A 117392-nucleotide genomic window follows, 5' to 3' on the forward strand; every position below is an offset into this window, starting at 1 on the left:
CCAGCCCACTTAATCTTTCCTGTCCCAGAAGTCCAACTGCACATAATTGCTCCTTGACTGTTTCAGGTGTAGGAAATCTGTCTCCCAGTCCAGCAGGTAAACTTCCAGAACTCCACGTCCAGCTATTGACATGCACAACGTAATAAATGTCGGAATCAAAAGACTGGACTTTTAACTGCCTCAGGAAGTTTCGCGGCAGTTTCGGGTTCAAATGAGGTTCAGCAAATTCTATCGATTTATCTCCTTCCTTTCTTAGAAGCTTTGTATGTTCAACACGGTGCAGCTAAAATCCGCTTCCCTTCCCAAACTTGGTTTATGGCCATTAACATCTCTTTAAGATGTTCCAAATCTTGACATTAGTGTGATAATGAGGACTGCTCTTTTGAGAGAGAAATGGGGGGTGTGGTGGGGGGGTTGGGAGGGAAGGAGAGAAAGAAGGAAGAAAGAGGAAGAGGAAGAGGAGGAGGAAAGTGAACGGAGCCAAAATCCACCTTGGGGTGTGGCCCTGCTGGCCCGAGGCTGAAGGCCAGCACAAAAGACTTATTCTAATTGCAAATGAAAGCTGGGAAACAAGTGCTTTCCTAGGCTTTCTTCTAAAACATGTTATCCTACCACTTCGCACTTTGGGGCTGCTGGTGTCAAAACCAGTGTTCATTTCTTTCCCTGAACACTTCAGGCTTAGGGGCAGTGGGGGATGGCGACAAAACAGAAAGCGCGCGATCTCTTCCTGCCCTCATCAGAAGCCCTCCAGACCGCCTAACCAGACCCACGGCCGGCCGTGCCACAAGAGCGGGTCTGAACTCTCGAAACCCGTGGCCGAGAGACTCCGCCTCCTTGGCGGGCGGAGAAAGGGGAACTGGGGGAGCACCAGCGCTGCAGAGGCCGGTAGGTGTGCGGAGGCCGCTCTGTGAGTGGCGGGTTCCTTTTTCATCATGCAAAGCCATTTTAGTTACTTATTTTAAAAGACTTTATTTATTTACTTGAAAATCAGAGTTAGTTACAGAGAGAGAGAGAGAAATCTTCCATTTGCTGGTGGACGCTCCAAATGGCCTCAAAATCCTGGGCTTCTTCTCAGTCTCCCATGTGAGTGGCAGAGATCCAAAGACTCAGGTGCCAGCGGTACTCTATGACACAGCGCCAGGCGCCCTGTGAAGCCATTTTAATTCTGTTGTAGTCCAAGCCACTCTTAGCAGCAGTTCTTGGCTTTTTTTTTTTTTTTTTTTTTTTTTTTTTTTTTTTTTTTTTTTTCAGCCAGAGTGACCCCTTGGCTCTGGCCTAAAATGTAAATATGTTCACATATACATGCAATTATGCAAAGCACCTCAAGGACTTCAAAAATCCCCTGAGACCTTGAGAGCCCAGGTTAAAGAGAACTGGAGCAAGGTGGGGAGCCTAGAATCCAGGTATTTGCACAAACAGTAAAAGTGACAGGTGCTGTAAACATGGGTAGGAGCTACAAAATCAGGCCAATCTATATTTAGTTATTGGTGAAAAAACTTGCTCCTGGGCAGTCCTTTCAGATACACCCATATTTAGTACAGGTAACAAGACTGACAGTAAGACAGTAATCATCGGCATACTCTTGTCTTTGAATACAAAGAACAGCTGTGTCTGGAAGATCAGGGCTGTCAATGAGGTTTTCTCATCAAAAATACCTGCAACTTGGGGCCAGTGCTGTGACATAGCAGATAACGCCACCACCTGCAGTGCTGGCATCCTATATGGGCCTCAATTCAAGTCCCAGCTGCTCCTCTTCTGATCCAGCTCTCTGCTGTGGCCTGGGAGAGCAGTAGAAGATGGCCCTAGTCCTTGGACCCCTGCACTCACAAGGCAGACCCGGAAGAAGCTCCTGGCTCCTGCCTTTCGATCAATGCAGCTCCGGCCGTTGTGGGCATCTGGGGAGTGAACCAGCAGATGGAAGACCGACCTCTCTCTCTCTCTCTCTCTCTCTCTCTCTGCTTCTGACTCTCTGTGACTCTGCCTTTCAAATAAATAAATACATCTTTAAAAATAAAATTAAAAAAAAAAACCTGCTCCAGTAACAATCGCAAGAATAAAGTAATAAATGGTCTTGCCTATCAGAGGCCTTCCCCTCAATTTTTTAAGGATTTATTTATTTATTTGAAGGGCAGAGTTACAGATTGAGAAAGTGAGGTCTTCCATCCGCTGGTTCACTCCCCAGATGGCCGCAACAGCTGGAACTGAGCTGATCCGAAGCCAGGAGCTAGGAACTTCTCCTGGGTCTCTCATGAGGGTACAGGGGCCCGAGGACTTGGGCCATCTTCTACTGCTTTCCCAGGCCATAGTAGAGAGCTGGATCAGAAGAGGAGCAGCCAGGACTAAAACAGGTGCCCGTATGGGATGCAGGCACTGCAGGTGGAAGCTTAACCTACTACGCCAAAGCGCCAGCCCCGTCCCCTCAATTTTTTTTTTTTTTACCAAATTCTTTCTTTCGTGAGTTCCTCTATCCTCAAAGTCATTCTCAGCCATCCTTCAATTTCAGACTTCTGCATGCCATCCTACTTCCAATCTGCTTCAAACCTAAAAACCACAGTAACTTGTATCATTGCAGAGTGACTGCTGTGTGCCAACTAGGCCTGTAGCTCTGAAGATGGGTTATGTGCGGGTATTGAATCTTCACAACAATCTTGCCATGTAGATAGTAGAATTTACACTTCAGAGATGAGAAACCTGGGGCCAGTGCCCTGGTGTAGCAGGTAAAGCCGACACATTCTGGGTGGGCACTGGTTCTACTACCGGCTGCTCCTCTTCCAATTCAGCTCTTTGCTAATGCACCTGGGAACACAGCAGAAGATGGCCCAAGTGCTTGGGCCCCTGCACCCACCTGGGAGACCTGAAAGAAGCTCCTGGCTTCAGCTTGGCCCAGCCCCAGGCTTTGCAGCCATTGGGGGAGGGGGGGGGTGAACCAGCATCTAGATGGAAGATCCTGCTCTCTCTGTCTCTGTCTCTGTCTCTCTATGTAACTCTGCCCTTCAAATAAATAAATAAATCTTTAACAAAAAGATGAGAAACCTAAGGCTCAGAGAGAAGTGACTTGCAAGACTTTTGAGAGCCAGGAACCGTCTGCAAAGTCTTCATCTCAGCTTTCAGGGCTGTGCCAGAGTCCCATTTTTCTAGCTCATTCTTAAAAAAAAAAAAAAAAAAAAAAGAGAGAGAGAGAGAGAGAGATTTATTTATTTTAAAGTCAGAGTTACAGAGAGAGAGATTTTCCATCTGTCTTTCACTCCCTAAATGGCTGCAACGGCCAGGGCTGGGCCAGGCTGAAGCCAGGAACCAGGAGCTTCTTCTAGGTCTCCCACGTGCGTGCAGGGGCCCAAGCACTTGGGCCATCTTCCGATGCTTTCCCAGACGCACTAGCAGGGTTGGAGTGGGGCAGCCAAAGCTTGAACTGGAGTCAGATCACAGGTGGCAACCTTACCCGCCACGCCACAACACTGGCCCCGCCAGCTGACTCTTGAAATGACAGGATAGTCCGTCTACACGTGCTCGTGGCCTTCTCTGGCCCGTAGAACACTGACAGGAAAGGATCTTGCAGGCAGTCTTGTCTGACCCTCACACTTCACAAAGAAGGAAACAGAGTCAGATGGAGTGGGATACTGGTCCAGCTGTGGCCTTCCCGGCTCCGGCGCAGAGGGGCCAGGAAACACAGCCTTTGGGAAGTCATTTCAGGCTCTCCCTAACAGCACTGCATGCACCAGAAGGCTCTAAGCAGATAACTGATGACTATTCCAAAAGTAAAACCTTCAGTGCAGACCACCTGAAAACCAGAGCAAAGGGAGCCAAGTGCAGGCGGCAGCTCTCTCAGAGAGATACAGCCATTCCAGAGGAGTCCCTCGCTGCTGGCCCCCAGGGGAAGGCAAGGGTGTTGCTGGGTCTAGGAATTTAGCACAACAAAGAAAACCAGAAAGGCCCACTTTGTGGCACAGCGGGTAAAGCCGCCACCTGCAGCGCCCGCATTCCCCTATGAGCACCAGTTTGATTCCCAGCTGCTCCACTTCCTATCCAGCTTCTTGCTAATGCACCTGGGTCCAGATGTTTGGGCCTCTGCACCCACGTGGGAGACCCTGATGGAGTTCCAGGCTCTTGGCTTCAGCCCCAGCCATTGAAGCCATTTGGGGAGTGAACCAGTGGATGGAAGATCTCTCTCTCTCTCTCTCTCTCTCTCTCTCTCTCTCTTTCTCTGTCTCCTCTTCAAATAAATAAAATAAATCTTTAAAAAAAAAAGAAAAAGGAAGAAAAATAAGACTTGTAGAATCACAGCAAAGGACGGCAAAGATCCTGCAGCCTAAGCCACCTAGACTGCAGTGACATGCAACGCAATTAAACAGACAACTTCCAAGAGCTCCACTTTCAGTCCACAGTAACTGTAATGAGCAGAGGACCGACAAATCAGCGACTGATGGTTGGCATTTAGGTTTATTACTCAAGCTTGGAGGACAAGTGACTGCCTCTTTTTAAATGTATGTAAAAAGCCCTGAATCAGATAAACAGTATGCCTTGCATTGTCCTTGAAAATGCAAACATAAAAAGAGAAATTATCTGAAAGCAATAAACTAAGCAGTAAACCAGAGAGGGTATGGAGTGTGGATCATTATTACCGATGCTTATGGACCTTTAGTGTATGACAATTGAATAGTCCTTAGTAACAGGTGGGGAGGCTGGGGCCCAGCAAGTAGTGCTACCGCCTGCAGTGCCAGCATCCCATATGGGTGCCAGTTCGAGTCCTGGCTGCTCCTCTTCCAATCCTCTTCCACCCTGCTTATGAGCCTGGGAAAGCAACAGAGGATGGCCCAGGTGCTCCTGAAGAAGCTGCTGGCTCCCTGCTTCAGTCTGGCCCAGCTCTATCCTTGGTGGCCATCTAGGGAGTGGAACAGCTGATGGAAGATTTCTCCCTTTGTCTCTCCCCCTCTCTGTAACTCTGCCTTTAAAAAAAATTAAAAAAAAAAAAAAAAAAAAAAAAAAAAGATGAGGGGGATGGAGGCAATAGATGTTTGACCTAAGCAGCTGGGATACCCATATCTGAGTACCTGGGTTCGAATCCTGCTCTGCTCCCAATCCCAGCTTCTCTCTAATGCAGACCCTGGAGACAGCAGCAATAATGCAAGTGGTTTAATCCTTGCCACACAATAGGAGACTGGGATTCAGTTCCCAGCTCCCACCTTTAACCGGGGCTAGTCCCAGTTGTCAAGGCTCTTTGGGAAGTGAATCAGCAGAGGGGAGCACTCTCTCTCTGTCTCCCTCTCTCTCTCATTCTCTCCGCCTCTCAAGTGAATTTACTAATTAAAAAAACAAAAACCAAGAACTGAATACAGTTCCAATCTCTCTTCTAGAAGAGAGAAATAGTGGAGTAAGAAAATAAAAACATGTAACAGCCTAATTTGCATTTTTATCTTCTGGGGTTGTTTTGGGGAAGATTTTACTTATTTGAAAGGCACATTTACAAAGGAAGAGAAAGAGAAAGAGAGAGTCTTTCATCTGCTGGTTCACTCCCCAAATGGCCAATGGCTGGGGCTGGGCCAGGCCTAAGCCAGGAGCCTAGAACTTCCTCTGGGTCCTCCATGTGGGTGCAGGGGCACAAACACTTGGGACATCTGCTGCCACTTTCCCAAGCATATTAGCAAGGCACTGAATTTAGAGTGGACCAGCTGGGACTTGAAACCAAGCCCTCGTGAAATCTGCTTAACCTGTTGCTCCAAAATGCTGGCCCCTGCATTTTTCTTTTCTAAAGAGGACAGCTTAGGGTGGCACTAATGCTTATATGTTACTTTTTGTCTCTTCATTATATTGTTAGAGAATATCAAAAACACAAAGCATTAAGCTTAATATATCACATATAACCAAGAAGGGACCCAGTGATCAAGGAGCTGGGCTTAACGTCTGCAAGCTTCCCTGGGCTATTTTGGAAATAAATGTGATTCATACAAGGTGATTCATAAATATTCAATACAAGCATAGACACAAAGGGACTTCCAAAAACTCAAGGACAAGAGAACTTTAAAATAAGTTTATTTTGGTGCAAAAATTTTTTCAAGTCTATGTTTTTTCATAATATACATTTCCCATAAATTTTTTGAAGTGCTTTCATGGGTGTGTGTGTGTGTGTATATATATATATGTATGTATATATGTTTGTATGTATGTGTACACATACATACATATGTATACATGCATACAAGGGGTCTTCAAAAATTCATGGAAGTTTATTTTCTCCCATCTGTTTTCTTTAGACAAAATTATGGGAAAATTATGTCTCTCAAAATTGTTTTCACCAAAATAAACATCCATTAATTCCATTTCCTGCACAAACTTTTCCAAGATCCCCCATACATAGATCTACATATGTATAGGTGTGTGTGTGCATGCAATATACAATATATTGAGACCATGTGCCACAGCCGGGTTCTGAGGCTGCTCCCCAGCTAAATCAGGTTGGATCCTCAGCCCTCACAGCACATGTGCTCGGTTGGCCCAATCTGTAAACACGTAATTATTTAACCTGCCTTCTAAAGTCGCACCACACCCTGGATATGATGCAAAGCCCAGCATTACAAGATAAGCTCTGTCTCAAGTTTCTGCTCGTTATGGTGCCTGAAGTATTTGCTCATACGCTCAGGGACTGAGCAGAAGTAAACAGTCAGGCCAGTGTTATAAGGACACCCATGTTACAAAACCTACTTTCTTATATTGTGAAAGCCATGAATGAAGCCCAGCAGGACTCCTGTGAGAATGCAGATTTGTCCCACATCGAGTTGGCCAAACAGGACTTCAACCCCACGGCCTCCCGCCCGACCCCGCCCAGGTCGGGCTCTTTTCCTTGGGTATCAGACGCAAGCTCCAAGTCTGGGTCCCACTTTGAGCCCTTGCTCTGTGCTTGAACTCCTCCCCTCTCCAGTGAGGCCTTTGAACAGTGCCTGTAGCGTGCCTGCACTCTATCTTTAAAGATTGACAAAAATCTCATCTTTCGATGATCCATTAATTAAACAAAACACAGGTTCCTGGACTAGAGGCTCTGTACAATTTTGCACTTTGGTTAGGCTTGATTTTTTTAAATATGTATTTATTTTCATTTTATTTGAAAGAGACAGAGAGAAATCTGTCCACCGGTTCACTCCCCAAACACCTGCAACAGCCAGGGCACCCAAGTGCTTAGCCATCCCAAAAGTGCCTGTTGCCTCCCAAAGTGCACATTAGCAGGAAGCTGGATCAGAAGTGGAGTAGCCTGGACTTACCCAGGCACTCAGATGTGGAAGGCAAGCAGTGACTGAACTGCTGTGCCAAATACCTGCCCTGGGTTAGATTCTTTAAAAAAAAAATTCCTCTATCCCCATCATAGACTAGAAGCAAGAACTTGGAGTGCCAGATGGCTAGAATCTGAATCTAGATCCATCACACACCAGCTTTGTCTCATTTTCTCTACCTGTAATGGATGGATAAATGGATGGACGAAGCAGTTGGAACCAGCTCCCACAAGGGATGCCAGCATCCCAGATGGTGGCTTAACCTGTTACACCACAATGCTGTCCCCTGTTCTCTAATTTCTAAAGGTAGTGGAAAACAAGTATGCTTACAGAAAATATTGGTTAAAATGTATAGTGTTATACAAAAAATAATAATCTGATTTGCTGTATTTGCAAAGTCTGGTTGATCAGAGGATTGGGATATTTCTGACAGCACTCCATCGAGCTCACGGCTGCTAGTAGCAGTCAGTTGCATGTTTAGTGAAGGGAAGTGGGAAAGTTGGCACCAGTTTACAAGGATTGTGGCAGAGCACTGAGACTATGATTTTGAGGGCTGAATGAAGCAAGGGCCACCCTCTTCATAAGCAGTACAATGTTTCAAACTTTTAGCCGAGTGAGTGATAGCACATCAAACACAGATGAAATTCAACAGCCGTTAAGGACATGTCATCCTTGGTCGGCTCACTCAACAGTTACTGAGCGTCCCCCGAGTGGCCACTCACTTGCTGTCCTGAGGGATGCAAATGAAACAGTAAGTGATAGTCTCTGCCTTCCCCAAGCTCTCTTCCAGAAGAGCAAGTTGACTGCACAGCGATGGGTGCATATATTGCTGATGAAGGAGCGGGAGTTCCCCACAGCGATGCTCCAATCCAAAGGAGTTGTCCTAAAAAGGCAACTGTGTTTAGTGCAGCCCTGTGATACTGCAGACCTGGAGACAAGCGCTTGGCTCTGCCACAGAGCTCAGAGGAGGCAGCTTGGAAGAGGAGAGCACATGCCAAGTCTGACAGCCTGGTTAGGCTCAGATGGGGTGCAGGGCAGAGGGTGGAGGCCAGGCCTGTCCTCCTGCTGACAAAGAGGCCACAGCCACCTCATGGAGGCTGACAACTGGTCCCTTCCAGAATGGCTTTAAGAAGGAGCTGGGTGGCCAGCGCCGCAGCTCACTAGGCTAATCCTCCACCTGCAGCACTGGCACACCGGGTTCTAGTCCCGGTCGGGGCGCCAGATTCTGTCCTGGTTGCCCCTCTTCCTGTCCAGCTCTCTGCTGTGGCCCGGGAGTGCAGTGGAGGATGGCCCAAGTCCTTGGGCCCTGCTCCCGCATGGGAGACCAGGAGAGGCACCTGGCTCCTGGCTTTGGATCAGCGCGGTGTGCCGGCTGCAGCGGCCATTGAGGGGGTGGTGAACCAAGGAAAAGGAAGACCTTTCTCTTTCTGTCTCTCTCTCTCACTGTCCACTCAGCAGCTGGGGGAAGGAAGGAGAGCTATAGCAGCCATAAAAGCTGTTAGCCTTAAATAAAGGAATGAAAGAAGGGAGGATGGGAGGTTGAGAGGGAAGGAGGAAAGGGAAGGAAGGGTATTTAAGACCCATTCGGGCATTTATTCAACCAAAATTTTCATAAATCCTCTCTAATGAAGAAAAGGCACCATGCGAGGTATCAGGGAAGTTGGTGGATTTGAGGGGAGGACATGGCTCCTGCCCTCATGTCTCTAACATACTAGAGTTGGGCATTGAACAACTCATTATTTATTTAAAAGTAGAACAATTACCAGGAAGGAGCACCACTGGAGGCTGTAAGAGCTCTAAAAGAGCAACCTGACACAGCATTGAAGACACCTGCACCTCTTCCCCCAAACACACACACACACACACACACACACACACACACACAGGCATGGCTATGACGTCATCAGGCACCTGCTGTCTTCCTCTCCCGAGGGGAGCACTCCGGGGCTGGTGACACTAAGGGCACTCTTTCCCTGGCAAACCCATGGCCAACATTCCTGCTGTGAGCTGAGATGCAATTGCATCTAGAGAAAGAATTATTTAGACTCTGATTTCTTCAAAGGTTTTCTAGACCTTTCAGTTGGTGATCCTTGCCCTGTTGATGTTTAATTAGAATGTGCAGGCCTCCAATAGGACCTTGTAGGAGTGGCAATGTTCAAAACGCAAATGACTGTGTGTGATTTACAGCACTCACTTTCAGGTATTAAAGTTAAGAGAAACTACATAAAGTTGAAGATGTTGAAATTAAAATAAATAATAAAAAAGACGACCCAAAACTTAGGGACAGGCGTTTGGCCTAGTGCTTAAGATCTGGACTTTGAGTCCTGACCCTGCTCACAATTCCATCTTCCAACAGGAAGGCATTCCTGGGAGGCAGGCCGCAGGTGACGCTGAAGTACTCAGTTCCCTGCCAGCTATGTGGGAGACCGATTTTGCGTTCCTGGCTCCCAGCTTCAGCCTGGCCCAGCCCCAGCTGGTGCAACTGGGGAGTGAACCAGCAGATAGTACATCCCTGTCTTTCTCTCTCTCAAATAAAGTAAATAATTTAAAAATAAAATATAAAATATAGAATTGGCATATACTGAACTTCGATTGGCTATCAAGTTATTTTAATCAAAACTGTCAAGAGTACGGGCACAACATTGTGGTGCAGGCTAAGCCACTGCCTGCAATGCTGTCATCCCATATGGGCTCCGGTTCCTGTTCCGGCTGCTCTACGTTCCATCCAACTCCCTGCTAATGACCTGGGAAAAGCAGTGGAAGATGGTCCAAGTGCTTGGGTCCCTGCACCCACTTGGGAGACCCAGATGAAGCTCCTGGTTCCTGGCTTCAGGCTGGCCCAGTCCTGTCCATTGTGGCTACCAGTGAATAAAAGATCTCTCTCTCCCTCTCTGTCTCTCCCTATCCCTCTGTAACTCTGCCTTTCAAATAAATAAAAAAATCTTTTTAAAAAATTGTCGATGTGAAAAAAAGCGTAAGAAAAACAAATAAAGAACATTGTATTTGACAAAGCACTGAGCTAGGTAAATTTTCTCACTTTTATTTACCTAAATACAATATGTTTGAGATAGACAAAAATTAGAAAATAGACAAATACATAGAAGATACATATACAATCACTTTTAATAAACAAATTGCCTTTTGGTGAATGACTATATCAATTCTTTATTATTGGGTTTTTATGATTTTTCAGTCTTTAACATGTTGCAGTTCATACCTTTATACACATCTCTACACATACCTCTGATTATTTCCTTATGATAAGCTCTCAGGAGTAGAATTTCTAAGTTGGACAGCATTGAGATGTTTGAAATTAGAATTAAAGAAATTCAGTCACCTTAATTCCTTTTTTTAAAAAGATTCATTTATTTGAACGTCACAGTTACATAAAGAGAGGAGAGGCAGAGAGAGAGAGGTCTTCCATCGCTGATTTACTCCCCAGATGGCCACAGCTGTGCAGATCCAAAGCCAGGAGCCAGGAGCTTCTTCCGGGTCTCCCATGTGGGTGCAGGGGCCCAAGGACTTGGGCCATCTTCTACTGCTTTCCCAGGCCACAGCAGGGAGCTGGCTCAGAAGCGGAGCAGCCAGGACTCAAATTGGTGCCCATATGGGATGTTGGCACTGCAGGCAGCGGCTTTACCTGCTATGCCACGGCCCCATTCCTTTTTTTTTCAAGTTGCTTACAACACCTTCAAAATTAGCACGCATTCAAAAATTGAAAAAGAACAGTCTTTATTTGCATATCAAAGTCAGTAATAACAGCACATGTATATGACTTCGTGACTGTGACATTTCTGAAAGCCTCAGCGAACAGTGACAGGCAGCAATCCCATCTGGTTAGACTTCTCAGAGACCAAGCCTACTTCCAGTTGCCAAACAACAAACATGTTAACTGACTGCTTCATTTCTGAGTCTAAAATGCTGCACAAGAAACCAGTCACGCCAAACAGACAGGATATACTGTAACGCACACAACTGCCTTACACACAACAGCAGAAGCACTGCACTATGTGTTTCTCCGTTTGGTTCCAGGCAGCGCCATCACCTCTCTGGGTCTCAGTTCTGAGGAACTAGGGTTTCCAGATCCCTGAGGTTTAACAGAGCAATTAAACTAATCAAACAAATCAGGGAGGCACTTACAACTAACATAGGGTTGCCAAGGAAATAAAAACAAAAACAAAAGAGCACTACCTACTAGCACATCACTCATAAACAGCCTTGACATCGGGGAGAGAAAGCATCGTTTAGATTGCAAGCATTCGGCTTGATCTTTTTAAGCCACGTGCCCCATGGCTTACATTTTTCCCATGTCGCCCTGGAGGGTGAAAACTACATCCCAGACCCACACTTGTCTGCTGAGGCCCAACTACAAACCGCTCCTCTCCGTAACCCCTAAATCCTTCTTCACTCTAAGGTGCTGGGACCGTGACTCTAAAGTTTGATTTGGGCTCAGTGCATCAAAGCTGCACAGTCTGCCCTGCCTACCTCCTCTGCCACAGGAAGGCCAGGCTCCCCCCACAGCTGGCACGCGGCGGGCTTTCTCCTCCTCGCCCTGCTGCTGCTTCTCCCTGCAGGCTCCCCCTGCTACTGCCCCCTCTTTCACGGACTTCTCGGCCTGAGCGCCCAAATCCGTGCTTTCCTAGCGCTCGCCAGTGTTTTCCTGAGCAGCTCTCCCAAGCGTGCCTCCGTACAGTTCTTGCACATCTGCTTCCCCTCTGGCAGGAGGGCTCCCGAGCAGGGCGGACCCACAGCAGGTGACGGATACACACTGCAGAACAGAGAGAGAAAAAAGATAGTATTACAAATGATTTCTTCAAGCACTCCATTCTCCCCTACGCTTTGCTTCAAAATAATTATGTCCTAAGTACAGAAATTTGCTAGTCATTTCAAGTCAGGCCCAGTAGTGATCAGGAATCTACTATGTACCTCCAGGAGCTGGGAGCTGCCGCGTGAACAACACAGCCCAATCCTCCCCTGGAGCCTTCACTCTGGAGAAGCAAATGGTAAATGTCATGCATAAGTAAATTATACAGATTATTTAGAAGGGGCAAAGGGCAATGAAAAAATATAGTGGAATAAGTTGGATTGGATGAGGTAAAAAGTAGAGGAAACAAACATTCATTCGTTGTATGTTAAAAACTAGGATGGGAGCCAGCACCGTGGCTCACTTGGCTAATCCTCTGCCTGCGGCGCTGGCACCCCAGGTTCTAGTCCCAGTTGGGGAGCCAGATTCTGTCCCGGGTGCCCCTCTTCCAGGCCAGCTCTCTGCTGTGGCCAGGGAGTGCAGTGGAGGATGGCCCAAGTATTTGGGCCCTGCACCCCATGGGAGACCAGGAGGAAGCACCTGGCTCCTGGCTTCGGATCAGCGCAGCGCGCCGGCCCTAGCAGGCATTAGGGGAGTGAACCAACGGAAGGAAGACCTTCTTTCTGTCTCTCTCTCACTGTCTGTAACTCTACCTGTCAAAACAAACAAACAAACAAACAAACAAAAACAAACAAACAAAAAAACCACACTAGGGTGGGAGGAGGGGACAGGCAGATGGTGCAGCCAGGAAGGCGCTGCTTGGGATACCTGCGCTCTGTACTGCAGTGCCCGGGCTGAAGTCCCCACTATGCTCCCGGTCTGCTAATGTGAACACAGGGAGGCGGCCAGTGTTCAAGTGAATTGGGTCCCTGTCACTCACATGGGAGACCCAGATTGAGTTCTCAGCTCCTGGCCTTGACCTGGCCCAGCCCTAGCTGCTGTTGAGTATTTGGGGAATGAATGAATAGATGGGAGCTCTCTCTCTCGCTTTCTCTCCCCTTCTCTCTCTCTCTCCCTTGTCCCCTTCTCTCTCTCTCTTTCTCTCTCTCTCTCACCTCCTCTCTCCTTCTATCTCAATAAAAAAAAAAAATCAAGATCTACACAAGGAGAGAAGACAGAGTATTTTGTCCACATAGGTAAGGGAAAGTAATCTTTTCAAGTTCTTTTTTTTTTTTTTTTTTTTTTTTTTTAAGATTTATTTGAATGGCAGAGTTAGAGAGAGGCAGAGGCAGAGAGAGAGGTCTTTCATCTGCTGGTTCACTCCCCAGATGGCCATAATGGCCAGAGCTGAGGCGATCTGAAGGCAGGAGCCAGGAGCTTCTTCTGTGTCTCCCATGCAGGTGCAGGGGCCCAAGGACTTGGGCCATCTTCCACTGCTTTCCCAGGTCATTGCAGAAAGCTGGATCGGAAGTGGAGCAGCCGGGACTCATGGGTGCCCAAATGGGATGCTGGCACTGCCGGCAGTGGTTTTACCCACTGTGCCACAGCACTGGCCCCTCTTTTCAAGTTCTGGAAGACCACATTTGTAGCCACATAGAAATTTAGGAGGTGATAATAGAAGTCATCACCTACTCTAGGTTCATACATTTTATAATTTAATAAACACAGTTTTATTTTGGAACTGTTTTGCATTTGAAACCACTTAACATTTCGACTCAGACTGCAACTCCTAATTATGGACTGAAAAAGCAGATAAACATTTCGGAGAGATGAAACCCACTGAGCCAGGGGAAGGCGCAGGCAATAAGTAGTTGTGTGCACTAGCGCAGAGTGCAGAGCCTGACATCAGATGAGCATGAGTACAAATTCTGAAATTTCTCTGTGCCTTAGTTTACTCATCTATAAAACACTGGCAACAACAGGATTTGCCTCATGGGGTTTTTATAAAGACCAAACTAAAGAATTCACACAGCGCTCTGAACGTGCTTCCTGGGGTACAGTAAGCGCTCAGCAACGTTAGCTGCTATAAATACAGAGAGTCGAGGTGGTTCCTTTTTACCTGTATTTGACTTTTCATCGACATACACCCCTACCATCATGGCCTTCCTCTCCCATCTCTTACATTCCTGCAATAACATCTATTTGCTCAGGTTACACTACTTCCTTAAGAGATTGCTATGCTCACTTTGCTAGTATTTTGCTATGGATTTTTTGAAAGACATTGGTTTTCTGGAGTGAGTTTGTTGTCTCATAATATTTTCATAGATTTCATGCAAGGTGATATGGGCCTCATAAGATGAGTAGGGAAACATTCCCTCCTGCTGTTTTCTAAGAGTTCAGAAAAAAAAATTTTTAAATGTTTGATAAAATTCGAAAGCGAAGCAACTTAGGCCTCAAGTTTTCTTTGTAGGACTTTGACAAATCACACATTTAATTTACTATATATAAGGCTATGTAAGTATTCTACTTTAATCACATTTGCTAAGTTGTGTTTCCTAAGGAATTTCACCATTCACCTAAGCTGTTGAACAACAAATTACTTAAGATATAAATTTCTTTGCTTTGTGATGTCTCTAGCATCCACAGAGTGTCCCACCCTCATTCCTGGGATTGATCATTTGTTATTTCTCTTAATGTTTTTCTTAATGAAAAGAAATGCTTTTCTTAATGATTTAAGATTTTCTTAAATCTAGCTAGAGAATATTAAATTTTGTTGAAATTTTCCAGGAACCAGCTTTAGGTCTCATTAACTTTCTTGGTTATTTTGTTTCATATTTCATTGAGTTCTGTTTTATTATTATTATTTTGTTCTGATTTAATTTATTCTTTTCTGGCTTTAAGGCAGAATATTACTGATTTTTGACCTTTCTCCTTTTCCATCATAAGCATTTAATACTATACATTTGCCTTGAGACACTGCCTCAGCTACATCTTGTAAGTTTTTATATGTGTTTTCATTTTTATTCAGTTCCAAATATTTTCTAAGTTCTCTTGTGATTTCTTCCTCAACCCATGTGTTGTTTGGAAGTCTGTTGTTTAATTCCCAAATATTTGGAGATTTCTCAAATAGCTGTTATTAATTTCTATTTTAATTTCATTATAGTCAGAGGACATACTCTATGATTTTAATACTTTCAAACTTGTTGGGACTTGTTTTATGATTAACATATGGTACCTTTTGATTAATGTTCCATGTGAACTTGAAGAGAACGTGTATCCATTGTTGGGGAGAGTCCAACTAACTGATGGTGCTGTTCCAGTTTTCCACACTTTGCAGATTTTCTGTCTCCTTTCTCTGTTAATTAAAGAACATTCAACTCTTGAACACTCATTGTGGATTTCTTAAAAATTTCCTTTCACTTCTGTCAGGTTTGCTACACATATTTTGAAGTTCTATTACGTTTAGGATTGTCACCTCTTCCTGAAGAATTAGTACCTTTATCATTAGGAAAAGTCCCTTCTCAGTCCTAGTAATATTCCTTGTTATATTGTCTGCTGTGTCTAAAATTAACATATTCAGTCCAGCCTCTTTAAAATTAGTGACTGCATAATACAACTTTTCCATCCTTTTACTTTTTTTTTTGTTTGTTTGTTTGACAGGCAGAGTGGACAGTGAGAGACAGAGAGAAAGGTCTTCCTTTTCCATTGGTTCACCCCGCAATGGCCACCGCGGCCGGCGCACTGCAGCCGGTGCACCGCGCTGATCCGAAGCCAGGAGCCAGGAGCCAGGTGCCTCTACCGGTCTCCCATGCTGGTGCAGGGCCCAAGCACTTGGGCCATCCTCCACTGCACTCCCAGGCCACAGCAAACAGCTGGACAGGAAGAGGAGTGACCGGGACAGAATCCAGCGCCCCGACCAGGACTAGAACCCAGTGTGTTGGCGCTGCAGGCGGAGGATTAGCCTATTGAGCCGCGGCACCGGCCCCATCCTTTTACTTCTAACCTATCTGGTTTATATATTTAAAGTGGTCTTCTTATACATAGCACGTAATAGGAGCTTACCTTTTCTTAAATCTAGTCTGACATCTCTTTTAATTGGCATGTTTAAACCATGTCTATTTAACATAATTGTCAATATAGCTAGTTTAAATCTACTTTTTGCTGGTTTACATGTGTGTGTATACAGATGGTTCCCAACTTGTGATGGGCCCAACTTAAAATGTTTTTACTTTGCAATGGTGTAAAATCTATACACATGCAGTAGAAACTCTACTTTGAATTTTGGTCTCTTCCTGGGCTAACAATACACACACAGTGCAGTACTCTCTCAGGATGCTAGGCACTGGCAGTGAGCCTAACTCCATGTCTGCCACAGGATCATGAGGGTAAATAACTGATACTCTATAGTACACTGTGTTGCTAATCTATGATGATGGTCAGCAGGGCATTAAATGCATTTTCAACCAATGATACTTTCAAGGTACAACGGGTTTGGTGGGATGTAACCCCATTGTCAGTCAAGGAGCACCCATATATACAAAATCTATTTTTAGTGATTGCTCTAAAATTTAGGATACGCATTTTTAATTCATAATATGTGTTTAAGTACCATTATACTGTATAATGTAAAATCCTTACAACTATGGGCTTCCATTTCTCACCATTCTATCCTTCAAGCTGTTGTCAAACATTTTATTTCTATGTATTTGATAAATCTCAAATACACTGTTATTATTTTTGCTTTACAAAGTCAATTTGTCTTTTAAGAAATTTAAAAATGAGGAAACAAAATCTTTTCTATTTGCTCACATATCTACCATTTCTGGCATCATGTATTCCAAGTTTCTATCTGGCATCATTTTGCTTTTGCCTGGATAACTTCCTTGAACATTTCTTGTATATATCAGCGAGCAACAAATTCCCTCAAGTTGTGTTTGCCTGATCAAGTTTTCATTTCACTTTTGTTTCTGAAGAAAGTTTTCACGGAAATGGAATTGGAGGTTGATGCTGTTCTTTCGGCATGCTAAAGATGCTATTTCATTGTCTTCTGACCTGTGGCGTTCCCAAGGTAAGTCTGTGATCATTTCTACCTTCCTCTGAATATCACGTGTTTTTCTCTTAGTGTTTTTCAGATTTTTCCCTACAATACTGGTCTCAGGCAATTCGATTGTGATCTGCCTTAATTTTTGTGTGTGTGAGCTTTTCAGCCTTTCATTCATTAAGCTTCTTGGATTTATGAAATACAATTTTCATCAGATTTGGAAATGTTTTAGCCATTTTTTCTTCAACTGCCCGTTCTTCCTTTCCCTAGTCTGATAGACCACTTGCTACTTTCCCATAGATCACTGAAGCTCTGTGCTCATTTGGGTTTTTGTTCGTTTGTTTTCTTCAGTCCTTTTTCTCTCTGTGGTTCTCGCACTATGGTTTGAATATGATTTGGTCTTTGAACGGAAGCAATTTAGTCACCAAAGTCCTATGTAGATGGTACTAACTTAATCCAGTTACAGCTTAAGGTAGGGCCTTTCAGGTAGGGCCATCGGTGTGGGACCCCCAGGATGGAATCCTGTGGCTTTATAAGGCGAGATTTAGACAGACATCTGCTCACTCCTGTTTCTCACCTTGGGGTGCCCCGTGCCACCTCAGGACTCCACCAGCGGCAACACCATCACCAGGGGCCAGAACAACGGCACCCAGCCAATCTTGGACTATGCACCTCTGGAACTGTGCAAATAAAACTTTTTTTTTTTTAAGATTTTATTTATTTATCTGAGAGGTAGAGTTATAGATAGAGAGAGGGAGAGACACAGAGAGAGGTCTTTCATCTGCTGGTTCACTCCACAAATGACTGCAATGACCAGAGCTGAGCCAATATGAAACCAGGAGCCAAGAGCTTCTTCCAGGTCTGCTACGTGGGCTCAGAGGCCCAAGCACTTGGGCCATCTTCCATTGCTTTCTCAGGTCATAGCAGAGAACTGGATTGGAAGAGGAGCAGCTGGGACTTGAACTGGTGCCTATATGGGATGCTGGCTCTGCAGGCAGACGCCTAGTCCACTGCAGCCCCTCTTTCCTTTTTAAAGTTAGCCTGCCTCAGGTATTTCATTATAGTAAAGCAAAGGTGACCAATATGTCTTACGTAGACATGAATTGACATATGTATAGGTTCAATAATCTTTTCTTCTGCAGTGAGTATCTAATTGCTGTCAATCCTAACCTAATGAAATTCTCATTTCAGGTATTGCATTTTTCATCTCTAGAACTCCTACTTGGTTCTTTTTTTTTTTTTCCCCACAGAAATCTTTTATTTAAGGAATACAAATTTCATAAGTACAACTTTAGGACTATAGTGATTCTTCCCACCATATCTGCCCTCCCACCCACACTCCCACCCCTCTTCCTCCTCTCTCTCCATTCCCAGTCCCATTCTCCATTAAGATTCATTTTCAATTAAATTTATACACAGAAGACCAGCTCTATACTAAGTAAAGATTTCAACAATTTGTACACACACACACACACACACAAAACTGAGAACAAATTTTACAGTTAATTCTCATAATACAACTCATTGAGGACAGAGGTCCTGCATGGGAAGTAAGTACACAGTGACTGTTGGTAATTTAACAATCAACACTCTTATGTATGATGTCAGTGACCACCCCAGGCTCTTGACCTGAGCTGCCAAGGCCATGGAAGCATTTTGAATCCACAATCTCCGTTAGTATTTAGACAAGGCCATAAGCAAAGTAGAAGTTCTCTCTCATTGGCTCTCTTTTATATCTTTTTTTTTCTTCTGATATTTCCATATTTTCCTTTAAGTGCCTATACATGATAAAATATTTTATCATCCTTGACTGTTGCTTTCACTATCTGGTCATTTCTGTGACTGTTTCTCTTAACAGATTCCTTTCCTTGTAGTGCATAATTTTTTCCTGCTTTTTAGCCTAATTGTATTTGAAGCTGCCATTGTTATTGTTACATTATTTAGTGTCTGCATTCTGTTATCTTCCTTTAAAGAGCAATGAACTTTCCTTTTCCAGGTGATAAGTTAATTGCTAACCTTCAAGACCTGTTTTTGAGCTTAACTAGAGAGATCAGAGCTTTGTGGCCAGTACAGAAGTCATTAGCTACATTGGCTATCAAAATGTAGCTAATCTGAATTGAGATGTGATACAAGCTTGATGGATGAGAAAAAGAAGCCAAACTGTCTCATTAACAATTTTTATATTAATTATATGTTGAATTGATAAATTTTGGATATATTGTCCTGTTATTAAAAGTTTAGTTTTCTAAATTTTTTACTACATATGGTATGCTTTATATTTAGATTGCACAACACTGGTCTAGAGCAGAGATTAACAAACTACAGCCCAGAGGTTGGACATCTGTTTGTTAATAAAGTTTTATTGGAACACAGCCATAAACCCACTCACTTATGTATCGTGTATTGCTGCCTTCACAGTATGATGAGAGAAGTGATTAGTGTGACTGAGACCACCCCGCTCACAAGTCTAAAATATCTGCTATCTGGAAATTTAAGAATAAATACTGCCCTCCTGGTCCAGAGCATCCTTTGCTTCAAGGAGAGTCCAGCCCTGCATACTAACGGAGGACTGTTCTGGGTGGCCACTGAACATCCAGGGAAGAATGAGCGCTTTCCTTTGGCTCGTCAGGCCCCAGACATTTCCCACTTCATGTGTGCTCTGACATGGACTCAGCTAACGACTCACTTGTTGTCTTTCGGGTCTGGCCCTGTGAAGTGTCATTCTAGGTACTTGGGACCGTGTCCTACTACTCAGCAAAGACCCATGTGCATCGTTTCTGAAGGGCTCTCTGCCTCGCTGCCTCCTTCTCAGGACTCCGCCCTACTTCTGCCCATCTCAGAGCTGATGGAAGATTCTCTCTCAGTCTTTCTTTCTGCCATTCTGCCTTTTAAATAAAGAAACACACTTAAAAAAAAACTGGTCAGTTCTAAATCTCAATTAGCCAAGAATGTCTTCCTTACACACTTGGCCGTGGCTCATTTTCAATCCTGAGGCTTCAAGCCAACGAAAACCTGAAAGACACTGCCAACAAAGCAACACCCTCCACAAAGTGGCACGGACTTCCCTCAGCTTCCTCACTGTGAAGTGGGTGTACCACGCTCACAGGTGACTTACAAGCTCTGAGGACAGTGCCCAGGACCACCAAGTTCCAGGGCTGACTCACGGCTCTCTCACCAACGTCCACCTGTTGTCGATCCAGTTGTGTCCCCACTCAAGATTCGTAAGTTCTAAGCTCCAGTGCCTCAAAATGTGACTGTATTTGGGGATGGACAGGGTCTTTTCAGAGGTGACTAAGTTACAATGAGATCACTGGAATGGGCTCTAGTGCAATGTGACTGGCATGCTTACAAGGGGAAATTTGGACGCGGCTAAGAAGAGACGGAAGGCAATGCAAAGACACAGGGAGGAGACACAAGGCAAGCAGGAGAGCTCTGGAGCGGGTCCTTCCCTAACAGCCATGAGAAGAAATCAGCCCTGCCCATAGCGCCCTGATCTCACACCTGCAGCCTCCAGTACCATGTGAAAGCCACCCTCTGCTATTTAAGCCCCCCAACTGCAGCAGACCTAGCAAACTCCCAGGAATCAAAGCCCCACGAGGGCAGTGCTATTTTCCTTTCACTCTATGATGGGCCCCAGAAGCCCAAAACAGAGCCTGTTACATAGCACCCAATAAATAACTAGAATGTCTAGTCCTGAGCTTGACACAAATATTTAGCCAATGAAAATGGTTCTAGGGGTTGGCGCTGTGGTGTAGTGGGTGAGGCCACCGCCTGCGGTGTCAGCATCCCTTATGGACACCGGTTGAAGGCCCGGCTGTTCCACTTCCAATCCAGCTCTCTGCTATGGCCTGGAAAAGCAGTAGAAGATGGCCCAAGTCCTTGGGCCCCTGTACCTGCATGGGAGACCTGGAAGAAGCTCCTGGCTTCAGATTGGCACAGCTCCAGCCATTGCAGCCAACCTGGGAGTGAACCAGAGAATAGAAGACCTCTCTCTCTCTCTCTCTCTCTCTCTCTCTCTCTCTCTGCCTCTTCTCTCTCTGTGTAACTCTGACTTTCAAGTAAATAAATAAATCTTACAAAAAAAAAAAAAAAGAAGGTTCTAGTTTCCAAAACAAAATCAGGACATAGCTGGGGAAAAAATGCGACCTGACTTGTAAATAACTTGATGTAACTTTTAAATATTGTCACCCTTAGATCACTTAATTGGAAAGGGCAAGATTTCATGAAATCCAAGCTGGTCTTGGGAAAATCCAACTTTGGGTAGAGTAGGGCCTTGTCTGTTTAACATCTAAACTCTGGCCTAAATTCAAGCACAGAGCCCTATAGCTCTCTGCTGCCAATCAACCTCATTTCTCCAAGTCCCCCACAGAGTCCACCCGCTGCAATTGCGCTGGTCTCTGCCTCACTTCCAGGCACACCACCGTCCTGGAGGCTCAGCTCACACTCCCCACTCCCAGGATGCGTCCTCATCCTCCGAAGCCAAAGTGATGCTGTGCTGTCCCTCAGTGTCTGCAGGGGATCGGTCCCAGGACCCCTGTGGATACCTGAATCCTCAGAAGCTCGGGTCCATCCTCACTTATACTTTATTTTTTTTGACAGGTAGAGTTATAGACAGTGAGAGAGAGAAAGACACAGAGAGAAAGGTCTTCCTTCCATTGGTTCACTCCCCAAATGGCCACCACGGCTGGCGCTGCACGGATCCGAAGCCAGGAGCCATGTGCTTCTCCTGGTCTCCCACGTGCAAGGGCCCACGCACTTGGTCAATCCTCCACTGTGCTCCTGGGCCACAGCAGAGAGCTGGACTGGAAGAGGAACAACCGGGACTATGGGATGCTGTCGCCGCAGGTGGAGGATTAACCAAGTGAGTCACGGCGCCGGCCCCCACTTTTACATTATTTTAAAATAATGTTTTAATATTTTTATTCTTTATTTGAAAGGCAGAGGGACTGACAGGGCGAGATCTTCAATTCATTGATTCACTCCCAAATGTTTACAATAGCTAGGATTTGTCAGGCCCAAGCCAGGAGTCCAGAACTACATCTGGGTCTCCTGTGTGTAGCTGTCTCCTATAGCAGGAACGAGGGATCAGAATCTGATCCAGGACCCGAGCCCAGACCTTCTGACATGGGATATAGGCATTCCAAGTGACATTTAGCTGCTGTACAAAATGCCCTCCCACCACATGTCTCTAGATGATTTATAATACCTAATGCAATGCAAATACTATAGACACAGTTGTTGTATCATTCAGGGAATAAAGACAAGAGAAAACACGTTCAGTACAGACACTTTAAAAAAAAAAAAATTCTGATCTGCGCTTGGTTGAATCCCCAGATGCCATAGCCATAGATACGGAGAGCCAACTTCAGTCTTTGTGGATTCTTTTTTTAAAAAAGTATCACTTTCTTTCACATACTGTTGATTATCTTTGAGTGAATCTGACCGGTTTCCATTCTAGATTAAAATCTCTTTGAGGACAGAAATGTTTTAAGTGTTTATTCATTTTAAAAATTTATTTGATGGCCGGCGCCGCGGCTCACTAGGCTAATCCTCCGCCTTGCAGTTTCGGCACACCCGGTTCTAGTCCTGGTCGGGGCGCCGGATTCTGTCCTGGTTGCCCCTCTTCCAGGCCAGCTCTCTGCTGTGGCCAGGGAGTGCAGTGGAGGATGGCCCAAGTACTTGGGCCCTGCACCCCATGGGAGACCAGGAGAAGTACCTGGCTCCTGCCTTGGGATCAGCGCGGTGTGTCGGCCACAGCGCGCCGGCCGCGGCGGCCATTGGAGAGTGAACCAATGGCAAAAGGAAGACCTTTCTCTCTCTCTCTCTCTCTCTCTCTCTCACTGTCCACTCTGCCTGTCCAAAAAAAAAAATTTATTTGAAAGGAAGAGAGAGAGAGGGAGAGAGAGAGGAGACTGACTTCCACCATCTGCTGCTTTACTTCCCAGATGCCCACAACAGCCAGGACTGGACCAGGCCAAAGCCAGGATCCAGGAAGTCCAACTTGTGGATCAGATACTTGACCCGTCACCTACCGCTTTCCAGGGTTCACATTAGCAGGAAGCTGGACAGGAAGTGGAGGCAGGACTCAATCTCAGGTATTACCATACAGAATGCAGGTACCCACAGAGATGCCTTAACCTGCTGACTGCAACGCCAGCCCAGAGAACAGGATCTTTATTTTTTTTTTAAAGATTTATTTATGTATTTGAAAGGCAGAGTTACAGAGAGGCAGACACAGAGAGAGAGGTCTTCCATCCACTGGTTCACTCCCCAGATGTCCACAATGGCTGGAACTGTGCCAATCCAAAGCCAGGAGCCAGGAGCTTCTTCCGGGCCTCCCACGTGGGTGCAGGGGCCCAAGGACTTGGGCCATCTTCTACTAGTTTCCCTGGCCATAGGAGAGAGCTGTACTGGAAGAGGAGCAACTGGGACTAGAACTGGTGCCCATATGGAATGCAGGCGCTGCAGGCGGAGGATTAACCTACTGAGCCACAGTGCCGGCCCCTGAACACAGATTTTAATTAAATCATTGGAAAGACAGCAAGCACAGTCGATATTAACACCCAATCCCAGCCTGGACAGTGCAAGGTGTGGAGAAGGCACGCGACAATCCAGGTCTCTTGAACAAGTTGAGCACAAGTTGTTCTCTATGTCCTACCCAAAGCAGGACGTGTAGAATCACAGTGACAGAGTCAGCAGTGCCGTGGTGGCACCCAGAGGGTAGGCTGCACCGCTGTGCCCATGTGGTGAACACATTGGTCCCCTTCCTTGCCTGACAACTTTGGTGAAGGCTGGGAGTTTCCTTTCCAAGGCTTCGGACTACTCTTTCCTCTCGCTGTTCCTGTTGATCGGGTAGGCGCTTGCTTCAGATAACCAAAGCGGCAGCAGGATGTGGAAATGTGTTTTAGCTCTGCTTTCATGGGCTTAAGCAACAGCAGGAGTACGTCTATACAATCATAGGTAGAAGAAATAACATCAAGAATTAATTTTGGGGCTGGTGCACTTGCAATGCTGGCATCCCATATGGGTGCTGGTTCAAGTCCCTGCTGCTCCACTTCCGATCCAGCTCTCTGCTATGACCTGGGAAAGCAGTAGAAGATGGCTCAAGTCCTTGGGCCCCTGCATCTGCATGGGAAACCTGGAAGAAGCTTTGGATAGGCTCAGCTCCAGCTACTGTGGCCATTTGGGGAGTGGGCCAGCAGATGGAAGACCTCTCTGCCTCTGCCTTTCTGTAACTCTGCCTTTCAAATAAATGAATACATCTATTAAAAAAAAAAAAAGAGGAAGGGGGAAAAAAACAGAAAAATATAACCAAGAAATAAACTATTTAAAAAAAGAATTAATTTTGTTGTCATTAGTGATTTTTCTGATTCATTTGCTATGTAACATGAGCCAGCAGAAGGAAAATTCTTTTCTCTTGATTTAATGCAAAGGCTTTAAGCAAGATGAGTGTGATATTCCTCTAGTTGCTTTCTGACCACTTATGCCAACATCACATGACCTTTAAAAATCCATTGTGCCTATTTTAATTTAATTGCAACCAAGCAATAATAATAAAGATAATGGGGATTGGGGCTGGGCTAAGCCTCTGCCTGCGGTGTCCCGGCTGCTCCTCCTCTGATCCAGCTCTCTGCTATGGCCTAAGAAAGCAGAAGATGGCCCAAGTGCTTGGGCCCCTGCACCTGGTGGGAGATCCGGAAAAAGTTCCTGGCTTTTGGCTTTGGATCATCCCAGCTCCAGCCGTTGCAGCCAATTGGGGAGTGAACCAGCAGATGGAAGACCTTTGTCTCTGTCTATCCCTCTTTCTGTCTGTAACTTTACCTCTCAAAAAAAAATAATAATAATAATAATAATTGGGGCTGGCAGAGAGGACCCTAACCTCACACTAGTCATGGACAGCATGGTCTTCGGCTATTTTAACAATTTAAGCATTTGTCACTCAACCCCCAGCCTAACTTTCACTCCATTTTTATGTGTTGTAGGAAGACATTTTTCATCTAACTTTTAATGGTAATATTTTAAATGTAATATTTAATAATAGTATTTTCTTTGGAAACTACCTTTCTAAAAACCACTATTTTGAATATAGCTTGTATTTTCAGGAATAAGTATCCCAAAGATATTGAAACAAGTGTATGCAATAATGAATAAAATAGAATTCGGTGGTTGGTGTTTTGACATACCAGGTGAAACTGCTGCATCCCATGTGGTTCCTGGCTGATCCACTTCCAATCCAACTCCCTGCTAATGCACCTGGGAAAACAGCAGAGGATTGCTCAAATACTTGGCCCCCTGCACCCACAAGGGCAGACCTGGAAGAAGCTCCTGGCTTCGGCCTGGCTCAGCCCTGGCCGTTGCACAATTTGGAGAGTAAATCGGTAGATGGAAGGTCTTTGCTTCTGTCTCTTCCTCTCTCTCTACAACTGTCTTTCAAATAAATGAATAAATCTTTAAATATATATATATAATAATTCATATCAATACAATGTAAATAATAGAATAGGCATCCTTTCTATGGACAGAGAAATCCAAATGGACAAAGTAATTTGTAGGAGCAGGCATTTGGCGTGGCTGCCAATACATCCATGAGCCATATCAGAACATCAGAGTTCCGTCCTTGGCTCTGGCTCCTGACTGCAGCTCCCCACAAATGCAGAGCGGGCTGGGGGAGGAGGAGGGGCAGCAGTAACACCGCAAGCAAATGAGTTCCTGCCACCCCCGTGGAATACCTAGATTGAGCTCCCAGCTCTCAGCCTCAGTTCTTTTTTTTTTTTTTTTTTAAAGAATATTTTTTTCAAGATTTAAAAAATGTATTTATCTATTTGAGAGGCAGAGCTACAGACAGTGACAGGCAGAGACACAGAAAGAGGTTTCCCATTCGCTGCTGGTTCACTTCACAAATGGCTGCAACAGCCAGAACTGGGCAAATCCAAAGCCAGGAGCCAGGAGTTTCTTCTGGGTCTCCCACATAGGTGCAGGGGCCCACACACTTGGGCCATCTCCCACTGCTTTCCCAGGTGCATTAGCAGAGAGCTGGATTGGAAGAGGTGCAGCCAGGACCTGAACTGGTGCCTATATGGGATGTTGGCACCACAGGCAGAGGCTTAACCTACTAAGCCCCAGCACCAGACCCAATGTAAATTATTTCTGGCCCTTGGGGTGTGAACCAGCAGATGGAAAAGCCCTCTCTTTTCCCCTCTCATATGAATAAAATTAAACTTAAGTAATTTTTATAGCCAAGGAAATTAGTTGTTAGAATCAGTAAATCAGGGCTAGCGGCTGCTCCACTTCCGATCCAGCTCTCTGCTATGGCCTGGGAAAGCAGTAAAAGATGGCCCAAGTCCTTGGGCCCCTGCACCCATGTGGGAGACCCAGAAGAAGCTTCTGGCTCCTGGCTCCTGGCTCCTGGCTCCTGGCTTCAGATCGGTGCAGCTCCGGCCTTTGCAGCCATCTGGGGAGTGGAGTGAACCAGTGGATGGAAAACCTCTTTCTGCCTCTGCCTCTCTGTAACTCTGCTTTTCAAATAAATAAATAAATCTTTTTTTTTAAAAAATAACATAAATCTATCTGTTAAGTATAAAGAGTTGTGACAGAAACCACAAAGCCCTTTCCCCACTTTATGAACAACTACCAGAGGTGAAGCTAACGATACTTATAAACTGTGTAGGGGAAAGGTAACAGTGTCAAATAGAAAAAGAGCTTTTTAAAAATTTTGGAGGATCTGGGTTTGAAACGAAAATTTAAATTATACACTTTTTTTTCTTTTTTAAAGCAAGTTTAAGGGACAGGCTTTCATGACAGTAAGCTAAATGAACCTTGCCTTCCTCCCCTCGTTCCTACCGGCTGTGGGCTAGAAAGAGTGGTACCCGGGACTGAAAGGGCACAGTCAGCAGTGTTCTCAGGCTGGCCATCACGCACAGCAATCGCTGTCTGACTTGTACAACACATCGCTGTCTAGTCTTCTATACCAAGGGGCTCCATTAAAATTTGTTTGTTTGTTTGTTTAAGCATCTAACCATATCTTTTTCTCTGAAGACAGAAGAAAGTCAAGAGAAATATATTAAGAATTGTAGGGGCCAGTGCTGTGGCAGTGCCAGCATCCCATACTGGGGGGGCGTGTTAAAGTCCTGGCTGCTCCACTTCTAATCCAGCTCTCTGCTATGGTCTGGGAAAGCAGTAGATGATGGACTGAGTCCTTGGGCCCCTGCACCCACATGGGAGACCCAGAGGAAGCTCCCAGCTCCTGGCTTTGGATCTGCACAGGTGTGGCCATTGAGGCCATCTGGGGAGTGAATCAGCAGATGGAAGACCTCTCTGTCTCTCTCTCTCCCTCCTTCCTTCCCTCCCTATCCCTTTCTCCCTTCTTCCCTCTCTCTCTCTCCTTCCCTCCCTTACTCTCTGCCTCTCTCTCTCTCTCTCTCTCTGCCTTTCAAATCAATAAATAAATCTTTAAAGAATTGTGGCTAATTTGGAGTTGTCATACTGATTTTTATTTTAATTGAGAAGAGAGGGACAAAGAGTTCCCATTCTTGAGTCATCCCCTAAAGGCGTGAAGGGCCCCAGCCACCCCCACCCCCCACCCTGTGCCAAAGCTGGGAGCCAGGGACTCCAGCCAAGTCTCCCATGTGGGTAGCAGGGACCAAGTACTTGAGCCACCACCTCTCAGGAAATGTATTAGCAGGAAGCTGGAACAGAGAGCAGAGTCAGGAATTGAATCCAGGTACTCTGATATGGCTTAAACACTGGTCCAAATGCCTGCCCCCAAATCATACTAACTAGATCACATTCTCACCTAACAAAACAAACAAGTCCTGAGGACTGGGCTTTGGAAAGTTCTAGAGTTTCAAATGCAACACAATAGGGAATAGCTGGAGATACCTGCTGAGAGGAAGAGTGTAAAACTGATACTCTACCAAGGGTCACTCTCCTGGGATCTGGAGAGAGCTCCCCGGTGGAGACTTCTGTTCCCCTGAACCTCAGGAACTTCCTCAAGACGTCCTCACCTTAAAAAAAAAAAAAATGAATTGTATTTGAAAAATCTGCCATATAAGAAAATGAACAAATATGGAAAGGAAGAAAAATTTGTGAATCTGAGGGAAAATCTTCATTTTTCAGCTATCACAAAATAGAAAGAGAAATCGAAGATATTGATAGGAGTTTAGAATTCCACCACCATCAGCATCAATTTCTGATTTTTAATGTATTTATTTGAGAAGCAGAGAGAGGGAATGAGTGCTTCCAGAAACGGTTCACACCCCAAATGCCTGCAACAACCAGGGCTGAGCCAAACCCAGGACGAGAAGTCTCCCGCAGGGATCCCATTACCTGCGCCATCACTGCTGTCTCCCAGGGTCCACACTGGCAGGAAGCTGGAGTCAGGAGCCTAAGTCTGCTTCTTTTGCATCTTCATTTCTCTTATCTGCACCACAGAAAAAGAGGCTAGTCAGACAAATTTCTATGTAGTAAAAGTCAAATTTTGACAGTAATTCTTTCCTTTAAAAAATGAACTATTTTCTTTTTTTAACATCAGTTTTCTCTGCTGTGAGGATATTGTGTCTATTGGGCAAAATTTTATACTCATTTGTGCTAGATGACTTCTTTATGATGCTATCCTAAAAAATGTCTAAATATGTTCCATAAACTTATAAAACTGAAGTGCTAGGTTCCATAATGTGTCACAATTAATAGATCTATTTGTAAAAACAGTGAGCGAAGTTGAAATGTAAGTCTTCATAGCTGATGCAAAATTATTGACTAGTTAAAATGTCTTTAAAATCTAGTAAGCTAAACATCACACTGATGTGAAAATAGACACCCTACACATGGTTTCTTGTTCCTATCAGAACCAAGCCAATTTAAATAGGCAAAGACCACCAGAAAAGTCCCAAAGTTAGAAGTTCCCCAATTTCCCATTCTCCCTCCTCACTGTTCAAAATTTTCTGGAAATACACGATCTTCAATACTGAATGGAATAAACAAGCATACGTAGACATAGTTTAAAGGCATTCACAATTTGTAGCAGCACAAATCAATGCATGAAAAAGATGAATAGATTGCATGTCTTTGGGGATTTGAATGACTTTGTTAAAAAAAAAAAAGAGTTAACTTGACTAATTGAGGAGAGAAAAGTTTGGCTTAAAGGACAGGCAGCTGAGAGGGGGTGGGGATGGGGTGGCAGAGGACAGAGGCAGGGAGACAAACAGGATGCTGGAGGTGAGAAAGAAGGGTGGGGAGTGGTGGACAATCTCAAGAGGAACTAACAAGGGCTGTTGCTTACAGTTACCAGCAAACCTTAACACAGTAACAGACAAACAGGAGAGAGGCTAGAATCCCCCAGCTGGGTGCACACAGCCACCTCTCACACATGCACCCCTGTGACACCCACACTCCGCGGGCTCCAAGAAGTACATTTCTCTCTCTGTCTCTCTGTCTCTCTCTTCAAATGCAAACTGGAGCTCTATTTGGTGGAGTTTCCTGGCTTTTCTGGTTTTTAGCTTTTTCTCCTTGGGGAGGGTTTCAGGTAAAAACATGCCATTTTGAGGAAGAAATCCAGTTTGCAGAAGCTGCACAGGTCCAGTTATTTAAGCAGCTGTTACAAGGCCCAAGAGACAGTAATTGGAGATGGTCATCTTCTTCTAGAGCCCTCACATCCTCATCCCCCACTTCCAGGCCTCCCCCTCTCCAGACTCCCTAATAGGGAATCCTACCTCCTGGTCAGGGGCCACCTTGTCAAATTATGCTTGAGGGTCTGCATTTAAGTACATCTTACTTAGCTATTTTTTTAAGATTTATTTATTTATTTATTTGAAAGTCAGAGTTACATAGAGGAGAGGCAGAGAGAGAGAGAGAGAGAGAGAGAGAGAGAGAGAGAGGGGTCCTCCATCCACTGGTTCACTCCCCAATTCGCCACAATGGCCAGAGCTGCGCCGATCCGAAGCCAGGAGCCAGGAGCTTCTTCTGGGTCTCCCACGAGGCTGCAGGGGCCCAAGGACTTGGGCCATCTTCCACTGCCTTCCCAGGCCATAGCAGAGAGCTGGGTTGGAAAAGGAGCAGCCGGGACTAGAACCGAGACCCATATGGGATGCTGGTGCTTCAGGCCAGGGCGTTAACCTGCTGCGCCACAGCACCAGCCCCAAGCTATTTTTTTTTAAAGATTTCTTTATTTACTTGAAAGACAGAGAGAGAAAAATCTTCCATCCACTGGTTCACACCCCAAATGGCCACAATGCCTGGGGCTGGACCAGACCAGTGCCAGAAACTCCACCTAGCTCCCTCACAAGGATGGCGGGGGCTCAACCACTTGGGCCATCTTCTGCTGCTTTCCTGGGAATATCAGCAGGAAGCTGGATCAGAAGTGGAGCAGCCAGTACTAGAATCAGTGCTGAAATGGGACGCCAGGGTCTCAGGTGGACGCTTAAACTGCTTTGCCACAGTGCCAATCCCCCACTGGGACAGATTAACACAATTTCAGGGTATTTGTGACTGGAGACTGGTTTGCCAGGCTAGGAGACAGAATTAAAGCTTGGGGTCCGCATCCCAGTCAGGTACCAGGAAGGCAACTTCATTTTTGCGTGGAGGGAGAGGGTTTGGGAAATGCAGGCACATGACTCACTTAGATTGAACAGAAAGATGGCAAGGCCACCTCCCTCAAGTGCAAATCACACAGTGTTGCTTCCCTGGCTTAGTCACGAAGGATGAGAATAGTGTGTGTGCGCGTGTGTGTGTGTGCGCGTGTGTGTGCGCGTGTGTGTGTGCGTGTGTGTATGTGTGTGCGTGTGTGTGTCTGTGTGTATGTAGGGCAAGCAAGGTGGAGATGGTATATGAACACAAGTACACACAGTCCTCAACGCACAAGTTTTCAGCTTTACAATGGTGCAAAGGTGATACTCATTCAGTAGGAACTGTACATTGAATCTTGATCTCTTCCTGGGCTCACGACGTGCAGTACGTGAGCAGCTCTCTTGGGATGCTGGGACAGCAGCAGCAGCGAGCTGCAGCTCCCAGTTTTGGAAGGAGGCTCCCCAGTCACGAGAGGGAAGGAACCGAGCCCCCACAGTGTGCTGCGTGGCTGGGCTGCAGGGTAGGTGAGGAGGTGAGGGCATGTGTACTCGATGCATTTTTGACTTACGTCATAAGCTGAGGGGCATCTGCGTGGATTCCACTTGTAGATACACATTCCAAACTGCTGTCTCCTGCTCTGCCAGAACTTCCTATCACAATTATATTTAATGTCATTTTGATATGCCTATCTTGATTTCCCAATGGCCAGTTCCCATTTTCTCTACAACCTGTCCTCAGCTGACCTGTCCCAACTTGTCTCACACCGCTCCTGGGTGGGCCATGTGCTCTTTGCCATCGAGCCGCTTCCAGATCCCAAAACGTGACTTGCAGTGCCTTCCCCACCAGCAATGGAGTTCTAAAACAGGCAGCATCCCCTCTAGCATGGTTTTTGGGGGCTTCCTGACCTGATGAGATGTATTTTGCAAGTCTATAAACTCCTTTAAGACAAAGACCAAACCTTACATGATGAGTCATATTTCTTTGAACAAATACATTTACTTCTTGTCCTTTTAATTACTTAAGCAATCTGTGTATTCTCTCAAATTCCTTGAATGCAAGGATCATATTATATATATTTCTTGTACTCCTACTCCACTCCAGACCTATGGTAGAGGTTCAAGCAATACTTAGTGCATTAAATTCAATCCAAGATATAAATATCTATAATTTTTCCTTAACACAGAGGACAGGAATAGAAACATAAGGAGTCAACTTCTCATTCTAAAATAAGGAAAGTTGTGGTTCCTACCTGTGGGCCTTGTGTTCTTTCCTCACTCTGCCTCCCAGCACAGAAGAAACCCAGGTGGTCCCCAACTCAGCAATAAACTACATTCTAAAGCTTCCTATGTGTGGGTTATTGATTCAGAAATTTTGAATCATCTCCCTGGGAAATATTATAAATAATGTTTTAAGATCCCTGACAAGTCCCTCACAGCTGATTTAAATTCCCAATGAGGCAGAAATAATGTTTATAATAAAAAGAAGAAAAATAAATTATTGATCTATTTTACTAGTAAAACAACCAATAAACAGTCAACTGTGAGTGATGACAACTTGAACAGCCAGGATGCAAGGCAGCAGTTAACAACAGGAGGAAGGGTATTGCTCAGCCACTCTCTCTGGCTGCCAGTGTCCACCAGTTGCTTGGAGATTTTTTTTCTCATGAAATGAGACGTGGCCTGGGGGCTCAGTCTTACTCCATATCCTGTCTGGCCACCATTTTGAGTAATTTCAGGATCTACCTGGAACTACATTCAGCACCCCAGCCACTCCTTCCTTTCTGTCCCTTCTGCCTCCCACCCCCAGAGCCTTTCTATGCTACCCCTTGGGGCTGCTTCACCTCTAAATGTTCAACTCACAGGGCCCCATTCTCCAACTCACCTCCTACCCTTCCAAGTTGCTCATTCCAATATTCCCAATACACTCACTCTCCCACCTACTCCGAATAGTGAACGCACCATCCCTTGGCTATCTCTTCAGGAGCTCTTTCAGTTTTACTCACCTCCTGGATCTCAAGATTGGACATTTCAACTATTTTTGTGCTATGTCCTTCAATTGCATGGTCCTACCAAACAGCATTTAGAACAGCTACCTACCTACGTTAGAAATGCTGACAGCTCCTGGGGCATGCAGTGGGGCAGATCACATATCCAATACTTTGATCTTTATCAGAACTGCTGGCTACCTAATTCAACCTCAGTATTTCCTGGCAATTCTGAGGAGATAAACAGAAGGATGAATCCATGGATGGATGCATGCATGTATCAATGGATGGAATGCTGGATTGATGGATGGATGAATGGATGGATAATACAGGCAGAAACACATACAGATGCTGGAATATGCAGATCCTCCATAATGATTTAGAGATAGAACAACCTTGGTCTACCTATATCTCCAACTTCAAAACATGTGACTTTGTTTCCCTTTAAGGTAGATGTATCCATGCTGCTCAAACTGCACAAGCACATGACATTTTTCTGCCTTTGTAACTTTGTCTATCATCAAATGAAGAGGAGATTTTTACTGGGGAAGGAATAGAACAAACTCTAGAGTAACAAAGGAAGAAGAAATCTCAAGAGCGTGTATTCGGGTATCAGATTGTCTAAGCAGGAAATAACTGAAACACAGCACAAAGGAGAAAGTGGAGATTCGTGGTGGCTGTGCCTGCCAGACCCTGAATCAACTTCAACATGGCGTGCTTGTCTTGGCATAGTGTAGCTAACATCCATTAATCAGCAAACTCCTACAGATCACCTTCTAGTTACCAGATACTGTTCTAGGAGCTCGGGAAAAAGGAGTGAATGAAGCAATGCCCCTAGTCTCAGGAAGCTCACATTCTAGTGGGAAAAAAAGGTAACAAATTAAAAAACTGAACAAAGTAACCAGAGTTAATGACTCGTAAAGAGAAGAAAGTAAAAGAGGACAGTAACTAGTAACTGAGTGGGGCAGGGGGCGGGGTTGACCTTACCGGTAAGGAAGTCATCACTGAAGAGGTAACATTTGGGCTGAAAACAAAATGATGAAAAACAACTATGTATATAGAAACCCGCAACCTGGTCTTTCCCTCATGGTGAGGAGATGGCTGCCACAGCTTCACACATCACATCCTCACACAACAACTTCCTAAGCAGGTGTGCGGGTTTCGTCTCATGAGGAAGGAAAATATTTCCCATAAGCCTTGTCCCCTCCCCCCCAGCACAGGTTCCTTCATATTCCACTGGCCAGAACTATACTCCATATCTACTCTCCAATCGTCACTGGCACAAGAACCCAGATTGCAATATTGGGTGCGGCAACAGGGCTCTGCTGGGACAAGGGTGGAGGAATCCTAAGCCACAGCACCTGCTAGTTGGCAAGGACCAAGCTTAAGTCAGGATTTACTGAACACCTCGTCACCTGTGGAGCACTGTGCTGGCTTTAGGGACAAAAACAAGACCTGGGCATCACTGAGACCATCTCACTCTGCTGCTTAAAAACACTCAGGGAGGGGCCGGCACTGTGGCATAGTGGGTTAAGCCTCCGCCCGTGATGCTGGTTCGAGTCCCTGCTGCTCCACTTCCGATCCAGCTCTCTGCTGTGGCCCAGGAGTGCAGTGGAGGATGGCCCAAGTGCTTGGGCCCTGCACCCGCATGGGACACCAGGAAGCAGCACCTGGCTCCTGGCTTCGGATCGGTACAGCACCAGCTGTTGCAGCCATCTGGGGAGTGAATCAGTGGATGAAAGACCTTTCTCTCTGCCTCTCCCTCTGTCTGTAACTCTGCCTCTCAAATAAATAAATAAAAATCTTAAAAAAATAAAATTCAGGGAGGGGACCTCCCTCTTTTGTCCTCTTCACAAAGCCCTTGGATTTCCTGAGGTCCAGTTCACAGTCACTTGCTATTCCTCCCATCTCTTTAAGTTGAAATCACTTCTTCCTCTCAATCAGGTACATTTATTCCCTTGACAAACACTCACTGAAAATGTGGGCCCTGGGAACACAATTTTGCTGTATAGACAAGGTCCCTGCCCTTGTCCAGTTTCCATGCTAGTGCTGGGGAGAGGTCATTCACTAGCCACTTACAAGAAAGAAACAGGGGCCAGCACTGTGGCCTAGTAGGCTAAGCTTCCTTCTGCCTATGGGCACCAGCCTCCCATATGGTCACCAGTTCACACCCTGGGTGCCCCTTCATCCGATCCAGATATCTGCTTATGGACTGGGAAAGCGGTAAAAGATGTCCCAGGTGCTTGGGCCCCTCTAGGGAGACCTGAAGGAAACTCTTGGCTCCTGGCTTCAGATCGGCCCAGCTCCAGTCTTTGTGGCCATTTGAGGAGTGAACTAGTGGATAGAAGACTTTTGTCTCTGTCTCTGTCTCTCTCTCTGTGTAACTCTACCCCTCAAATAAATAAAATCTTGAAAAAAGAAAATATTACAAGAGGTGAAATTCAGGTGGGACCATAGCACTAAGAAGGAGTATCTCAATTTATCTAAAGGCGAGATGAGGGATAGTGGTGAGAGATGTATTTTGGAGAAAATGTCATCCAAGACATAATGAGTGAATAGGATTTAAGGAAATAAGAGTGGAAGGCATTAGTTCATGAAGAAAACAGAGAGGCTTTTCCACCTAGAAAAATGAGCAAAGGGGCCAGAGGTAGAGAGAGAGCTGAAGGGGAACAGAGAGAAGCAGAGTTCACCATCGCTGGAGAACAGGGTAGGAAGGGAGAACAGGCAGAGCTTAGTCTGTGGTTTAGGCAGAGAGGGGTGGGGCGCTCTTGGACTTTACCCTAAGAGGCTTCTTGTTCAAGAAACTGACTTAACGTGTTTAGGTTTGCATCTTAGAAAAGGCACTCTTCATCCCTTGCCCACATTCAGCCATCTCACATAAAGCTGGAGACATGGTGGCCACAGGCTGGACCAAGCAGTGGTCAAGGAGTGGGTAGGGCCCAGAGCAGAACAGGATGCAGTGAGTGACCAGCTGTGACCTGTTAGGGGAGGAGTCAATATGACTTCGGGCAGCCCTGGTGTGGATACTGGAGGGACAGTGGTGTCCCTCACCGAGTACCCAGCACTGCCTGGATTCATTGTCATCCTAGTGGCTTTTGAGCTGCCTCTGCAGGGCAGGAACACTGTGTTCATTAATTAACCTTTTATGGCTTTTCCTCTCCCTAGCTGCCTCCCATACCAAAGCCACTCCCTTCCTATCTTGGACCACACTTCTTTCTCTCCTATAGACCTATTTCACTCTTTGGGTCCTCACTCACATGAGGAACACAGAAAACACAGTTCACACACTTCAGGTTTCATCACTCTGTGTCCTTGGCATGAAATCCCTCTTTTCTGAGCACCTACTATGCCCCAGGCACTGACAAGCAAACAATTCCATCAGTCATCACTAGCAGTTTTTCAGCTCCTACAAATACAAGGCAGCTAACCACACACTTAATGATGCCAGTGATCAACGAATTGCAAATAACTGACACGGATCTAACTTTATGCTTTGCATCTCTCTTTGATACACTAAAAATTAAAAAAAAAAAACCCTCCATCGCTTTGCATTTTAAAGCTTAATCGGATGGGGCGGGTCGGTGCTGGGGACTCCCCACGTGGCCGTGCATGTGCGCGCACCTTTTACAGTCAGAAATTTCACTCCCTGAGGTGAATTTTATGACACCGTGTAGTTACACGAAGGGGCTCGGACTAATTTTACCACACCGTGTGGTTACACGAAGGAGCTCGGAATACAGACATCGCTGCGTTTCCAGTAGTACCACGCCCGGATGGGGCTTCAAAGTGAGAATGGTGAACTCCCGAGGCCTTTAAAACATCTTGAAGCAATAAGAAGCCATCGGCTGCAGCAAGGGCGTTTTTTAAACACTACACAGGCTAAAACAATCGAACCAATTTGTTCTTTGTTCTTTTTATTGCATTCTTTATGACATTAATTCTGTTTAAAAAGAAACTCAGAAAGGCATTGGACTCTAGCACCAAGCTCCACAAAGTGCCGCGAAGGGCCTGGCTGGCCGGGAAAGCGCGTGTCCGCCCAGCTCGTGCGCGCCGGGGCCCAGGGGCGCCACGCGAAAGGAGAGGTCGCGGGCCGAGCCCTCGGCCTGGGCGGGAGGACCCGGCCCAACTTGGCCAAGTTGGGCCGCAGGCCCGGCCCGTGGGAGGTTGGCCCCCGGGGTCTCCTGGCGCTCAGGGAGAAGTCCTCCCGAGGCGGGAGGCGCCGCCTGGGGCCTGCCGCCCTGGGGCACAAAGGAAGAGCGCGCCAACAGGGAGTCGGCGGACCCTTGGAGGCCAGGGGCCATTTTAGGCCGAAGTCCGCCCGCTCCAGGAGCCTGCCCTTCCCCGGCGGCCACCCGCGTTCTTCCGAATGCGTCCCGGCCACCCGCTCCGCCGCCGCCTTTGCTGTTTTTTTTTTCCCCCATTAGAGTTGTGTGTAAGGCTTGGCCCCGGAGCGGCCGCGCTGGCCGCGGGGCCCAGCCCTTCCCGCCGCGCCCAGGGCCGCCCTTCCCGCCGGAGCCGGCTGATTGATGGCCGCGGCCGCCCGGGTCCCCCGCCTCGGCTCGCCCGCGAGCCCGGCTGTGTGTTTTGGAAGCGGCGCAGCGGGCTGCAGCCGCGCGACGCCCCGAGCGGGCAGCGCCGCCCTTCCTTCCCCCCGGGCTCGGGCGGCGGCGCGGCGGCCCAGAGCGCGGGGAGGGGGCCGGGCGCGCCGGGCGGGGGGCGGAGGGCGGAGGCCGCGCACGCCCAGCCCCACGGGCCGCGCCGCGCCTCGCGGGACAGGTTCGGCCGGCGGGGCGGCGCCCGGCTCCGGGGAATAATGAGTGTCTGTCAGGCCGTCCCCGGGTGACTGGGCGGGGCGGGGCGGAGGCGGCGCGGGAGGCGGGGGCGGCGGGGGAAGGGCGCAGGGCGGGGTGCGTGTTTGCGCGAGTGACTCGGCCGACCCCTCGGGCGGCTGCCTCCACCCAAGTGGGTGGGGACCCGCCCAGCCCGGGCGGCCGCGGCGGCTCCCTCTCCCCTCCCTGACCCTCCCACCCCGGGTCCCAGCCTCTACTTACCCCGCCAGCCCCGGGAGGCTCGCAGAGCGAGCGGCGCCGGCGTCATGTGACTGCCCGGAGTTGGTGCCAGGAGCCAGAGGGGAGCCAGGAGCGGAGCCGCGCGGAGCCGGGGCCGAGCCGGAGCGCAGCGCGAGCGCCCGCCGAGCCCTCACCGCGCCGCGCCCGCCGCACGCGCGTCCGTCCCCGTGCCCGACCCCGTCCCCTGCGGCCGCCGCCGCCGCCAGCGCTGCGCGGCCTGGGGCGCTGACACCACCGCGCTCGCGGGGCTCCGGGCAGCCCGGATCCGGGCCTCCTTTCTCTCCGGTCGCCAGCGCTCTGCACCGCGCTTAGCAAAGTAAGTCCCCTCGCCCTCACCTTGCCTGCTTGCCCCGACTCCTGCCGCCCTCTCCGCAGCTCCGCTGCCTTCGTTTGTTTCTTACGGGTGGGTGGGTGGCTGGCGGGGGTGTGTGTGTGTGTGTTGGGGGGGGTGGGTATGGCCCGCCGGGGGGTGGGTTGGGGTGCAGCGCGGGGGGCGCCTGTGCGCTTGGGAAAGTGCAGCAGCTCCTCGCAGCCGGGAGTGGGGGCGGAGAGGAAGGCGAGGGGAGGAGGCCCCCTGCTCGCGGTTGAAAGTGTGGGATTGGGGGAGACACCGTGCGGATCCTGGGTGCCGGCGAGCGAGGCCGGCGGGGAGGGCGCGGGCGGGGGCTCACCTGTGTGGTCCCCCGGCCTGCGCCCGCCCCCGACTCCCCCCCAAAGCCCCAGATCCCCGGTGCGGTCCGCGTGCGGCAGCGTTGTCCGGAGCTAGGTAGCTCCGAGGCCGCGCGCCGCTGCTCCTCCCCCTCCCGCCCCCGCCCGCGCCCCCCTCCCCGGACGGGGCGCGCGGCCGCTCGCCTGGCAGCGCAAACTTGGAGCAGCCTCTCGGGCCCTGCGGGAAGAAACTTGGGGCCGTCGGGACAGCAGGCAGCATCCCGTTCTCGGTCCTGGAGCCCGGCAGCTGCCGGGGCGTCTGGATCCTCGGGGGCGGGGGAAACAGCGCCGGCCGGGTCGCCGGAGTTCTCCCGGGGGCACGGAGGGAACCTGCCGCAGTGCCTGGAGCGGGGATTGCGGCGTGGCTGGAGGCGGAGAGCGCCTGGGGCGGCAGCCTGCAGCCGGAGGGACCCGAGCCGTGTGCGGACAGAGGGGCTGGCCCACGGGCCCTACCTGACATTTCAGAGTGGCTTTCTCGGAGGTGGCAGATAAGACCTGGACTCGTCATATTCATTTCTTTGGTAGATGCTTTAAATTTTACGGCACCGTGCAGTGCTACCAGATGAAGAACGGGAATGGGACTTATTTTTCAAAGATTAAATGGAAATTGCTCACCTTATTGCGTTTCATGAAAATAAACATTTCACTGGATCACTGGATTTTTTTTACTAACTCAGTTTATTTTCCCATTAGTATCGCCTGAGACACTTGAAATATATTGATTATATTCTCAAAAGAGTCGGGTGTAATGGGGAAAAGTATGGAGTGGAATTCTGACTTCACTTCGGTTTGGTAGCTCTAATTATTAAGCAAAATCCGGTGAGAAATGGGCCAGTTGTTCATTATAGGTTTTTTCTCCCGCAGCAATTTTGTGCTGTCCTTTTGTAAGCGCTTGTATGTTTGAATTTGAGAAGCATTTTTATAAGAAATCCATCTGGATGGTAATCTGTCTCACCATCGGGAAGGCTTGTTTTTAGAGAAAAAACGATCTGCTAGCATCCACATCTCTAAAAATTTGCAAGTTGTTAGTATTGTTTAAAGAGTCCACGAATGGTTTCCTTTGGCTTGGAGTTGGAGCATGAGGTATGTTATTTGACCTTAGTCAGCTGTTTAGTAGAGACCTGAAATAAGACATTTGATGGATTTAAGCTCCCTAGAAAAACTGATTTCCCAGTTTCCACCGTCAGTGGGACTTGCTGTAAAACTTGGAAGAGAAAAGCCAAATGCACTTACTATTGGTGAGTTCAGTAGGAGCCGCACTGTAAGGAATACTTGGCTTGCATGCAGGGGAATGCAAATCTCAACGTGAGAATAACAAAGAAAAGTGGCTGCTCAGACCACAAAACCTTGTCAGATATAAAACAACTTGCTCTGGGGAAAGCTAGTGTTTTCTTCCGCTGCAGAGTCACTAAATGAAAAGCTGAGGCTTATGGGCATGGTGATGCTTTTTTGTTACTGTTACCTGTATTTATGTCTACACACAGATGCTTAAATCTCTGACCATGGAAACTCGAGCTGAACAGTGCAGGTTAGCAGAGTAGGAGAAATAATGGGGAAGAGATGGTGAGTGGACTCTTAACTACCTTAAAAACACTTGTGCCCAGTGGGATATAGGCATTCTAGAGTGGCTTGTGAAAATTGGTACTCGAGCCCGTGTACAGGTTGCGTAACAATTTTGGATTAAATGTCAGGAACAGAATCTTACCTTCTCAGAAGGTGAATTTCTGTAGATGTGTGTGGAGCAGAGGAGCAGCTGTCTGCAACGTGTCTGCAGCTATGTGTTTGAAACAGTGACAACACTGGCCGATTGTAAGTGTCCCACAGTCCTGGGGCTTGAAATGTAGTTCTGTGACGAAAGAGGACTCAACTGGTGCAGCTCAGTTGTGTGGGGGCAGCCCGGTTGTAATGTGAGGCAGCAGTGCCTTCCCTTCATGCTCCTGGGCTGCAGGGCTATGGATAGCAGAACGCAGAATTCGATCAGGGCTAGGGACCAGCCACAGGGATGGGGCAGCGAGGGACAAAAGAAACTGTGCAAGGGCTCTGCTGCAGAGATAGGATAAAGTCACATGTTCGCTGTGATGCTGGCTCTATGTGGCAGCTCCTGTTTGTAAACAGGGCAGGTCCCTGTATAAAGCTGGTGTTATTATTCACACCCATAGAACAAACACCTCCACCCCCCTGTTGTTGTCTTAAAAAACTCCAGCTGCTCATGAATATAGGGTCAGAGAGGGCCGGCTAAATGTTTCTCTGTGCTTTCTCTCCAGCACAGCCAGCAGAGCTGTTTCCTGTTCTTTGTTTCAAGGCTGGGGTTTGCGTCATACATTCCAAGTGGCATATGTGTGCTCTTTCCTGTTTCGGGCTGTTTTCTGGTAGATCAGTAGCCCAGACCAGGCCTCAGTCCCTGCCCCTCAACTCCCGGATCCCCACCCAGGGAGTTATCATGTCTCTGCACACTTGAGATTGCTCAAGATGCTCCGGTTATGTCATCATGAGAAGTCAGTTAACCTTTTTACATGCACCCTTTGCTCCACTGTGTTTATAGGTGAATCAACACTTTTGCCTTTTTTATTTTTCATTGTCCGGATTGTGATTTTTAAGGGAATTCCTGTGCGGATTGGCAAAGAAATGTAAAGGAGGTTGTTCTAATTCTCCCGTTGAGGGAGGGGTTTGGCAGGGTGTTTGTGTTAAGATAGGCTTTTTGCCCTGAAGCTGTCAATTTTGGATCAGGATTAACACCTTACAGGTCAGAAGACCCAGCATTATCTGAAAGATGTGGCCCCGCCTTGTCCACTCTCAGCCCACCCCCCCACCCCGCCCTCAGGACAGGCTTGGGTGTGCAGTGTTGGCAGCCCGGGCTGAGCTGCAAGTCTTGTTTATGTTTTAAAGAAGAAATCTTGAGAAAAATTGAAGCGAGCAGAAGATATATTTAGAAAATCCCAGGATTGTTTCTTTGAAAGGAGAAAGATTTAAACAGCATAATAATTTGTTTAAAGACAGAGATATTACTGTATTCTAGATTTGATTTCCAAACCATCTTTAAGAATAGAAAGCTCAAAAGAAAACGAGAACTAGCCATAAGAAATCCATTTAATGGTAGTTTGGAAATTTTTAATCTTGTAATTTGGAAACAGAAGGGGGATGGCTTTTTTTCTCACAGTGACAAATTTTTTCATAATTCCTTTTAATATTCTCTCAGTTATGGGTTAATGAACTGGGTTAACTGTTTAAAATCCATCTTGACAAATTATTTTTCTCTTGGTTCTTCAGAAAGTAAGTTTTCAAGAAATGGTTGGAAAAGAAAACTTTCGGCAAGTGTCTTTTTAAAGCGTCTTCTAGTAAGATTTTCTTCAGAATCTATACAGGAATTATCTACAGTGTTCCCTAGTGGAATTAATTCAGAGTAGCTGAAGCTGCAAATCAGGGCCTATGCGCTCCCAAAATTGAGGATAAAAGCACATTAGTTGTAAAGATAATATCTCACCATATTCTTTTTTTATGTATAGAACAATATGATAGTATCAATGTGATACTAAGAAAGTTACTAGGATCAAATTATTGATAATCTTCCTTGGAAAAAAAGCTGGGAGCTTTGGAAAGATTTTTTCCTTTCTTCCTAGGAAAAATCAGCTTGAAATATTGAAGCTGACTTGGAGGCCAAGAGGCCTGCAAACAGAAATTCATAAGTAACGATAGTCCATCCAGGTTTGGTGGACAGTGTCTTTGACTTTCCACGGTCATTCTTTTCTCTCCTTTCTTGGGGGAGGGAGTGGTTAAAAGAGATGATTAAGGTCTTTTACATTCTGTCAGAAAAAATCTGCAAGCTTTTAAATACTGAGTTAAAACAGTCAAAAAATTATGCTATCTGACAGTTTGTATCATCATTAAAATGGAAAGAACAGTTTCAGCTTTTGATGTGTAAATCATTAGCCCTAATTTAATTCCATTGTATCTCCATTCCCCATTTAGGTACTGGCCTTCTTTCTTAATATTTCCAAGAGACGTTCTTGCTACAAAATGACAGCTTTCTTAGGAAGCATTTCTTCCTCTGTTTTCATGCCCAGTTGCATTTAAGAAAAGTAAAAATAAATAAATATAAGCAAACCGCATCCTGACATTGCATGATTCTGGCAGTTGGGTTTCTTTCATTTGTCATTTGTTCTAGCTTTTGGTGGGGGGGGGGGGTCTTAAAGCAGTGGGTACCTGGTTTGCTAATATGTGCAGGACACAAATGATGCACATCTGGGAGTGAGGAGGAGGAGGGGGGTTCTTGTGGTGTTGAGCACTCTCCTTTGCAGCCTGATTGGCCCTGTCTCAGACCTGGGCTCTCATCTTAGAGCAGTCTGACTGGAGCTTGAGACAGGAAACCAGACAGCAGTCTGCCCTGATAAGGGAGAGCATTGTCTAAAGGAGGTAGCCCTGCTCAGCCCCTCTCCAGCCCCCTGAACTCCTTCCTTGAAATGTAGTAGTAATCAAAGAGACACAGTGCTGTAGACAAAGTTTCTGAACCAGGACTAGGCCTGTTCTTTTTGCCCTCATCTTCAGTGCAACCTTTTAAAAAGTCATCTGTATGAGTTGCGTGCTTTGGTCAGGGTGTTGGTAATAAAGTTTTTTTCTGTAGCAAAACAGGTTCCTGGAGGTTTTTGAAACTCACTCCATTGTATCGGCAGGCTGAATATTATCGTTTCCCCAGCTCATTATTAAGGGGGGCCGGAGAAAACAGACGCAGCAAGTTGTGCATGTGGCCTTCCGGGCCATGCACTTCCAGGGGAGGGGATGGAGGACCCTGGAGAGCCCAGCTTGTCCAGGGACGCACTCAAGGTGGCTGCCAGCCTCTGGAAGACTTGGGGATGCCGCCAGGGCTGGCCCAGGGCTAGTCTCAACCCAGATCAGTGGAATCTGGCCAGATCTAGACATGAGAGATCAAGTGGATATTGAGGTCAGTGCGTTCTACCCTGGAGAGCGACCTATGAATCAGGTGTGGGTTTTTGCTCCTTTGCCCCTGTGCTATTCTTTCCACTGCTGCTGTCCTTAGAGGCTAATCACCGAAGTCCACTCCTTTCTCTGTTCTTGCACTTTATCCCCTGGTGCCTGCCAGAGCTTCGCACTCCAAGCTCTGTTGAGTAGTAAGATCAAGTTCCTCTTTCACTGAGTCTCCAAACAAACGAGTTTTTTCCCCTCCCAACGTTTTCCCGTTTACCCTGCATTTTCAAAGGTGATTTTTCAGGCTGTGACTTCATGGGCCCTAGGACCCATTTTCTGTGTGGAACACCTAGTAAGTAATCATCCCTTATCGCTTCGTTTTATCCCAGCATGTGAGAAGCGTAGTTTGACATCCATGCATGTGTTCACCTCACAGGTATTTATTGAGCACCTACTCATTACAGCTAATCTGAAATAATGTGCAATCATTATGCTGGGTTATGCCACAGGATGCAGTAGGTCTGCAGTGATCTGACCTGCAAAGGTGTTTGGAAATCTTAATTGCCCACTGGAGCCTCCCCCACGGCCCTGCTAAACATGGAACCGCTCGGTGCTGCGCACGCACGCGCTCCATGTTGGGCCGAGAGAGTGACCCCGGGATAAGGTAATGCATCTCAGTGTCGCTGCCACAGCTCAGGCTCAGAAGCAGAACAGAAAGGACCCTGGGTCTGCAGGCAGCACACTTCTGTACTTGGCTATAGCTCCCACCAGCTCTGCGAATTTGGGCGAGTCATTTCACCTCTGTGCCTCCATTTCCTCATTTCTAAAATGGGGATGAGGACCTGACCCTTCCACCTTTGTATAGTTATTATGAGGATTTCCGTATTTACTTGGGTAAAGCTGCCAATTTTGCTCCACAGTTTTATGGACCGGTTGCAGGTGCACTGGCTGTGAGGAATAATAGCCTAATGTGGGGCCTTCAGAATGTGTCTTTTGATCTTGTGTCCAAGCATGCACACCCGGAGCTGGGGTAGGCAGTGGGGGCTGGGTGGGAGGAGTTGAAATCCCTCTGCTTAAGTAGCCCGACTGGACTCTGTTCCATAGCCCCAAGGGACCAATCTGTCTGCCACCATCACTACCCTCCCCCCTTACTGTTTGGGGTGTGCCTGGGGAGGCAGTTGAGTGGAGTGCCCCAGCGAGCTGCCTTGAAGCCAGGCTACCGCAGTGGGCATCTTGACTGCAACTTCACAGCTGTGTGTTGTTGGGCAGGCTACTTGATCTCTCTGTTCTTGGGAAGGCAGTACCCACCTCACAGGCGTTAAATGACTCAGAGCAGGTACAGAAGAGCACCTGGTGGGTCTCAGGTGGTGATTGGCAGGAAACTGTGATGTCACCTAGCCCTTTGCTTTCCTTGGTGAACAGAGCTGACCTTTTGAGAAAACCTATTGTTGGCCCCTGCGTGCACGCAAAGCACCCCCCACCCCGCACCCTCCCCTCCCCCACGTCCCCCTCCCTCTACCCCTTCTCTCTTTTTCTATTTTAGGTTTTTAAATGGAGGAGAGACCTTGGCACTAGACTTGTCTGGAAGACCTCACTGTGGGGGGACAGTAATTCTGTGAGGCTGCTTACAGATAAGGCCTGAAGGACCTGTATCAGGCAAGGTTAAGGTTGGGGCAAGAACTGTGTTTAAGGAAGTTTTGTTTGCTAGGTTTCCTTTAGGCTGAGGCCCCCGCTCGCCCCCAGGCCTGGTTGCAGGGCAACTGGCAGTGCCTTCACAGGACCAGGGGAGTGACTGCAGCTAAGCGCTCCCGGTTAGCTCCCTGGACCCGACGGAAGAAAAGCCCATGTCCTCTCTGGCGAGTGAGGAGCCAGGCACCCTCTCTGCCCTCAGTCCTGGTGGTGGGTCAGCATCCCAGTGGGAAAGGGCAGAGACCAGGCGTGGCAAGGTAAGAAGAGGCAGCTGCCGCTCCGAGTGGGGAGGGCCTTGAGCTGGTCTTTGAAGAATTAGGAGGATTTAGATAAGCCGGAAGGGGAGGGGGGCATTCCTCGCCGGTTGCCCAGCATCGGGGCCAAAAATGAACAAAGGCACGGGGCCGTCAGCGTGAAGGGCACGCACTGGGGCTGGGGGCAGCTGGTGGTGAGGGGGGTGCCAAGCACCGGCACCTGAGCCCTCTGTGCAAGCCCTGGGCAGTGTGGGTGTGTAAGGTTTGTAAAAGAAGGACCAGATGAGACAAGGACGGTGGGAATGCAGGTGGCAAGGGGGTGGGGAGGCCAGGAGGCGCTGAGGGCCTGGCCCCCATGGCGGTGGCAGAAGCGGAAAGAAAAGAAGGTGAGGAGGGCGTCAGAGATGACCTCTGGGTTTCCATGGTGAATGACCAGAAAATACAGCCAATGGGGGGTGGGGACAGGGCAGGAGCTGGTGGGAGGAGGGCTGGGGTTGGGGCCTTGGGGAATCGCAGGGCCTCAAAATGCTTTTCTGTTTCTTTTTGTTTACTTTTGAAGGGAGCGGGCAGTATTAGCTCATGGGTTTAGATCCCAAAGGACAGTGGCTCTCGGATCAGCTCAAATGCAGGATCCTCAGAGCCCAGGGAATCAACCACCACGCCGGCAGTTCTTTCTGGTTATTTTTAAGGTTCCTGCCATCCCTGTCCAGGCCGGAATTTCCAGGAACTGGCTGCTGCCGGGAGCCAGGCGGTCCCTCCCAGCCTCCCACTCCCTACAGGGTGGGGCCCCATGGGTGGAGGCCCCGGGCGGGCAGGCGGAGCAGGGTGGGTCCCCAGCGATAGGGAGGGCACCGAGAGGCGGAGGAGAAGCCCGTGGCCTCACGCAGCCCTTCTGGAGTTGATTATATAACGCTCCACGGAGGAGCGCTGCCAGGCCAGGGCCAGGCCTGGTGCGCCCATGCACGCCGCCTTGCTAGGCGGCCTGTGTGCCTCGCCGCTGAGCCCAGCTGGCTTGCCCTTCATACTGCAACTGCAAGGTGTCCACACACCTCCAGGAGGAAAACAGGTGTGCAGCCCTCCTGGGCCTGCTGGGACTTTCTACCGAGAGGGTGGGATGGGGCTCAGCAGGTGGTGCTGTACTTGGGAGCAGGGCCCCATGGGGCAGCATGGGTGTGAGCGGCCCCACCCCCAGCCCTGCCTGGCCGAGTGGAGATTTCGCAGGGTTGTTACCTTTGCACCTGTCCTTATTTACATGCAAAATCAATTGCTTCACTCGGTACAGGGTGTGGGCAGAATCTTATCTGAAGCCATGTCCTGTTTGGACAAGTTGGACTCGCCTTGGCAGCTCTCCATGGGGTGGAGCAGATGGGTGGAGGGAGGAAAGTAAAACGGGGTGGCTTGTTGGCAGGGAGGGCGGAGTGTTTGCTCGCTGGCTCGGTCCACTTCATCCGAGATGGACTAATTCAGTGCTCTCCCCTTCACAAAACGACGGCCGATGCGCACGGCCCGTGCAAAGCCTCCGAACCTATGAGGGGCAAAGACTTGGGAGTAGCCCGCGGAGTTTTTCCCCTTTCTAACCGGCCACAGAGAAGGACTGAGGTAGGTGGGACCCCGCGGGTGGCATGGAGGCTGTGGCCAGGTAGGTGCCAGCGTTCAGCTTGTCTTAAAGGAGCCTGCGACTTAAAATGCCCACTCACATCCGTGGCCTGTCCCCTTGTATTCCTGGCCAAGGCCACTGCCAGGAAATCTTCCTCCAGGCCTGTGGCTTTTGGGGACAGCAGTGAGGACAGAAGAGTGTCTCTGGAAAGGAACCCGTGCCACGGGGCTGTTCCTGGCCTGCCCGGGGCCCCCCAGGGCCAGCTTCCCTTCCTCCCTCCCTCTCTCACAGTTTGTCCCCTGATTTCCTTTGCAGAGTTCGGGGCGGGGTGACATGCTTCCTCCCTGGGAGATTTGCTAGTGGACGCTGGTGTGCGCCCCTGCCCCCACCCCGTGTCCTCTCCTACACCTGGGGACCCCCACCCCCACCCCAGGATTGCTTCGGTGGCGCCTCTGGATGCAGCGAGGCTGAGGGAAGGGAATGCAAGGGACCTTTTGAGGATCTGAGGGGACAAATCAGGCTGTGGAAGAAGGGAGATGTGGAGAGGGTGCGAGGGACAGCGTCTCCCCCGCGCACGCGCGTGTGTGTGTGTGTGAGAGCGAGCGCGCGCACGACCCGCGTCCGAGCCCCGTCGCTTCCACGGCCGGCGTGCTGACGTCAGCGCGCGGCCCGCGCCTCGGCGTGGCCGCCCGGGACCCTCCCTCGCGCGCGGCCGCCCGCCGGGCCCTGCCGCCCAGCCGCGCGGCCGCCCGGCTTCTGAAGCGCCGCGTCAATGATTCACCGAGCGTTTTAATGTGTAATCACGCAGTTTTGCATTCTGACAGAAATCGGACCCGGGTTTTGACAAATGACAAAGTCAGGCTCCTAAGTGGAGAGTGTGACGGGAAGTCTGCTGCTGCCCTCGTGGAAATTCAAATGCGGGGGGCCCTTCCCCGCTACATCGGGGAGCTGCGGGAGAGCGTTTGGTGCAGTTACGGTTTATTTTGGCAGTGGTGATAGTCCTGTGTTTGCTTTGAAGCACTTTGATAAGTTGGAGGATTTTTTTTTTTTAACGGTTTTACTTTTTTCCTCTTTTAAATGTAGGTTTTGTTATCCTGGGATTGCTTTGTTTAGCTGTACAATTCATTCCTTGTTAAACGAGTTAAATATGAGATGTAAATGTGTTCATGGTTGAAAAATATTGAAAAAAAAAAGAACCACCTTTGCAGTCCCTGCCCTCCATGGCGCCCTATACAAGGGTTAACAGAATCCCTGAGCCGGGTTAAAACCCATCCGATTTAAAGACCCCCCCACTCCCCAGTGTGGAGACCTAGTCTCGAATTCCTGTTTTCGGGCGCCACCTACTGGTTCTGCTTAAGATTGCTGTCAGGGCTGGGTAATGGATTTTCTGCAGCATCTGTGGGTAAGGTTTCTTTTAAAATGATGGGGGTGTTTCCAGAGACTGAACTATCCTGGCTAGCAAAGGCCACCAAGTTCAGGAGCCCTCCTTCTTCCAGGGCCTAAGTTACTGCTCGGTTGTATGGGAGGCACTTGGAAGACATTGCTGTCGCTTTTCTTCTGGTCCTAGACCAGAACTCAAACACACAGTTGAGTACGGACAACAAGCGTGGCCTGTTGAGAGATGTGGGCAGAGTACAAAAAGTGTTTGCAAGTAAGTAAGTAGAAGCCCGATTTACGTTCATGTGTTTAATTCTCTTCCTAAATTTAGCTCCTTTAGCTTAGCTTCCCTCCTACTGGTTTTTATTAAAGCTTTTAATTCTAGAATTACTAAACTTTACAAGTGAGCACCCAGGTGTGCATGAAGCTGTCCCACCCCCCACCGCCACTCCCAGGGAGCTCCTGGGCGGGCCCTTGTTCTTGTTTCATATCCGGTGACTGCCACTGAAAGGATCATCATTTAAAAGTTGGCTTGGGAGCTCCAAATTAGGAACCGAGTGCTGCCAGACTTGTTTGTGCAAAGACAGTGAGTTTGACTCTGTTCATCGAGGTGTTGGAATTTTGCACGGACTTTTTATTGTCCAATGACAATGCAGTTATTTAGGCGTTTTTTAAAAATGAGGTATTCCAACTGTGTTGTTCTTTCTTCGCTAGCTGAAATACTTTTTAAAGATTTATTTATTTGAAGGCAGAGCAACAGAGGGAGAGGGAGGATGAGGAGAGACAGAGAGCTTCCATCCGCTGGTTCATTACCCAAATGCCACAATAGCCTGGAGGCGGGATCTCCACCTGGGTCTCCCACCAAGCACTCGGGTCATCTTCCACTGCCTTCCCAGGTGCAGTAGCAGGAAGCTGGATTGGAAATGGGGTAGCTGGGGCTCCAACTGGCACTCCAGTGTGAGATGCACTAAAATGCCAGTCCCTGAACCTGCTCCTCTAATGAGAATATCCTTTGTCATTATTTGAATGACTTTGTGGTACAGTTCTGAACAAATAAACAGCCTTGTAATCCTTGTTTAGCAAAGATTTTATTAGGACTGGTTTTTACCACACTTTGTTTCTCTCACGGTTACAAATCTTGCAAAGCACCCATTTCCTTACACTTAGGTAAATCATAAAAATTAAAGAACGTGATTTTCAGTTCTGAAAGTGATCAGAGATACCACAGGTTAATGGTAATTCGCTTCTAAATGGATTCAGGAGTTATTGCTACAGGCATTAGATAGAGTCATTGAGGGCTGCTGAGCCCAGAGGTGCAATTAGAATTTGAACCAAAAGGAACTCATTCTCTTAAGAGCCCATTCTCTTAATTGATTGTCCTGTGGTGCTAGTCAAGGGGCAAGGTGGCACAAGGTGTGGCGATGCCGGTGGCAGTGCTGGCGGTGCGCTGAGCAGGTGACAAAGTGCCACATGGGATTCCATGACTGTTACACTGGGCTTCGCCTCGGCCTCATTCGGGGTGAGAGGCTGACCTTTGAGGCCGGGTGTGCTAGCGAGGCACCTCTCAGGCAGTGCTCCAGAGGCTTGGTGCTGTGTGTGCAGTCTGCATGGCTAAACGTTGTGTACCTGCTTGCTGGTGGAAACAATGGAGAAGGCAAAGGGTGGTTTTGTTTGTTTTGCTTTGTTTTTAAGTCTTAATCCTTGATCATCCTTAAAGCCTTGAAGAGGAGGAGGAAGGCGTAGACAGGGCTGACCCTGTGAGAAGGGCTGTTTCCTTATACACCTGAGAAGGCAGTGCTTTCATTTAGAAGGCTTTGCCTCAAGGTACTGTCGAGTGAAATGGATGAATCCCTCAAAAGGAGTTCAGTTTATAAGGCTTGAGGTGGAGGTGGGGAAGCAGGGGCTCCCGGCGGGGTGGCCAGCCGCGGGTCACGGTTACTAAACTGTCGGACCTCACTTTTTGTTTATGGTCCGCTGTGCAGCCCTGAACAGCAAGTCTTAGAACTGTGTGCGCCATTTACAGCTGCTAGCCTGGGAACTGGTAATGACAGAGCCCAAGGAACAAAAGGAGTTTCACCCCTCCTCATGAACTTGTTCATTTTGTCGCTGGCTGTTGGAGTCTGGTCCTGCTGGCCACTTGAGATGGTAGCAGCACCATCAGTTTGAGCAGCCTGGCATTCAGTTGCGTTTGGAGATTGTAACACACCCTGTGGTGTAGGCAGGTGTGGTTTCTGAGGCCGGGGCCCCGTGTTGGGACACTGGTGGAGTTCACGTGTCCATAGGGGAGCCAGCATGGGCTTCAACAGAGCGGTGAAACAAGAAGTGTAGGGACTCGTGTGCCACTGGCGTGCAGAGGTGGGTGACGGGTGGTGCACAGGCACAACAGACCACAGGAGCGCCACTGTGGAGGCCAGGGCGGGGGTTTTAATGCTGAGATAGCCGGGAGAACTAGCTCAGTCTAGGACGTGCTCGCTTGGCTTCTGGAACCAGAGTGGTTGGTGAAGACCTGGCCCCTAACCAGAGCCCTGAGCACTTAAGGGCGAGTGAGGGCCTGAAGACCTGCGTCGGGATCTGGCAGGGGTTCTGCGGGCGGTGCAGTGAGGTGGAGTGGGTTTGAATATTTTGGCCCCGGGAGGAAGCAGTTGATGTGGATTCCTGTTAGGAGTGGACTGAGATAGCCCACAAAAGAAAATGGTGTGGTGGAAAGCAGGACAACAGAAGAGAAGGAACAAGACAGAATTGGGGTGGGTATGGCCTTTACATGAGGCTAAGTTCCTGTCAAGGAGAAGCTGGGATGAAAACCAGCAACTATTCTTCCTAAATAAAAAGTGTTGAGAAAACAATAAGATGGCATGCTGGGGGTGACTCAAGTTCTGAGCAGGTAGACCTCAAAAGAAGAAATGTAAACAGAAAATTCAATAATTCAATTTTGATAATAAAATCAGTTTAGGTTTAGAAATAGTTTGCCATTTGAAGATTAAAAGCTTGGCCAAGGTTTTTTTTTTTTTTTTTTTTTAATTTTTTAAGTGCTAAAGCCTGTTGCTGATACATATTTTTGGGAAACAGGTTCTATTTTATTAATGAAAATCATGGAGAGGCTGGCACTGTGGCATAGTGGACTAAAGCTGCTGCCTGTAGAGCCAGCATCCCAAATGGACGACGGTTCGAGTCCTGGCTGTTCCTCTTCTGATCCAGCTCTCTGCTATGGCCTGGGAAAGCAGCAGAGGATGGCCCAAGTCCTTGGACTCCTGTACCTGTGTGGGAGACCCAGAAGAAGCTCCTGGCTCCTGGCTTCAGATTAGCCCAGCTCTGGCCATTGGTGGCCATTTGGGGAGTGAACCAGTGGATGGGAGACCTTTCTGTCTCTGTCTCTCTCTGTCTGTAACTCTACCTCTCAGATAAATAAATAAAAATCTTTTTTTAAAAAAATCATGGAGCGTCTTTGAATGGTGCCTCAAATGCTTTGTGAAGTGTACAAGCGTCTCACCCAAGAATTCTCCGTCAGAAAAATTTATCCTAATTACTGGGAAAGGGCATGCAGGAAGATAGAAGGAAGCTCACTGCTGTTTGTCCTGGCAAAAACATAGAAGCGCTCTAAGTGGCCAGTGAAAAGGGAGAATTTGAGTAAACCGATCTGTTCACACCGTGGCGTGCTGCAGTCGGTGGGATAACGCTCACCGAAGAAGACGTTTTCACAGCAAACTATGTGGCAGTGTAGGTTCTAACTAGTACCTATAGCATGCTGTCATTTTCAAAACGGGCCAGGTGGGGCACAAAGATAGTCGTGATGGTTGGTCCTGGGTTTGCTTTGGGCTGGTCTTTTTCCCCCTGGTTTTCCAGTAATGCGCGGAAGGTCTGGAGCAAAGGTGTTTAACAGCCCTGCAATTGGACGTCACGATGGCGCTGCACAGCGGCCCCCAGCAAGCGCGCAGGCTCTGAAGGCGTACGCATGGTTCTAGAAATGGACGGGTTCGCCTGGTGCAGTTAGAAAGGCCACTAGGCTCCCGTCTCCTCTGGCTTTCATGGTCTAAAATGGCATCTCTCAGAGGGAAAGAGAGAGAGAGAGAGGAAGGGGTGGAGAAGGGAGGTTTTATTTTCGCTGGTTTACACTGGAAGTGACCTCAGGCTGTAGGTAGACACTGTGTTTTGTTCCCTAGGCCAAACTCCAGAACACCCTAGAGAGTCCAGCTAGAAGAATGCTCATGTTTGACCCGGTGCCTGTCAAGCAAGAGGCCAGGGACCCTGTCTCCGTGGTAAGTTTTCCAGTTCTTCCAAGGGATGAGAGCATTAGTGTGTGTGTGTGTGTGTGTGTGTGTGAGATGTTTTTCCTCCAAATTACTCATGATTTGACAAGCATTTGCAAGGTGCACCTTTCTCAGTGTTCCTTGTAAGTAAGTGAGGTAAACACTCTCCCAGCCATTGGGCACCCTCTCCTATGGGGGACCCGTGGCTTCCTGAGGACTAGGGCTCCACATCCCCTAAGAGAGAGAGAGAGAGAGAGTCCTCAGAGACCTGGACCACAGGTAAGTCGGGTCGTGACCGGAGGAGGCTTACAAAAACTCCGGCCCTAGACAAGGGGAAAATGTATTAAGAATAACAATTTGCTTAAAAAAACATTGATGACAGCCACATGGAGCCAGGGAGCCTCAAATGTTCAAGAAGCCAGCCAGCGAGAGAAAGAACTTGGCCCAGAGAGGGGAGTCTCGTTTCGCTCGGGAGAGTCCGTGGCTGGGTGGAAATTGGGTGCGTTGTCCTTGCCAGCACCTTCGTGTTCAGCCAGCCCCTCTGCGAGCCGGGCTTGTATCTGAAGGTTGACAACGATACACTTGCAGGCTTAGGTCGTCATCCGCACACACTGGGGCTGCGGCCGTCCTTCGAGAACAGGGGGTCAGGCTGGGGCCCGTGGAGCTGACTTGCCAAGGATACTCCTTCGCCAGTGACGTGTTCACCAGTGTCGATAGTGAAGGATCAAGTCAGACTGGCTTTGAGGAAGTAGCATTGACATTCCAGCAGGAGAACTGGATAACTGAGTGTCTGCGTGTGATAATAAGAATTTTATTAATCAGAAAAGTAAATTTACTTCTGATGATAATTCAGTGCTGTCATTCCTCTCAACTATTGCATGATCACGGTGGAGGAAAATTAAGGTATAAAATTTCTCCATTAATTAGATCCTTGAATTATGAATGGGTTTTTAGTGCTGGAGAATGTGATTAATTTTATAAATGATGCAGAACCATCAATGATGCGTTTCACTATTTGGTGTACTTCGAGTGCTTTTAATCAAGCGTGAAAATAGGACTCAAGAGCCCAATTTAAGCGAAAATGAAGAGCCACATGGCTAAGTTGGTGTGATCATAATTAAGTGCACGGAAATGCACTTAACCGAAAAAAATGGGAACCAAAATGAACTGGCAGTAACTGTTAACTTGTGATGTTGTAGCTTGTGTGACTACATGAAGCTAAAATTTATAGAAGTATTTTTACAGTTAATCTTTTCTCTCCTTCATGCTCTAGTCTTCAGTCAATACCCATAGAATTTAGAATTAGATTTCACCAAAAGTTAGCATTGAAAAGAACAAATGGTTCCTTTCCTAAACAGCGAAACCTCGGTTAACTGAGACATTTGAGGAGTGGGGTGTTGGTGGTTTTTTTTTTTTTTTTTTTTCCACTTTAGAAAATTAAATTAGGAGCTTTTGTGTCCACTCTTAAATCTCAACATTTAATCTTTGCTTCCTCCATCAGTGAAATGTATTGAACTTAATTTGTTCCTCTTGCTTTTTAATTCAGTCTTTGACCTGAAGGTCAGAGTCTTAGCTATTCAAGTCTGTGGTACAAACATGAAGGCACTATGGGTATAGGGCATGTGCAAGTTTTTCCTTAAATACCAAGTATGAATAAAGATGTTTGAGGGTAACGCACCTTCCCGACACAGCAGAAGGTATCTGCTTATGTGGTATCTGGCTGTAGCGTGAGGAATGTGAGACAATGTCATTTCTCCTTCATTCTGTGTTCTGAGAACCCCTGGATTTTGAGGTTTGGGGTTACCCTGTGAAAGTGTGTGGGATGGGGGCTGTGCTGTGGCACCCTGCTGCTTGCTCCCCGTCCGCCCAGCAGTGGCAACCGGAAGTTCCACCAGCTGCCTTTTCTTTCTTTTCGTTTTTTTTTTTTTTTTTTGTAAAATACAAAATGCGCATAAAATGCACATATAAAGAAATTGTTTTTTACCATTTCCAGAAAGGCTGAAAATTAAAGGGCTCAAGTCAGGAAGTGAGAAAGAAAACAAATTGTCAAAACAAAGACACCACACTTTTAAAGATAGTCTTCTAGTTCTGTAAGATGACTTGTTCCCTGTGCTCTAACAGAAACTTGGTAACTTCTGCAAGCTAGGCAGGAAGAGAACTTTGCCCTTGTGTTTGCGATGAAGGGGCACACTGTTGGCGTGTGTGTGTGTGTGTGTGTGTGTGTGCGCATGCGCCACACCTTCCGTGCTGGGAGTCCCACCTTGGGTGTGAAGGTTCCTTGGACTCGCCTTTGCCACGCATGCTGACTTTTTTCCATGTTAATGAAGAGTGAAATAGACTTCATCCATGTTTCACTCAGTCAGCTCCACCCATGATGGGCGAATTGCTAAAACTCTTCCTAATAAAAGAAACAATTGAAAGTCCTGCCTGGGCATAGAGCAGTAGTTCTGGAGTTATATCCCTTTCCCCATCACAGTGCAAGCCTTGTTTTCCCCGTTGGTGGTGCTGAGAGAGTGCATGGATTCCCCTCGGACCTTCATTAAGTATTTATTGAGCACCTATGCCAGGCTGGGGGCTCACGTTCCAGTGGGCACCAGCAGTCGCCGACAGATGCACACAACGTAGCCATGTGAACAGAGGGAGTGCATGACCCAACACAGGGAAGGAACTTGCCGTGGTAACAGATTGTTGGACAAAGTAAGCCCTTCCCCAGCCCTAGAGGGGACCGCTGCGGGAGGGGCAGCCTCCTGTTTGGGCTGCTCTGGACCAGGACACAGGGTCCAGGGCGTGCCCAGGGACCAGAGGTGCGGTGTTCACTTCATCCACATTGGCCTTTGATTTGAGCCGGCGCAGCCGCACCTATTTGTAAGAAGATAAGAATGGCCTGGGACAAAGGGGAAGCAGCTGTTACCAAGGTGTACCACCCCTGGCACACCCTGATCGAACCCTGTATCGGTCCTTCCCCTATGGAGAACCAGATTGTTGCAAGCTAATTGCAGTAGCTTGAGTGCTCCACCCAAATAATTAAAGAAACCTGTCTTATAGAAGGTTCTGGTAAACAAGGAGCTGGCTGGTGAGCCAGTTTGAGGGACCACATTTCTTCACCCTTTTGTGAGGCAGTCAGACTGGAAATGGTGAATGATGAGCTCAGGGTTGGGTGCCGGTCCAGATGCGGGTGCCTACATTGACCTTGTACCTTAGATCCACATCGATAAAGGTGCTGGGGGCGCTCAACTGAGAGCAGACTCCCAGTGAAACTGTGCATAATATTTGTAAAACTTAGCTGCTGTGGGCCTTTTCTCTTTGATGGCTTGACAAAGCTGCGAATATTATTAAATTTGCAGATCTCCCAGGCTCTAGGTCCCTGCTTTCCTTACCCTCACCCCACAGGGAGAACAATCTAGCAGTGACAGCAGTAAAAGTATGTCCTCATTTTGCTTCCTGTGTAGCTGCCAATATCTATTGGCGTTCTAATCTAGGTCACAGGGAGGTCTGGGAAGACCAGGGCTGAAATTAAGGGAGAAGCTGCATATTGGTCACTGAACACATTCCTTTCCCCCAGTCCTTTTTTTTTTTTTTTTTTTTTTTTTTGCTGGTTCCAGGACTTTTAAAGAATTATATAAAGTGCATTAAGCTTTAGTGTTGGGAGGAGTTTTCCTCCCCCTCTGTTTAATTACTTCCTCAAACTCTCATTATACATGACTTATGATTTTTTTTTTTTGCTAATGAACTTTATGCCTCTTTTAATAATGGCTGTACTAGTTACATGCAGTATTAATGTTGGTGCCTGCTGTGGACCTCTTACCTAGTGTTGTACTTGGTATGCCTGGTTCTGAAGGAACGTAGAAAGAGTTTTTTCTTAATTTCCATCCTCGATACGTAACTCAAAGATTTTGCTAAAAGCAATAATTTAGGTGTTCTGTATTTCCTGACTGTGTCCTTCATGTCCTTGATTGAGGTTGGATTAGTGAAAATTCTCCTCCTGCCTTGGTTGCGTCCTGAGTGAGTCTCACTTCCAAATCATAAAAGTTAGAGCCAAGGACATAACAGTCCTCCTGAGCTGGCCTTCAGTGCCTGCCTAGGTGTGTGGGTAACCGACCCTCCCAGTTTGCAACTGAGACGTCTCCTGGGGCGGGGGCTTACAGTGCCAGCCGGGTAAACCAGGCTTGCTGACCACTGAACCGAATGCAAGGGGTCTTCGGATAGCTCATGGGAAGGAACATGCATGGGTTTTTTTGCATGTAATAAACTTAATTGCATTTTGCCATGAATTGTTTTCAAGTACCTTCATCCATCCAAGTCTAAATTACTTCTCAAGGCCCATGTGATTGAAAGTGCCTTGTTGCATGTATTTTTGTCCTAATTCATGTTTCAAGTAAATACACTTACTTGGCTGTTTACAAATGTTTATTTCTTCCTTTCCAATAGTCCTACCCATCTAATTACATGGAGTCGATGAAGCCCAACAAGTATGGGGTCATTTACTCTACACCATTGCCTGATAAGTTCTTTCAGCCCCCAGAAGGCCTGTCGCACGGGATCCAGATGGAGCCGGTGGACCTCACGGTGAACAAGCGGAGCTCGCCGCCTTCCGCTGGGAATTCGCCTTCGTCCCTGAAGTTCTCGTCCTCGCATCGCCGAGCCTCGCCCGGGTTGAGCATGCCTTCCTCTAGCCCGCCCATCAAGAAATACTCGCCGCCCTCGCCAGGCGTGCAGCCCTTCGGCGTGCCGCTGTCCATGCCGCCGGTGATGGCAGCTGCTCTCTCCCGGCACGGCATCCGGAGCCCAGGGATCCTGCCCGTCATCCAGCCAGTCGTGGTGCAGCCCGTCCCCTTCATGTACACGAGTCACCTCCAGCAGCCGCTCATGGTCTCTTTGTCAGAAGAGATGGAAAATTCGAACAGCAGCATGCAAGGTAACTTCCTCCGCTGAGCCGAGCAGCTGCACCGGCGTGGTAGACTGTGCGCCAGCGTACTGTGAGAAAGCACAGAGCACACTTTCTTCAAAGGAAATACTGGCCTGCCTCGGGCATTTCCTTTTGATTCTGTTGAAGTGTTGATAGTGGGAGAGCTCCCAAGGATCAGGCTGTCTGTCTAATACCGTGCAGTAATTACCTTCACTATATGATTGTCAGCTTTGGGATAGTCACGGTCTTGACTTCATAATTTTGTGTTATTGAATGCCAGCATGGTTCTAGGTACAGAAAGGCATTTAATAAATACTTTTTGATCGTGGTGGTAATTAAAAGCTGCCTTGTATACCAGCTGGTCTTAGCCAGAGGAGTATGGGGTGGAAGGTGGAATCCAAAAATCCCAAGAGAAAGTCCTTTTTGGAGAATTCTGAGTCTCTGCATTTGCTGCTTGCTGGCACGGTAATGATCAGAAGAAACGAGAATCCTTCCCACCCCCTGCCACCACCTAGTTGTGTCCCTTTTATATATAACTTTGCCAAAGGCAAATCGATACTCACACCTCAGTACTGTGAATAGGAACTGCGCAGTAAACTCTTAAGAGCTGAAATTGGTAAATTGTACATAGACTGACTCTTGCATTCTTATTTTTTAGTACCTGTAATTGAATCATATGAGAAGCCCATATTACAGAAAAAAATTAAAATAGAACCTGGGATCGAACCACAGAGGACAGATTATTATCCTGAAGAAATGTCACCCCCTTTAATGAACTCAGTGTCCCCCCCGCAAGCATTGTTGCAAGAGTAAGTATGCTGAGGCCTACCCGGGATGGCCATAGTGGCACACGTCTTGGGACCTGGCGTGGAGGGACCAGATTTCAAATGTGTGATGTACTGTGAATGACCACTGGGCAGTGGCTCAGTATCGCTGGTCAGCATGGGAGAAGTCCTCCAAAAACACTGTGTGCTCTGTTGCACGGACAACATGAGCACAAGTTATGCTGAGTTTCCATCAGTTATGTACCCATGATCCTGCACCCTACCACAGGAAGCATTTTTGTTTTTTTTTTTCACCCTTCTGGGCTATGGATACATAGTTTCCCCATACCTACAATTCTGGCCTAGCTTGAATTTGGTGATCTGGATAGGCAACTTAAACTTGGATTGTGAAAAGTTTTCATGTGGATACATCTAGCACTCCAAGTTAGCACTTCTAATCAATCAAGTATATGGTTTCTACCGTGAGGAATGTCAAAATCTACAGGCCACGCACAAGCCCAAGAGAGACACTCCAAAACAAGTTCTATAAACAGTGGTGGCAGCAGGAAGTTGTCCCTGGAGCACAGAGAAGCTTAGCTTTGAAAGAACTCTTCATTTTCGGGTCTTTTCAATCACATGTGCTCACAGAATATTCCTTCTGTGGAATGGCCAGCCAGCAGGAGGCTTGCCCTGTATCGGTCAGCATCAAGCGCCTGAGTGGGGGTATGTGTTAGGTCCACCAGGCTGGTACCTTGGTCCCTCCCTGGGGTTAAGTCATGTCATTGGTAGGATTTGCCACTGTGGCGCTCTCTGCCGTCTCCCCGTGGTTATGGTGGAGGCCATTGTTATTGATCATGATTGGTGGTGGTGGTGTAACTTTGTCTGTGTTGTGGTGCTTCGGCATTGGACTCAGCGGCCAGCTTCCTGTCCCCGCACTTTCCCAACTTGACCAAACGTGCCACCCACCTTTCCGCCGATCTTGTCCACTCCTCTCCCCTGCCCAGTTACCTGCAGCAGAATGTGAATTGTCTGGCTGTAGAGCCTCTCTTTCTAGTACCTCCATGTACGTTCTCATCATAGCCACATTCAGCTCAGAGGGGCGCCTCCATCGTCACTTGTTTTCTGCTGTGCCAAATCATCGTTCTTTCTTGGTTGTCCCAGACTCCCTGATGGATGAAGAAGAGCATGGATCTTCTTTCCCAGCCACAGCCAGTGGGGAGAGGGTCTGTGCTGCAGTTGTATGTTAGGCTTCACCGTGGCACACAGCCCATTCCACTTTCCCAAGTGTTTTCAAAGGAATTCTCGCATGCGCCTGTAACAGGCATGTGGGAGCCGGATCAGATGAGAACTGAGAAGCCAAGCATTAGGTAGCTGGTCTGTAAGCACACTGTTAGCAACCAGGGGGGACCCAGGCCCGAGCACTTGCTTCTGGTACAGTGGTCTTCCTGCCTTCTCATCCATTTCCCACCCACGGCCTGTGCTTGCGTGCGAGGAAAAGTAGGGTGACTAAGCAGAAGAGACATCTTGTAGGCTGAGGGACCTCCTGATGACGGGGGTGGCTCTGGCAAGGTAGCTCGCAACATGACATGCACTTGTAATTGTTCCTGTCCGCGTGAGGGAAAAATGCCATGGAGCTGAAGCCAGGCGCCTGCCTGCGCAGGGAGGGCGCGTTGACGGAACAGGAATTGTTCCAAAGTCGAGGTTACTGCGCACGGCAGAGCAAAGCACGACAGAAGGCCATCTGAAGGCAGTGTTACGTGCTGTGAATGCTGCCGAAAGAGAAAACTTTTTTCCTTGCCTGTTCCATGTTCTTCTGATGATCTCAAGCTCAGTACCCTTTAATGATTAATGAGTAAAGCGCTCATTTGAATGCTGATCTCAGAATGCAGTGTGCGCCTCAGAAAAATTCAGCACATCAGCCACAACTGGGACGCGCGCTCTTTGAGTAGTTCCCTCGCAGATGTTATTAAGTCATGTCTTGGAGTGGGCCCAGTAGCAGCCCACACTGGAAACCTTGTAGCCAGGGAAGTCACTGGAAACAGGCGCCCCTGTGGTGAGGCAGCCCCAGTAATATTTGCCTTCGCAAACCCTCCTTTCTGGAGGCTGACTTTACGAGACAGCTCTAAAATCCTTTGGCTTGACCCTAGTTATGGCAAACAGCATGGCTGTTTGGGACGCTCAAAGGTGTATCGGATTCCTTTTGTCGTATCTTGGCGAATATGTGAAATCTGTGTTTGGAACGAAGAACTTGGGGATCCATTTTCCCTCTTGAGCTGAGACATGACCAAATGGAAAGACCATAGAGTGTGAGACCCCAGGACCCCCATCTGTAGCTTCAGCTTGACCCGGCGTCAGGCTCCCGGGGAGCAGGGCTGCTGACCACACTCCGAATGTGGCTGCTTTGCGAGGCGGATGCTACTTCGGGTAGAGCTATCCTGACCTGACAGTGGGACGTTCTCCAGAAAAGCTTCTCCTGACATCAGCAACTGGAGCGCAGCATTCCAAGTGGGTAAAAGTGTTTCTGAATATCCGAGTGTTCACAGCTACCAGTGTGGCGGCAAGGGCTTTGCGTGCATCTCCCACAGTAGCCTTCAGAGAGAACTTTTTTAATCAGCATCTCCATTTCACAGAGTACAGCCTGGGGCTCAAAGTACCTTGCCCTGCGTCACAGAGAGGATCCAGGTAGAGCAGGAAGTTAAAGGTGGATGCCGCAGCCGGGCCGTATGCCTTTATATATGAAGTTAGACAACCGAGAAAAGTAGTCTGAACAGAAACTGCTGGCTCTCACCCCGTAAAGCCCCATTGTGGGGGTTTCTTAGACCAGGATCCCAGAGGCGCAGGAGAGGTCTGTCCGGGCATTTCCTAATTTCTTAGTTTCCTAATTTCTTAATGACAGTGGGACTTCTTCATTGGATGGCATCCAGTTAAAAAGTAAACTGGTAGCTTTTTTCTTTTGGTTGAAAAGTCTAAGTGCATCATGAAGCCTTAGAGTTTTTGTATCTGTCTGTAAACCTCTCGCTTCTCTGTTTTCTCTGCCTTTGCGTGGGTATGAACTGAAGTCTTTATTTTCCCTTCACACTACTTCATGTTCCCTTTTCCATGTATCCAAACCTGGGTTTTATCACCTGCACCCTCCTCGGGACATCAGGGCAGGAAGATAAAACAGCACAGAAAACAGTTCTCTTTGCTAAAATGACAAGTGTGAGCAGTAAGGTCATGAAAACACAACTTCCATTCTTTTCCTGGTTGACTTCCTAGCGTGCCTGAAGAGGCCACTGACCAGGGAGGTGGACTCCCTGGTTCCTCTCAGGCACGCTTCCTGATGTCTGTGATCTCACAACCTTGAGTGTCTACCCTCCCCAGTGCATCACGGGTCGTTTTGTTCTTCCTGTACACACGTGAATAAAACTTCACGCCGCATTTGGAACATCTTAGGAGCTGTAGGACCAAATCTAAAAGAAATCCTTTCATTACAGTTGAAGGCCAACGACAGAGGATTGTGATGGGCTGAGTGACTAGTCACTCAGGAGCGTGGATGAGCAGATGAGAACTTTCCAGTTGCTTACGTTAATCAGCAGGAGAACCTGCGAGAACTTGCCAGACGTCACAGCTGTTCCCCATGCACCTCCTCCCCAGCACCTTCCTCTCTGCAGCAGCTGCTTTGTAGTAACCCACCTGGGAAGATCATGCAGCCTGAGGGATGTGAGAGAAGGCAGGGAGACTGGGAGACAGGCTTTTCGTGAGGGGGCTGGGCTGCCTCACCTGACTGCCCATCGGTACCACGCTGAAATTCTCCCCGATGGGGGGTAAGGGTGACCTTCAAGTTTGCATCTGGGAAGACAGCAAGGCCAGCTTCCTTTTTGAGCAGAACCCCCAACCGAGAATCAGCTGTGTGTTGGCCATCTTTAGGAGACACAGGAAATGCCCGTGAAGTACAGGATAAAATATAGTTGCATCCTGTCTTCTCGTTTCCCCCCTAAAGACCGGCATGGTGATCAGGGCCGCCTGGAGAAGCCGGGGTTCGACACTGCCTGGTGCCACAGCATCCTGCAAGCAGGCCTGTGTGTGTGTGTGTGCAGGGAGTGAGCCTCAGCTGGCGCCTGGCACCTCCAGCCAGCGTAGCTCCTGACTCTTCTCACTGTCCTTGCTTCCCTCCCTGTCTCTCCGCCTAGCCTGTGAGCTCCTCCAGGGCAGGAACCCTGTTTTTATGCATCTTTGTGTCCCAGTGCCGGGCACAGTGCCTGGCTCATGCTAGGTGCTCACTAAATGTTTGTTGAATGAATACAGCACTGCTGCTCGGGATGATCAGCTCATTTCTTTTTGGTTTCTTATGTTGGGTTCTGCCCAGTGTTGTGGGCGCTGTTAGTAGACTGGAGAAAAGAAAGCGCCTGCTCTCAACCTTTTGTATTTAATCCTGGCTTTCGCAGGAATCACCCTTCAGTCATAGTCCAGCCTGGGAAGAGACCTTTACCTGTGGAATCTCCAGACACCCAGAGGAAGCGGAGGATACACAGATGCGATTATGACGGGTGCAACAAAGTGTACACTAAAAGCTCTCACTTGAAGGCACACAGAAGAACGCACACAGGTGAGAGGAACCGCAGCTCCCTCTTCTCTCCTAAGAAGGGGTGGAAGGCAGTGCTTGGCTCTCAGAGGTTACTCCGATCAATGATGGTTTTCCTAGCGTCCTGAAAGCTATTACGGTCATCTGCAGATGTCTGCCCGTCATCAAGAAGGAAGTTTTGGGTTATGATTTACCTCTGTCTTAAATCGGAATAGATTCAGAGTGATCCCTGTGGCCAGGCCCCTGACACTGACTTGAGAGTCTGCACTCTCCAGCGAGGGGGTAGGGGAAGGAGTGGAGCCGCCTCTGCTGGACAGAGCGAGTGCTCTTGGTGTCCAGGATGCGGCCTCCATAATGTCGCTCCCCCTCTTTGTGGAGGAACGACACAGGACCCTGCGCTGTTCTTTTGTCTGCTCGGCCCTTCCCGGGTTTGCTGCTGGTCCTTCCCGGGTTGGCTGCCGACCCCTCCACCTCCGTGGAGGGGCGGCTCCCCCTGCCACTTTCCTCGCTTCTGCGGAGGAGCGGCACACCGCCGGCCGGCTCTCTCGGGGGCTGCTCAGGTGTTCCTTCAGGTGTTCCCTCAGATGTTCCTCAGTGCATGTTGTCTCTCTCCTCCTTTATAGTCCTCTTCCACCAATCCCAACTCTGCTACCCACACACAGAGCACGCTGCTCTCCTCCAATCAGGAGCAGGATCAGCTCCTGCAGCTTATCAGTCAAGTTGGCGAGAGGCAGCTGCGTAGAAGTTTACTCCTCCCCAGCGCCATATTGTGGGAGAGCAGATGCATAGAATAAGTCTTAATTCCAGTAACTTAGTCTAGTCTCAGTTGCTCCCCACACATAAGAGCTGTCATTCACGCGCACACACACACACACACACACACACACACACGAACGATCAGAGTCACCACAGCAGACAGTCTTTATACAGAGTAAATAAATGCAGGAGTTGAGTAGAAATGGGGTTCAAATAGAACACTTGGAGGGAGAGAGAGATGAAGAAATGGGATAATTTGGACTTTTAAACTTGAGAAAGCTCCGTGCCATTGCCTACCCTATTTTTTTTGTTTGTTTGTTTGTTTCTGAACTCAGAACCTCAGGAATCTCGTGACTTGGAGTTGCTAGTACGATTATTTACAGAGGGACTCCGGGGTTTGGGCGGGAAAAGGAAAGCCAGGTGTCTGGCGGTGTGAAAGTGAGCCCTGGCCAGGAGGCAGAGGGGAGGATCGCCCTGTGGACGGCCGGTGCCTGCCTCAGCGGAGCGCTGGCCTGGGCAGAGCAGAGGGTGGTAATGGGCGTGCAGGGCGACACCCTGACAGCGTGCCTGCTCCTCTCTCCTTGCATTCTCGGGGCATCAGTGGACCCAAGGAGGCGGGTGTAAGCAGCTTCGAACCTAAAACCCAGTACATGCTTGGGTGGCAAACAGGAAAGCGCCTCGCTGCATGTGTGCCGTGTGCAGTGAAGCAGATGATGCAATTCTGAATATCACATTGACGTGCCAAGGAATGGGAATCCTGCAAGGTTTCTAGAGCGTGGGGGAATTAAACAGGAATTAATCTGTGATACCCGTTATTACTAATGTAGGAACTGTGACTGCCCTGTGTAGCTTCGAATGTGTAAGCGCCTTCCTCCTGGCTCTCCCTGGCATTTTCCCCCAAGGGCCCTCTTTCTCAACTGTAAACGATCATCCCACAGGAGGCTTGCCCGTGGACTTCAGAACCCTCACAGTTGCCCCTCTACTCGGCAGAGAGCCAGCTGAACGTCGGGAGCTGTCATCTGTCCCCCTTGTTTGTGTTGTGGCAGGGGGCAAATAGGTGAACTTCTGGGGCATTCCGCTGGCGAACCCTCACCTCCATTCTCCCCTTCTTCTGTTCCGCAGGAGAAAAGCCCTACAAATGCACGTGGGAAGGGTGCACGTGGAAGTTTGCTCGGTCTGATGAACTGACAAGACATTTCCGAAAACACACTGGCATCAAACCCTTCCAGTGTCCAGACTGTGACCGCAGCTTCTCCCGCTCCGACCACCTGGCCCTGCACCGGAAGCGCCACATGCTGGTCTGAAGGCCTCTGCCGCCCACCACAGCCCCGTGCCCGCTCTCCTGGCTCTCGTCTGTCCTCCCTCCCATTGTCTAACGCATTTTTTACATGTACATTTTCATCTGGATTCAGCTGGTCTGAATCTCTGAATTTATATCATTCAAAACTTCCGTATGGTCAGTAGCAGACACTCTAACCCTCCCTCTCCTTACCACGGGTCAGACCTAAAGAATGTGAACACTTTTTTTTTTTTTTTCCGGGGATGCTAAGCAAACCCTTCTTACAGACACGTTTAATGTCATGAGAACAAGGGAACATGTAAACTAACACGACCAGTTGTCAGTTTGTCCGTGTATGCCTCAAAAGAATGTCAAAGTAAATGTATTAGAAACACAGTACACAGCCTGCTAATCCTTGCCAGAGCCTTCGTACCTCTGTGCCCTGTGATCGCAGTGGATGCCCGGCAGCGCCAGCAGGGGCGGTCCCCTCACCGGTTAGCACAAGTGCAGCGAGATGTCAGAGCTAGTGCGGTCAGCTCTTCCGGTGTCCTTCGCAAAGCCTGCTGGTTGGCCTGGAGTTACCGCTGCTTCTCATCAAGGTCTTGGCCCGACTCTGTGCCTGCAGCTCAGACGGAGTTCTCTGCCATCGAGGGGAGACGAGCCAGAGCTGCCGATTTAGGTGGGTGACATGTAGAGTTCAAGGGATGATGCCGTGCTTCCGTAGCCTGGAGTAGCAGCAGAGTGGCCTTGAGGAGGGAAGGGGGGCGGGCACAAAGGAGGAAGGTGACAGTCCCTCCCATTATCGGGGTTGTCACTGAGGCTGCAGCCTTTGCTTAGCTGTGCGGTGCAGTCTCCCAGCCTCAGTCTCCGCACTCAGCTATGCAAAGCCACACAGCCAAGCCAGACACCAGTGGGGTCATCCATGCAGCGATCTCCACTCCTGCGTGACGCAGTGGTAGCAGGGAGTCTGCAAACACATGGGCTCCGTAGCAGTAAAAAGGCTCTAGGGGGAGAGCGTGGGTGGTCTTTCTCTTACACCCTGTTCGTGGCTTTGTTTGCAAACAGGGAAATGTTGAGTGGTACTTATATTCCCATATCAAGTTAATTGCCTACTTTTGATGCAGAAGCTCTTCTCTGTGAGCTGTAGGGTGCCAAATCGGCTGTCATTTGTGGTCATGACAGACATCATCTAGAAGCATCTGCTAACGCTCTAGTCAATCCATCAGGGAAGGCCCGAGTGTCCCTGTTTGCAAATACAACTCATTGTGAAGCACACAGATCTTTATTTTGAGAAATGTAGATTTATGAAAAATAGAGAAAACCACAGTTCAGGGATTTATATATATGTAGCTCAAAAAACTCCCAAAAATTTATTAGTGGAGCTAGCAATTTCCTATCATTACCAAGTATACTGTCAGAAGAATAAACTGAAAAAAAAAAATCATAATAATGACTCGTGTTTATGTTAAATATAAATAGCACCGTTATTGGGGGAATTTTTTCAAAAGCAGGCTTTTGAGCACCATGAGTCGTCTAAATGCCAATAAAAATTCATACACATAGATGCCATTGATCCTAAATTTGAAGAAAGTGGGCGACGGTGGTCGAGTGTGGGTGCGTGTAACCGAATGCCCCTTCGTCCCTCCATGGAGGATGGAGGAGGAGAAGAGAGAAGAATGGAGTCCTCAGCCCAGCCACAACTTAGGATCCAACACAACTTTGAGTGGGAGGAATGCGCTGTCGCATCGTCTTTAAAACATCCGTGGACGAGTGATTCTGGAGGCCTGTGACTTCTGTGGGGGGCTTGCTTTGATGGCCCTGTATTAATAAGCGTTAGTCCCTAAGAGGCCCTACTCACCCGCCCTGGAACCAGCCGAAAGGAAATGGAGTTGAGAGAAGGCAAAGAAATTTGTTATCTTGGCACTTGGGTTTGATTTTCTTTTCGTTTCTTTTTTTTTTTTTTCTCAGCACTGCAAAATTTGTTTAGAATATGGAAACGTTGTAATTGGACTGTTTCTTTTTTTTCTTTTTCTGCAACTATGACGTGAATTGAGGAATAAAAATGGCTCTTGGAAAAATAGGTATTGTCTGTATTGTAAATGCTTAGTCACGTTCCTGTCAAAATGTTCATCTCTTGAGATAGTTTTTCCACTGCACAGCGAGAATCCAGCTGGCATGCAAGGAACTCTTGTCCTGATAGGGGTGACCAGACTCTGGTTGAAAGGGAAAGGGGGCTAAGGAAGGGTACACTGACCTTTGAGTCAGCTTTGAGGCTGAGTCCAGGTCATAGAAACTTCATGGATTCTCAGGAGATTTGATGTGTTTGCTATGACATACATAAATTTTTTCAAAAGAGCAAGCAAGACCCTGCAGACTGTATCATTCACATTGTTCACTAACAAATATCATTTTAATTCTGAAAGGAAAGTAACCCAGAGAAGCTGTTCTCTGTTCCCATGCTGGTCAATATCTTTTAGTATGCGATTGGCCTTTACCAAATTTTTTCTTATATATATTTGTATTTTGCTATAATAGTTGAGAAATTTAGTTTCTTAGTCACTTTTAGCTGTTCTTATGGAAGACCTCAAATACAAGATGAGATGCCCTTGAACATGTGGTTTCAATGATATACCACACTACTATCGATGGTGATTTCAATTGCAGTGTTTTAAGTAAATGAAAATGATTTGGTGAACGTGGAGTTGGTCTCATGTACATTCTATTTGTTAGAGATTTTCTGCAGTTGTTACTCCAGTGTCATCTTGGAGAAGAAGTTAGAAAAATCCAGTAAGAATCCATCATAGTTTTGAAATGTGAATCTATATCATAAATGGGCATTAACATTCTAAATCACTTGGTTTGGAGAATGTGTTAGCAGCATGGCTACATTGAACTAAGGAGATGTTAAATACACAGAAGTTTCAAGAGCCTTGGAACAGAATGAAAGGGGACTATATATATGTGTGTATATCCTGTTAAACACCCATCTGCACTATCAGTATTGCACTAATGTGGAATTTGAAAGGCTATATTACTGATACTGTATATCTGCACGTCATTCCTGATTTAGATTGTTTTAAAGACAATCTGAAAGATCTAAGGTTTTGAAAGAATTTGGTCTGAAAATATACAGTTGTCTTGAAGGAATTGCTATCATACATGAAGTTACTCAGTTTTTATTCTCTTCTTGGTCAAAGGTTAACAATTTATAGATGATTGCAAATTCACTTAAATAATACATTTACAAAGCCATTTTACATGCATTAAACGAGGGCTACAAAAATATCATTTTACGAATACTAGCACTTTTTTTCTCTGTTATGTACTTAGTGTTAGAGGGTCAAAGTAATCTTTCTGCTTAGCATCTCTTAAACCATACCTGCAAGTATAGCAGGATTATTACATTTACAGTACTTTAATACTTGTATAAACTATGCAGAAATTTTTAATAAAGTGTAATATATTTTATAAGCTAATAAGACTGAATGGGTAAAGGTTTTTAGCATGCATTAGTATACTTGCAAATACTGAAACATTTTGGTAATCTTTCTTACTAAAGATGTGAATGTTTAATGTACCTTCTCTGTTTCTACTCTGTAGTCCAATGGGAATTCAGTAATGACATTTTGTCATGTCAAACTGTGAACATAAATTTGTACTGTACAGTCCTCATATACTATATACAGTATGCAATATATGTATTATATACTTGTTAATAAAACCATCAGAATATTAAATGTGATCATGTGGTTACTATGGATCACTGGGAGCAGATCCTACAGGGCAATGTAAGAGACCCCGCCTTGGAATGTCAGGGTAAGTCACTTAATCATTGTTGATGGAGGGAGGGAAAAAGATCTAACTGGAATCTTTTTTTTTTTTTTTTTTTTTTTGACAGGCAGAGTGGACAGTGAGAGAGAGAGACAGAGAGAGAAAGGTCTTCCTTTGCCGTTGGTTCACCCTCCAATGGCCGCCGCTGCAGCCGGCGCACCGCGCTGATCCGATGGCAGGAGCCAGGAGCCAGGTGCTTTTCCTGGTCTCCCATGGGGTGCAGGGCCCAAGCACCTGGGCCATCCTCCACTGCACTCCCTGGCCATAGCAGAGAGCTGGCCTGGAAGAGGGGCAACCGGGACAGAATCCGGCGCCCCGACCGGGACTAGAACCCGGTGTGCCGGCGCCGCAAGGTGGAGGATTAGCCTATTGAGCCACGGCGCCGGCTTCTAACTGGAATCTTAATTCAGCCCCGAAGCCAACAGGAAGTCTAACCTCAGACTATAAAGCTGCTGGCACCCCTGCATAACTAGACTCAATGAGTGCATTCTTGGAATATTTGTTGCTTATGATCTCTACTGTTAGGGTTCCCCTAACCCATGCAGACGTTTAGCTCCAAGGCCTAATATTCAATGGGTTAATGGTTGGTGCATTACAGTGGGAACTTGGTGCACTTGTGGTGTCTGAAGGCAAGCCTTTGGGAGGTGATTGGACGGTATTAAGCTGCTAGAGTGGGCCCCACAGTGGAATCCTTGTGGCTTTATAAAGAGACCACAGAGGGTAGAGGAAGTGTGCTCTCCAACTACCTCCTGGCCTGCCATGTGCTCCTCCCTCTGCATGAGTCTACCCTAGCCAGACACTAGGCTAAGTGGGGTTGTCCAGTCGGACTGCTTACCTCCGAAACTGGAAGCCAAGGTAACACCTCCTTCCTAAGAATCTCCTCTCAAGTATTTTAGTTAAAGGGGTGAAAAGCTACCTGCTTCCAAATGTAATTTTCAGCCTTTGTAGCTATTTGTGTTCCCCAAGAGTGAATGTGTTGGAACTTTTAATTCCTCAAGGCAGCAGTGCTGGGAGGTGGAGCCTCATGGGAGGGTTTGGCTCAAGGAGGCAGATTCCTGATGCATGGATTATGCCCTTGTTTGCCTGGGCTAATTCTGGAACTGGATGAGTGACCTTGAGAGCAAGTTGTAAAGCAAGGCCACGTCCTGTGTTTCGCCCCTTCTGCACTGTCCTCTTCCTTCCCTTTTTTTTTTTTTTTTAAAGATTTATTCATTTGAAAGTCAGAGTTATGTAGAGAGACAAGGAGAGGCAGAGAGAGAGAAAGAAGTCTTTATCCGCTAGTTCATTCCCCAGTTGGACACACTGGCCAGAGCTGATCCGAAGCCAGGAGCCAAGAGCTTCCTCTGGGTCTCCCACGCGGGTGCAAGGATCCAAGGACTTGGGCCATCTTCCACTGCTTTCCCAGCCCAGAGCAGAGAGCTGGATTGGAAGTGGAGCTGCCGGGACTCGAACCAGCCCCCATATGGGATGCCAGCACTGCAGGCTGCAGCTTTACCCGCTACACCACAGCACCGGCCCCTCTCCTTCCTTTCTGACTTCGGCTGTGTTAGAAAGCAGCACAGAGTCCTCATCAGATGCAGCCCCCTGAACTTGGACTACTTTCCCTTATAAATAACCCAGTCTCAGATAACTGTTACACTAACAGAGAGAGGACTAAGACACTTGTCTTAAAAGTATGGTGTGAAGGACACTAAATTTGTGGCTAGTGTGAAACATCAGGAGTCATGATTTAGGGAATGGAGTGTCCAGACAGTCGCAGCATTAAACTCCATCTGGGTAGACATGATCATTTCTCCAGGCCCGAGTACTCGTGCCCATGGACGCTAGTCCGCGGCGCCCCAGCCGACAGCGATGACTACGGATTTAGAGCTCTTGTTTAAGGCAGAACGTACTGACTTCTCCCTTTCTCCTTCCGACATAGTTGAAACTCAGATACAGCTGGTTGGGTCTCAGCAGCTTCCAGCGCCCTGGACTTCGTCTTGGCAAAACACAAAATAAAGTCTGACCGGCCCTTGACACAGGCTTTGCCTAGAGAGCTTGGGGTGTGGGAGGAGGCTAGGAGAAGACCGAATCCAGGCCTTTGGAGTATTTCTTCATCAGCTGTCCGCAGGAAACCCCTCTGCATTTACCCCGAGGGAGTTGACTACAAGCTCTTTCAAAGACTGTGAGGCTCTGGTAGGCTTGCACTTGTCCAGCTGGCTGGTGTACTCCTCCCACCGTGTGTGTATTCTGCACGGATGATGTGACCCTCACCCACCTTTCTAGGGGAATATTATGCTACAAGCTGGATTCTGCCCGTGTGAATGATCAGGTTGCTGACCAATGCGGATTCTATGAGATACAGGAATCTTTAAGGCGGTGAGGAGATTGGGCACACAGCAGGAAGACATGGTTATCGCCCAACGTTTTAAATGCTGTCAAGTTGAAAAAAGTAAGAATAGAAGTCTTGCTGGGGGCAAGTTATTAATCCAGATGTGAATGAAGGGAAAGAAAGGGCTCTTTTCAGGGAAGGATGGTGTGGAGAGATAAGCTCAGGTGCATTGAGACTGGCGTTGTGGCGTGGACACGCGCATAGCTTCGAGTGCTTCTGCTCACGACTCCCCTGATTTTGTGTTTCCCACAAGCACCCTGAATGCTTGGCGTTGACTTGGAAGACAGCAACTGGATCTTCAAGCTCCGAGATCACGGTGCTTTGCCACTGCGTTCTTCCTTCTCGCAAGACTCAGGAGCTCTGTCAGCGCGGGACTGGGTGTCTATAAAATAGTCCAGGCGAGGAGGCGCTTGAAGACGTCCAAGCGCCTGTCCGTGACCGGCCTCCCGGACTGCTCGTGCCGGCCCTCAGTCCAGCACAGATCTCCTGAGTGGTCCTTCGGGGTCACCGTCAGTGCCCACTCTCCTCCACCTACTTGGCTCTCCTTCCGCTCCTGAGAGCGCAGGTGTGCGTCCACCAGAATGAGAGCCCCCCGGCTGGGCTGGGGCTTCTCCGCCTTTGTGTCCTCAACTCGACGCACAGAAAAGGTATCCTGGGATAGCGGCTTAACTGCTAGCTGCAGTTCCAGCCTCTCTCTCACCCTTGTGCATCCAGCTGGCCACCTCTGCAGGCCCTCCTGTGCCTGACCTCCATCCATTGCTGTCACCTGTCCCAGCTCAAGCCAGCCTCACATCTCATCACATGACCGCCCCTCTGTGGAAAATCCTTCCACAGTCCTCACTGACCCTGAACCTGGTTCGTCTTGATTCCACCTCTTTCCCTTTAAAGCCTCATCGGTCATCAGTCATTGAAATTTTGTGGGTTTTTTTGTTTTTGTTCTCATTCTCCCACCCCCACCCGAGAACCTTCAAACACTTGCCAGATTCAGCAACTTTGGTGGGTGACAAGGCATTCAGGGAGAAATTAATCAACCCCCTACTTAATTTCTCATTACCTCACTCAAAAGTCCCCTCTTCTGGGGCTGGTGCTGTGGCATAGCAGGTAAAGCCCCTGCCTGCAGTGCCAGCATCCCATTTGAGTGCCAGTTCGAGTCCCAGCTGCCCCTCTTCCCATCCAGCTCTCTGCTCTGGGCTGGGAAAGCAGCGGAAGATGGCCCAAGTCCTTGGGCCCCTACACCTGCGTGGGAGACCCAGAAGAAGCTCCTGGCTCCTGGCTTAGGATCAGCTCAACTCTGGCCATTGTGGCCATCTGGGGAGTGAACCAGAGAATGGAAGACCTCTCTCTCTCTCTCTCTCTCTCTCTCTCTCTCTCTCTCTCTCTGCCTCTGCCTCTCTGAAACTCTGCCTTCAAATAAATAAATAAATAAATCTTAAAAAAAAAAAAGAAGTTACCTCTTCTTTGTGCTTGTCTTGGGTGAATGCCACTCTCCCTCCCCACAAGAGGTGCGAGGTGCTGTCTCCCTAATTCCTCCCATGGCCCCGCAAGCCTTTCTCTCAATCCTTAATCATAATGGCCCTGCCTCCTTTCCTCTGCCTCCTTTCCTCACTACATCTCAGATCCTCCTCATATGCTATTCCAGGTGCCCAGTGTCCAATCCCCAGGGCCAGGCACAAAGTAGGGAGGGTTCAGAAGTGAGTTCAGAAGTATGGCAAAGAAGGTGTGTTGAATGAGCAAATGGGCAATCGAAACTAATGTTAATTAATTGAGTATGTACTACATGTTTTGCCCTATTCTAAGCACTTTGCAGGCAATAATTAGTTTAGTTCTCAACACTGTAAGGCATGTGATGATTATCATTCTTTTATTTACAATTAGAAATTGAGGCACAGATAGTAATTTATCCAAGGTCACAAAGATAGAAAACAGAAGAACCAGGTTCACATTTAGGCTGTCTAACTCCAGAGCCTTCTCCCTGGACTACTTTTTTTTTTTAATTTAAGTTTTACAGGTTGTGGGGAGCATCTCAGGACTAGACTAAGTTACTGGAATTAAGACTTATTCTATGCATCTGCTCTCCCACAATATGGCGCTGGGAGAGGAGGAAACAGCTTCTACACAGCTGCCTCCAGTTCAACCAATAAGCAGCAGGACCTGCTCCTGATTGGAGGAGAGCAGTGTACTCGGCATGTGGGTAGCAGAGTTGGGATTGGTGGAAAAGGACTATAAAGGAGGAGAGAGACAACATGCACCAGGAACATCTATCCGAATAACACCTGAGCAGCCCCTGAGAGAGCCGGCCGGCGGTGTGCCGCTCCCCCGCGGAAGTGGGGAAAGTGGTAGGGGGAACCGCCCTTCCACGGAGGTGGAAGGGACGGTAGCCAACCCGGGAAGAACCAGCAGCAAACCCGGGGAGGGCCAAGCAGACGAAAGAACAACGCAGGGTCTAGTGTCGCTCCTCCACGAAGAGGGGGAGCGACATAATGGTGCCGTGACTCGGATATGAAGCCTAGGCAGGGTTTTGTGTCGTTCCTCCACGAAGAGGGGGAGCGACAACAGGTTTCATGTATTTCATATATACAGATGTAGGAACATAGCAATACTTCCCGCTCCACCCCCCCCCCCCCCAGGCTCCCTCTCTGAATTATTACATGTTCTCTCTGGTCTGGGTGGGCTCCAGGCCATTTTGATGCCTCATTTCAAAGTTTAACCCACATGTGATTGCCTGTGCACTTGACCCATTTCCAGGACGCCCTCCCCCTCCCCCCAGGTCCCCCCCTCCCCACATGCACACCCCTCAGCTAGAAACATACTACTCATGACTCAAACATACTACTCATGACTCAAACACACTACTCACGACTCAATACTTACGTACCCAGAAGGGAGAAAGTTCCCTGGATTCCATAAACAAGAGTCAATGTATTTATTTTATTTATTTTTAATTGAGAGACAGAGAGCTCCCATGTATTCGTTTGCTCTCCAAATGCCCTCAATGGATGGAGCCAGAGTTGAGAAATCAATCCAGATCTTCTACCCAGATTGTAGGAACCCAATTCCTTGAGCCATCACCACTGCCTCCCAGGGTCTGCATCGCAGGGAGCTGGAGTCAGGAGCCGGAGCCAGGAATTGAACCAACCCAGGAACCCAGTGCGGGAGGCAGGCATCTCGACCACTAGGCTAACCACCTGTTCCTGGTGTACTTTTCTATGTCAGACGTGTTGTAGAATGTACATAAAGTAAAATCATTCCTTTTAATATATGCACACAATCAGGTGGTCTTAAAATCCCCTCATGTTCCTTTGTATTTAACCCCCGTCTCCAGGCTTATTTTATTTTCCTGTAGTTTTGCCTTTTGAATGTATGTATGTGGCCTTTTGGGGTGTGTGTTATTTGAGTCTCTCACAAGCATGATGTATTTGAGATTCCTCCGTGTGGAGACATGTATTAGCAGCATGTTCCTTTAGTTATTGACTATGGGTATCACCACAACAGGTGTGATATTTAAGGATATTTGGATTGTTCCCAGTGTGAGACAATTATGGATAAAGCCAATATATATATATATTCATGTACAGGTTGTGTATTAATCTTTCTTTGCTCAGTTTCTGTTTTTGTGTTTGTTACTATTGGGTACATACTTAAGACTGAGATTGCTAGATTGTAAGAAAAATACTATTAAGGATGTGCTCGTAGGTGGATAAATGTTGGGCTCTTTAACTACTTGCCAGTGCTCCTCCAGAGTAGCTGTCGCCTTTCGCACTTGCACCAGCGATGTCTCAGCTCTCAGTACTCCACCGCCGCAGCAGTGTTGACACTGCCAAGCACTGTGTTTTATCCAGCCGCACAGGTGAGCAGTGCCTCCGTGGGGTTTTCATTTGTATCTCCCTTATGACTTACAATGCACATCTTTTCACGTGCTGATTTGCTTGGGTGGAGGGTCTGTTCAAGTGCTCTGCCGCTTCTGCGTTGGGTTGCTTCCTCATTGCTAAGTTCAGACATCTCTTTTATGCTGTGGCTGTAAGTCCTATTTTGCCCATGTGCCCTCCCCATCCATGGTTAGTGCTTCCATTCTCTTCCCAATGCCTTTTGAACAGGAGATGTTTTTAATTTTGATGATTTAATTTACCTATTTTTTTCTTTTATGCATCATACTTTTTTGTTTTCTAAGAAATCTCTGCCTAACCCAATGTCACAAACATTTTCTTCTATTTTTTTTTTCCTTTTAGAAGCCTTATAGTTTCAGAGTTTATATGTAGACCTATGGTCTATTGGGGGTTAATCTTTGTATATGGTTCAAGGTATGAGTCAGGTTCAGTTGCATGCTCAGCCATCCCAGCACCATTTACTGAAAATACTGTTCTTTCTCCATTACATTGCTTTTGTATCTTTGTCAAAAAATCAATTAAGCACATACTCAGGTGTGAGTCAATTCCTGGGCTCCTTGTTGTGTTCCATTAGCCTATGTGTCTTTCCTTTCATTAAGACCACCCATTCTGATTATAGCAGATTTATACTAAACCTTGAAATCGGTTCTCCAGCTTTGTTATTCTTTTTACAAATTATTTTTTCTATTTCCTTTGCTCTTCCATTTAAATTTTACAATCGGCTTGTCAGTCTCTAAAAGAAAAAGCCTGCTGGGACTTTGATTGGGATTATATTGAATCTATAGATACATTGGGAGGACTGACATCTCAGTAACTGAATGTTCCAGTCTAAGAACATGGTCTGTTCCAGCATCTATTTGAGTCTTCTTTGGTTTCTTTCATTGGAATTTAGTCGTTTTCATGTACAGATTTTACCTTTATCTAATTAGGCTTATACTTTTCACACTTCAGTTTTTTGCTGTTTTCACTGGGTCCATGCAAGGGATTTTAGCAGGCACAGAGGGAGAGATGACAAATGTGGCTTTGAGTGAGACCAAGAGTTGGATCTGAGACCTGCTTCATAAATCCCAGGGCATAAGCAAACACAAAACACTCGTAGAACATACTTAACCCATGACACAGAGGGTTTGCCCAGAGAAAGCCCTGCTTTGAATAAGTTCACAGGCCAAGCTAACAAAACACATAAAGAAACACATTATGAGCGAGAATCAGCAGACACTGAGAAGGGCACAGCACAAGGAATTCATCCAGCGGAATTGTCAGAAAACTATACATTGGGACGCTTTTTGGCACAATAGCATTAATCGATGCCTTCACACACGACGTCTGGCTCCAGTCGCAGTATGAATACACGCACCCCATCTATTTCTCCCGCTCCTCACAACTAGAAGCTCTATGGTAAAACATGGAAAGCTGCCATCAGCAGGCTCTGGAGGGTGAAGGAAAGACAGCAGGCTGCCCCGAGAGGAACCACGCAGCCCTAGGTTCCCTGGACTAAATCCACCCCTGCATTTCCTGGTCTGGCAGCTGGCGCAGCCCACAGCTAGAAATCACACACAAAAAACAAAACCCCACTCCCTTTCTACAAGACCTGGATCTTTCTGGAAAGTAACCGCCCTACTCCAGCAAACATCCTACGGAAACAGGACCTTGCCCCATTCATTGCCCACCGCCCCGCACAGGCTGCAAGATGGAAGCCGATCAGAGTTCCTCGCTCTGCACTCAGGGAACATCAGCAAGGAAGCACCTCCCCGTTCCCTCTCCCCTGGCAGTGGAGACGGTTCCTGGTCCGCATGCGCTCAAGGCAAGCGGAGGCAGCCCTTCCAGGCCCAGGGACAGACTGTGGGTGGGCCCTGTGGACAATGTCCAGCCAGCACTAAACCCCAAAGAGGAGGCATTCCCTCCCCTTTCACTGAGAGGGCTGGGAGAGGACCGTGAATGGTAAGGAAGGAGCAGAAGTTAGAAGTGTGCAGTCCCAGCCTCCGGCCTGGGCAGGCCCCACCCAGGAGCTCTCTGAGAGCCGGGCAGTGTGGGTTGCCACCCAGGGTTCAGCCCGCCCCCTAGCTGCGCAGGCGCGGGCCGCAGACCAGAGCAGGGCTGCCAGTCTCAGAAACTCAATTAACATTCGCCCCACAGCGCTCAGAAGTGGGCAAGGGTGTGTGCGCTAACTCTAAATGGGTTGACTGCCTGCTAAAAGAGAAGATTCAAACAGGAAACAGATTTATAACACAATACCCAGATTGCAAAGACACAATCCCGAGTTCCTGGGCACAGCGAGAACCAGCGAAGTCTTGTCTTGCATGAGAAAAGAAATCAGCAGACTCGAACCCAAATAACTGAAATGCTGGAATTCTCTGACAAAAGCAAATATCAGAAAAATTATCCCAGCAGTAATTATGAACAGTCTGGGGACAAATGGAAAGCTAGAAAAATCCCAGCAAGAAAATGGAAAATATTAAACTTAAAAATCAAAAGGGAATCTGAAAGTATGAAGATGAAAAACTCATTGGATGGGCTCAGTAACAAAATGGAGATCACAGAGCAAAGGATGAGTAAACTTGACACAGAGTAGTGCAAATTATTCAATGTGAGCAACAGAAAGAAAACAGATTGGAAAAAAAATGAACCTGTGGCACAACAGCACAGCTGACAGTCACAGCCCCAGGCAAGAGAAGGAAGTGCAGTGATTGATTGACAGAGTTATAGAGTTAGACAGTGAGAGAGCGAGAGCGAGAGCGAGAGCGAGAGAGAGAGAGAGAGAGAGAGAGAAAGTCTTCCTTCCGTTGGTTCACCCCCGACATGGCCGTTACGGCCGGAGCTATGCCGATCTGAAGCCAGGAGCCAGCTGCTTCTCCTGGTCTCCCATGCGGGTGCAGGGCCCAAGCACTTGGGCCATCCTCCACTGCACTCCCGGGCCACAGCAGAGAGCTGGCCTGGAAGAGGACTAACTGGGACGGAACCGGCGCCCCAACCGGGACTAGAACCCGGTGCCCATATGGGTTGCTGGTGCTGCAGGCGGAGGATTAATCAAGTGAGCCACGGCGCCGGCCTAGAAAAAATATTTGAGGAATAAATTCGTTGAAAGACAAAAGGCTACTCCAGAATTAAGATGCTCAGCAAACCTCAAGAGGATCAACCCAATCAGACACACCATAATCAAACTGCTGAAAACTGCACAAATTAAAAAAAGATAGGCCGGCACCGTGGCTCACTAGGCTAATCCTCCACCCGCGGCACTGGCATCCCATATGGGCACCGGGTTCTAGTCCTGGTCGGGGTGCCGGATTCTGTCCCGGTTGCCCCTCTTCCAGGACAGCTCTCTGCTGTGGCCAGAGAGTGCAGTGGAGGATGGCCCAAGTGTTTGTGCCCTGCACCCACATGGGAGACCAGGAGAAGCACCCGGCTCCTGTCTTTGGATCAGCGCAGTGCCCCAGCTGCAGCGCACCGGCCGCAGTGGCCATTGAGGGGTGAACCAACGGCAAAAGGAAGACCTTTCTCTCGGTCTCTCTCTCTCACTGTCCACTCTGCCTGTCAAAAAAAAAAAAAAAAGCAAAAACAAACACAAACAAACAAAAAAACAAAAAACCACCCAGGATTCTCTCCTTTAAAAAAAAAAAAAAAAAAAAAAGATGAGGTCAGACCCAACAGGTGTGAAGCATGCTACTGAGTTGTCACATTGACCACAGGTAGATATTAAATACCAGCATTTGTAAGGCTTTGTTTTTATTAAAATAGCTAATAAATAAATATCTAGCACAAGGGCTGAACTATTTAATTAGCTCTATTGCTTTGTCTGATGATGCTACTGGTTGTTGTTGCTGTTGTTTTAATACTTGCATCAGTTGCAGTAATAACTGCTTGATCTGCCCCTCAGTCCTCGTATCTGGATTTTTGGTATACAAATTTAGAGGGCCTTTTCTTTTTCTGGGGCAAGGGAATTTGCCTTAAATAGGTATTGAACTTTAACAAATGCTTTCCTTATTTAGATACTCTTAGAATTTATGTCCTTGAGACATTAATATGGTAAATAACTGTGATAGAATTTTTTTAATGCAGAACCATCCTTACATTTCTTATAAAAATCCTGCTTGCGCACAGGATATATGAATGTGTATATTTTAATAAAATGTAAATTTGGCTATATAATGTTTTATTCAAGATTTTGTGTCTGTGAACAGAGCTTACCTCGCCAGACAAGGTTTCACCAGCTTCCTAACCTTTGCAATAAGCAAAGAGCAATCAGATAACAGGTACAATGTGATTTGTTCAGAGCTTGCTTGGCAAAGGAGCGAGCCACCCTCACTGGTGTTGGCAGAGACTCAAAGGCAGGCAGGGTGGGGAAGCTGCAGTGGGAAAAAAGGAAGGCTTCGGGTGTGTTCTTCCAGGGCGCTGTTGGCCTGGGGGAGCCGGAGCTGAGCTCTCTAGAAGCCAGGTGTCCCAGGTGACCCGTTGACTAGATGCATATGTAGCTTTCTCAGGTTGCTCCTAAGTTGGAAGCAGGGGTACAGACATTAGTGAAACTGTCGATTATTAGTCAAGTCCTGGCTCTTTTGGACGGATTGCTACAAGGGTTTCTATTTGATTTCCTGGACTCTTGGCTAGGGATAGTGGCCTGACATCCTGCAAGTCTGATTTGTAGATAGCAGGCTGGTTTTCTTTAAATGGAACCTTGTCTTTTGTTTAGGAAGTTTCCCTCTCTTTTTATTTTTTATTTACATGTTTTTATTCCACTTGAAAGACAGAGTGACACTGTTAGAGACAGAGATCTTCCATTCACTGGTTTGCTCCCCAAATGACCACAAAGGCCCAGGCTGGGCCAGGCTGGAGCTAGGATCCCAGAACTCAGTCTGGGTCTCCCTCAGGGGCGGCAGGAACCTAAGGACTTGAGCTACCACCTGCCGCCTCTCAGAGTGTGCATTGGCAGGAAGCTGGGTGGGAAGTGGAGTGGGCAGGACTCAACTCAAACATCCCAAGCCATGTACTAGCCTCTGAGCCCAACACCTGCCCCAGCAGGTTGGTTTTCTAAGATGTTTACTTTCCTGGACTAGTTGCTGCAGATTGTGGGTCATAGTTGTATTTTTACTTATGATCTATCCCTCATCTGTGTATATAGTCAGTCTCAACTGGCTGGGGCAACCTTCACCCTTTCTCAGTTTTCTGAAGCATCTTTTAAAAAATAAAGATGCTTCCTTAAAAGTTTGGTAGAAATTCTCTGAAAAACTAACTGGATCAAATCCTGGGCCAAGGAGGTCTTGGGATACCCTCTGAGGCTTTAGTGATCATTATTCTATCTAAACATTCTGTCTCTTCTTCCACCCATTGCTGCCCTTCGTGTTTTTCCAGAAATGTAATTAGTTCATCTCAGTTATGTTTTTTGAGAACAGTCATAACAGTATTTTACAATTCTTTTCATCTCGGCAACTATAGCTGTTTCCCTTCTTATTGTGTACTTCATGTATTTATTGACTTTTTTCTTTTCTTGATCAGTCTTGCCAGAGTTATCTTCCAAAATTTTTTCAAACAGCCAACTGTGTTGTTTTAGGTTAATCTCCTGAATTGCTTTGTGTTAATGTGTTAGCTTCTAATTCCTTTTATTTCTTTATTATTTCCTTCCTTCTTCTTTAGGTTTGCATTGTTGCTATGTAGTGTTTTTAAGTTCTTAAGATAATTGCCCAAGTCACCCGTTTTTAAGCTTCCTTGTTTGTTTCTTAAAGTGTATTGCAAGTTATAAATCCCTTTCTGAGTTATGGTTGAATTTGGTGCCCTGGCCCTTGGTCTCCACGGGCGGGGTATCACCAGGGCAGTGCGTTTTGCTCCCTGTGCAGAGCCTGCTGAGGAAGTGAGTGGAGGATCTATGCAGGAGGAAGACACTGCGGCCTTGCCCCGGGACCTGTAGCTCACTGCTTGGAGCCTCTCGGGTTGCACTCACACAGAGCAGGTGCCTTTTGTCTGCTTCAACCAGAAATGTCACGTAAGGGAGAACCCTAAGGTAGGGTTGGTGTTCAGCCCCAAGTGTTGCATTTGTTCTGCGATTTTTTTGTAATCTAAGAGTTACTTTAGCAGTATTGTTATTCCATTTCCATATACCTGGGATTTTGTTTTGGTGATTAACCAGAGCAGGTAGAGACCAGGACTGAAGAAATGGGTCAGAAAGACATGGGTTATATAGGCCAGGAAGTGCCAAATCTTAGTGTGGGGAAAGAGAAGGGACTCAAGGAATGACATGAGAACTGGTCACTACTGAGGAACAGCAAAGTTGGCTTTGCTTCCTCACCTCCTCTACGAAGACAGATGACTCAGGTAGGAGAAAACCCTGAAGCCCAACTGGAGAAAAATCCACAACCAGGAGTCCAGCACTGGGAGCTCTTCGTAAGGCTGAGAAGGTATAAACCATACGGCAAACTTTTTTTTAAGATTTATTTTATATATATTTATATATTTTATATAGTTGAAAGAGTTACAGAGAGAGGTCAAGACAGAGAGAGAGAATCTTCCATCCACTGGTTCACTCCCCAGATGGCTGCAACGGCCAGAGCTGCGCCAATCCGAAGCCAGGAGCCAGGAGCTTCTTCCGGGTTTCCCACATGGGTGTGGGGGCCCAAGGACTTGGACCATCTTCTACTGCTTTCCCAGGCCATAGTAGAGAGCTGGATCGCAACTGGGGCAGCCAGGACTAGAACCAGCGCCCACATGGGATGCCAGCGCTTCAGGCCAGGGCTTTAACCCAGTGTACCACAGTGCCGGACCCATGGCAAACTTTTGATGAATTAGATTGTATCAGAATTCATCTCTTTCAGCTGACAAAGTTAGCAAGCATAGACAGAAGAGTTAACATAATGGAGATATTTCCAGTATCTATACAAGGACTGTACCAACAACACAACCTTTTTTTTTAAATTTATTTGACAGGTAGAGTTATAGACAGCGAGAGAGAGAGAGACAGAGAGAAAGGTCTTCCCTCCATTGGTTCACTCCCCAAATGGCCACCACAGCTGCGTTGATCCAAAGCCAGGAACCAGGTGCTTCCTCCTGGTCTCCCATGCGGGTGCAAGGCCCAAACACCCAGGCCATCCTCCACTGCCTTCCCGGGCCACAGCAGAGAGCTGGACTGGAAGAGGGGCAACCGGGACTAGAACTCGGTGCCCATATGGGATGTTGGCACTGCAGGAGGAGGATTAACCAAGTGAGCCACGGCGTCAGCCCCAACAACAACAACACAACCTTTCAATCAGCTTCAATAGATTTCCAAATAGTGTTGAGAAAAGTAGGAAGCCGTATTAGTATCACACAGCACTCAGGTAAATTAGATACGTGCTGATATATAAGACAAAGTGACATGTTTTGCCAGAATGCATGCATATTTAATGTCACAGCATAAACAAATTACAGTGGGTATCCACGGGGGTGGGAGAAAGGGAGCAGGAACTAGAGAAGAAAGCAGAAAAGAAAATGAGGCGCTAACACCTCGGCTCAGAGTGTAGGGTCATCATTAGGCTGTAAACGAGTAACTGTTCTACACAGCAGATAATTAAGGCGAAAAAGCACTGTAAAGCGTGTAGCCAGTACGAAGATACTTCAAAAAGTTCATGGAAAAGATGGAATTCAGAGCTAAGTTTATTTGCTGCAGAAAAGTTTTGAAATCCATCCAATTCTTTTCATAATAAGCATTTTCTATAAACTTTTTGGTGTGTTTTAGAACAATTTTTTGAACTATTTGTTGTTTGAAAGACACCCCCCATGCACACACATACAGGAGAGAGCGAGCAAGCAAGCTCCCATCCTCTGGTTCACTCCTCAAATGCCCTCAACAGCCAAGGCTGGGCCAGGTCAAAGCCAGGAGCCCACAATTCAATCCAGGTCCCCCACGTGAATGGCAGGTACCCAAGCACTTGAGCCATCACTTGCTGCCTCCTAGGGCCAGTGGAAGCAGGAAGCTGGAACTGGGAGGACTCTAACCCGGTGCTCCCAACCCAGGCAGAGTTTTTTTATTTTTTAATTTTTTTAATTTTTAAAGAATACAAATTTCATAAGTACAACTTTAGGAATACAGTTATTCTTCCCACCACACCCGCCCTCCCAACCACACTCCCACCACTCCTCCAGTTATGGGTGGGGAAAGCCACTGTAATCCATAAGCTGTATTTTGGAAATTTATATTTGTTAAACAAAAGTTAAAAAAAAAGGAAAAAAAAAATAAAAATATGAAAAAAAAAGATTCGTTCTCAATTAACTTTGCACACAGAAGACCAACTTTATACTAAGTAAAGATTTCAACAATTTGCACACACACACAGGGAGAACTAGTTTAACAATTAACTCATAATACAACTCACTGAGGACAGAGGTCCTGCATGGAGAGTTAGTGCACAGTGACTCCTGTTGTTAATTTAACAATTAACACTCTTACATCTGATGTCAGTGACCACCCAGAGGCTCTTGACATGAGCTGTCTAGGCTAAGGAAGCCTTTTGAGTCCACAAGCTCTGTCAGTATTTGGACAAGGCCATAAGCAAAACGGAAGTTCTCTTAACCCTTCAGAGACAAGTACATTCTTCTTTGATGGCCACTTCTTTTTTGCTGGGGTCTCACTCACAGAGATCCTTCATGTAGAACATTTTTTTGCCACAGTGTGTTGGCTTCCATGCCCAGGCAGAGCTTTAACCCCTGCACCAACTGCTCTCCAGTGAGTGTTTGGAAGGCCTCAGCTCTGTCACACACCAGCTGCAGGCTGGCTTCGAGCTTTCTCCCCACTCTCAACCTTGACAGTCCAGGGAAGACTGTGCAGCCCTGCCTGGGTTTGTTGTTTTTCTTTTTCAATAAGCTTCAAGCTTTCAACTTGAATAATCAGAATTTCCTTTTTATTGAGAATAAAATGGTTTGAGCTAAAGGCTGACCTGAATATTCGAAATGAGAAAGGAATTATCCAACTAATTTCTTCCAAAGGCTTCTCTTTCCTAATAAAGAGTAGAGGGAGCAATTGGTTGTATTTGAGCTTTTAATTAGACCAAAGTTAATATGTTCACAAGTACTTAGCCTGCCAGGCATCACAAAAATCACTGTTGCTGATGGCATAAGAATTTAAATATGGTGACTCAGCAGGTTAAGCCACCACTTGTGACACTAGCATCCCGTAACAGAGCATTGTTCAAGTCCTGTTGCTCTCTTTCTGATCCAGCTCCCTGCTCATGCACCTGGGAAAGCAGCAGAGAATGGCCCAAGTCTCTGGGCCCCTGCCACCCACGTGGGAGGCCCAAATGGAGTTCTAGGCCCTTGGCTTTGGCTTTGCCCAGCCCTGGCTATTGTGGTCATTTGGGGAATAAGCCAGCAGATGGAAGATCTCCTTCTTCCTCTTGATCTGTCACTCTTCTTTCAAACAAATAAAATCTTAAGAAATACAGTGCCATTAGTCAGGGGTAACTCCCAATTTTGTGGGAATAGGGGACTGGGGAGTGTTTAAGAAACAGAATCGGCTGGCGCCGCGGTTCATTAGGCTAATCCTCCACCTGCGGTGCCGACACCCCAGGTTCTAGTCCTAGTTGGGGTGCTGGATTCTATCCTGGTTGCTCCTCTTCCAGTCCAGCTCTCTGCTGTGGCCCGGGAGTGCAGTGGAGGATGGCCCAAGTGCTTGGGCCCTGCATCCACATGGGAGACCAGGAGGAAGCATTTGACTCCTGGCTTCAGATCAGCACGGTGCGCTGGCTGCAATGCACTGGCCATAGCGGCCACTTGGGGGATGAACCAACAGAAAAAGGAAGACCTTTCTCTCTGTCTCTCTCTCTCTCACTGTCTAACTCTGCCTGTCGAAAGAAAGAAAGAAAGAAAGAAAGAAAGAAAGAAAGAAAGAAAGAAAGAAAGAAAGAAAGAAAGAAAGAAAGAAAGAAAGAAAGAAAGAAAGAAAGAAAAGAGAGAGAATAGTAGAGCCATCGCTGTGGCATAGTAGGCTAAGCTTCCACCTGAAGCATGGACACCCCATATGGGTGCCAGTTCATACCAGCTGCTCATCTTCTGATCCAGCTCTCTGCTATGGCCTGGGAAACCAGTAGAGGATGGCCTGAGTGCTTGGGCCCCTGCACCCACGTGGGAGACCCAGAAGAAGCTCCTGGCTCCTGGCTTCAGATCAGCCCAGCTCCGGCCATTGCGGCCATTTGGAGAGTGAACCACTAATAGAAGATCTCTCTCCCTCTATCTTTGTAACTCTGCCTCTCAAATAAATAAAATGCTTAAAAAATTAGAATAGCACAATAGCTAAGATATGGAATCAACCCAGATTCCATCAACTGATGACTGAACAAAGAAATTATGGTATATATACACTATGGAGTGCTACTCAGCCGTTAAAAAAAAAAAGATGAAAACCTGTCTTTTGCAACAAAATGGATGCAACAGGAAACCATCATATTTAGCGAAATAAGCCAGTCCCAAAAAGACAAATAGCATATATTTTCCCTGATCTGGGGTAACTAATAAAGTACCTAAAATGTATTGGAGTAAAATTGACATTTTGAGATTTGATGTTTGTTTACTGGCCTTGTCTATACTGTTGAGCAACAGTGCTTTTTTCTTCATACTATTTGTTGAACTCTTTACTTGGTGTTGGGTTAACCTTATGAGTATAAAGTAAACTGAAGGAGCCAGCACTGTGGCAGAGCAGGTAAAGCCGACACCTGCAGTGCCGGCCTCCCATATTGGCACAGGTTCGAGTCCTGGCTGTTCCAACTTCCGATCGAGCTCTCTGCTATAGCCTGGGAAAGCAGTACAAGATGGCCTAGGTCCTTGGACCCATGCACCCATGTGGGAAGATACACAGGAAGCTCCTGGCTCCTGGCTTCAGATCATTGTGGACAACTGGGGAGTAAACCAGGGGATGGGAGACTTCTGTCTCTGTCTCACTTTCTCTCTGTAACTCTGACTTTCAAATAAATAAATAAATCTTTAAAAAAAATGTAGGGACACATCTGCCCCTGGGCTTGCCCGTGCACTGATGTCCTTGCTTCCTTTAAAAAAAAAAAAAAGTAAGCTGAAAATAGATCTTCGTAAAAATTAAGAGTGGGAATGAGAGAGGGAGGAGGAAGAAGGGTTGGAGCATGGACAGGAGGGAGGATAGGGTGGGTAGTGTCACTATGTTCCTAAAAATGTATATATGGAATTCATGAAACTTGTATAATTTAAATAAATTTTTTAAAAATAAAATTTTAAAAAGAAATAGAATAGGAAAATATGAATACTATTGGTTATGATTGTAACTATTTATTTCAACTGAGAAAAGAAGTCCCCAATAAACTACAAAACCGAACAGCTGCAGTGGACATGTTAAACATTATAAGATTTAAAGGATCTCAGAGGATGTCCTAATGACTTCCTGGTCATGTCTACAACCCTTGTTCTCTGCATCTTCTGGCCGCAGAGTCTTTATAAACCTTTCCTAGGACAAAGCCTTTGCATTCTTGTTTGTAGAGCATAGAAAGACAAGCCAGTCTTTCCTCAAGAGCAGATTAGAATGTCTGTTTCATTGCTAAACATTCGATGCATTAAAAAGTGACTGCACACACAGGTGTACTTCCTTTTGTAGGAGTGCTATAGGTTTGTGCCCCAGCAAATACAGAAAATCTAATGAAACCTGTGATCTATCAAAAAGGAAAAGCAGGCCGGCGCCGTGGCTCAATAAGCTAATCCTCCACCTTGCGGCGCCGGCACACCGGGTTCTAGTCCCGGTCAGGGCGCCGGATTCTGTCCCGGTTGCCCCTCTTCCAGGCCAGCTCTCTGCTATGGCCAGGGAGTGCAGTGGAGGATGGCCCAGGTGCTTGGGCCCTGCACCCCATGGGAGACCAGGAAAAGCACCTGGATCCTGGCTCCTGCCATCGGATCAGCGCGGTGCGCCGGCTGCAGCGGCGGCCATTGGAGGGTGAACCAACGGCAAAGGAAGACCTTTCTCTCTGTCTCTCTCTCTCACTGTCCACTCTGCCTGTCAAAAAAAAAATAAAATAAAATAAAATAAAAAAAAAAAGGAAAAGCATAGATGATTCCTTTATATTTGTGGTATTATTGAGTTAACTCCCACCTGGCGAGGAGGGGCCTCCTTCCAGGATTTGCAAAGGCCCCTGAAGCTGTAGCGTCATTCGCTTCACTGAAAACCCGCCTCTGGCCCTCCCTACTGGTCTGCCAGGCTGGCTGCTCCTCAGACTCATCTACAGGGACAGACAGACGCCAAGGGCCCTTCTGCTTGAACCGGGGGAGCAGAAGTAGTGCTTTGGGAAGTGGAGCGGGGCAGGTGAGATGCGCATGCGGGGGACAGCACGTCTCCTGGAATTGTTGTCTCTAGTGCCAGTGCTGGCAGCCTGTGACCTGGCCGCCAGAGAGGAGGACCATGGCCAACTCTACGCTACAGCTACCACACACATCCTGCTTCTCCCTCTGTACTTCCCGTTAAGGCATGTGCATACACGCATGCGCACACACTCGGTCCTCGTGACTTCCTCTAAATCACCACCATGAAGCTGGCAGATATTAAGTCAGGAGCTGAGCCCGTTGGATTGGAGTCTGGGACTGGCCCCGGTAAACTGGAAATCTTTGCTGTTCTCTCTGTCCTAGAATGGAGGCCACTCAGGTAGCTGATGAAATCCTTGTGAGCCACCTGGGGTTCGTAGGAAGCTCCTTCTATCCTAAGGCTGACTTTGCATCGGACAAACAAGTCTTCAGAAGAAGCAGGCATTTGCCACAGTGGCCAAGATGCTCACAGTCCATCTCAAAGCACCTGTGTTCACGTCTCAGCCCCCCCCGCCCCACTGTCCATTCCAGTTCTTATGGACTCACGCTAGGAGGCGGCAGGTGATGGCTGTAGCCCGTGAGTCCCTGCCACCCATGTGGGAGATCTGGGTGGAGTTCTCAATTTTGGCCCAGGCCACTGCAGGCTTTTGGGGAATGAAGCAGTGGACACTAGCATGCTCTCTCTTTTTCCTCTGCCTCTCCAGTAAATAAAGTTAAAACTTACTGTCTTTATAAAAAAATAAAATAAACCTTATTTCTGCACTGCTGGAGGGTGAGAGACTTGCTGTTTATAACTATGACCTTGAGAGAGCACTTGAACAACAACGAAATACCAACTAAAACATATTCTTACATCAATAACAACCTTGGCATTAAGTCTGTCTCCCTTTTTGACGCCTTTACTCCTCAGTGTGCATGTTCAGAACAGGCTGTATTTGCTCCTCTTCCTGTTTCTTCTCTTACTATCATGCACCCTGGCAAGTTATTTCACCCCTATGGGCCTCAGCTGCCCGCTCTGTAAAATGGGTCAGTTCATAGCCAGCCGTGGGGTAATAAGGAATCAATGGAATAGTGATTGTAAAGTGCCTGCAGGTGTGACACAGAGCCTTGCTAATCAATGACCGTGATTACTTTCACTCCACTACTACCTGTGCAACTGAAAAGAGACCCGAGTCACTGAGGCTACAGGAAAAGGACGTTTTCAATCACTGGCGGTAGGAAGATTGAGTAGGATCTTTTAAAAAGAAATTTGATAGTGTGTATCAAACTTTGACATCCACTCTCCCGGTTCCTAGGAACTTGTTGCAAGTGGATCTAAATTGCCTTGACTGGGCTACAGATGCCAGGTTTTCTTGCTAAAACTCAGTGGATTCCAGGTGGTACAACCTTAATACCGGGTTTCTGATTAGGGTATTTCCAGGGCTGACACCCCTGTCGCTAGGGCGCAGACGCAAGCTAAGCTGTAGAAGACACGTCTGCTCGCGGTGGGAGGGTAAGCTGGCCCTCTGGGTTTCGTGTTACCTTGCTCTAACATACCTCTGTAGAGGATGAAAATCTTTTTCCTCCTCCCCTTAGATTCCTGGCTGGGGCTCTGTAACAAAAGGCAGACGAACCAGAGACAAGCAAGCAGAAGTTTATCGGCGTGGATATCACGTATACTCAGCTGTGTGAAAGCAGCCCAGGGGTAGATAATCCAAGCAAGTGGTTAGAATTTGGGCTTTACAGCATCTCAGGCACACACACATGCAATACATTTCACAGAAGTGACACAACAAAGGGAACGGACTTTGAGTTTCTAGGTGGCAGGCCGTGGGAAGGAGAATACGGAGATGGATGACTAATGGAAAGCAGATGAGGTTTTTGTCGGGAAGTCGGTTATACACAGCCCTCTGGGGCCACCTCTGTGCTGAGAAGGACCTCGTGGTATTGGCAATTAGCGTCCGTACAACTTTATCTTGTGCTTTTAGGCAAATAGAAGGAGGGTAGAGAGCTTGTCTTATATCTGCCGTCAGCTCAAAATACTCCATAGGCCAAAGTGGCATCTTTGAGGCTGGCAAATTCTGCAGTCCCTCACTTTCCAGTACTGTGGTCTGGAAAACTAAAAATCACATTTTCTAGGCTCCCTTGCAGCTGAGACTTGGGGTGGGAATCAGGGTCTGCTCAAGGCATGAGCGATGAGACCTAACTAAGTTATTTCTTTTCTCGCTGGAAGAGGCCCCCAGGCTCTGGGCGAGGTCCAGGTGTGCTCCTAACGGAAGCCCGGATGTGGCCAGCTTCCCTGTGCAGTCAGGGCAACAGGGGTTCCTGGTGGCCTGCCTCCAGCCGGGTGGGTGAGTTGGGGTGCCCGGGTAGCACTTGGGGCCTGGAGAAGCAGGGGGAGAATTGGTGTTTCTTGCAGACAGCTCAGTGTCAGGCAGAGAAAGAAAAGCCGTGAGCTGAGCACGCCCAGTGTTGGGAAATCTGCTCCCCAGGTACAGCCACCTGCTGTTCTGCCCCAGCCTCGGGGCTAAGTGAGAGGGAGGGAGAGGAGGCTAGGGGCAGCCCAAGTTCACCTGGAGGAGAATCACCACGGGTCCTGGAAAAGGCCCCCCCCCCCCAACAGCAGTTACCCAATGGCAGGAAGCCCCGGGTGAAAGGGGCCAACAGAACCATCTCGGCGCCCTTGGTCGGCTCCTCCTGTTTTAAATCGGTCATTATCAAGATATCACATTCGTGTGCGATTTGTACAGCTGAAAAAAAGACACAAAAAATACATGAAAGTAAAAGTCACGTGACTTCCACTTGTGTGTGGGATGGAATAGCTTACAACAGCTTCTGCCAAGAAAAACTGGAAAAACAAGATGCAATTAGAAAAAAAAAGCCCTTATAAAACACCCTTGGGGACGCTTAGAAGGGCGGGTCTGGGTGCTGGGGAGAGGAGGGGAGAGCCGCCACCTTCCCCTGGGGGCGCCACCTGCTGTGGGGGGCGGGGTACTTCCTGGGTGCCCCTGTCTGAAGCAGCTGTGCTTTCTCCTCCAAGCACAACTGTCTCTGGGGCTGTCCTGTGTGTGTCATTACATGTCACTTTCATTGTGTTTTCTCCTCGTTTATTAATGTAAAGAGGTGGGATGGCACGTATGTCATGGATGGGCTTCCAAGACTTTTCATTGTGTTCTCAGTTGGGCTCTCTGTCTAGACCATGAACTTCCCATGGGCGGGGCAAGTCTGTCCATCTGTGCACTGCTGAATTGCGCCACAGGGTCTGCTACACAGCAGGTGCTTCGTAAGACTGCGCTGGACTGAATTCACTGGACTTAAACAGTGAGCGCCTTCTGGATCCTTACGGTTTCCTGGGTTCCAGAGGTGCCTTCCCCCTGGGGCCCTGCTCCCTCAAGACTTTGTCAGCATGGGCGACCCAAGTCCTCCCAGGCTTGAACTGCAACCCTTGCCGCTGGCTCTAAGGCCTTCAGAGCTTGGAAGTGTATGTGGCGGGGAGTGGGGAACCTTATCCCCCCCCTCACTCCCAGGCCGCGCCCCAGCCTACCTGCTGCACATTCAGGGCCCGCCTCTGACCGCACAAAGCCCTGAGGTTCTCTTGGCAGTCTCCCAGGAGCCGTTCTGAGGCTCCATCAGGCCTCCAGTTCCTGCCGAACTGGCTTCCTTTCACAGTACGCCAGAGCCGCACAGGGTCCTCCATCCCACCTGCCCTCACACACACACCCCAAAAGTCTAAAGACCAGGCTTGTCCACCTTCAATGCCATTGCCAGGCCTCGGGCCTGCCTGGACTCCTTTCCCCTTCTTGGAGGTCTACAAAGACCCCCACCCCTGCCCCAGCGAGCGCGGGCCCTGTGAATGCTAGGGAAAAACCCACAGGCGCTGGGTGCTTTAAAACATCTTTCCAAGCCCAGCGTGGCCGTCTCAGCCCTTCAGTCCTGTGCATCTCAAGGCCCTTCTTTTCCTTTCCAGACGTGAGAAGCCTAAGCTCAGAGCTGGGGAAACAGCTGTGGACCTGGTTCTGCTGCTGCAGGGTCTCGGGCCGTGCCCTGGGCTCATCTGCTTCGGCTTTGGTCCTTTGATGTTCTGAGCACCCCAAGACTGTCCGGCTCAGGGAAGCCCCGGCGTGTGAGGGCCTGAGCCTTCGTGGGACAGCAGAAGTGTGTGGGTTGAGTGGTGGCCTAGGAAGGGCATACCGGAGCCCCATGTTCTTCCAGGGTTTATTCATCCCCCTCCCCCGGGGGGGACCCAGGTCCCAGCTGGGTCAGGGCAAGCTCTCCAGGCCTCTCCCTACCTGGGGCAAATTTATCTCTTGGTCCTTAGACTGTCCCTGTGCCCGGGGCTGTTGCAAGCACTTTAAACCCTGGCGGCCTGTCTAATGCTGGCAGTGAACACATGGGGTGGATATTCTGTCCCCTGCAATAATGCCAAGAGTGAGGTCTCAGGACAGTATGTCACTTATTCAAGGTGCCTCCTACAGCCACGGAGATGGGGGAGAACGCCAAATGGCCCCAGGGTTCCTGCTTTGCCCACGGCACTACCGGTCTTCTGCAGGCACTGAAACTGCCTTCCCACTAGTGCTGTAGGTACCCTGGGCCCTGGCCCTAGGTGGACAGTACTCAGTTCACACAGGCCTGGCAGTCAGTCCCACGGCTGCTTCTCCGGAGAACCCAAGCACAGCATCTACCGGTCATCCCATAAGCACTTGTTCCTTGCTGCGTGGATTGGATCTGCGTGTTTGGCGTCTCCAGAGGCGGCAATTACAGCACACCTCCAGGAGGTGGGTTATACCTGGAAGCAGGCCGTGGCATCGGCAGCTTCCTTCCTAGTTTCCCAGTGAGGAACATTTTCCTCTCCTCCCGTCCAGAATCCAGAAATGAGTTTCCACGGCCCTCTGCTCGCGGGAGGCCCTTTTCCCAAAGTGGGGGGTGTATCCTGCTTCCTTCGCCCAGACCCTTAGCAGATCTTTCTAGTTGCCTTCCAAGGGTAAACGGACAACTGTAAATGCCTCTCGGAGTCCCTTTCATTGCATTTAATAGTCCATTTTAAACCTCAATCTAGAAACGGGAATTTTGAGATTCCATGAAGACCCTCCAAAGAGATAAGGAAGCTCCAGAAGTTTCCCACAACCCGGCGGAAAGTTACCCTGCAAGGACAGATGAACTGAGTTAAACTGCAACAGTCAACCAACCAGATAAGGTCGCCACCGCCTGGCTCAGGGCAGGTGCACCAGCGATGTTCCCGCAGGTGAAGCTGCTAAAGGCAGACAGCAAGGCCAAGTGGTTTTGAGTCCAGAGCCTGGGATTCAGAGGCAGAGAATCCTCTGGGGTCCCATCTCAGCTCTGCCGGCTTCTTTCAGGGTGCCCCAGGCCTCCGACCAGAGAGGACCCGTATGAGAATCCCGTGGACTCACACTTGTGCAATCCCCCGCCATGGCTGCTCACGCTCACTTGGCGCTTCGTTTAATCCTCCAGCCAAGAGAGCCGCTCTTCCCTGCCCTTCTTCTAACGAAGGAAGAAGCTGAGTGACGACGCCCCAGGCCAGTGCAGGAAAGCCGCGGCATGCCAGCGTGGCTAGCAAGTGCTCCATGCAGGTATGTGTTCTCACAGCTGAGGAAAGAGTAGGGAACTAGAGTCCCCCATAGCTAGCCCCAAAACAAAGCAGGAAGCCCCGGTGGCCCCGGCATTCACACCTGGGGCACCTGGCCCCACGCCTCCATTCTCTGTCCCATTCTCCAAGGCCTGGCTGGGAGCAGCCACACCCGCAGTTCTCGCCACACCCTGTGCGCCTGCCACCCAGAAGTTTGCACACACCCTGCCTGCTCCAGGAAGGGAGGGGGCCAGCGATGAAGGACAGCATTGTTGTGCCTGTCCTCTTGGCCTTGGCCTTGGCCGGGAACTTTGGCTTATAAATGCCAAGAATCAATAAATGGGAACCGTCGGAATGGAGGCCCACTTGACCTCCAGCTGACCTGTGCGGCAAACCAGTTAGCACCGAGCATGAGCGGCAGGAGCCGGATTCCAGGAGCCACACTGGGTGCATGGTGCACGGCCTGTCACGGCTACCTTGAAGGGGGGCGTTTGTGTTTGGGAGAGGCCGGGCAGGTGAGAGCAGGAAGCTTGCCAGTGCCACCCAGAGCAGGAAAAACAGTGAGGGTCCTGGTACAGAGTACAGCAGAGGGACATTGGGAGGTGCCTGCAGGAGGTGGCGTCATCACCACGGCTGAGACCCATCTGTGCTTCCTGCGGGCCGGACACCCGCTTCGGGCTTCCAAGTGGTGCTCGTTCTGTGAACGCACTCAACAACCCCCCTCTTCCCGGTGGATTTTACTGCTTTCATTTTGCAGGTGAGATAAACCGTAGTGCAGAGAGGGGATTAACCTGCCCAGCGCTGCTCAGCCCACATAGGGGCACAAACCAGGACCTGGACCCAGGCCTCCTGCCCCTCCTTGGAGGCTGGCAGCGGGGGAGTCCCTGTGTGTTCTCCCCTTGATTTAGTTTTGAACTGCACGTCTTAAGCCCAGAAAGGGGATAACTCTGACCCAACTACTCCATCAAAACACCATAGGCCAAGGATCTCATAAGCAAAGGAAATGTCTTAGGTTCTAGAAGCTGGAAGTGCAGAGGGAGTTGCCATCACAGCTCGCGTCTGGTGAGGTCCCGCTCCCTGGTGCTCAGACTGTACCTGCTTACTGTGTCCCTGCACGAAGGAAGGGGCGAGGGCGCTCTTTGGGGCCCCCTTTCTAAGTTCACTGAAGTGTCCGCCTCCCAACACCCTCACCCCTGGGGTAAGGATGTCAGCATGTGGACTTGGGGGTGGGGCACACACATTCATATGCTATCCCAGGGGCTGAAGAGGGTCCCCTGCTGGGGCTCCCTCCATCCCCCCATCAGCTGGGGCATGTATGGGTGCCTGGAGAAATGCTTGCATTCCCAGGGCAATCAATCAGCTTTGTTCCTGCCCCTGTTCTGACAAGGCCCCTTCAGAAGTCAGGCCCCTCACCCAGTCTTTTCTGCAGAGGCATTGAGAGGCTGGGGAGAGCGCCACCACGGGGCACTGATCCTGCCGCACCTGGCCACCTGGCGCACCTGGCCACCTGGCCACCTGGCGCCCCTGCCTCTGGTGCAGGTTGAGGTTTGGTCTTCCAGGGTGCTCCTCTGAGCTAATAGCCTGCAGAAGATGTGGCAAAGTCATTAGAGTGACAGCACCCCGGATGCAGAGGAGGGCGGTGAGGACAGCACGGGCCCCCTAACCTCACAGGCCAGCGAGGAGGATGGCTACATTCGAGGTTGCTCTCCCCACCCCCCGGGCGTGGCCTCAGCTTTAACAGCAAGCTTTCTGAGGCTGCTAAGAAAACTCCCCGGCCCACAGGTCTCTGCGGTGTCTCTGAGCACGGGGCCTCTGCGGCTTTGCTGGGCTCCTGTTATGGACGCCTGTTGCAGGCCCTCCCAGAAGGCACTGGATCATTGCTTAGTGATCTCCATGTACTGGCTCGTTCCTTTGGTCAGCACAGTACAAATGTGAATGAACTTCGAAAGGTTTGTGGAGAACGGAATTTAAAGAGAAGCTGACTGGGGTGCAAAAAATATTGAAATCCACACATAGCTTTTCCATAGTCCATTTTTCATGAACTTTCTGAAGATCTCCCTTATGTGTGGATTGAAGAAATACATTTTCACTAAAATAAACTTTTAAGTCAATTTTCCGTGAACTTTTAGAAATACCTGTACTTCAAGAATGGTAGAATTTGGCCGGCACCGCGGCTCACTAGGCTAATCCTCCGCCTAGCGGCGCCGGCACACTGGGTTCTAGTCCCGGTCGGGGTGCCGGGTTCTGTCCCGGTTGCCCCTCTTCCAGGACAGCTCTCTGCTGTGGCCCGGGAGTGCAGTGGAGGATGGCCCAAGTGCTTGGGCCCTGCACCCCATGGGAGACCAGGAAAAGCACCTGGCTCCTGGCTCCTGCCATCGGATCAGCGCGGTGCGCCGGCTGCGGCGGCCATTGGAGGGTGAACCAACGGCAAAGGAAGACCTTTCTCTCTGTCTCTCTCTCTCACTGTCCACTCTGCCTGTCAAAAAAAATTAAAAAAAGAAAAAAAAAAAAGAAAAAGATTTATTTAAAAAAAAAAGAATGGTAGAATTTTTTTTTAAGATCAGGACTTTTCCTTCAAAGGGTTGGGAGTTCCAGTTCTCTGTGGTTAAATAGGAACCCGAAAAAGGTGGGCTCTTGGCGCCCCCTGCTGGACAGGAAGACCCAGACAGAAACTTGGGGCTTGCTTCAGGGCCTGGGATCTTGAGGGATCTCCAAGTCCCTCCCTCAGCCCTAGATGGCGCCACTCCTTCCTGTCCTTCTAGGACAGTACCGCACAAGAACCTCACAGTAAAGGCAATGTAGCTTAGTGACAAAGGGAGTAGACCAGAGCCAGACTACCTGGGTTCAAGTCCTGACTGCCACTGTGTGTCTATGGGCAGGTCATTACACTTCTCTATGCCACATCTTTCTCATGGGTGGTAATATTAAGAGTCTTCTCACATAATGCCTGAGACCTCAAAGAAGTAGTCTCAAAGACTGCCTTGAGTGTCACTGTCATGGCTACCAAAACTCCTAACAATTTGGAATCATGAACAGGCTGATTGCAGGGGGAGGGTCAGGGAGGTAACATCCATCCTGTTCCTTAGTAAGCAATCAATTTCTGCCAGCTGTTAGTCATTCATACCTTGGTGTATATCCACCATAATTATTCTTCTAGGTACCCAAGGAAGGGGACAACTCACTAATACTCTTCCTCAAAGTGGAGAGGTGGAATAACATCCGTATCAGCAGCCAGGCACTTCCAAAGTTTGCTGAATCTGTTGCCTGGCTCAACAAAAGCAAAGTAAGCTGGAAACTGCCTTTTATTGCAACTTCTAGGGAAGTTTAAAGAAGTTGAGCATCTGATACAGAGACAGATAACCCCAGCGGAACAATTCATGTCCTTGAAAATTTGGAGATTATTCACACATACTCACACACGCAAGGTGCATGCATTGGCACACACGGTGCGTGGGTGTGTATGTGTGCAGGCATGAGTAGATCTATATTCCAAGGCAATTGGCATGTACATAAGCACTGTGAGCATTTTGAAGACTGTGTGTATGTGCATGCATCCTGAATGCCTTACAGGTATTTACTCCCCTTTGTGTGGGATGCTGGCTGTGGGGGGGCAGTGGGGAGGAATGCGTGGGAGAGGGTGTGATAGCTGTGGAAGTTGAGCAGGGCTGAGGAAGGAAGGTGATGGTGTAGAGGATGTAGCAGGTGAGTAGAAGACCACAGGGTTCAGGGTAGCTGGTGGCTGAGGCAGGCACAGCTCTGCCATCCTCTGGCCTGGGACAAGGTGTGTGGCATCTCCCCCTTTCCTGGCACTGGAGTTGGTGCTCTCTCTCAGCCTCTATAGCACCGAGAACTGCCCCCTCACCAAGTCTACAATGGGGTTCCTGATGGTTCTCCTCTGCTCCTTCCATCCTATGGCTCCATCAACTCCAACTCCTGACTTCAAGCGGCTGCACCCATCTGCTTCAAGCAGGCAGCAAGGAAAGGAGCAGATGATGGGGCAGTTCGTGGACCCATCATGGAAGTGGGCGCATCACATTCGGTCCCCTTATGACGAGAAGTCCAGGTTCGGCCAACGCTCTCCAGCAGTGTGACTTCAAGACAGGTGCAAGATGCCAGGCTCCTTCGAAAAGGTCATGGAAAAAATGGAATTAAAAGATGTTATTTTAGTGCACAGAATTAAAATTTATGTCTTTTTTTCTTATAATATGCATTTTCCTTGGACTTTTTGAAGATACCTGGTATAGTACAGCTCCACGCCCAGGAAAAAGAGGCAATGATTTTGGTGAAACTAGGCTGTCTCTGACAATCAGGAACATGCCTTCCAGGAGAGCAAAAATACAGGTTAGACCTCCCCTGGGTGCCCCATGAGCAAGCTGCTGGGTGGCCAAACTTGGAACCTGCATTTCGGTTTTCAGACATGCCCAAACCCTCCTGCAGTGAGCCGTGATTCATTCACCCTTTCTCTGGGGAGTGTGTGTGTGTATGTGTGTGTGTGTGTCTAGGGAAAGAGGTTACTATAGTAATGGAGAAAATAATTGCCATTATTGACATCTCCAGGGAGAGTGCAGTGTCTTGGCTGCAAGTGAGTTCATACCTGAGTTGGCATCTCAGTCCTGCTTCTCCGCTATATGGTCTCGGTTGTGTCCCCACAAGCCCTCTTTTCTCCAGGGCGTGATAATGTCTATTGCATGGAGCTGCTGTAAAATGAATGCAGTGAGCTGAGTAGACTAGGGAGCCCCTGCAAATGAGAGCAGTTATCCTTCACCTTCAGAATCCTACTTTATGACAGGCATTTACAAGCCCCAGTTTGTACATGAAGCAACTACGTCACCCCCAGCTGGTAATGACAAAGAACTGAATTAGATGCAGATCCATCCGGTGGCTCCAAAGTCAAGGTCTTTCTACCACACTGCCCCCCCAGGAACAGATCTAGACAGATATAATCTGTCAGTACAGCACAGTTGTGGTTTAAATGAATTTGAGTTATGATTGGCTTTTCATGTGTCCCCAAGGCTCTGTGTGTTAGGACTTGGTCCCCAGTGTGGTGGTGTGAGGGGGCATGGAAGAGGAGAGACCTCTAAGAGGTGGGGTCTAGTGGGAGGTTGCAGAACTGGCCCCTCACCCTCGCCTGCTCTCCTGTCCTGCCTGGTGATCCTCTCCCTTCCTCTCACATGCCCTTGCCATTGCGGTGCCTCCCAGCACGAGGTGACGCGACCGAGACGGCCCTCACCACAGCCAGCGCCACGCTGCCTGGACTTTCAGCCTCCAAAACTGTGAGTCAAATAAACCTTTTCTTTGTAAGTGCCCAGCCCCAGCCACCGGTTGTCATCACGAGCCAGGGACTAGTGCACACGTATCTGAAATGAGGGAATATAGAACATTTGTAAAGTCTCACTTTGTGCTCAAAAATGAGAAATGGTGCAAATCCCGCAACTGAAAAGATCAAGACTTTCTCAATGTCAAACCTGCCCAGACAAGTGAGTTGTATACTGTGCCGCTTCCGTTCTAGAACACAAATGCTTGCTTTCTTTTGCCAGCATCTTTCGAGTGGCGCAGTTATTCACGCGGCTTAGACTTTCAAGTGCTGTTGGTGACGACTGTGTTAGAGCGCCAGGGCCAGTGTCGTGCGGGTGTTTGTAAGGGGGCGGTGCAGGGCAGCGCCAAGGGCGGTGCGTTTACTGCCGACTTCCGATGTCTGAAGCCCGCGTAGCCATTACGGAGGATGTGCTTAGAATGTAGCAGACTGATCTCTGGAGAATATCAGAGAACTCGCTCAAGAAATGAAAAGCATCATTAAAAGGCAGTTACACACCGTTGGGTGCAGATTTATGTGCTCTGGAGATATATTCTTCCAGACTTTAAAGTTATTAATGTGGGAAAAATTGCTTTGAAATGTATCACTGTTGAATAATGCAATCTTTAGGAATATATCCAATGCATAAAGTGGGCCTGACCTAAAGACATCATGGCGGCCGGTGCCGCGGCTCACTAGGCTAATCCTCCGCCTTGCGGCGCCGGCACACCGGGTTCTAGTCCCGGTTGGGGCGCCGGATTCTGTCCCGGTTGCGGCGCCGGATTCTGTCCCGGTTGCCCCTCTTCCAGGCCAGCTCTCTGCTGTGGCCAGGGAGTGCAGTGGAGGATGGCCCAGGTGCTTGGGCCCTGCACCCCAAGGGAGACCAGGAAAAGCACCTGGCTCCTGGCTCCTGCCATCGGATCAGCGCGGTGCGCCGGCCGCAGCGAGCCGGCTGCAGCGCGCCGGCTGCGGCGGCCATTGGAGGGTGAACCAACGGCAAAGGAAGACCTTTCTCTCTGTCTCTCTCACTGTCCACTCTGCCTGTCAAAAAAAAAAAAAAAAAAAGACATCATGGCTTACTGCCAAGAACTCAAATGTATTCAAGTAGTTTGATTTCTCATTATGATTTACTTATTTATTTATTTTCCCCCAAAGTAACCTTTTATTTAAGGAATATAAACTTCATGCATTCCATAAGTACAATTTTAGGAGTATAGTGAATATTTCCACATACTCACACTCCCACCCACACTCTCACTTCTCCTTCTCCTTCTCCCGTTCCCAGTCTCATTCTCCACTAAGATCCATTTTTGATTAACTTTATACACAGAAGACCAACTCTGTACTAAGTAAACAGTTAAACAACTTGCACAAACAAAAAACAACTGTTCCTCAACAGTTGAGACAAGGGCTATTCAAAGTCTTTGAAGCTTTGAGGTTAATTTCACTTTTTTTTTTAGAAAATTAATTAATTTCAAAGAAGCACCCCCAAAATGATACATCTTTTTCAAGCACTTAGACATAATTATAATACAACTCTTTGAGGACAGAGGTCGTGCATGGGAAGTTAGTGCATAGTGACTCCTGTTGTTAATTTAACAATTAACACTCTTATGTATGATGTCAGTGATCAACCAAGGCTCTTGACATGAGCTGCCTAGGCTATGGAAGCCTTTTGAATCCACAGATTCCATCAGTATTTAGGCAAGGCCATAAGCAAAGTAGAAGTTTTCTCCTCCCTTCAGAGACAAGTACATCCTTCTTTGGTGGCCACTTCTTTTTGCTGGGGTCTCACTCACAGAGATCCTGCATGTAAGATATTTTTTGCCACAAGTCTTGGGTTTTCCATGCCTGAAATGCTCTAATGGGCTTTTTATCCAGACCAGAATGCCTTAAGGTTAGAGTGCTACTTAAAATGATTGTCATTCTATGATTCTGCTGTGTAGACTGCTTCTCATGTTGGAGTATTCACTCCTTTTTAATTCTATCTATTATTATTACCAGACCTCTAATCCTATCTATATGATCCCTTTAACACTTAAAATGGTATTTTTATCACCCAATTTAAGGGGATGTGGGATCCCATGGCAAGTTTTTAAACTGTATCCTTAGAGGTAAGTCCATAGGAATGTATACAGAACTATACAGCTTTATGTTACAAATTTAATAATTAACAACTTAAGGAACACGGTGATTCTTCCCACCATGCCTGCCCTCCCACCCCTTTTCCTCCTCCCTCTCTTATTCCTGCTCTTATTTTTTACTGAGATCTATTTTCAATTGACTTTATACACATCTGATTAACTCTATGTTACATAAAGAGTTCAACAAATAGTATGAAGAAGAGAAAAAAAAAAAAAACAACCTATTCCTCAATAGTCAAGACAAGGGCTGTTCAAGTCATTGCTTCTCAAAGTGCCAATTTCACTTCTACAGATTGCCTTTTAGGTACTTTATTAGTTATCACAGGTCAGGGAGAACATATGGTATTATCTCTTTGGGACTGGCTTATTTCACCAAGTATAATGTTTTTCAGATTCATCCATTTTGTTGCAAATGACTGGATTTCATTTTTTTCTATCTCTGTGTAGCATGGTTACATATCTCATAATTTCTTTTCTAGTCTTCAGTTGATGGACATTTGGGTTGATTACATGTATTAGCTATTGTGAATTGAGTTGCAATAAACATGGGGGTGCAGATAACTCTTTTATTTGCTGATTTCCTTTCCCCTGAGTAAATTCCCAGGAGTGGGATGGCTAGGTCATATGGTAGGTCTGTATTCATATTTCCGAGGTATCGCCATACTGTCTTCCATAGTGGCTTTACCAGTTTACATTCCCACCAACAGTGGATTAGGGTACCTTTTTCCCACATCCTTGCCAGCATTTGTTGTATGTTGATTTCTGTATGGAAGCCATTCTAACTGTGGTGAGATGAAACCTGATTGGTTTTGATTTGCATTTCCCTGATGGCTAGTGATCCTGAGCATTTTTTCATGCGTCTGTTGGCAATTTGGATTTCCTCTTTTGAAAAATATCTGTTTAAGTCCTTTGCCCATTTCTTCACTGGCTTGTTTGTTTTGTTGTGTTGAGTTAACTGATATCTTTATATATTCTGGCTATTAATCCTTTATCCATTGCATAGTTTGCAAATAATTTCTCCTATTCTGTTAGTTCCTTCTTCACTGTGCAGTGTTTCTTTTGCAGTGCAGAAGCTTCTCAATTTGATATAATCCCATTTGTCAATTTTGGCTTTGATTACTTGTGCCTCTGCAGTCTCATTATGATTTATAAAAGGATTATCATGAGTTATCGTGAGTTACCTCTGGCAATACAAGGGCCTGGTACATAACAACAAGCAGCATACCTGGGAGGACCTGTTTCATCTCTCCATCTTCACTTTCTAAACTTGAACAAAGAGAGACAAGTAGATGACATAGAGTGGTATACACTAGACAGTTGATAAGCATCTGCTTATGGTGTGCTGGCACAATTTTGTGTACTTTGGGCACATTAGTACATTCTATGGGCCCAAAAACCCATGCATACAGACGGAGAGGAAACTGAAGCCCCGAAATGTTGATTAATTTGTCTAGCTTGTTCATTAGAATGCAGCAGAGATGGCTGTTCCAAAGTCTCCAGCTTACTTTGAACTACTTCCACATGTACAGGGTGCTTGTGTAGGTATGACTTCGGCTACAACACGGGTATGAATGAGCAATGTGGGGTGATCAGGAGTGCCAGGTGTGGTGGAATGAGGTGAAAAGGTCATGCCAAGATGGCCGCTGACAACAGAAACTGCCTGGCAACAGGCCGTGATTGGATGGCTTTGGAAACCACATGACAACAGAGGAAACCACATGACAACAGAGCCTGACAGCAGGCTGTGATTGGATGGTTTCAGAAACTGCCTGGCAACAAGAGCCTGACTGGCAACAGGCTGTGATTGGATGGCTTTGGAAACTGCCTGGAAACAGGCTGTGATTGGTTGGGGCATAGACCACCCCTTGACCGGATTGGCTGGTCTTGGCTATATAAGCTGTTGTAGCAACTGAAATAAACCAGTCTGTGGGCTGCTCGCCTCAAGCCCGCTTTCACCCAACTCCTGGGGTCTGTGTGGTGACTCCACGCCTCTTGCCCCCACTACGCTCCTCCTCTCAGAAACAAATCCACTGCAACACTTTTGAGAAATCAAGTGCAACAGCCAGGGGCAGGCAGATGCTGCTCGCAGGGCAGCTTCTGCATGTGCTTCCGTTACTGGGTCTCAGTCAAGAGCCGCTAGGTTGGCAATCTGCAGAGCAAGTGTCAGAAGTGGGTTTGATTTGCCATCATCATGGCCTGTAAATCAGGATGGATTTTAGTGGGCTGCTCTAAGTGGGCCATGAAAGGTATTTAAAATGTTTTAGAGATACTCCTCACAACTGGCACAAATGATATACAAGCACCTTTGCATCTACAATTTCCCCCTTAGGGATAAAGCTCTAGACTAAATCCCGAATCAGTGCAATGGCAGGATCTCCTGGCAAGCCAGGAATCAGAGACAGCATCAAGGCCAGTAACCAGCCCTCTCACAAAAATTGCCTTCTGGGGGCCAGCGCTGTGGCACATTGGGCTGAGACTCTGCCTGCTGTGCCTGCAGCCCATGGCATTGGTTCTAGTCCCGGCTGCTCCACTTCTGATCTAGCTCTCTGATATGGTCTGGGAAAGCAGTAGAAGATATTCCAACTTCTTGGGCCCCTGTGCCTTTGTGGGAGACCCAGAAGAAGCTTCTGGCTCCTGGCTTTGTTGTGGCCATTTGAGGAGTGAACCAGCAGATGGAAGACTTCTCTTTCTCACTGCTTCTGCCTCTCTGTATCTCTGCCTTTCCAATAAATAAAGAAATCTTTAAAAAAAAAACCTGCCTTCTGAGCCCTGTCCCCAGTGACTCAAGCACCTCCCACCAGGCCTACCTCTTGAGCTCCATAATTGGACTAAGTCTCCCCCTGCCTTAGTTTTATTGCCTTATGTCTTTGGGGTTTAAATGTCTCCATGAGTTTGGAGGCCAAATCATAATCAAATTATAGCACTCTCCATCCAGTGCCAGCTGTCAGAGCCACAGAATCTGTGTCTGAAGGTTTGGTGCACCTGCTGTGAATGACCTCATGGTGCAAAGTGGTAGACAGAGCTCCTAAAGGGACAGGGAGCAGGAGCTTCCCTCAGCCTTAAAGAACAGCTCACAGAGACAGTTTTGGACTTGCTCGCTCCTCTCTGCTTAATAAGCATCTGTCCATGTGCAGAACTAGAGCATGGAAGCCTGGTGGTGAGGAAGGGAATCGCCACCCCTCACTGACTGCATATCTCTTCTGGAACTACAAAAGAAACCAACAGCTGTGTCATAAGTTGACAACATGGGTATTGAACCCAGCATGGTCTGTCTTCAGAAGCTAAGATGTTAGCCATTCAGGAAGACCTTTGCTGCTAAGACAAAGAAAGGAAAGCATTGAGGGGCAGGTCATTTGGGACAGCAGAGAAGATACCACTTGGGACACCCACATCCCATATCAGAGTGCCTAGTTCAAGTTCTCCTCGGCTTCCAACCCACTTTTCTGCTAATACAGATCCTGACAGGCAGCAAGTGATGACTCAAGTACTTGGATCCCTACCACCCACCTGAGAGATCCACATCGAATTCTCAACTCCTGGCTCCAGCCTGGCCCAGCCCTAGTTATTGCAAGCATTTGGGGAGTGAAACAGTGGATGGAAGATCTATCTGTGTCTCTTTGACTTTCGAATAGAATGAAAATACATAAATAATCTTTTTAAAAGTATCACAATACCAACCTTGGGTACAATGAGTAGGTAAAACCCAAGATTCTGGGAAATAATGTATGGCTGACTGTAAATACAGCCGTATGTCCAAGATGCTGATCTCTTAGAAATGACAAGATTGGCTGCTAGGCCCTACCATCCTCGCTGTGTTGGGTCAATGTGTCAGGGATGACCAGCACCTTTGACTCTGGAACATGGAAAACTGGGCCACACCCGGCTGAGATGTTATCAAAGGAAGTTGGGCCAGGTGGTTGTGATGCAACACTGGATAGTTCCTGGGATTGCTATCACATCTGGAAAACCGGCACGCATGCTGTCTTTGGGAAGCCTTTGTATTTATTGGCAGGGAGGGGATTTGCTTCCTAGTGAGGACAGGGCTTGGCGGATCTCTGACCCAGTCCTCCATCCTTTGGCATTCGGGACAAGCCTCGGGTCTCTCCTCATGCTGCCTGGCCTGCCTGCTTCTCCAGCCCCTTCGATGAATGGAGTTGTAATTCGATTTTGGACAAAATTTTTCATTTTTGGTTTTATTAGTAAAACTACCAAGTTACCCAGATCTCTGGCAACAGTCACCTTAAAAGGTCACCTCAAGGCAAATGCTGCCTTTCTTCTCCTCAGGTGATGAATGATAGGGAGCTTGGAGAGGAGATTCCAATTTCCAGAATAAACATTTTTAATAAGTAAACTTGCTCGTGATGGTTTATATGTTTCATATGCGGATGGATTCCCTTCTTGGTAGTTGAGTTAGGCTACTTCATCTCTCTGCGGGTCTGGTTTGCAATGTTGCTTTCTGAGAACATCCTCGCCAGACTCTGGGACCAGGCTCTCCTGGTCTGTTGGAACAACCTGAGGAGTCTTCCATACTTTTCCATGCCCCAGAAGAGTCTATGTGAAATGAGTCTTATTTCTTACTGAAAGTTTCGGTCAGACCTCTGGTGAGGGCAGACAGGCCTGGAGTTTTCTTTATGGGAAGGATCAAATCGCAGATTGAGTTTTAGGCTATATTTATATGGCTGTTTAGATTCTTCATGTCAGTTTGGCGGGTTCCATTTCTAAGAATCTGATTCATCTACAAGTCTTGCATTTATTATAGATACCCCCATCTTAGGATGTAATCAGTGACCAAGGGCGGTCTCCTTTTCCACTTTAACTATCAGTCATTGAGCCCTTCTCTGTTGTTCATGATCATTCTCACCAGGGTTTTGTTTTTGACTTTGCTGAATCTTTCTACATTGTATTCTACTTCACTTTATTTTTATCTTTGTTATTTCTGCCCTTCAGTTTTCTTAGGGAATGATTTGCTAATCTATTCCTAAATCCTGGAGAAGCCTCATTGAATTTTTGCTTTTCTTTTTTTTTTTTTCTGATCTAAACATTTAACCCAGATAGGACACATAAAAATATGAAACCCTGTAATAACTACCTAATTTAGCACCCCGGGAAATATTTAAAGTCAAGACTTTTTCTCGAATCAGAACTAAATCAATGCAGCTCAGTGTGTATTTCACTGTTAACATTGTTTGAATTCCATCATTCAAAAGTTCTGCTCAATGCAGCACATTGAAAATACAGTTGATAGCTTTGCCCTTGTTTCCATCAGTCCCACCAAAATGACAGTGAGTGTTTAAAAAAAGCAGCAACCCACAAGGACAGAGAGAAAAGATAATAAGTCTTTTGGAAGCTAGAGAGAATATGGACAAGAGATTACTGGCTTAGCTGGTCAAAGGAAGCTGAAGCCAAGGTCCATATTGGGGCAGCCTGGAAAACAGATTGGCTTGAGTAGCTGAACCTCAGAAAGGCAGGAGTTGATGTCTCCAAGGTGCAAATGAGACTGAGAACAAAAAATCAGCTACTCGTCTGTACAAGAAGCATGTAGAGCCCCCCAACCTGCCCACCTCCTGTCTCCAAACTCAGAAGTCCAGCGGTTGACTCAGCAAAGAAAGTCAAATAGAGAGATCTGGGCTTCACTGGCATCAAGGCAAGATACCCCATGGAAAGTTGGGGGCCCCTGGGTTCTCCACCCTGAACAGTGGACCTTCAACCCCTTTCCTTCACTCACGTCTCGGAATGTTGACAACCAGGCTTGTCTGTCCAATAACAGAAGATATGGGAAACTGATGAGGTTAAGAAAAAGAGACGGGAAGCAACCAGTGAATGGGGGCCTCCCTCCCAGTGAAGCAGCTCAGCAAGATCACCCTGCAGGAAGCCCCACCCACAGACAAGCTACCTACAGCCCGATAGCACCTAGCACCATGTGTGTGTGTGCACACACCCACAGGCCACACCTACACTGCACAGCTCCCAACCAGCTTTGTATTCTTAAGTATGAGATGGGAGCCAAGGATAACCCAACATTCTAATAGGAAAACAGATAAAAAATTAGTAAGATTTTAAAGATTTTATTTTCATTTATTTGAAAGAGCGAGGCACATCTTCCAGCCAAATTCTCTCCCCCAGAATGTTCACCACAGTCTGGGCCATCCCAGGCTGGAAACAAGAACAAGGAACTCTATCACAATCTCCATGTCAGTGGCAGAGGCTCAGGTTCTTGAGTATCGCTGCCGTCCCCTAGGGTGCACATTAGCAGGAGGCTGGATCGGAAGTGGAGATGGAACTCAAACATTGGCACCCCAATATGGGATGCAGGGTCCCAACTGTGGCTTATCCGCTGTACCATAGTGCTTGCCTGAAGGTTTTTTAGGAACTCAGTAGAAACAAATGAAGAAAAGAGTAGAGAAAAAAACAAAGCTATAATTGATATGTTCAAGGAAATTAGGCAGTTATAGAATAAGTTTATTGTACAAAGTATAATAAGTTGGAAGACAGTTTGGAAAAGTAGAAAAAAAATTAGAGTTGGAAAAAAGAAAACATAAGAAAATTTGAAGCTTGGCCAAGCATTACAATGTTCGAATAAAATACGAGTTCCAGACAAAAAAACAAAAAACAAACAAGCAAACAAACAAAAGGAGGGTTGAAACCATTCGAAAAATAATTAAGGGGCAGGCATTTGGTCTAGTGGTTAAGATGCCTGCAACGCATATCAGAGTTCCAAGACCCAAGTCCTGGCTCTGCTCTCAGTTCCAGCTTCCTGCACCTGCCACACACATGGGGGACCCAGCTGAGTTCCTGGCTCCCAGGTTCGGCCTGGCTCAGCCCCAGCTTGTAGCTGAGTGGGAGTGAAGCAGCCAACGGGAGATCTCTCTGTCCCTGTCAAATTAATTAAGTAAATAAATTTTAAAATAATTCAAGAAGTTTTCTCAGCACTAAATGACATGAATTTCATATCTAATGGCTTCTTGGAATCCCCTGCATAACGGATTTAAAAAGTCTCATGCCAAAGCCTATCACCATAAAAATCTTGGATTTCCAAAGACAAAGGGGAGATTCTAAATGTATTCAGAGAGAAATAATAGGCAATATTCAAAAGAAAAAGCCTAGGGTTTCTCAATAGCTGCATCGGAAGCTGGATGAGCAAGGCCTTCAAATCCCTAAAGCGAAATTTCCCACTCAGAATTCTGTTCCTAGCCCAACATCAGCCATGGATGAGGCTGGCATCACTTTCTAAACGTTCATGATCTGGAGACTACTGGAAAATGTGTTTGCTCAAAACGAAAGTAGAAAGCAAGAAAGGATTCCATGAGACAAAAGAAGGGGAGATCCCGTACAGAGGAGAACGGAAAGAAATTTGTGGTTGGTGATAAGGAAATCCCTCAGTGACAGCTGTGCAGCCGGCTTCGAGAGCAGGTGGTCCAGACTGTGCTGGAGGGGGGAGGGTCCAGGAAGCACATCTTCCAAAACCATGTTCACACTGGTAGAACACAGGAGAGATTTGCACCTCTGGTGGTGGTTTTGGGAATGATTTCAGTATGGGTGTGCAGAAAAGCAAACAAGAAAAAAATGAGATGATAAATGCCAGTGAAAACATACAGTTGGAAAAAAAAAAGTAATATTCTATGCAGCTCAGCTATAGCTGTTCATAAAGTCATAATGACGTAAACCCTAAATACTGATCTTAACAATCTATGCTAGAAATACAGTGGCAGATGGCAGGAGGGTATGTGTGTGTGTGTATGTATGTGTGTGTGTGTGTGTGTGTGTGTGTGTGAAGAGAGTACTGTAACAGAATTGAGTCATAATTTTTTTTATAGCAGGAAGACCATAACTAAAACTGGGAAATCAATATAACCATGACAGTTTCAGGCAAGGTTAAGAGTGCTTCTTGAGTTACTTCCTTTAAATGGTCACAGTAATCATATGAGGTTTTAAAACCCATCCTACAGATGAGGGTATAAAAGCAGTAGAAGCAAACTACAAAGCAACGCTTTAAGAAATGTATATAGGGCAGGTGTCTGGCATGGTGGCTACGTCGCAGTTTGGGACACCCACATCCCATATCAGAATGTCTGGGTCAAGTCCTGGCTCCTCTGCTTCAGATCCCACTTCCTACTGCTGCACATGGATTGGGAACCCGCTTTGCTGTCAAGCACATAGGATGTTCAGACAGTCCTGGGCTCCTGACCCAGCCCCAGCGGTTGCAGGCATCTGGGGAGTAAACCACCAAATGAAAGATCTCTTTCTCTCTTTTTCAAATAAAATGAAAATAAATAATTTTTTTAAAGAAAAGCCTGCAATTGCCTTTGTGCAGAGGGAATTGGGGATGGACAAAGGTAAGTCTGCTGATTTTCGAGAGAAATCTCAGGACCATTTGACTCATTAAACCTATTAAACCTTAGACCTGTAGAACTCTGATTAAAAACTAAAAAGCCAACAAATACAACAAATAGTAAATACATCCTCACAATAATTTTTAACGAACAAAGACTTAATTAAAAGCAGTACCGGCTATATTCATTTTTATGTGAAAAAGGTCACTGGAGCATTTCTTGGACGCTCCTCTGGGTGGCTTTGGCGGATTCCCACTGCCACCAAGTTGCCTCCACCTCCCTTCCATGGAGACTGTGGAAGTTCTAGAATAGAAATTGACAGCCACCCTTCTTGCGGGATGTTTGCAAGTTGGGTGAAAGATTCTGCTTAAACCAAACACATGAATAATCCTTGCAAATGCATTTAAAGCTGTAAAAGTGCCAGGCAGTCACCTTCCATTCAAATAACCACTCAGAACTGTGCAGTCACCTACTGGGTTTTCTGAGAAGAAATTTATTCAACAAATACACATGGTGATAACACCCACTGGCAGCCTCTAGCTTTAATTATTACACAGAACTAAGCATCACATTCACTTTGGTCAATTTTAAGGATGATTATCCCGCTGATACATATTTGGAAAGCAGTTAGTAACTAATAAAGGCTAGAGAGGAAAAGCTAGGAATAATGAATACTTAATTCATTATTCAAGGGGCGCTGGAGTCCTTGCTATAATCTCATCCTGAGCCATTCATTTAGTTCTGTGCCTTTTAAGCCTTGGTGTTTTTTTTTTTTTTTTCACTGTCACTCAAGGTGAAAACCAAGGACTCCTTAAGTCATGTTAGAAATAAATCAGCTCGCAGGTAATGCACACTCCAGAGAATAAAGAAGGGAAGGAAAGAATAAGTGCCAAGGTAAATTAACTCCTGGTGGACGTGCAACGTGACCCCCAGCTACAATGCAATGAGACAAACCTAGCAATTCTGCCACAGGCTGCACAAGCTGTTGATCTGTGAGGGGGTGGGAGAAGACAAAGGGGTGCCCAAGTCCTCAGACAAACACGTATGTCAATGACCCTTTTGAAAAAGGAGGCTGTATTTTTAAAGCAGCTTTAAGTTCGCAGTAAAATTGGGAAGGAAAAAACCCAATCGGCCAGAAAGCACAGAATTCCCACGTATTACCCCCGCCCCTACCATCTCCCCCACCGTCAGCATCCCAGAGCATAGCGGTATTTACGTTGCAATACATGAACTTGCATTGTCCCGTCATTACCACAGTGCACATGAACTTTCTCTATTCCTGTTGTGCAGTGCATGGGTTTTTGCAGATATGTGAGGCAGTCACGTGGCATCACGTTTGAGCGCCATATTGCTTCCTTGAGCTCTGCCTGTGTCCCCCCCCCCTTTTTTTTTTAGGCAGAGTGGACAGTGAGAGAGAGAGACAGAGAGAAAGGTCTTCCTTTGCCGTTGGTTCACCCTCCAATGGCTGCCGCAGCCGGCGCGCCGCGCTGATCCAAAGCCAGGAGCCAGGTACTTATCCTGGTCTCCCATGGGGTGCAGGGCCCAAGCACTTGGGCCATCCTCCACTGCACTCCCTGGCCACAGCAGAGAGCTGGCCTGGAAGAGGGGCAACCGGGACAGAATCCGGCACCCCAACCGGGACTAGAACCCCGTGTACTGGTGCCGCAGGCGGAGGATTAGCCTGTTGAGCCGCGGCGCCGGCCTGTTCCCCCTTTCCTAGCTAACCTCTAGCAACTACAGCTGTTTATTCCTGTTACCAGAGTTCCACCTTTTCGAGGGTGCATTACGGTCACAACCATTATCAGATTAGCTTCTTTCACTTCCCCGTACGCATTACAATGTCTCCATGTCATTTCATGACTTAATGGGACCCTAAGTTTTCAAAGAATTTTTCCTGCTCTAGCACTATTTGTAAAGATTTATGCCTTAAAACTTTAGAAAAACAAGGGTCAGCAGGGTGGCACAGTAGGTAAAGCTGCTCCCTGTGACCCTGACATCCCATATGGGCACTGGCTCATGTCCTGGCTGCTCCACTTCCAATCCAGCTGCCTGCCAATGGCCTAGGAAAAGCAGTGGAGGATGGCCCAAGTGTTTGAGCCACTGCTACCCACCTGGATGAATCCCCAGACTCAGCCTGGCCCGGCTCTGGCCATTGTGACCATCTGGGAAGTGAACCAGCCAATGGAAGATCTTTCTCTCTCTGGAACTCTGACTTTCAAAGTGAAATGGTATGCTCTCACCCACTTCCTAGAATAGGTCTTGTCTTCCCTACCCTGTGGGTGGGTACACGGGTCTGAACAGCTGCTTCATTAGTGTGTTCAGAGTCTAATCCCTGGCCCTTTGCTGCAGCGGCTGTGGCTGTGTATCAGAGAGCCCCATCACAGAGTGCTGAGCTGCAGGCAGGCGGCGTGCTCATACGTCCTGTGGGTCCAGGCTTGGACTGGCACACCTGGGATGCCTCTGCTCAGCTCTAGCGTGTCTGAGGCCTGAACAGAAGACTTGAAGGCTGCACGGGAATCATCTTGAGGCTCATTCCTCCCTCAGCTGGTGGTTGAAGCCAGTTTTGGGGCGGGGGGCATCTTTTGCTGTCTACGTGGACTGTGTATGAGTTGGTTGTCTATAGTTGCAACAAAATACTTGAGGCTGTGTAATGTATTTTTTTTTAAAGCTTATTTAGCTCACAGTACTGGAGGCTGAAAAACCAAGATCAAACAGTGCCATGGGTTTGGCTTCTGGTGAGGGACCTAATAGCAAAAGATACCATGGTAGGAGCAGGTGCCAGAGAGGCCTCGTGGCAAGACAGGAAGCCAGAGAGCAGGGGGGGGTCTGGCTCGCTTTTTCATTGAATGATTTTTATTTATTCAATAATTTTTTTATTCAATGTCTTTGAAAGGCAAAGAGATAGAGACAGAGATCTTCCAGGTACCGGTTCACTCCTCAAATGCCTGCAGTAGCCAGGGGTAGGCCAGGCGGAAGCCAGGAGCCAAAAACTCAGTGAGGTTCCCCGTGGGTGGCAGGGTTACAAGTACTTGAGCCCTCACCTGCTGCTTCCTGGGGTGAGCCTCAGCAGGACGCTGGAATGGAAAGCACAGCCATGGCTCGAACCCAGGCACTCCCATATAGATGAGACGGTCCCAAGCAGTGCCTTTACCGCTGTACCAAATGCCTGACCCCATAACTCACCCTTGCGTGAATTAACCAGAGTCCTACAGATGAGCCTTAATCTTCTCTAGGAGTAGTCCCCTCCCCAATGTCATAAGGACTCACTCCAGACCCCGCCTCTTAAAGCTTGTACCATCTCAACACCACAGCATTGAGGACCAAACCCATGAACCTGTGGGGGCAAACCACTTCCGGCCCTAGCAGGCTGCTTTAGGCTCCCTCACCACCTGGTGGCTGGTCTCCAGGGCGACTGACCCAGGGGAGAGCAAGCAGGCAGGAGCCTAATTGCTTTCTGTGATCTAGCCTTGGGAGTGGAGCATTCTGGAACCTTCTACTTATCTAGGCACCCAGGGTCTCAGGGGGAAAAGTAGATCATGCCTCGTGACGGAGAGTTGGGGGTCCGGGGAAGAATGCATGAAACTGGAAATATTGCTGTTTGTATTTCTGGCAAATACAGTCACCACTGTAGGGCAGGGACTTTGCCAGGGCCTAGGGTCTCCGAGTGAAAATCCTCATTTCTGACTTAGAAAGGAGAGGTGGGGAGCAGACTCCCAAGCAGAAACACCAGCCTTCTCATGCTCTAGCGCAGTGCATAACTGAGGAAAACACAGGAAAAGCTTCACAACCCAACTGTGGCTTCCCAGGGCGATGGTGGCAGAATCTTACGGAAAGCCTCACGTGGTGCTTCTGGAAAATACGGATGGAATCTGCCGGGCCTTGCTTCCACACAGGCCCGGCGACAGCCTCCCACTGGCACAGTCTGCGATGGGCACCATCTCCCCGGGGTTCTGGAGGAAGACCTGAAGCTGCCATGGACCTTCTACCCCACCTCAGGTGACCCCACGAACCCAGCCAGGGTGGAGACGGCGGCTCCTACCTTGAAGTCGCCTGCGAGTGTCAAGACAGTGGCAAAGCCCAGACCCAAGCCCTGCTAGAATTCACTGCCCCACCAGGCTGTGTTGAAAGTGGTCCAAGGGCAAAGATGATAGACGCAAGCAGGGGCCAACTTGCTTGGTGAACTCCATTTCCCTTCCTCCTCCCTGTGCTAGCTTCCGAGAGGACTCTGCACTCTGGTCTGGTTTACAGTCTCCTTAGAGGACAGCCTGAGAGCCAGAGAGACTCCAGTGGCTTTTCACACCGTGCAGAACACTGGGAAACAGTTGAGGTGCATTATCATGCATTCAAGCCCTCCATCAGCTTTGGGACAGCCCCAGAGAAGCACACACAGGTGTCCTACTCCTGTTTCACAGTTAACTCCCCACCCCACCAGGGAGGCGCATTCTCCCAGCTCCCAGGCACCCAAATAGATTTTCATTTCCTTGGGGCGGGGCGGGGTGGGGGGGAGTTGAGGCTGGATGAAAGATGGAGCCTTTTCATTTGTCTTTAATGATCCTGGCCTGGTAACCCTTCCAAAGACCCTTCACGGAGAGTAGTTTTATTTTTCCACTTATTAACCTCATTCACTAGACTGGCAAAAGAATTCCCCATCTCTCAAAAACTTTCCCTTTCATTCTTCTAATTCCTTTTTTTTTTTTTTTTTTTTTTTTGCAGCATTTTTTTTTTTTAACAAGAAAGAAATGTGCGTAAAACTGAAGCCAAGCACATTGTGGGTTCAGACACAGGGCTGTGTGGTGCGTGGGAGCCCGTGGGATCGCTCCCTCCAGCCTCGGGGGATGGCCCCAGTGGCCTCTGCCTGTGCAGGGAGGGGCTTGAATGGCCTTTTGAGTCTGCCCGAGGTGGGGGTGGGGAAGGTCAGGCCTGTTATGGGGCGCGCTCTGTTTGTTGGGCTTGGCCCTGGGCCGCACTCCCTATTCAGGCCTCCCAGAGCCTGCAGCCCTCTCTGAGGATGGCCTGACTTGGCCCAGGCTGAAATGCATGAAATTCCTTGCTCCTGGGGAAGCGTAGAGCAGCAATCCCCTGGGCTTCTTCCCCTTTTCTTCAATCCCCTTTTCTTCTTCCGTGCCCCCTGCTAACATACACACACCCACACCCACAGCTGCACTGCTTTCCTAGGGCGTTAACTCTGAGTTTTCCAGCTGACTTTTTAAAGTGTGGTGGGTTAGTCGTGGCTCTTGTGGAAAACCCAAGAATAGGCAAATTATTAGCACGGATGACAGAGCACCACAAAAGGAAGAGGCAAATATAAAGTCATGGTTCCAGCCCTGGACATCAGACAATGAGTTAAAATCTTGGCTCTTCCCCCATGACCTTGGACCTCATCTACAAATAGTGACAATAAAAACACCCCCACATGTCTTCCATTCATATGAGACACTTAGAATTGTGCCTGGCACGCAGTGAGAGTTCTGTACATTTTAACTATTATGATTGTATTTCGATGTGGCTTTGAGATCGATAAGTGAAAATAGATTATATTCCATACAATGCAACCCATAGTTAAAATATATAATTTTAAAATATCTCATCTGTATCACTTATAATAACATAGAGGTAAGGTGTCTAGGAATAAATTAATAAATGATGAATAGAGCCTTTAGGGAAAACATTATAAAATGTTATTGAATATAATTAAAGATGAGTCAAATAAATACCAAGTTCTTCCACGTTCACAGGGAGGATGATTTGTCGTCTTGAATATTTTTCTTCTCTCTATATTAATCTTTAACTCGAAGCAAGCTGTTGAGCAGTGTTCAAGAACTCGTAATCTGGAAGTTGAGAAATGGAACAGTGAAACAGAAGACAGAGCCCAGAAAGACCCAGAGGGCGATACAGATCAATGGGAACAGGATGACTTGGTAAAACAAAACACAATGCTATCAGGCCGCGGATCAGTCATTAGAGTTCTACCCCAGCTCCGCTGGATGCTGGACAAGGAAGTGTGATGAACCAGGTAGAGAAGGACGTCCTCCTGATGGCGCAGCGGCAGACAGTTTGGTGAACAAGAGTCAGAAATCTCAATGCAAGACGGATCAATGGGACTATGTTCATATTAATGCCAGTTAAGGTTTTATAATGTTCTGGTTCACACAGGGAGGGCAATGGGCCCAAACTCTGCACTCTGTCCTCTCAGTACAGTCATGGATCTATGTCCTTTATATGTGATCTTACAGTTCCCGAGTAGGTGGGTGATGCGTCCCCACGCAGTGGAGTTGAAACTAGACCGTGTGACTTGCTATGGCCATGGATTGCAGGACAACAGATTGTTCCAACAATGTTGCATTTAAGGAGAAAAAGGGGGAATTGTGGCGTGGTGGGTAAAGCTGCCACCCGTGACCCTGGCATCCCACATGGCTGACAGTTGGAGTCCTGGCCGCTTCACCACAGAAGATGGTCCTAGTGTTTGGGCCTCTGCAACATGTGGGAGACCTGGATGAAGCTCCTGGCTTCTTATGAATTTGGTGACTCTCCAACATCTGTTCCTCTCCAGCCAAAAAGCCACCAAACCAGGCAGCTATTGCTAGAACAAAAACCCAGGCTATTTTGGGGATAGGATTAGCAGAACACCAACAAGGCTTCAAGTGGGCCAGTAAGGCTGGGGCATCACTGTTGCAATGAAGCAGTTATTTTCTAGCGCGTTGGCGCAGTGGTCAAGCTCCAAACACCAGGACGAGAGCCAGCACTTCAGCCCCTAACCAGAGAGTGGAGGAATCCTGGTGATTGCTTTGGAGACCATATGGAGGGGTAGAAGGCCTCAAAGGGCAATGATTCACTCTCTGGGCAGCCAGATACAAGAAACGTCCAAGATGCATGCTGACCAAGCAGGGTTCTGGTTAGGCCGTTTCTCCCAATGGGGCCTGGAGAGGAGGATGCCACCAGAGTGTGGCTTCCGGGTCAGCTGAGTAATCCTGCTTCCTGCACGCTGGTGCGTGGGCTCCAGGGAGGGCCGTCCTGCTCCGTTCCCCTCTGGAACTCCCTGCTGGGGGCTGGGCGGGACCTATCACTGCCTTCCAAGTGACTTCACCAAGGCACTCTCCCGGGAGGCTCATCTTGGCCACTAGGTGGCCTTAGATGCCTTCATTTTCTTTGGGCAACCCAGAGAACCGGAGGAAGTCTACGCAGGTCACAGGGACACGGAGGGAGAGGCAGCTGGCAGGTGGATTGGCGTTAGATTTTTGTTTGCAAACTGCCCAGGCTACTTGGGTCATCTTGCACTCAATGAGCTGAACCAGAGGAAGAGCACCCAGGCTCCAAACCAGCACTCCGATATGGGATGCTGCTATTGCAGGGGGTGGCTTAAGCCGCTGGGCCACAACACCAGCTCCTAGAGTAAGAACCTTTAGATGGTTTTGCAGCTGATGCGAAAGGTCCTAATTCAACCGAGGAGTAGTCCGAGGCTGGGTAGACAATAAAACTTATATGACAAGTTATGGATTTTATTCAATGGAAACTAATTTTTGGTGGTTATTACACTCACATAAATGTGGAAGGAGCCTTCAAAGAGTCATAGAAAATAAGTACTGTGCTGGGGCGTGCCAGTGCTGTGATGTAGCAGATAAAGCCACAGCTGGTGTGCCGGCATCCCAAATGGGCGCTGGTTTGAGTCCTGGCTGCTCCACTTCTGATCCAGCTCTCTGCTATGGCCTGGGAAAGCAGCAGAAGACGGCCCAAGTCCTTGGGCCCCTGCACCCGTGTGGGAGACCAGGAAGCTCTTGGCTCCTGGCTTCGGATTGGCCCAGCTCTGGCTGTTGCGGCCACTAGGAGAGTGAACCTGCAATTGGAAGACCTCTCTTTCTGCCTCTGCTTCTCTAACTCTTTCAAATAAGTAAATAAATCTTTTTTTAAAAAAAGGTATTGTGAAAAAACTATGCATGAGTTTAAAAATTGGTTTTTGCACCAAAATAAACCTGATCCTTTGTGTCTCTAAGTTCGTGGCTTTACAAATCTTATGGACCATCTTGGGAGGAGGAAGGACTGCGGATGCGGTTGATTTTAATGGAGAACATGCCAAGCCTATGAGTTCTCCCAAGCTCGGAGGGAAGCATCCTTGGACACTGTGGTCACTGTCCTGGACCTCAGCTCCAGCCCCAGCATCAGCTGTTTCCACCGCTGACCAAGGAGCGCACGGCTGTCCTGACGGGCAGCTCAGCTCACCTGCAATGACTCGAGGAACCACGAGGTGTCGCTATGACCAAAAATCCTCACACAGCAGCCTCAGTTCTTTTTCAAAGCCTTAACAGTGCCCCGTCAGATGTTTTCTGTGCGCGCAAGCCTGCCAGGATCTCATGAAAATGCAGATTATATTTCAGTAAATCTGGGATGGCGCCTGAAATTCTGCATTTCTCACACGCGCTCGGGCGATGCCAGTGTTGTTGCAGGTTCTAGCCAGCTTTCCACAATTCTCCGCTGTTGTTTCTGATTTGGGACAGGAGAGAGAATTAATTAGACCCCAAAGCAGTCCAAGTCTATGCCTGTAGGAGGTAATGAAGAGGAAGAGAAAGAAAACACACACACACACACACACACACACAACCAGGGCAGCTTTCCCTTACTGCAATCCCACCACTGCTGTCCTGTAAACAGGTGCCCTGGGGAAGGGGAGTTTGGAAAAGGGGAGAATGGTCTTCCAGTCACACTCGTTCTCTGTACAGAATTTACAAAACAAGAAGTGGCCACAAATATTCCAGCAAGCACTCCGCAGCTTCCCCCAAGCCAAGCCGAGCTTTGCAATAGATCCCATAGAGAAGGGTGGGAGAGGGCCACGCTCCGATTTGAAGAAGTGTGGCAACAGGAAGAGGCACTTTGCTGATGGCGTTGCTCTTGCATGCACAGTGAGGTCTATTTTCATGCCATGAACTTCTGCTTTCGCAAGTGAGAAGGGCTTGTTCAGGAGCAATTCCTGAAGTGAAACCACTTCTAACCCTCTGTGGGGCGCCTGACTTCTCAGCAACCCTGGCGGTAAAGCGGTCACATTGTACAAAATCAGAAGCTGCACGA

The 117392-nt window shown here is 47.9% G+C and overlaps 1 protein-coding gene and 2 long non-coding RNA genes across 22 annotated transcripts; 2 read left to right on the forward strand and 1 right to left on the reverse strand.

Moving 5' to 3' along the window:
* Positions 1–10974: 10974 nt before the first annotated feature.
* On the reverse strand, positions 10975–38947 carry LOC103352423 (uncharacterized). The gene is made up of 6 exons (XR_016229815.1): positions 38921–38947; positions 37934–38754; positions 31113–31194; positions 28310–28403; positions 25168–25237; positions 10975–12027 (listed from the first exon to the last, which is right to left on the reverse strand). It is a non-coding gene; the product is annotated as an uncharacterized LOC103352423 (long non-coding RNA).
* Positions 37518–68392, forward strand: KLF3 (KLF transcription factor 3). Of its 19 annotated transcripts, none has more exons than XR_011386856.2 (7): positions 37772–37913; positions 52300–52395; positions 56893–57301; positions 57951–58101; positions 62484–62644; positions 64499–65334; positions 66219–68392. XR_011386856.2 is itself a non-coding variant. In XM_070069638.2 (6 exons), exons 2-6 carry the CDS (start codon positions 52339–52341, stop codon positions 64678–64680), a joined length of 1038 nt encoding a protein of 345 aa, XP_069925739.1. In that variant the 5' UTR covers positions 37518–37913; positions 52300–52338; the 3' UTR covers positions 64681–68392. The 19 variants fall into 19 exon arrangements, 13 of the variants coding, with proteins under 13 accessions (XP_069925739.1, XP_069925741.1, XP_069925742.1 ...); XR_011386857.2 differs by having other exon boundaries at positions 56902–57301; XR_016229855.1 differs by lacking the exon at positions 37772–37913 and adding an exon at positions 45952–46234 and having other exon boundaries at positions 56815–57301.
* A 20008-nt stretch (positions 68393–88400) lies between these two features.
* LOC149127719 (uncharacterized) lies at positions 88401–96734 on the forward strand. 2 transcript variants are annotated; one of them, XR_016229585.1, is made up of 4 exons: positions 88401–88497; positions 92454–92572; positions 95726–95851; positions 96401–96734. It is a non-coding gene; the product is annotated as an uncharacterized LOC149127719 (long non-coding RNA). The 2 variants fall into 2 exon arrangements; XR_016229584.1 differs by having other exon boundaries at positions 96513–96734.
* Positions 96735–117392: the final 20658 nt, after the last annotated feature.

This window comes from Oryctolagus cuniculus, chromosome 2, assembly GCF_051225735.1.
Source record: "Oryctolagus cuniculus isolate XC-2025 breed Fujian yellow rabbit chromosome 2, ASM5122573v1, whole genome shotgun sequence".
Taxonomy (NCBI): Eukaryota; Metazoa; Chordata; class Mammalia; order Lagomorpha; family Leporidae; genus Oryctolagus; species Oryctolagus cuniculus.

Excerpts from the sequence above, each read along its gene's own strand:
- KLF3 (XM_008274992.5), top strand. The coding sequence starts at position 46,534 with ATGGGTGGAGGGAGGAAAGTAAAACGGGGTGGCTTGTTGGCAGGGAGG. Across the intron at positions 46,768-52,299 it reads GGCCACAGAGAAGGACTGAG|GCCAAACTCCAGAACACCCT; the intron begins GTAGGTGGGACC and ends TTTGTTCCCTAG. Across the intron at positions 58,102-62,483 it reads CCGCAAGCATTGTTGCAAGA|GAATCACCCTTCAGTCATAG; the intron begins GTAAGTATGCTG and ends TGGCTTTCGCAG.